The 110,441-nt window shown below is 35.5% G+C and overlaps 12 protein-coding genes across 12 annotated transcripts; 5 read left to right on the plus strand and 7 right to left on the minus strand.

Moving 5' to 3' along the window:
- Window positions 1-11,721: 11,721 nt before the first annotated feature.
- On the minus strand, window positions 11,722-20,844 carry TRIADDRAFT_60596 (uncharacterized protein; the record flags this gene model as incomplete). The annotated part of the gene is made up of 8 exons (XM_002116590.1): window positions 11,722-12,291; window positions 12,578-13,344; window positions 13,725-13,826; window positions 14,086-14,183; window positions 15,172-15,259; window positions 16,099-16,332; window positions 17,077-17,246; window positions 20,135-20,844. The coding sequence occupies 8 exons, from the start codon at window positions 20,842-20,844 to the stop codon at window positions 11,722-11,724; spliced, it is 2,739 nt and encodes a 912-aa protein (XP_002116626.1).
- Window positions 20,845-30,884: 10,040 nt separating this feature from the next.
- On the minus strand, window positions 30,885-33,035 carry TRIADDRAFT_60597 (uncharacterized protein; the record flags this gene model as incomplete). The annotated part of the gene is made up of 1 exon (XM_002116591.1): window positions 30,885-33,035. One exon carries the CDS (start codon window positions 33,033-33,035, stop codon window positions 30,885-30,887), a length of 2,151 nt encoding a protein of 716 aa, XP_002116627.1.
- Window positions 33,036-35,712: 2,677 nt separating this feature from the next.
- TRIADDRAFT_60598 (uncharacterized protein) lies at window positions 35,713-36,186 on the minus strand (the record flags this gene model as incomplete). Its single annotated transcript, XM_002116592.1, has 1 exon — window positions 35,713-36,186. The coding sequence occupies one exon, from the start codon at window positions 36,184-36,186 to the stop codon at window positions 35,713-35,715; it is 474 nt and encodes a 157-aa protein (XP_002116628.1).
- A 6,099-nt stretch (window positions 36,187-42,285) lies between these two features.
- Window positions 42,286-42,833, plus strand: TRIADDRAFT_60599 (uncharacterized protein; the record flags this gene model as incomplete). The annotated part of the gene is made up of 2 exons (XM_002116521.1): window positions 42,286-42,350; window positions 42,581-42,833. 2 exons carry the CDS (start codon window positions 42,286-42,288, stop codon window positions 42,831-42,833), a joined length of 318 nt encoding a protein of 105 aa, XP_002116557.1.
- Window positions 42,834-46,168: 3,335 nt separating this feature from the next.
- Window positions 46,169-49,596, plus strand: TRIADDRAFT_60600 (uncharacterized protein; the record flags this gene model as incomplete). The annotated part of the gene is made up of 13 exons (XM_002116522.1): window positions 46,169-46,240; window positions 46,481-46,658; window positions 46,798-46,925; window positions 47,114-47,177; window positions 47,330-47,369; window positions 47,576-47,666; window positions 47,804-47,869; window positions 47,944-48,057; window positions 48,195-48,277; window positions 48,659-48,728; window positions 48,917-49,000; window positions 49,308-49,383; window positions 49,487-49,596. 13 exons carry the CDS (start codon window positions 46,169-46,171, stop codon window positions 49,594-49,596), a joined length of 1,176 nt encoding a protein of 391 aa, XP_002116558.1.
- A 3,919-nt stretch (window positions 49,597-53,515) lies between these two features.
- On the plus strand, window positions 53,516-60,110 carry TRIADDRAFT_31063 (uncharacterized protein; the record flags this gene model as incomplete). The annotated part of the gene is made up of 22 exons (XM_002116523.1): window positions 53,516-53,626; window positions 54,067-54,138; window positions 54,369-54,416; window positions 54,620-54,705; window positions 55,609-55,783; window positions 55,985-56,054; window positions 56,615-56,684; window positions 56,775-56,850; window positions 56,978-57,112; window positions 57,433-57,542; window positions 57,761-57,815; window positions 57,887-57,914; window positions 58,022-58,081; window positions 58,441-58,561; window positions 58,657-58,728; window positions 58,829-58,942; window positions 59,036-59,192; window positions 59,272-59,357; window positions 59,444-59,480; window positions 59,573-59,635; window positions 59,709-59,844; window positions 59,965-60,110. 22 exons carry the CDS (start codon window positions 53,516-53,518, stop codon window positions 60,108-60,110), a joined length of 2,028 nt encoding a protein of 675 aa, XP_002116559.1.
- A 2,547-nt stretch (window positions 60,111-62,657) lies between these two features.
- TRIADDRAFT_38299 (uncharacterized protein) lies at window positions 62,658-68,860 on the minus strand (the record flags this gene model as incomplete). Its single annotated transcript, XM_002116593.1, has 17 exons — window positions 62,658-63,454; window positions 63,682-63,764; window positions 63,854-63,948; window positions 64,056-64,190; window positions 64,327-64,475; window positions 64,571-64,670; window positions 64,750-64,809; window positions 64,880-65,101; window positions 65,195-65,372; window positions 65,468-65,754; window positions 65,863-65,922; window positions 66,084-66,310; window positions 66,480-66,633; window positions 66,716-66,843; window positions 67,035-67,101; window positions 67,357-67,411; window positions 68,661-68,860. 17 exons carry the CDS (start codon window positions 68,858-68,860, stop codon window positions 63,105-63,107), a joined length of 2,550 nt encoding a protein of 849 aa, XP_002116629.1. The 3' UTR covers window positions 62,658-63,104.
- Window positions 68,861-73,073: 4,213 nt separating this feature from the next.
- TRIADDRAFT_60603 (uncharacterized protein) lies at window positions 73,074-78,887 on the minus strand (the record flags this gene model as incomplete). The annotated part of the gene is made up of 17 exons (XM_002116594.1): window positions 73,074-73,163; window positions 73,264-73,416; window positions 73,576-73,653; window positions 73,755-73,835; window positions 74,608-74,676; window positions 74,825-74,875; window positions 75,011-75,072; window positions 75,221-75,299; window positions 75,535-75,648; window positions 75,772-75,822; window positions 76,810-76,859; window positions 76,950-77,010; window positions 77,118-77,201; window positions 77,790-77,874; window positions 77,987-78,073; window positions 78,743-78,807; window positions 78,885-78,887. The coding sequence occupies 17 exons, from the start codon at window positions 78,885-78,887 to the stop codon at window positions 73,074-73,076; spliced, it is 1,263 nt and encodes a 420-aa protein (XP_002116630.1).
- A 10,869-nt stretch (window positions 78,888-89,756) lies between these two features.
- TRIADDRAFT_64290 (expressed hypothetical protein) lies at window positions 89,757-92,400 on the plus strand (the record flags this gene model as incomplete). Its single annotated transcript, XM_002116524.1, has 8 exons — window positions 89,757-89,825; window positions 90,386-90,490; window positions 90,582-90,628; window positions 90,781-90,874; window positions 91,071-91,142; window positions 91,235-91,346; window positions 91,656-91,777; window positions 91,944-92,400. 8 exons carry the CDS (start codon window positions 89,757-89,759, stop codon window positions 91,992-91,994), a joined length of 672 nt encoding a protein of 223 aa, XP_002116560.1. The 3' UTR covers window positions 91,995-92,400.
- Window positions 92,401-93,591: 1,191 nt separating this feature from the next.
- TRIADDRAFT_60605 (uncharacterized protein) lies at window positions 93,592-97,135 on the minus strand (the record flags this gene model as incomplete). Its single annotated transcript, XM_002116595.1, has 13 exons — window positions 93,592-93,668; window positions 93,868-93,899; window positions 94,011-94,074; window positions 94,195-94,256; window positions 94,359-94,402; window positions 94,545-94,570; window positions 94,679-94,718; window positions 94,827-95,040; window positions 95,178-95,355; window positions 95,599-95,734; window positions 96,682-96,754; window positions 96,946-97,004; window positions 97,121-97,135. The coding sequence occupies 13 exons, from the start codon at window positions 97,133-97,135 to the stop codon at window positions 93,592-93,594; spliced, it is 1,020 nt and encodes a 339-aa protein (XP_002116631.1).
- A 3,371-nt stretch (window positions 97,136-100,506) lies between these two features.
- Window positions 100,507-104,615, plus strand: TRIADDRAFT_31058 (uncharacterized protein; the record flags this gene model as incomplete). Its single annotated transcript, XM_002116525.1, has 21 exons — window positions 100,507-100,598; window positions 100,740-100,830; window positions 101,100-101,220; window positions 101,339-101,413; window positions 101,564-101,635; window positions 101,824-101,903; window positions 101,989-102,069; window positions 102,243-102,368; window positions 102,453-102,506; window positions 102,612-102,666; window positions 102,788-102,915; window positions 102,998-103,049; window positions 103,144-103,220; window positions 103,303-103,365; window positions 103,442-103,491; window positions 103,583-103,652; window positions 103,773-103,834; window positions 103,913-104,002; window positions 104,103-104,202; window positions 104,316-104,373; window positions 104,485-104,615. Coding segments are annotated over 21 exons (1,728 nt in total), but the record flags the coding sequence as incomplete, so codon positions are not given.
- A 2,620-nt stretch (window positions 104,616-107,235) lies between these two features.
- TRIADDRAFT_31105 (uncharacterized protein) lies at window positions 107,236-108,090 on the minus strand (the record flags this gene model as incomplete). The annotated part of the gene is made up of 3 exons (XM_002116596.1): window positions 107,236-107,590; window positions 107,655-107,665; window positions 107,695-108,090. The coding sequence occupies 3 exons, from the start codon at window positions 108,088-108,090 to the stop codon at window positions 107,236-107,238; spliced, it is 762 nt and encodes a 253-aa protein (XP_002116632.1).
- Between the last annotated feature and the right edge of the window lie 2,351 nt (window positions 108,091-110,441).

The raw sequence follows: 110,441 nt of genomic DNA on the forward strand, positions 1-110,441 counted from the left end.
GACTATTGAAATGAAGCAACTACGGCCAATCATAAGCCTCAATGTTGATTGTTTATTTGCATACAATTTTCTCTTGATGCTATGACATGAAATTATCCCTGATGGCAATCATGATAACTTGATTAATAGTTATTGTTGTATGCTAGCAAGGGGTTATAATGTAGAATTTTTTCAATCGATTGTAGTCCATTTCTAGCAGTCAAGAAAGTAAAGCTTCATAACCCTATCAACATGTCTTTTTACCTGATCTGACTGCCAGCAAGAAATAGCAGAGTAGAGGTAGAGTTAAACTGATCCTGAAACACATGAACAAGGACATGTCAAAATATCCAGTTTGCTTATGCAATGAGGATTGTATTTCTTGCATTCGATGCTCCTAGTGGATGGAGTTAAGTTGATCGCAAAGGATGCAATAGCATAACATGAATACAGACGAGTCAAAATACCGATTTTGCTTATGCAATAAGTATTTGTATTTCTTGCAATCGATGCTTATGGCGGAGTTAAGCTGATGGCAAAGGATACAATACGAGTAGAATAAAATGAATCAAGACGTGACAAAATACCCCTTTTCCTGATGCTATGAGAATAGCATTTCTTGCATTTGATGCTTATGGAGAATAAGCTGAATGATAGATACTACACGGTTATTCTAATGAAGAAGAAAATACCATTATTTTATGCTATAGTAGCAGTGGAAAGAACATGAATCAACGGCCATTTTAATCGAACCTTTGGTCTCACCCGGTAGAAATAAAGTACGGTAGATGGAATAGATCGCAACGCCTCGAAGAGGGCTTTGCTTAAGCATCTTGCCCATGATGTTCTTCCAGAGTACGCTGACTCATAGACAAGTGCTAGGGAAAGCCAGGTTGTACCGGCAAGAAATACCTCCTACTGCATATGTCCATCAACAGCAGTAGTCTACCCATTTAGAATTAGAATGGATACAAGATAGACGAGAATAAAATAGAACTTTGCCATAGTTCAAGACCCTGCTTGGGATGGTCTTATGAGATCGTAAAGTGCTAGAAATGTATTGATACAATTCCAAGGAGAGGGATGATTATCATTCAATCTGTCTAGAAATGGAGGCCTCTGGAATCAAGTCCCCACTAAAACATAAAATTCTCCTTTTTGGGTTCTTTTAACTCATGTCGATTATACTTGCAAACAACTGGCAAGGATAAAATCCAATTGAAATAGGAACGTAGTGGGACCATGGCAAGGATAGCTTATCATCATTTAATCTCTGCAGGAATGGAGGGCAGAGTAAACCACTTGCAAAATCATGGTCGATCAATTCTTACGTAACGTTAGAAGTAAGCAGTCAAGGATAAATTTCATTGCAAAATGAATGCATTGAGACTATTCCAAGAATAATCTATCATCATCATTCCATCTCTGTAGGAAGAGAGGGCAAAGTAAACCACTTGAAAAGCCATGATAGATTCATTCTTACGTAGGCTTAGGGGTTAAGCAGTCCAAACTAAACTGCAAAACCAATGCATCGAGACCATTTCAAGAATAGTCTATCATCATCATCATCATTCCATCTCTGTAGGAAGAGAAGGCAAAGCAAACCACTTGAAAAGTCATAGTAGATTAATTCTTACGTAGGCTTAGGGGTTAAGCAGTCCAAACTAAACTGCAAAATCAATGCATCGAGACCATTGCAAGGATAGGCAGAATACTCCATCTTCATCATCATTTGATCTCTCGAAGAAGAGAGGGCAATCAAATCAAGTTAATAAAATCAAACAAATCCTCCTTTCTCAATGCTTTGAACTCATGTGGATTACGCGTTTACAAACAACTTGCCAAGTTATGTCTAGCATGGATAGTCGGTGGGTTCAATAACATCATCCAGTGGATTAATTCATTCATTCATGATAATTAGTTGTTAGTTTAGAGGTCAATCAATCTATGGATAATTGGCCATGACTTTATTTTGATTCTGGTATCGGGTTGTGTGATTACGTCTAATTGAGCTCATAGAGTGGGAATTCTCCCATCTTGATCATCTTGGCAGGGGGACGTTGTCTACTTTTGACGTCGAGAAAATTCGACTTTTCCAATCAATCCTACTAATAAAATACAAACTAACCCGACGACTACCCCTCTTAGTCCTCAGACTCTTTCTAGAAAGGCATGATTTACAGTAGTCTTCATTACCAACATGGCGATGAAAATGAACTTGAGATTGCAATCCAAGTCTAGATTTCATGTTGTGGCGTTGATAAATACTGCGGACAAATACAAGTTAGCTGGCACAAAGAGCAGGCATTTTCTCAGTGATTTTAGCCTGTATTCACGGCAAAGAGATGGATGAAAATCAACTTAAGATTGAATCCAAGTTGATTTTCATATTGTAGTGTCTAATCAATACCAATGGTTCTCCATCTGAGGATTCGCATGGCGATTTTAGCCTGGATGAAAATAAACTGCAATGGAATCCAAATGCATTTTCATCTTGCAGCGTCTAGTCGGATTCCCCCACCCCCGTTGGAAGCCATAATCCAACGATGGATAAATACGACTAGATCATTTACTGCTGTAGAAGAAGTAAGCCATGATGATTGTATAAACTCACTAGCCAGCCTCGATCAACAACTTGATGATGAAGAAAAAGAGACGGGAGATTCAATTTAAGTCTATTCTCAGCTTTGTAGAAGGGCATGAATTAGCTTGCCTATCCATGCCTTCATGAATGTTATCCTACTCCATTGATCGACCAACCACTATAATCCCCATCCTCCTTGATCATCAAACGCGCTCTCTAGCCTCGAATAACGGCATGATGGACCCAAAAAATCAACTCAAGATTCAATCCAAGTGCACTTTTAGTAGTTTACGTATATTTTGACCATTCATCTGGTATCCTATAGCTTGCATCGAGAACGTTGTCCATTATTCATTGGTGATGGACGATAGTCCACTCATCCTAGCATGGTTTAACTTAGGGTAAATATGGATGGATCGTATCGCAACCGTGGATAAATGGACAGTCTAAGCAAGACTATCCATGCAGTACTACTGGATTTGAATGCTGTCAATTGTCATCTAGCCTTGATGCTTTTAAAATATCGTCATGGATGAAAGTGTTGACTAGTAATTTTTGACGTCTGTTGAATCAAGACAGATTAGTCATGTCGTCGCAACAATCTGCTGACAAATACAACCTTGTGTTATGACTACGTTTGAATGGTTTGCATGCACTATCCGACTACAAAATTTGACAAATTTGTCCATTTTCGACATCACGGCAAGATCCAATCCAAGACAGTCTATCCTTGGCATCGTTTCTTGCTTTGAAATATGCCTTGTCCTCGTCGATAGAATGAATGCAATCTTCTTTCTGTATCCTTTCTATCGCCAACTTGACGATGAGCAAGAAGGACTGGATCGATCATGGCAGCAATGAATCCACTACAATTGCTATCCGCTGTTTGTTATCCTATCCTTGAACTACTCGATCTGATCCATGGCCAAAAGAAAGCGTGGAGTAAAAGCCCTCTTTGCGTTGGACGATACCTTGTCGATACGATCAAATCAACTTGCTTTCCGATAGAAGAAATACCCTAGGATAGCTGCTATCCTCTTCAAGAAATAAACACGATGGCAATTGGGTTGCTCAATGGGCCACCAGTAGGAATACAATCCTTATCCTATAGATCAACAACGCGATCCAATCCATCGCCATAAAAAAAGAAGAGACTAAACATCGCCATCGTCTGTTGATGATAGCTTACCGTCTAGGTTTATTTGCAATCAAGGCGCTTTTGCTAGAGGAAATATTCCCGTTACCATGAGCATGATTTTTTTTTTAGCCCGTAAGAAATGAATTGGATTGCCAGTTTACCCACTGGATCAATGGGCCCATTGGTTACTATGGCTAAGTAGTAGCAAGGCGATGATAAATCTATGGATCAATCACTTGATCCGATCCATCATAACAGAAAAGAAGAGATAATTTAACCGGCATCCAGTGTGGATGGCAGTTTTCCAGCTTGGATGAAACTCCAATCAGCGCCTTCCCGCTAGAAGAATTGCCCCTTTACTTTAACACTACAGTACAATAGTTTCGCATTTTAGCCGGCAAGAAACAGCTATAAATCAATGGGCCCCTATGGCTAAGCAGTAGTAAGGCGATGATGATCCTATGGATTAACAACTTGATCCAATCCATCCTAACAGAAAAGACGAGACAGACCAATCTGCCATCCACGGTGGATGGCAGATTGTAGACTAACTGGAAATCAACGCGTCTTCCCTTGGAAGCAATGCCCGCCGTTCATCATATTAGAGCAAGTTGATTGTCAGCAATGGCTCAAGCCTAGCAATCGGATCCTGTTGAAACAACAACAACGTTGTCTAATCCATCCTAACATGAAAGAAGGATCAACTGGATCAACCATCGTCAACGATGGCAAAAGTTGATTAACACATCAGGTGAAGAAATGCCCCCCCTCCATCCATCAGAATGAAGATCGATCCGATTGCTACTGGATCGATTGATTGTCTCCAATGGCTCAATAGTAGCAATGCTATCCTGTTGAACAACAACAACACTGTGTAATCCATCCCAACATGAAAGAAGAATCAACTACTCCTGTATCACCATCGATCGATGCATCCATCCATCCTAATGAAGAGAAGAAGTAGCTGGCAGAAAGCAGAAAGAGATCGCCTTACTTCTGGATCGATTGATGATCTTCCATGACTCAATGGTAGCAATGCTATCCTATTGAACAACAACAACACTGTGTAATCCATCCCAATATGAAAGAAGAATCAACTACTCCTGTATCACCATCGATCAATGCATCCATCCATCCTAATGAAGAGAAGAAGTAGCTGGCAGAAAGCAAGAAAGAGATCGCCTTACTTCTGGATCGATTGATGATCTTCCATGACTCAATGGTAGCAATGCTATCCTATTGAACAACAACAACACTGTGTAATCCATCCCAATATGAAAGAAGAATCAACTACTCCTGTATCACCATCGATCAATGCATCCATCCATCCTAATGAAGAGAAGAAGTAGCTGGCAGAAAGCAAGAAAGAGATCGCCTTGCTACTGGATCGATTGATGATCTTCCATGACTCAATGGTAACAATGCTGTCCAATTGAACAACAACAACACTGTCTAATCCATCGCAACACGAAAGAAGACTCAACTACTCCTATTTTGGCATCGTTGATGGTAAAACTTGATCAACGTATCTGCTGATGGAAGAAATGCCCCCCACCGTCCCTTCCATACTTGCTTTCGTCCCCATAAGCAAGAAGAAAGCGATTGGATTGCAACATTGATGGCCCCCCCCAACAACTGCATCCAAGCAAAACGATCAACATACCTGACAACGATTTTCTACCCCTCTTGCTCGTGTTCTCCAAGTCCTCCTTCTCCTTGATCGAATAGCCAGTCAATGCAGCCAGTATGGACTCTATCAACAAGTTCAACGATTTCAACTACATGTGCAATAGCAATCTAATTGCCATCGACGATTGCGAACTGCTTGAATTCAATTTGATTTCTCCTCCACTTGCCAAGATTGCCTTGACTACACCACCAAGACCCCGGGCAGTTTGACCATGGGTGGTCCAACGCCCGGTGTAGTAACCATGTACGGTGGGCATCACCGTGGTCATTGCCTGGTGAGTCTACTGCTTGTATAGTGATCAATAGTGCATGGAGACATGTTTGCGTACTAGGACTAGACAAGGGTGAGTGCGGCGTGGTGACGTGACGCTTTGGATGTCAGAGGATGGTATTCAATCTAGTCTGGAGTACTGTGTCCCATGTAAGAGATTGCAATTATAGTCTTAGACCAGACACAATGCAAAAATGCAGTCGATGGCACAGATTGGGGTAGGCCCTAGTCTGTCTGTCTGGCCCCAGTCTGTCCATCATCCTCAACGATCGTATTTTAGGCATTTCTACGCCTTTAAGCAAACCGATAGATGGCCTACAGCCTTGTAAGACATCTATTCTCTTGATGACACTAGGCAAAAGGAGGAAAACTCCAACTCGATGAGTGCAAAACAACAATTGTAGCCATCCACACCGAGCTTGCCGGTATGGCCATATTGGAGTACTTTCAGCCCAGACTAGTCAGGCCGGCACGGTACGGTACGGTACGGAACGCAAGACGGCACCGTACCGTAGACACTCACCAAATGACGTCACTTCCAGCGACCTCGCTGTAGTCATAGCAACCAACTCGGTCATTCTCCTGCGCCGAGATGAGCTAGACGAAAAGAAATGTTGACATCGAGGCTGGCAAACATAACAGTATTTCAAGGCCATTCTACTCTAGTATTTTATTTCGTTGACATTGTACAATCATAGCACAATCGTGCTAACACAGTAAGATCGATTAAGCTAGACTCCAACTGTTATTGATTCTTCCTAGACATGGGGCAGTTTACCACTTGATGGCATCCAGTCGTTCATTTATGGCCAGGTATTGCCAACATCAAGCTTGGAAGAGTGTTCATGATCAATCAATCAATCAATCGCCAATGTGGTGTAGACTCGCTACTGATTCGCTCTATTCCTAAGTGGTTAGAAAGGCTTACGTGCATAAATTCAATTTTAAGCCCACTATCGCAAGGGAGGAATGAATCATGTTGAGAAAGCTTTCACTCGAGTAGGAGCACATGTCCTTTTTCCAAATAGGATCAGGCTCTTAATATAGACTCTGCTATTTTAGGAATATTGGTATGCCCATAAACACCAATCAATTCTCATTCGTGGTTACTTTTAGAGTAATGCAAACTACAAAGTTATATCCAATTCTTCCATTTCAATAATTTCACAAAATAGCGTGTCAACAAGGCTGTAGTCATGAGCGCAATCGGACAGCTCTAAAAAATAGCTTATTTGCAGATGCGTCAGGATGTATTGGCACGGCCGATACTATCAAGATAGTCCTACAGTATAGTTAAAATTGATCTCGATCAATACCATCAAAGTATTTCTACAGTTATAAAATCGTACAAGTATTATTCACATCAACCTCGGGATGTCCTGATGACCAAAATTCGGTCAATACCACCAAGATATTTCTACAGTCAAGATCCAATACAAGTATTATTCAGATCGATCTCAGGATGTACTTGTGCGGCAAATTCGGTTCGGTCAATACCACTAAGATATCTCTATACCCATAAAGTATAAGTACTATTCAGACCTATCTCAAGATGTACTTGTGCGGTAAATTCAATCAATACCACCAAAACACTTCGATAGTCATAAAATTGTACAAGTATTATTGAGATTTATCTCAGGATGCACTTATGCAGTAAATTAGGTCAATACTCCAAGACGTTTCTTTAGCATTATTCGGATCGATCTCACCATGTACTTGTGCGATCAATTCGGTCAATACCACTATTATTTTCGTGGCAATAAGCAAATACTGTACTGCATCTATATATAACAACCACCAAGACACTTTTACAGTTACAAGTACAAGTAGTATTCGGATCGATCTCACGATGTACTCGTGCTGTCAATTCGGTCAATACAACCAAGATATTTCTACAGTTAGAAGTACAAGTATTATTCGGATCGATCTCACGATGTACTTGTGCTGTCAATTCGGTCAATACCACCAACACATTTCTACAGTTACAAGTACAAGTATTATTCGGATCGATCTCACGATGTACTTGTGCTGTCAATTCGGTCAATGCCACCAACACATTTCTACAGTTATAAGTACAAGTATTATTCGGATCGATCCCACGATGTACTTATACGGTCGGAATGAATATAATATATCTATTATATAAATTCAATTCGGTCAATGCCACCAAGATACTTCCATAGCCAGAAGTACAAGTATTATTCAAATCAATCTTAGCATCAGATAGACACTACCTAGCATGTATTTGTGCGGTCAATTTGGTCCATGCCACCAAGACATTTCTACGTCCAGAAGTGCAAGTATTATTCAGATCGATCTCAGAATGTACTTGTGCGTAAATTCGGTCAATACCAACAAGACATTTCTGTAGCCAGAAGTACAAGTATTATTCAGATCGAACTCAGGATGTACTTGTGCGGTAAATTCGGTCAATAACACCAAGACATTTCCGTAGCCAGAACTGAAGTATTATTCAGATCGATCTCAGGATGTAATGCTATAGGTCACTGACGGCAGTGCCATAAGCTGATTACCATAAAACCATATCACGTATTTGGATATACCCCAAGCCATGTCTTGATTTCAGTACTGCGACGAGTTAAATTACAGCACATTATTCCAATATTTGCACAAGTGCTATCAATACTACCCATGACATACGCGTGCTTTAACACAATAGCAAAAATTAATCGATGGAATCATTCATTACCGGTATTCAATAGCATTAAATATTCATATATCATGTTGAATGCTGATAGCAATAATTAATTGTACTCAAGATTTTATATTAAATTGCTGTATTTCAAATTCAGAACATTGTTCAGTCTTGATCAATTTATCGTAGTAATCGAAAGTAAAAGTTTGCATATTAATTAATGAATATTGTTCATTTTAATTGATTATAGATTGTCACCTCCCAAGAAGATGGTGAAGAACACAAGGATGATGATGATAATAATGTTAACTCATGCTATTTACTAGTAATTATTAAATGTATAGCCTTTCAACCTTTCAAAATTGCATTCGACGATCTGCATTGAGCAACACTCGCTACGGGTACACACTCCAATGTGAATCGATCTTACAGGCCCATTTTAGAGAGGATCATTTTGCGACAATGTGTAAGCATATCAATGAAAGTAATAACTTGAGTAACGATTGTTAATTCAAGACTAACTTTCGTTTTATCCACAACTGTATTTCAAGCAGCAATCACCACATCACCAGATAGACAAGGTATTGTCTCTCTATCCCATGTGTCATAACCAATACTATTATCAAGCACACCTCTTTGCGTAAATTGCTTCAAATGGATGCACCATTGCATTAATGATAAGTCAATGCTTCATCAGACAATCTATTTCTTCTAATTGATCCTAAATGAGTCATATCTCCCATTCTACGTTTTGCTATTTGTAAATCAATCGATTACAATTATTGCCAATACTACAGATAGCCAGGGTGTAGAGTAAATAAGCCATATTTTATTACTGTATAACAAAAAATACCATTGCATTATACGTACAATTATGAGCTTCATCGTACTTCTGATTAATTCTAAATAGAATCATAGCTCCTATTCTTGTACATCTTGGTATTTGTAAATCAACCGATTGTTGCCTATACTCTAGATAACAAACGTGTAGCGTAAAAGCGATACTTTAGTGCGTAACAAAAATTACCATTGCCTTATATACAACGTATGTGGTTATGAGTCAATACTTCATCATACGTCCATTCTAAATTCTCCTAATTAATTCTAAGTAAAGTCGCACAAGATCTCGTAATCTACATCTTGGTATTTATAAATCAACTGATTGTTGCCAAATACTACACATCAACAGAACGTCTAGAAGGTAAGCGATACTTTGCATAAAACAAAAATACCACATTGCAAACGGCAGGATACAAAATTATGTAGACTACGCGTAGAAATTACGCATCATGCGTCCGTTTATTGCAATCAAGCTGAGCTTTAAACTTGATACAAGTTTATATGAATAAAATGTGAATACTGCCCTTTATCAAATGGTAAAGTAGAAATCGATCCACAATAAAGTAGATGTTACTTCATATGAGTAAACCGTGAATACTACCCATTGCCAAACAGTAAAGGCTAACTATAAAGTAGATGCTACTTTGCATACAGGTATATGAATAAACCGTGAATACTACCCATTGCCAAACAGTAAGGGCTAACTATAAAGTAGACTTTGCATACAGGTATATGAATAAACCGTGAATACTACCCATTACCAAACAGTAAAGGCTAACTATAAAGTAGATGCTATTTTGCATACAGGTATATGAATAAACCGTGAATACTACACATTGCCAAACAGTAAGGGCTAACTATAAAGTAGACTTTGCATACAGGTATATGAATAAACCGTGAATACTACCCATTACCAAACAGTAAAGGCTAACTATAAAGTAGATGCTATTTTGCACACAGGTATATGAATAAACTGTTAATACTGACCTTAGCCAAACAGTAAAGTAAAATCAGTAGGAATCGACAAAGTATAAAGTAGATGTTATCCTACATACAGGCATATGAATAAAGCGTTAAAACTAACCTTTGCCAAACTGTAAAGCAAAATAAGTAGCAATCAGTCAACTATAAAGTAGATGCTACTTTATTGTATCCAACCAACACCATACACCATGACGGCATGACTTTAACACAAAACTAGCGATGTAAAGTCAATCTGTAGAAATAAATCAATTATTCTGCAATTTAAGCTTAACGAGCGGAAATGATCTACTCGTAAAATAAATTACTTTCTTGTTAATCAGCTGCAAAAGGGCACCACCTACGATTATACTGCATACCACACAGTCCAGTAGAAACAACTGTTATGGTAGCAGCACTAGGGTAGTAAATAAATCATTCAATAGTTATACCAATCCATCATTCGTACTGTAGCACAACTTTGTGTATCATCATGATGGTATCCAATCGATAGCATAAAAGGATACAACACTGAATCAAATACTTCTCAATGACACACAAAACACCTTTGCATTTATATCGATACTGTACAGATATTTTTTTTATTAATGTTTTGCATTACAATAACGGTAGCAATCGTTTTAAGATTGACAATTTAAATCAATATACATTTCAATTGATGATAATTACCCATTGAATTTTTAAGTTTGTCAAGTGCAAGTACACCAGTATCAATACGTATGTATCAAGCGAGATCAATTTAAACTTAATCTTACATGCTATTAACAAAGCATAAGATAACATACATCAATGTATACATCGATCATATATATCTATATATACAGTATATTATGTTTACGCCGTACGTCCCCTTCAGTTTAGACGAAAAGTTGGACTCGATTTGATAATAACTTAATGCTGTGCAATGTTGCTAAACTTAGCCCAGTAGTGTGTGCAATTGAACCACTATCGCGCAACCTAGATCGGATTCATCTTCCTTCAGGACACTATCGCGCCATCCAAAACAGTTGTTGGAAGAAAATCAACAACAAAACATGAGAACTGATTTAAAATTGTATTTACATAAAGCCATCTTACGTCATTAACTTTTTTTTTTATCAATATCAAGAGTACAACCTTCCTTGTATGCCTGTAGTAGTACTAGTAATAAGTGTATTAATACAATGGAATACAGTAGGAACATTTCCTTCTCGCTATCTATACTGTACGCATGTAGATATTACAAGCGTCATAGTAGATCGATATTCCTTTGAACTTGGATCTACCTATCCTGCCTACTGCCATAGTGGATACCACTACCACCACTTACGTCTGTCGTAAATAATCTACATACCATAATTATTCTTGTGTAGCAACAAAATATTACTTTTCCACCCTATGCCGTTATAACAATTATCATCATCATCGAGTTAAGAAACAGTCAGTGTTCAAATTTTTTGGCTTTTAAATTGAATTAGAATATCCTCTTTTTCCAAATTCAACATTAATACATCTGAACAATTACAGGGGACTTATGTAGCGGCTTTCAGACAGGATTATAATAAGCTGACTCCATTCTAATTTTTCCATCTACCGACCATAGTCTATCTTTTGGTTAACTTTAACACTAACGGATGCTTACTTTCGTCCTGGCTTTTAACTTTTTCATTTTTATTGCTCCAAGCAATCGACCAATTGGTGTTACCGTTATCTTGCACATTGATAGCATCATCATGTTCAACATATCCACTTTTAGCGCTATCATCTTCTGCCCATGTTATCGGCTCAGGCTCCAGTAATGCTTGTAATTCTTCTCCTTTGCATAGCGGAAATTGCCTCTTTATCCATGGTGATGTTAATGCGGATGGTGTATCCCACATATCAGTCCTTCCAGTCGGTGTCGACACTGATGTCGAGCTATTACTACGACTTGATCTACGACTGGAGATTGCTTTACTTTCATCCATGACAAAATTTTTTAATGATGCATCATGGTCAATAAAAATATTGCTAATATTATGAATAGGCGTTGATGGAGTGATTTCTGTCGAGCTACCATTTTGGCTATGTGTTCTACTCTTTTTCTTGATATAGGAGGTATAAAATTTCATTCTTTCTTCAAGTTCATACTTTGCGTGTCGCTTGATAAAAATAGTATCCGACAAATCTTCACACTAATTATACGTCGGAAAAGAATAATGAAAAAAATTAGCAATAACCAACATGACTTTAAACAGTAAGAAAGATACGTTTGTTCTTTCATGTTTTGAAATTGTAATATCATTTATTGCGGAAAAGTATGTTTATATATATCTATTTTAATGGCTATTGAATTGAACAATTTTTTTACTGCTTTCATCCACTTGTGTCACTGACTGTTTTACACTTACTACAATAACGCTATGCTTACTACCTCAACAATAAAACAAGATATATATATATATATAACAATCTCGATACCTCATTCATGTTGTCAACAGGATTGGTGGTGGTGGTAGTGGAGGCGGTAGTAGTAGTAGTATTATTATTTTGCTTGACGTTATCGCTTGTACCATTATTGACATTACTTGTTGGCTGTACATGAGGTACAGATGGGTCCATTTTACTCTCATCTACCTTCAACTGTACGCTATCTACAGTTGTAGTAGTAGTATTGGTACAATTGGTGTTATTTTTATTCTTTTTCTTACTTTCACCTAATGACACCGATACAGAATGGCTTGAATGACTACCATCAAAACGACTATTTCCCTTCAATTCCTCGTTACTATGATGCGTAGGTGATACTGCATTGACATGATGTTCAATATTGTTGGCTGTATTATGACACGAATTGGTTCCATTGACATTACTCGTATTACTTGTATTATTCTCCATAGCGTTATCATCATTATCATCATCGTTGTTCGATGTTAACGTTGGCTGATCACCATCAAATTTGGGTTTTTTAATTAATCTCCAACTCGGTGTTAAAATCTCTTTATATTGAGGCTTTTCAACACGCGTTGCCGATGCAATTGAATAAGGTATAACAATATTATTGATATCGAAAGCAGTAGAACTGCCTCTCTTTCTTTTCGACGATACCGATTGAACACTTGTAATATTATTTCGTAAGACTGAAGCTGGTAATGAAGCAGATAATCTAGTCGGTGTTTCAATAGGATGTCGTTGACTAGGTGTACTTTTATTTCTATTTAAATTTGAAGTAACGGTAGGAATTTGTTCTATAAAAAAAAGAGATTGAAAAAAAAAAAAAGAAGAAAAATTATTATACAATAACCATGAAGATAAATATGGTATTAACCAAAAATGATATCGTTCAACTGCATCCATTGATTTCAACTTGTCTATCGAGATAAATTCTAACTGAGTGTAGTAGGCAATTTACTTTCCTTTTACTACTTTATATTACAATTTAAAAACTAAAAGTTATTGTTGTAAAATAGCATAACTGATAAATAATACTTGATGTTTACATTAGTATTATCTCCATAGCGTTTTACTACGTTTTCATTGTTCATTTATAAGTGATGAATACTTTACTTTTTATTTATTTTTTTTTTTCTTCTCCTTTATTTTATCTCATTTCATGAATTTTACTTACCTTGGCTCGATTTACGTTTCTTGCAATCACTTTGTGATAATTTTGTCGTGTTATTGTCACTTTTACGATTTTTGGGTGTTGCTGAATTCGATTGGCTTTCTACTTATTCATATAATAGAATGCAAGGATATTAATCACTTTAAACAAACGTATAACATTTCTAGACTAGTGATAGATGAAAAATTGGACTCGGACATATCTCTATCTGCATAAATTAACTTATAACAAGCTAAGCTATATAAGGGGTAATGTAGAATTGTCGTTGAATTAAAATATCTACCGTAGAAAGTATACACGTATTGTCTGCACTCTTTCTCACCTATTGAATTATACAATACAGTCCAATAACAATCATACTTACTATATGATTTCATCATCGCGGAACTAGCGCTCTTGGATAATGTTGGCTTTTTCCGAACTTTCTTTATCGCTGGAACTTTGGTATCTGACTTGGATAATCTATCATTTTCAAGAAGGGCAAAGTTAAATTTAGGTTTGTATCGATATTTATCGCAATAATAAAAAATGTTGCTTATTTAAAGGGCCATTTCATATTGAAGCATGTTGTGTGATATATATATTGTATTTCATCTAATTACAGAAACTTTTGGCTTGTAGGATGGATTCTATATTGAAGCATGTTGTGTGATATATATATTGTATTTCATCTAATTACAGAAACTTTTGGCTTGTAGGATGGATTCTATATTGAAGCATGTTGTGTGATATATATATTGTATTTCATCTAATTACAGAAACTTTTGGCTTGTAGGATGGATTCTATATTGAAGCATGTTAGGTGATCTACAGTATATCGTATTTATAGTAATTATTTCAAATTTTACTTATTTTGATGTATTCTATATTGAAGCATCTTAAGTGATATATATATCGTATATACTAATGACCCAAATGTTACTTATTTTGATGTCTTGTATATCGAAGCATCTTGCGTGATAGATATCGTATTTAGACTAATTATTCCAAATGTTACTTATTTTGATGTATTCTATATTGAAACAGCTTACGTGATTGATATCGTATAGACTAATTATTGAAAATGTTACTTATTTTGATGTCTTGTATATTGAAGCATCTTCCGTGATCGATATATCTATCTATATATATAGATGGTATTGATACTAATGACTTAAAATTTGACTTGTTTTCTATTTCTTGAAGCATCTTGCGTGATAGAACGTCTTTACTGTAAAGTACGACCATTTTGGGGGGTTTATTTGAGGAATTGGGAGTATGGTGTGTGTTTACATTTTGTTTTAGCAGTAGGGAGGAGGGGTGCATTCATAATATTCAAAGTCCATCGATGATGTAATCGATCTGAGTCATGATATGATTGTTGTTGTCTAACAATTTTTTGTATTGCATTTTATTGTCAATCTAACTCATCATTAAAACTGTCTATTTGCATCGATTATCATCGACTTACCTCTTGCTCGATTCTACTGGATCATCATTTCTTTTTTCAAGAATTTGTTTTCGGAGTAAACTTTCAAAGTAGAAGGGTAATGGTATATCTATATTTTTTAAAGCATCAATAATCAATATGGATTACAACATGAGTGGAATAACAACTAGAATCAAACTGGTTCTATTATTCCGTTGTAGACTCCCAGTTTTAAAATAGTCTTGCAAGCTAACTACGGTAGGATAGGAATGGCAAGCATTTCTCAGGTATTGGGGTAAAACTGAATAATCATCTTCTGACAACGGTATCTAATTGCCTCTTATGAGATGTCATTTTGGTAGACGGTTTAGGATAAAAAAAACTACTACGGTAGATTTACTACAACGAAAGGAAAAATAGTAGCATGATATTTTGAAGGGGATGCTATTTTCATCCTTGTACTTCTTATCCTAACAGTAACTGGATCCAACTGTCTATCGTCTCTCTTGACATTCAATTCTCTACATTGCCAATTCTATTCGTCATTGAAAGGGTAAATCTATTTCTACTACCATCCACTTGGCTAATCCTACTTGTCCTTTACCATTGATTGACTGTATAAAATTGGAAAAATAGTCAATAGGGGTTGCCAATACAGTAGACTGACTACGCGGAATCAAAAATAGAAAAATGGAACTGTTGATCATCCTGCTAACTTCTGAATTTTCATTTTGGCATTCTTGATCGATCGATCGATCGATCAAGAATGCATGGAAAAAAAAAGCATGCCAGAATGAAAACAGGTTTGAAAATAAATCGCCTTAAAAGCCCTTTCCAATCTGCGTCGTATAACCAAGGTCGAAAGACTACAATCGTTATGGACCAACTTGATTTTACTACTGTGAGATGGGGTAGTTTGGTATTTTCAAAAATAGACATAGATTACAGTATATTTCATGAAATAGTTACCAGTAGAATAGGAAAGTGATGGATGATAGGCTGGATCAAGTTGTTCCAATCGTTGCTTTAACGGTGTTGTGACATCGATGTCGCCATTTCTTTGGGCTAAACCATTTTGATGGCATTGAAAACATGAGGCTAACGCAGTACATTTATTACAATTTTCTTGTACAGTATTCAATCGAATGACTTTGGGTTTTTGATGCAGACGGATAGGCCGAACTCGAGCACAAGATTCTTCTACTATAGGAGAAGAATAGGCAATCAAAAGGGAAAAAAAGAATGAACATAAGGAAAGAATTGACAACAACAACAACACAAAAAAAGAAATTTCATAATACGAAATAGTAAAACAAGCGGTGGGGGGGGAAAAACGATATTGAATGGAACAGAGACTATAAACATTCATTTTTTCAATCTTTGCTAAACGAATCCAACATGGCGTCCAATTTCAAGAGTAATCCAATATGGAATAAAATGAATTGACCAGTCCCATCTCTACGGTAAACTCTCTCTCTCTCTCTTGCTACACTATTACATCGGTCATAGGAATAAAAACCCCAAAATGCAATGGAGTTCAAGTTGATCCTACTGTATCGTGTACGTTAGTCGTTAGTAAGTAGATTGAAAAATAAAAAACTTGAATTGGACATGTCAAGGGAGAGAGAGAAAGAAGGGGACAAAAAAAAAACCTTTGTGGATTCCTAGACAAAATGCTATCAAAGCCATAGCCAAGGAGGAACAACATAAAACCATGCCGATCTCTCTCTCCATGTAGGCTTGACATTCAAGACTGAGTAGAATGGGGTATATGTTGGCATTTTGACATGAAACACTGGATGGATTAAATTGTGACTAGATTGAGCGTTAACATGAAACATTGGAGAGATTGGCTGCATTTGGACTCCATGGAATGAAATTGTCTGCAGTTGGACTGTATTAATAAGGTCCAAGATGGAATGCATTGCATCTTTTTTTCAAACTTACTTGGACAGTGGGCTTCCACTGGATGCCTGTCTTCTAGTTTTTCTAACATTTGTGTATAATGTTGGAGACGTTCTTCTAGTCTTAATTTTTGAAATTCAATCCATGTCCAACGCGATGCAATCGATCCTCGATGAAAATACCATTGCTTAACATCGGTTGGAAAACTAGTCCTACAAGATAGAAACGATAGCATGAAAAAGTGCAATATTGACATGGACGAGAGTAGTAAGGTTAGGGTTAGGGTAAAAATAAAATGTTTGTCAAATTAATTGAAGAGGTCTTTTAAGGCAAGAAAGTCATGGATCCAGTAGGTAAAAGAGAGTAAAAGAGAGTAGAAGGTTAGGGTTAGGGTAAAAATGAAATGTTTGTCAAATCAATTGAAGAGGTCTTTTAAGGCAAGAAAGTCATGGATCCAGTAGAGTAAAAGAGAGTAGAAGGTTAGGAGGAGAAAAATAAAACGTTTGTCAAATCAATTGAAGAGATCAAGACAAGAAAGTCAACGGTTAACATGGAGGAAAAATCATCTTGTGGATGCGTCGAGTAGATAAAAGGAAAAGCAAGACAATCCTATCCACATGGACGATAGCGTATCGCACTGTCTGTGCCACTATTGGAAATGATTTTTTCCTCCTGCATCGTTGGGAACTTGAAATGGAGAGACGATATGGAAAAGGGTAAAGTAGAAACACTCAAAATAACAACCACTACAACAATAATTGCATAACGAGAAAATGGTCTAGTTCATGGTGGCAAAACTCATCCAGTCGGTCCTATGGCAGTAATTGCATTTTCAAAATAGACTCCTACACCACAATATACGAGATCCTTTTGTAGACGACCGCAGGTACACAGTTGTCAGAACAAGTAGAAATGGGGAAAGAGGGAAATGGGATAAGCATCATCACTTTATCAATAAGGAATCGGTTGTCTATGACGATAGAAGAGGATGATTTCTTCTTGTAAAGGATTGGCTACAGCGTCGTAAAATAGGAATGGGGGGAGAAAAACAAAAAAACAAATATTTCTACAAAATGGGAAAAGGGTCAAGAAAGAACATTCCATTTCTTCCCTTTCTACACAACTGGCTAGCATATCCTAAGAGATGGAAAACTACCCTTCCACATAATTTTGAATAGCAAGCGATGCATGATTGATGATGATTTATTTTCAACAATAAGGTGGAAGAATCATCATCGGCCTGGCCAAAAATGCCTTGCGGTTGTTCCTCTCGTAAAGGATACAATGATGGATCATGGCGCAGGGAGAATAATCATCGTCGTTGTCAGAAAGGGAATGGATAATATACTGTGATGATGATGGGTAGACTGCTGTTATCCATGCAAGACAACGACGGCTATGAGAATGTTCAATTTCTTGCCATGTTGTGTTTTGGTTATCCTACAGGGGCTTGGTGATTGTAGACTACTGTATTGAATCCTTAAGATTGGATGCAAAATGCCATGATGGATCAAATGATTTCATTGCAGTTGGCGTGGAAAATCAATCATTTCTTTGCCATTCAAGTCAACGCTAGCTACTATGGCGTATCCATTGCCATGGCTAGCTTATGACGAAATGAATAGATGATGGGCAAAATAGAATAAGGAATCATGGAGACAAGAAAGAGAAAGGGAGAAAATGAAAATGTTTTGTTTTTGGGTCTTCTTTCAATCTTTTGATGCAATGTTGGCATGATTGTCCACTACCACTTTGAGTTATTGAGATAGCGAGTCCAAGTTCATGTTTTCCCCTGCAAAACAACTCTGTCTTATAATGCTGTCCAACTATTGGTATGGACAATATTTTCCATCCAATCGATCAACATAATGCATTTTTAGGGAAAGGACTGACGATGACGATTGGAGGCAAGCGCTCCAAGTCCAACTTTCAATATAGGCAAAAACATGGCGATAGGACATAAAAGGCAATGGATGGCCGTTTCCTTTTCAAGGCATTGGAATGATGATATCCATCATGGATTGATCAAAGTTGGTTTTTTCGACTAGTAGGCAGTTGAAATTGTAGTTGGTTTAATGGATTGGCCCAGTTGAAAAGTGATTAAGCAAGCGGTAGCGATCGATACCACAAGATGGATCGCTAGTTTGTCTTGTCATGATAAAGGCATCCGTGGATTTTCCAAGGTATCTCCATGGCATTGCAAGGATCGTTTCAAAGTACTGTCTTGCCTTGGAATGGATAGAAATGGTTTGTCAATATTGCTCTTTGAAGCAAGCAGTAGCTACGTAGCAATAGTTTGTCGATGGCCCGGTTGAAATAACAACAAGGAAGTTATCCTCCATCGACCCTGGTTGATCGTCTCCGTTATGATGATGATGATGATGGCACAAGTGGATTTTGCTAGTTATTGGAAGGTATCAACATGACATTGAATCCATCTTGTTCAAGTAAAGTCTTTCTCTTGTAATGGATGATCGGTATGGATTTTAAGGGGTTCAACAGTCTAGCAAGAGGAAGAGCAAGTCCATCGGTGATTGGAAGCATGAAGATCAATGCATAATGGCTAGTTAGCCAATATGGAACACGATGGATAATCGTTGTTGTTGTTGTTGTGGTCATGATGATTCAAGTGGATTTTGAAATGTCAAGAAAAAAAGGATTGCAATCATCTTTCAAAGTACTGAGGAATAGAGGAAATTGATGGCATTCTTTTTTTGGGGGGGGGGGCAAAGTCTGCCCTTGTGGACTAGGCAGTAGAAATGATTGATTCATGGCCGTTTGAAAAGAGAAGAAAGAAGAGCATGATGAATGGACGACGGAGAGTCTTGCTATGGACAATGGTTGTGATGGATAGCACAAATCATGTTGTTGCTTTTTCAAATAGAACCTATCGACTTGGCAAGGATAAAGACAGTGAACCTTGCCATTGGAGAAAGAAAAGTGGCATGCTCGCCTTTGGCTTGGCCGGTCGCAAAAAGGGGAAAAAAAGAAGAAAAAAAAAAAACCAACACAACAAAAAAAAAAACCCAGATCGCATGGAAAAAGAAAAAGACCCTTTGGCAAGGATAGTCAGAATGGAGGAAAAAAATAACCGACTTACCGTTGGGCTACTATAGCTGTATCGGCTGCATCTAATTCATCACAACTTTCACCACCAGAACTACTCTCGGTGACATCAGACCATTGCTCTTTCTCCATCATCGTCAATTGATCATCCAGTTGGCCAAGCCAATGGTGGACATGATTGTGTTGTAAATTAAGTTGAGCTTGATGCGATGGTGGTTTTACATCCAGTTGATTGAATTGTGGAGGCCATGTTGGTATGCGTTGACGCTTAAATTGACCAATAAACTGTTGTAGCGTGGTATGATGACGATGGAGGAATTGATTCCATGTTTCTTTCTCATGATGATGATTCATCATGGCTGTTAAAATAAGACGCGCTTGATAGCCATGTTGTTGCATGACTTGAGCCAATTCATCTTGGGCATGTTGCATCATTTGAGTGGATTGAATTTGTCGACAACGTTGGACTAATTGCACTCTTCGATCGTCTAATTTCTCTTGACGTTGGCGTAATGCCTGTTGATGATGTTGAATCCATTGTAAATGGGCATGGGAATCCATCCACTTGGCATCATCCTTGTCGACTACTGCAGCTGCTGCTGCTGCTGTGGTAGCCATGTTGTTCTTCTCGCCATCACACAGAAATCCTTGGTCATGGCGACCGCCATCGTGACTGTCACTTGCATCGCCGTCATGCCCGTCCATGGGCATTTTCTCGCCAACAGAAGTGGCTGGCATCACCATCTATGCCAAGCCACGATGATGAAAGAAAGGAGAGAACAAGTATGGGAAAAGAATCAATCCAAGACCTTAATTGCTGACTGAAAATCCAATTTCTTCTCGACCTTCTTGTCCAGTTTGTGCGCGCCTTCTTCTCCCTCTATCGCCTATCATGCAACACCCGAGTCAGTCAGTCAGTCAACTGGGCCAGGCGAACCCAACCGGACCCAAACGGGCCCAACAAAACAACGCTAGAAAGCACGTGATCGCCTTGAACGGGTGACGTTCAAGGCGGCCGTGACTGGAAAAAAATGGCGGCCGTCGTCCATTGGTCCGCCAACCGTACGGTACCATACCGTACCGTACCGTACTGGATCATCGGCTTCATCGTACAGCATGGACTGGCAAGCGCAAACTTGCTATCACAGTATTCTGCACTGTAGTGATTGTACTGTACACTGTAGCCACTGTCCACAGTACTGTATGGAAAAATGCGCTTGGACAAGTGTACAGTACAGTACGTACACTGTAGTGATTGTCCACAGTATGGAAAAATGCTCTTGAAAAAGTGTACTGTACACTGTAGTCACTGTCCACAGTGTACTGTACTGTACTGTATGGAAAAAACCGCTTGGACAAATGTACTATACACTGTAGTCAATGTCCACAGTACAGTACTGTATGGAAAAATGCTCTTGGAAAACTGTACTGTACACTGTAGTCACTGTCCACAGTATGGAAAAAACCGCTTGGACAAGTGTACACTGTAGTCACTGTCCACAGCATGGAAAAATGCTTAGTAGTGATTGTACTGTACACTGTAGTAACTGTGACCATCACTCCATCGTACTGTACACTGTACACTGTAGTCACTATCCACAGTATGGAAAAATGCTTTTTCCGCTTTTCATCCTACAGCATGGAAGCGCAAGCGCAAACTTCCCATCACTCTATTCCACATTGTAGTGACTGTCAACAGTATGGAAAATGCTTTTGCACAAGTGCCATAACTATTGCAAACTTGCCATCACTCTATTCTACACTGTAGTGACTGGCAACACGGTGGAAAAATGCTTTTGCACAAGTGTTTGGCGCTCGCATGTGGCCCAAATACAGCGTGATGCTCGGCTCCCAAAATCCAGTATCCACTGCTACAGTGGACAGCAAGTTCCACATAGTAAGTAACATACAGTAAGTACAGTACTGTGCACACAGTTCATCCTCTACAGTGTACAGTGCACAGTACTGCAAGGGACAGGACCCGCATGGTACTGTACTCTCCATTGTTGACATTGTCATTTCATCATCCGGTAAAATCATCGAGGTCAGAAAAAAAAGAAAAAAAAAAACGCTTCCTTTTTTTTTCTCGATCTCTGCCTAAAACCATCAAGGAATCTTCTACTATACAGTATAGAGTACAACAAAAGAAAACCCAAACGATGCATCATTCTACTGTACTCAGTAGTAGTAGTGCAGCAATCATGTTGATTGCATTCAGGGTTGTACAATGGAGTCAAAAGGCAACCCGAACCCGCTCAAACCCGATCCAACGGTTCCTTTTTGCAAACCCAAATGACGACAATCCCCTATACAAACACTGTATTACTACACCGATACTCCAGCCGAATCCCGCAAGTCGGGTTTCGGGTGGACTTTGCATTTTCCTGATTGCAATGCCACTACTGAGTAGTCCACATTTTGACAATGATCGAGAAAGAAATCAATCATTACCGCCCGCCGTACAAGTTCTCTTCTACCCTTCCTGCAGTACTGTGCTCATTTTCAACACTTTCTCTCGCCATCATCATTCACAGAACGGCTAGAGAACAACTTCAGTATGGTAAAGCTACAGTACAAGTGCCTATCACTCGACGTCCATGTTGACTACAGGATTGACTTGGTCTCTTTCCATTCGCCCAGTCCAACTTACGGTACACTGTACAGTACTTCGACATGGCTATGCTAGTCGGAGTCCTCCATGCTGTACTCATCTGGAAATAGATTCAGAAATGAACAGTCCCCCCCCCCCCCCAAAACCAAAAGAATCAAACCACATGATGAGTCTGAGGATCGCAGCACAGTGATGGAGAAGAAAGCGGAGCCATGTTGACGTTGCCGTACGTGTCCATAGTCACTGAGTCATCATACGGCAACGCAAACCAACCCTCCAACAAGTCGAGTTTGTATTGCTGTAACGGTTACATCATACTAAGAGCACACACGTGGAGCGTCACGACATCCTGACGTCCTGTTGTGGCTGCGCAAGAGGTCAAAAGGAAAGAAAGAAAAAATGGTGGCAAGCAGCAATGCCAACAAACAACAAATCTTTTCAAATTCAAGGGCTAATTGCTCAAGCAATGACTTCAACTTGTAGTCTACTTTGTTGAAATAGCTTTACAAAGGGGTTATTCCAAATGGATGATGAGAAGGTAATCTTAATGTACTATACTTCTGACACAGCTGGTATCCAACGTGTGCGACCACTTGCATCATGCTTTGCATTTGGACTGCGCCGCCAAAATGGCCACAAGGAAAACGATCGTATACAGTGTTTGTCGTCGTTTCCTCTGCAGTAAACGGTGTATCTCCTCCATTGCTGCATCACCATATCGACTCCGCTATTGGACTACCGGCCAAAATAAAATCATGTCTCTAACCAGTGACAATCAACACTGAATAGATTGTTCCACGCAGTGCATTACCAACGCATGGAAAATGAGCTCGGCAATACTACCCTGGACTATTTCATCCACAAATGCAAAATTACCGTACTGTCGTGACAGTATAAACTATATGCTTAACCATATATCAACAGAGACTACTCCACTCAAAATTCTCCCTCAAAAGCCGTAACGAAAAAGTTTATTAGCTACGGCTTTTGAGGGACAATCTGTAGTGGAGTAATCCCTGCCAGCATCAATAACTTTTTGCTGCAATACTACGGTAATGGCGCCACCATGGAATAGACTGGATCATGCGTGTATAGATAGCACTATACGCGCAGGCAATAGCTCAACGTTGCTTTGAATAGGACATGATAATCACAATCAGTCAACAATGTCACCAACTCAGGCTATCTCTCTAATAACTAATTATATACGTTAACATACATGAAATAGCCTCATAATCAACAACCCTCTCTAAAATCATGATAATCATAATCAATCACCAACTCAAACTATCTCTCTAATAGCTAATTCTATGCACTGACATTCATGAAATTGCCTCATAGTCAACAACATCACCAACTCAAGCTATCTATCTAATAACTAATTATATATGCTACATTAACATACGTGAAATTGCCTCATAATCAACAACCCTCTCTAAAATCATGATAATCATAATCAATCAACAACATCACCAACTAGCTATCTAATAACTAATTATAGACATTAACTTACATCAAATTGCCTCATAATCAACAACATCACCAACTCAAGCTATCTATCTAATAACTAATTATATATGCTACATTAACATACGTGAAATTGCCTCATAATCAACAACCCTCTCTAAAATATTCGATAATCATAATCAATCAACAACATCTCAAACTAGCTATCTAATAACTAATTATAGACATTAACTTACATCAAATTGCCTCATAATCAACAACATCACCAACTCAAGCTATCTATCTAATAACTAATTATATATGCTACATTAACATACGTGAAATTGCCTCATAATCAACAACCCTCTCTAAAATCATGATAATCATAATCAATCAACAACATCACCAACTAGCTATCTAATAACTAATTATAGACATTAACTTACATCAAATTGCCTCATAATCAACAACATCACCAACTCAAGCTATCTATCTAATAACTAATTATATATGCTACATTAACATACGTGAAATTGCCTCATAATCAGCAACCCTCTCTAAAATCATGATAATCATAATCAATCAACAACATCTCAAACTAGCTATCTAATAACCAATTATAGACATTAACTTACATCAAATTGCCTCATAATCAACAACATCACCAACTCAAGCTATCTATCTAATAACTAATTATATATGCTACATTAACATACGTGAAATTGCCTCATAATCAACAACCCTCTCTAAAATCATGATAATCATAATCAATCAACAACATCACCAACTCAAACTATCTTCTAATAACTAATTATAGACATTAACTTACATCAAATTGCCTCATAATCAACAACATCACCAACTCAAGCTATCTATCTAATAACTAATTATATGTGCTACATTAACATACGTGAAATTGCCTCATAATCAACAACCCTCTCTAAAATCATGATAATCATAATCAATCAACAACATCTCAAACTAGCTATCTAATAACTAATTATAGACATTAACTTACATCAAATTGCCTCATAATCAACAACCCTCTCCAAAATAATGATAATCATAAATAATCACCAACTCAAACTATCCGTCTAATAATGAATTATATTATATAGATGAAGATACATCAACTACACATACCGTACAAAATAGAAATCTTACCGCCTTGCCATCATATTCATATCCCTTCATCGGTCATCCTGATCTAATAAACACATGAAACGCATTGTCAATTTCAATTGAAAAAAACATCTAATCAATATTACCATATACAATTCATCTCCGTAGGTCATAGTTCTGAAGGATCACTTAGCTGACCATAATTAGCGCAGTAGGAGATATTTTCAACATAAAATTCAATCAGTAGTGGAAGATAAAATCCAACACAGCAAAAGCCATTTACTAAAATCATGAGTACACAGTCTATCTATATTTTCAAAGTCAGTTGCACCTAACCTCGACAGTATACGAGTAGATCAATCGGAGAAGTCATTACAAGCGCAATATTAGACGTCGAAAGACATTGACTAACTATATCTAATACGGTATATTTGATTTAAAAATTAGTTATGGCTAACTTTTATAGTACTGTCTAGATTAGTCTGACAGAAGTTATTACAAGCGAAATATTATGCATTACTTACTCAACTTCAATACAAATGCAACACATCAAATCATATCGACTAAATAATAGACGCGTACACATATGGATTCAAAAATCAAAAATAATAATATACAGTATATTGGGGTATACGCGTCGATATACTGGACTACTAAAACGAGAACGATGGGCTGATTTTTTCCCCCAAAAATGATAAGCGTCCATCTATTATTTTGTAGTGACCCTCTTTTACTTTTAGTAGTTCCTGATACAGCAGTCTATCAACGATATGTTTTGTTATAGCGCATTGCGTGCAAAACTATCACCGGATCTCTATAAAATTAACCACATTAAACGCGTATATCAATCTACTTAGCACATCTCCCATTTGAACCTGTAATTTCCTCAACAATAAGTATCACAGCAAATTATATATACTTCAATCACTAGATAGCGTAGTAAAATTGAGCCTTAATCTTTTAAAATGGGACATAATAGCCTTGTAATCATAGTGAGGTATACTTTTACTTTAATAACGTACGAAAAAAATACCATTGCCAAACTTCATTCCACATAGTCTCCCAACGCTTAAAAATATACTACTACTGTACATGATTCAATTGGTAGTGGACACATTAACCCATGACATTGATGACGAGAATACAATATGGAGACACTACTCTACATATAGGAAAGGCAAGAAAAAACCAATAAACTTACCTCCTTTTCTAATCAATATTTACAACAGTATCGAATCAATGCAAGAATAGTACTTCAAAACAGCTGAAAAAATTTTAGGCTATGCACACAGCATATTGTAATGATGTCAAAAGGGCTTCCAAAAATACAAAATGATATCCGTAGTCTTGGTCATCATACCTTAATTTCGTGAAACCCTTTGGCGATGGTTCTGGTAGGGAATGATTCGTTGCTTTCAATAAATGGCGCAATTTACGACCGTTCAAACAGTCTTGATATTTATTCATTTCCGTTATGGAGCGATTACGCAGTATTCTGCAAGCATCCAGTCCCCTATACCCTATACAAGTACATGCGTTCGTATGCCCATTGGACCTATTTGCAATGAGTCATAGTAACGCTAGCGATAAATTCTTGCCAGATATGAGCAAAATAGTTCAAATAAAGAAGCGTAATAAGGCAGTGATTGCTATGCTAAGTATTACACTGGTTAATAGATCTAATAATGGTATTATTCTCAAGCTACCATACCAACTTCCAATAGCTACAATTGCTGGAAGGCTGCGCAAAATAATATACCATTTTCCTGTAGTAGAGTAATATCAAAATAATGCTAGGCAGAAAGAGAGTTATCGAACCTTATTTCTAGCATTCATAAGCACGATAATCATGGGCTATAAAACATATTGCACCGTTTTAACTCTATCTTAAAAATTCCTACCTACAATCCAGTACTCTCCAATAACGTTAAAAGTAAATTGCTCGTCTGTCCTACATTACATATTTAGCCATTCGACAAACGTAAGATAAAAGTAACATGCCAATTAACATCTTACAGTGAGTACCTAGAAGACAGCAGGTTAATTAAGGTTAAATAAATTTTCACGGTATATATGCCTTGTCAATCACTAGAGCGAATGCCACAAAAGACTGGAATATCAATCCACTACCCATAATACGAATCAATAAACAGTACAGTAAAATTAGAAACAAGTCAAAGTGGACAATAACGAAAGTACTGTACGAGAATGCACGTAGCCGGCGAAAGTGGGCCATATACTGTAGTTTGTGTCCCAAAAATAGTCATGGAAGGGGATATTCCAAGCGATTTTTCCTGAATTAAGAACTACAACAGTGCATACCCGTATATCGTAACTTTTTGTACTATTTACTGCACATCATCTGATGTTTAACGGTAAAACGAAATTTTCATAGAGGCCATCAGAACTTTACGGAAAAACGACCAAGGTATAACCTATAAAAATAATTTACAGAATATCAAACCCTAACATCTGGAAGGGATTTCAATCGAGCTTATTACCCTCTTTACTATACACCATCCCATGTTGAGCGGAGTTTGTTGTATGATATATCCATACGTATCAAAGGAGAGTTACAAAGGCAAACACTTTACGCGAAATTTGCCGTTGAAACATGGGATCTACGTGTAGATGCATACATAAGTTATTACACTCTTGAGTACACATCCAAAATTATTTTATGAACGGTAAGACAACATTTGAGGGAATCATTCAATACACATTGGTATCATTATACCATCCGACTTTTACGCTAAAATAGCATTAAGCAATAAATTTCCTTAATGGGACCTAGATAGAAGTACTACATTTTTATTCATTTTCGAGAATGACTAAACACACGTTGGCGTAAATAAACCATCCGACTTTTGCGTTAAAATAGTATTTTAAGCAATAAATTTCCTTAATGGGACCTAGATAGTAGCATAACTTTTTTATTCATTTTTGTGAATGACTCAGCACACGTTGGCGTAAATAAACCATCCAACTTTCGCCTTAAAATAGCATTAAGCAATAAATTGTCCTTAATTTAATGGAACATTTGAGGGAATGATTCAATACACATTGGTATCATTATACCATCCAAATTTTACGATAAAATAGCATTAAGCAATAACTTTTCTTAATGGGACCTAGATAGGAGTTTAATGAACGGTAAAATAACATTTGAGGGAATCATTCAATATACATTGGTATCAATATACCATCCGACTTTTACGCTAAAATAGCATTAAGCAATAAATTTCCTTAATGGGACCTAGATAGAAGTACTACATTTTTATTCATTTTCGAGAATGATTCAACACACGTTGGCGTAAATAAACCATCCGACTTTCGCGTTAAAATAGCATTAAGCAATAAATTTCCTTAATAGGACCTAGAGAGGAGCACAACTTTTTTATTCATTTTGTGAATAATTCAACACCCATTGACGTACATAAACCATCCAACTTTCGCCTTAAAATAGCATTAAGCAATAAATTTTCCTTAATTTAATGAAACCTAGAAATGAATACAACTTCTATACATTTTTTGGTATCGTATATATCAAAAGATGTTCATTTTCGTGAACGACTCAACACACATTGGTGTAAAGAAACCATCCGATTTGTATCATAGAATGATGTGCATGCAAATAATCAAAGTATATGAATAATAGCGCTCAGCGAAATATCAAAATTGAACAGCGGATGATTTATTGATACCAATGTGTATTGAATTATTTACGAGAATATGGTTTTACCGCTAAACATCTGTTAACGTGTACCGAAAAGAGTATAAAAAATTGTGCTTGTATCTATGCGTAGATCCAATGAAGGAAATTTACGCAAAATATTTGCCTCAATAACTCTCTGTCATCCACATACATATTCCTTACAATAGATTTCACGGTTTATCTACTTTACGTTATGGCAATATTACATTACGTGCATGTAGGCTTAGAAATAGTATTACACCCCATCTGGTAAAAACATTCCAGCTCATAATCCTTTTCTTAAATTTACACTTCATTAATATTTCATTAATGCTAGTAAGCTGCCTCCAAAGATAAGTTAATATTCATATTTACTTGGCAGAGATTGGCAATCTTAATTTTTTACACGTTATAGGACTGATCCTAATTGCGATATTTCAATCAATGCCACATATGTCATTTCTCCTTTTCTCCCCACTCTTCCCAAAAACACAGTCGTCAATGAAATTCCAACTTGCTATGCCCTGTCTTCAACGGGTACGCACTTGTCAATGTATTGAGTATTTACTACACAACGTGCAAACAATCATTTAGACTTTACGGACTCTGTCATCTTTAGACAAGTGTTTTAACCATTAATTTCATGATAAGAACATATGGATATCAACGAATTATCGCCATATTTATTTTAAGGTTAAATAAAGTCTAAATTATCGAACTCAGGCGACATTTGATCGTGGATCGTTAATATACCAATAGACCATAATAACAGTAATTTAATTAGCACATCGTTGTAAATGGATTACTTTATTACTTTCCTTTGCATATTATTTAATACAACTGTCTTTACGCCGCTATCATTCGATACACATTGGTGCTAATGAAATTCCAACTTGCTATGCCTTGTCTTCTTCAACGGGTACGCACTTGTCAATGTATTGAGTATTTACTACACAACCTGCAAACAATTATTTTGTCTTAGAGAAGTATTTTAATGATTATAAAGTAGTTTTATACATTAAATCATCCAACTCAGGCGATATTTGATCGTGGTTCGTTAATATACCAATAGACCATAATAACAGTAATTTAATTAGCACATCGTTGTAAATGGATTACTTTATTACTTTCCTTTGCATATTATTTAATAAAACTGTCTTTACGCCGCTATCATTCGATACACATTGGTGCTAATGAAATTCCAACTTGCTATGCCTTGTCTTCTTCAACGGGTACGCACTTGTCAATGTATTGAGTATTTACTACACAACCTGCAAACAATTATTTTGTCTTAGAGAAGTATTTTAATGATTATAAAGTAGTTTTATACATTAAATCATCCAACTCAGGCGATATTTGATCGTGGTTCGTTAATATACCAATAGACCATGATAACAACAATTTAATTAGCACATCGTTGTAAATGGATTACTTTTATTACTTTACTTTGCAGATTATTTAAATAATTAAATACAATAGTCTTCATGCCGCTACACGTACAAACTGACGGTAAATGGATTACATTTCTATAATAAAATAAAAATTGTACTGATTGTAGATCAATAGTTCAATATTAAAAAAAAAAATGAACAAACATGAAGAGAAACAAGAGCTGTAGACATATTTCAAGTGATACAATCAGTTGACATAATAAAGAGCAGGATCATTAAAAATGATTCATTGGCTATACATGGATGTACACGATTGATAATAGGGTGCTTGGTAAGATGGAGAGTATCATTATTTTACAGCAACGATTGCTGTACATTCTAATCCAGCAAAATTAAAATACTTTTACTTTATCTTTAACTCATCGCCAGTATCTATTTTATTAGTTACTTTTGAAAATAAAATTGTTACACCTGTATCAAATTGGATGAAGGTAGTAAGCAAGCAAGCGCCCATCTCCAATCATACTCGTAAGCGCTCTTCACTATTTTGATCTTCATCCTTGGCCGATTGGCAAGTAGTAAATAATTTCTTGTTCAGAAAATATCCAAAACCGACAGACGTCAGAAACAGTAAAGCGAAAAAGAAAGGCTCATTATATAGCATGTAGTAAATAAGGAGGGTAGTAGCAAGGAATGCTAACATGGCTGCCAAAAGAGCTCTACCTAAATACCGCAATAGCTTACGTAAAATGACACTAATAAAACTAGCTCCAATTCGAACTGGAGGTATACAATGTCCGTCCCAATTGCAAATTCCACTACCATTTCCACAGTTGCTTCCTTCTGGCTTGTACATTCCAGGCAACTTATCATATTCTGGATAGTCGGAAATACTTTGACAAGTCTTTGTGTTTTCATTCCAACAGCATAGATGGCAAGATTTCTCCTTCACTTGGCACTCGCATGCTTGACGACCATATTGTAAGCATAAAGATCCTGAACATTCTCCATTTTGGCACGTCTTTCTATTACCTTCACATAACGTTGAATCAGGCTTCGTTTTTGGTGGAGGGCAAACCGAACCGTGTGTCTTGCCATCACATAAACTGCTATGATAGCATTCTTCTTCATGGAGACAAGCAATTTCTTCCGATACATTATAAAACATGCATGAATCTGGATTACAACAAGGACCTTGGCTTGGACTACATTGACTCGACGTTATCAGTTTGCAAGTTTCTGCATCACAACAACTGTCTGAACAATCTTCTTTTGCGCCGCAATCGCATTCTTCACCAGGTTGAATTCTACCATTGCCACATTGATTGGAGGCAACATTTACATCAAGTAACTGTTTCCTGGAACATGTATTCAATCGATCACGTAGAGTAGTGAGAATAGATTGCTTATCGCATGGATTAGTTTGAGCTAAAATAGCTTTAGTCGTGCTTTTATCTAAGCATTCTCTATCTTCGTGCCATAGACCAGTGGCAATAGCTAATTCTTGAATAAATTCATTCTCTATCATGGCTTGAGGCAGAGTAGAATTGAGACTTTTTCGACTGATAATCATTACATTTCCCGATATCATTTCTTGAACAGTAGGATGCTGCTGGTAAGGTGAACATAGACCAAAGTTTTTTGTTCCATGAGTCCAACTGATACTGTTTTCGTGGTTAGTGAATTCACGATTAGTAAGTACAATAACTAAGCAGTAATCGTTGTAATTTAGCCGAGAACGTTGCAGTAAATATTCCATAGGATCTGAGCTATCTTCCTGCCCCGCCTCATTGACGTACCAATCTGGCTCTTCAATTTGAACGCTATCCAGTTGAAATTCTATTTCGTCCCTAATGTAATGGTCATCATCCACAGACAAGGATTGGATCAATTTATTCCCTGCTAGAACAATATTCCATAAAGCTGCTTCAATGACTGGTTTGTTATTATGGTAGCTAACAGTAAAGCTAGCATCAGAAATGGCTAGCAGCTTGCAAATTTTTTTCTTAACTTGGAGAGGACCTGATTTCCAGTTGAGAGGAGAATCGTCTAGTCTATTAGGCGACACCTTTGATTGTATAAACATCTCATCACTGTCTTCTTCCAAAAGCGAAAGATCCTGATCTGTAGCAAGATATTTGTCAAGATTTTCAATACTTTCAGTCAGAATACCATACCTGGCAGTTCCACTACGATATTGATATGGAATCAAGTCTGCAAAACTATATATTAATGCATATCTTTCATCATCATGGTCACTAAACCAAGAATCAACATAATAAATCTTTGTAAATTTTCCACGTCCTATTGCGATTTTTCCGTAAAATTCTCCATGGCTTGTCACTATTCCATCGACGTATGATTGTGAATTATTAGTTACTTTTCCAACAACACTAATAGGCAAGATGGTACAATTTTGGCTGTTATTTCGATTCCATGAGACATTCTGTGAAGGTCTGATGGATAGGAGTATCGTTTTATTGGCCACAGAGAAGTTAAATTGGCCACGACATGAGGATCGATTATAGTCGAAATAAGCCTTGATAGGCGAGTGGAGTTGATAATTGGTAAGATGTCGCTTGATTTGGTCTTCACTTTTTGCTAGACTAATGGAAGCTAGCAATAGCAAAGTAGCAATCGTGGTTAGTAATTTAGAAACATTTGAATTCATTGTAAATTGTGGTTGTCTACTCTTTACTTTGGATAATTCTACTCGTTTCTATCTTCACTTACGAAATCATAAAAATTGTTCAATTTACTATGTGGATGTATATATAAACTTTTCAATTCTTTGCTCTGTTGAAGTAATTCCGTCAATATTGGGTTGTTGCTATTGCTATTTTAGTTGCGATGACGTCCAGAAATTTCGTTTCTACTGTAAAAAATAGAATCAGATGTTCTATATTTAATTCTAGACTGCTAGAAATGTACTTTACTAGTAGCCTACGGTTACGCAATAACACTTAATCATGGTAGGAAATGCCGTTTTTATTTAAACGCACTATATATAACTTTAGATTGTTGGAAATATCCTTTCCAGTAGCCTGTAGCTTTGAAATCATGTTTAAATCAAGATAGGAAATGCTAGTATTGACGAGAATGTTCTATATATGCATCTATGTATGCTAGATTACTAGAAATATGCTTCTAGTAGTCTGGATCTACCATATAGCAAATCATGATTATCGGAAATGGCAGTGTTTACCGGATATACTATATACGTACAACTTTAGATTACTTGTAGTCTACAGCGACGACGCAACATATGGCCATTATAAGAAACGACAATGCATGTTGGATGTTCTCGATATAACTCTAGATTGCTAGAAATGTCATTTCCTAGAGATCAGTGCATGCGATATAACATAAAAGAGAAATGATTAATGTTTGTTGAATGTACTTTATGTAACGGTGGATTGTTAGACATGCACTCTTCTCTTAGCCCGTATATGGGATACAACATACTGTATAATAATCTTGATAGGAAATGGCAGTATTGATTGAATATATCCTAGGTAGCACAGAATGTCATTTTAGTGTTCATTGAATGCACTCTAGAGAACTCTAGATTGTTGGAGATGCACTTTTCTAATAGTCTATACTCTCTCGACGACATACAGTGTAGCATCTAATCATTAGAAGAAATGGCAGCGTAAGTTTTACGTGTAATTTGAACATTTTTTTGTTTATTTGAGCGATAATTATTTCTTATTAGGCTATACTATTAATAGACTGAAGCGTACTAATTCTTTAGGATCATGCCATAGCAATTCTATAAATACTAGCATCGCCAAAAATAAGCACAAATATGGTATCGTTATTGACGAGCTCCATGAAGGGTGGACATAAATTCAGTCTCTCTATAAAGTTCGAAGGATGCGTTCAACAATATTAGCATAAATAAATTAAGCATAACCAGTGTCAATAATTGGAATGATGTGAGCAAACATTTCGTACGGCATAGAATGCGGGTTTAGTTAGTGATGTAAACTACCCACCGTTGTTGGAGGTATCCTATCTGAATGAAGGACACTAAACAGAGTCTATATTCAATTTCATGAACATTTTATCCTGCCTTGTTTATTGATATCTGTAAGACGTAGTAGCCCTATGAAAGTACGGATTAGGGAAAGTTGAGAGTTTCGACATATATTACATATGTCATACAACAAACTGAACGCTATATCTCATGGTAGATTACATATTCATAGACATGTTTAGACTTTATATTCTAACGAAAGTCGAAGGTGGTCGCATATGACATATGATCGCAAGTGCTAGGAATATCCAAGGTCTCGATAGTCTTCCAGTGCACTCTCACTCAATTTCTAGCACTGCTATCATGTTTTAGCCATTAATAGGCAATGCAATTTGTTGTAGGATATCAATTTAAAGTAGATGATGTATTATTAGTGTACTAAAGAAAGTTCTTTGACGATTCATGAGTCTACTACAGCCAATAAATTCATAGAAATTACTTTATAGGCTCGCTATAAGTAATTTAGAGTTTTATATTGGCTTTACGACTTGATTGTTGTTTATGCTGACTTTATGAGATGTGCAATTTTGTATCGGTTTTATAACATCATGAATTATCACTTTATATTGGAATGTTGTAGTTCTATGCAATTTTATAAGATAACATTTGTGGTTTAGAATGCAATTTTTTAAAATCTATTCATTACTTTGTGCTGATTATATTGCAGTTTATTTGAACGTGTAATGTACTAGTTCGATAAAATACATTATAATAAACGGATAGAACGAAAAGAACTAGACTCCACACACCTGCAGACTATAGACTAAAGGTATTTTACCAAGAATGAACTTTTTATGAGTGAAGATATTTGCTTAGTCTTACATAAATGCGAACTTTCAAAAGGACGATATTTTATCACAGGATGTGATAAAATAATAAATTACTAAATACCAAGTTTTCATTTTGATTTCAATGTGATCTATGTAAACCGACGCTTTATTTTATTTGAAATAGCTTGAACAGAAAGAGTAGATTACGAAATGTTCCAAGTGTAAATTAATTAGCTTATCAACGACATTTAGAGCTGTAGTGATACTAGGATAAAATCTTACTTTAATAACACAAAGACGACAATTCAACATCTAAAATTGCTAATACATGCCTCAATATGCAATATTACGCACGATGCATATGCCCTAAGTTGTAGACGATTTGACGTTCGATTTACATCAAATATTACAGTTGATGAAATCGACGCTTTAATTAGTTCATTAATAAAAATACGATTACTGATTGATGAACCTTGAAGATAGAAATGTCAGAAAGTATTGAAATAGCTGAAAACTAGTCTGTCATACAAATTTTTGTTTTATAGTCGTTCACAGTAGCTAGGGTATTTTTCTGGCTGGAAATTATAACTTCTATCCGTCTCTATTGGTTTTGAAGATTGGCTATTGTAAACTCGAATATAGCAGACTACATGTGTTGCTGTAGTCTCGGAAGAGGATTTCTCGTTCAAGCAATATTTGTTTTTACGATGTTCTTCGATTGATTTCAATTCCAATTGGCATCCACGTTCTTTGGTTAGTTTGCCAGTGCCATAAATAACTCTCGGTTTCTTACCCATTTTTTCATCGCAATGATGCCCGTCTCCTATACCGCGAGTTTTCAATGATGTTTTAAGATCATCATGAAATTCTGCGATACCGATGTAATAGTATTGGTAACCATTTCCTATTTCTCTTAATGTGTCTTCAAATTCCTGAACAGTTAATTGTACAATTGCTGGTTCATCGTTTGCAGTTAATGTTAATGGTACAATTTTTGATTCATAGTTTGCCATAGTGCTGCCAGTAACAAAATCCGATTCTACACGTTGTGTCGATTTCAGTGATTGCAACATCTTTTATACCATCTGATGAGCTTAAGTTAATTATTTTACTATAAATAAATAGCTGACTCATTACTTTTAACAATAGTAAATTCCGATTAAAAATAAATTACTGACTTGTTGATTTGGTAATTCACTGGTGCTATACTATACTGTACACGTACAGTAATTTTACTACTGTAACTCAAGTGTATGAATTGGCTTTGGATGTTCTTGTGAATAAGAATGGTAGTACTGCAAGTACACTCCTACAATCGGATTAGTTCATTAATTTATTAATACAAATTGAGAATGTTGGAGAATCTCAAATGGCATGATTGTAATATTTGTATAGTAGACTGCTCATTATAATATAATAAAATGAAATAACGGTTCCTTTCTATCATTTCAGTTAGTACGCTATCGATTTGCAGTTAGGCTAGCATTTGCTATGACTGTTGATAAGAATGAAGGGGAGACATTTCAGAGTTACGATATAATATTATCTGAATGCGTTTTCATCCATAGGTCATAGCCAACTCTAGTTGCAGCCAGTCTCGATAATGAATGAAAGGAAAATATCTACAATCCCATTTGACAATATTAAGAAGAAAGTAGAGAATAGATTAAAAGATGGCGCAATAATTCAAATGTAGTCATGTTCATGGCATTCAAATACAGTACTTCTGTTATGGCAATAGAGTAGTATCGTATTTCAACTAGTGTTGTATAATATCACAACCTACACTATCCTAGATGAGAGTGGTTGATGCTATTATACAATCAATGTCAATAGTTCATTATAATAAGCTCAACGAATAATACTCACGCAGGATAGCGCTACCAATATTTGATCAAGATGTTGAGACTTTATTAATTAATGCTAAAATATTTTAGTAGGAATGCTGTAGATCGATTGGCGCATAAAAGAAAGAATTTAAAATATTTTCTTGATGCAATTACAATATACTGTACTGTATGACGGGACTGTGTCTGTTTTGGAACATGGCATCTACTGTACAAATATTAGAATGAATAGAATTATAGAAATCAATATAAAGAATGCGAAAGTACAGCAAGTTCGCAGTATGCACATCCGTACAATTTTTTGCATGCATACTGCGAACCTGCTGGACTTCCGCATTCTGTACTATAAATAATATAATTAAAATGAAGGAAAATTAATATAACGCCACCCAAATTACCATTAAAATGATAACCACTAGTTACTATAATTAGACCATTCAATTCCATGGTGCATCTAGAGTAGTCGATGGGTTAATGTCAGTACAAGCGCCAGCCAGGTGGTGCGAAATGAGCTAGTACGATTCATAAAACTAGCAGCGATTTAGCATGGACCATTCAATGCCATGGTGCATCTACAGTAGTCCATGGGTTTGGACGGGTAAAATTTGACGATTACAAATAGCATGCTATGAATTAATATTAAAATGAAGAGTAACGTTTCAATAAATAATGGTCAACGCGTTAATGTCAGTACAAGCGCCAGCCAGGTGGCGCGAAATGAGCTAGTACGATTCATAAAACTAGCAGCAATTTAGCATGGACCACTCCATTCCACGATGCATCTACACTAATTTTAGAGCAGTCCATGGGATTGGATTGGACAGGACTATAAGTAGCGCAAATATATCCTATACACTATTCATATACGATGAAAAAAAAAATAGCATCGATCGGCATTGGGCCACTCAATTCCATGGTGCATCTAGAGTAATATAGCCGGTCATTACGCGTATTGACCAAACTTCGGCTTTTGGCCGTAACATATATATATATAGTATTCCTATACGATGAATAAAAATGGCTGCGATTGGAATACAGTATTCATATACGATTTATGAATAAAAATAGCAGCGATTTGGCGAGGATCACTAAATTCCATGGTGAATGTACTCAGTCTACACTATTGATATACGTTCAGTAGACCTACTAGCAAAATCTGTCGAAATTTCACGGAATATAGTGCGATTTTTTTAAGTACGCAAAAAGAAACCCAAAATTAACGTTTCAACTCTGCTATTTTTTTTGGAACACATCATACATGCTTAATTGTCGCAAACGTGGCGACAATTAACCCTTTAACATCCTTCATTATCGTTCTAAGCCTTTCTTGAAAGGCATCAAAACGCTTTTAAACCGGGTGATGACTGTGCCCTGTACAGTACTGTGTATATGAGTGAGAGTCCTTTCTTTTCAGATCAATCAGTGATTCAAAAATCTCTCTGGGCCGACCTGATTCTTTCAAATTTTATACGTGTGGATAGATGAAGATCTCATTGACTCAGATGCTATATACCGATAAAAAATGTTAGTCAAATGGATTGAAATGTCATCCTTTTATTTCATTTTATCCACTCTAGGAAAAAACGACTCACGCTGATCAATAATATTACTCGACTGTACATTTAGTGTACAATAGTGTAGGAGCATGGCCGAAAAAAGGATAGGCCTCAACCATCGCTGTCCATTTAGTCCTATTTCTATTTTTTGGATGATATCCGTCACGAAATCCTGCTCCTACTTGGTACTATAGTTTCATTTCTAAGCAGAATAGGGTAGTGAAAATAGTGTACTGTATATGTATAGTACGCTAGACAGAACTTGGTCACTGGTTCAGTTCCTCGAAGACAGATAGACTTTTCTGACCAAATGAGGCCGTCAATATCGAAAAATGATTTACTTAGGATCGATCTTCCGTGTCTGTTTTCTCAATCACTGGTACTCATTTCAATAACATCGACGATCTTATATAGAACTATTTCCAAGCAGAACTTAGTAACCGATAATAAGATTCAACGTAATCTTCATTTAGAAAAAATTAGTCCATTGAATATCGATCGTCTCCATACTAAAGTATAGGATAGTACTGTCATAACGAGGCGTTTGACATAATATTGGAATAGTTGAAAAATAATTACTTTGGATGGATTTTCCGTGTCTGTTTTCTCAATCACTGGTACTCATTTCAATAACATCGACGATCTTATATAGAACTGTTTCCAATATAAAGTTACTGAACCTCTGTTAAATGAGCACATTATCGTAAACCATTAGTAAAGCGACGGGAGTTTGCACTAGTATGAATAAATCGTCTCCAAGCTAAAGTACTGTCATAACGAACTGTTTGGCATAATATTTGAACGAGATGAGAGCAAAAGTGTCTGTGCGTCTAGAGTGATCAGTCCAGGTCTTCTTCTAGTTGTCCATGACTGTAAATAGTGTATCTTGACAATGGCTTCTATCCGTTGTGTTTCCATTTTTAGTCGTTAACGTTGGCACCAGGGACTTGATACACTCCGCCTAGTATGCTTGCTAAAAATTCTCTTTTTATTTAGGATTGGCTGCATTTTAATCGTATAGCCGTAATAACGTAGAATACCCTTATTTTAGTAATTCATTACCTTGTCTTATGATAACACATTAAAAGACTACTAAAAAGAAAGAAATACTGGACAGCCTTCCATGCAAAATAATGTTCAAACTTATCCTTTTATCGATCATTCCACTATACGATACCGATGAAACCGTTTATCATATTGCACAAAACTAACTCAGCAGGCTAATGGCAGCTAATTTGGATACTAATTGCAAACAGTCCAGCATAATATACCGTTACAGACATGCGACACTGTTAAAATAACCAGTAAAATAATTGATTCATTAAGGAAATATCCAAAACAGAGAGACATGATAAACAGTAAGACGGAAAAGAAAGATACATTTTATAACAGGTAGTCAATGAAGAGGCTAGCAACAAAGAATACCAACATAGCTGCCAAAAGAGCTTTACCTAAATACCGCAATAACTTAGGCAAAAGTATAGCGATAAAACTACAGTAACTCTAATTCCAACTGCAGGTATACAATGTCCATCCCAATTGCAAATTTTACTACCATTTCTAAAGTCGCTTCCTTCTGGCTTGTACATGTTAGGCAACTTTCCATATTTTGAATAGTCGGAAATACTTTGACAAGTCTTTGTATTTTCATTCCAACAGCATCGAGGTCAACATTTCTCCTTCACTTGACACTCGCATACCTGACGACCCTATCGTAAGCATAAAGACCCTAAACATTCGCCATTTTAGCACGTCTTTCTGTTATCCTCACATAGCTGTTGCGTATTAGGATATGATCGAAAACAGGCAGAACAATATCTTTATCTTTATAGCAAATGGCAGTATTGATTGAATATGCGGATGTCGCTTGAGATGGCTAGAAATGTACATTTTGAACCGGTCATCTCTCTCTCTCTCTCTATGATATGCAATATCATCGATAATAAGAAATGCAAGTGTTCATTGAATGCACTCTAGATTGTTAGAGATGGACTTTTCTGATCGTCTATACTCTCTACGACGTACAGTATGTATAACATCATATTATTAGAAGAAATGGCAGCGTCAATTGTATATGTAATTTGGATACTGGACCTTGTGAGTGATTTACTCGATATTCGTATGAAGAAAGAGGATTGATTATGCAATGAAATACGCCTAGATAAATATTAATAAATGTATCAATGAAGTCATGTTATAAAGTTGGAATGATACATTCAAGGATATTTTATAGCCTAGTTTAAAGCTGGTTTCAGAAGATGTTATCCATTTCAGCAATCTGTCTACGACATTATGCTGTAATTTTATGCTAGTTTTATTTATGATTTACAGCCCTTTTAAACTGCAAGTTCTCCATTTATGCAGTCTTTCTACGACATTATATTGTAATTTTATGCTAGCTTTATCCATGATTTGCAGCCCTTTGAAACTGCAAGTTCTCGATTTATGCCAGTTTTATCCATGATTTACAGCCCTTGTAAACTGCAAGATCTCGATTTATGCAAGCTTTCTACGACATTATACTGTAATTTTATGCTAGTTTTATCCATGATTTACAGCCCTTTGAAACTGCAAGATCTCGATTTATGCCAGTTTTATCCATAATTTACATCCCTTTGAAACTGCAAGTTCTCCATTTCAGCGGTCTTTCTACGACATTATACTGTAATTTTATGCTAGTTTTATCCATGATTTACAGCCCTTTTAAACTGCAAGATCTCGATTTATGCCAGTTTTATTTATGATTTACAGCCCTTTTAAACTGCAAGTTCTCGATTTATGCAGTCTTTCTACGACATTACACTGTAATTTTATGCTAGTTTTATCCATGATTTACAACCCTTTGAAACTGCTACATCTCGATTTATGCCAGTTTTATTTATGATTTACAGCCCTTTTAAACTGCAAGTTCTCGATTTATGCAGTCTTTCTACGACATTATACTGTAATTTTATGCTAGTTTTATCCATGATTTACAACCCTTTGAAACTGCTACATCTCCATTTATGCCAGTTTTATCCATGATTTACAGCCCTTTGAAACTGCTACATCTCGATTTATGCCAGTTTTATTTATGATTTACAGCCCTTTTAAACTGCAAGTTCTCGATTTATGCAGTCTTTCTACGACATTATACTGTAATTTTATGCTAGTTTTATCCATGATTTACAACCCTTTGAAACTGCTACATCTCGATTTATGCCAGTTTTATTTATGATTTACAGCCCTTTTAAACTGCAAGTTCTCGATTTATGCAGTCTTTCTACGACATTATACTGTAATTTTATGCTAGTTTTATCCATGATTTACAACCCTTTGAAACTGCTACATCTCGATTTATGCCAGTTTTATTTATGATTTACAGCCCTTTTAAACTGCAAGTTCTCGATTTATGCAGTCTTTCTACAACATTATACTGTAATTTTATGCTAGTTTTATCCATGATTTACAACCCTTTGAAACTGCTACATCTCCATTTATGCCAGTTTTATCCATGATTTACAGCCCTTTGAAACTGCTACATCTCGATTTATGCCAGTTTTATCCATGATTTACAGCCCTTTGAAACTGCTACATCTCCATTTATGCCAGTTTTATGCCATGCATTTCACAGCCCTTTGAAACTGCTACATCTCGATTTATGCCAGTTTTATCCATGATTTATAGCCCTTTGAAACTGCAAGTTCTCCATTTATGCAATCTTTCTACGATGAACGCCATTTCACGCCAAGTATACCGAACGACAGAAGTATGGACTAGAGCTTGGCAAAGGAGGTTTGATGCGCATCCTCCAACACGCCATCGCCCCTTGCAAGTTACTTACAGGGGGCGATGGCGTGTTGGAGGATGCGCATTAAACCTCGTTGGCCAAGCCATCAGCTGTGGCCATCGCCTATAAGAATCGTATCCGTCGGCAGCTTGATCATCAAATAACTTTGAATGTTGGCCAGCGCCATTTGGGAAGTGTTGGATTAATTCATTGATTGATTTGCATCGTTTACAAGATCGCCCAATCTTAATGGAAAGATGGACAAGTCGCCACCACTGACTCGAGCTGATTTAAGAAATTACGCACCAGCATCCAATTTGCAGCTGAATGAAGAGATTAAACGCATGATTAGTGAAGGCAAGAATATTTATCACTTCGGATTTGGTCAATCGCCCTTTCCTGTGATGAAAGAATTTTGCCAAAAGTTAAGCCAATATGCTGGTGCCAACCAGTATTTGGCCGTTACTGGTAAGGAATATCTTGCTTGAGTACAGTAGTGGAGAGAGAGAGAGTAGAGTTGAGTGAACAAATAGTGTGAAAAAACCGTCCATGACAGCAATGATAGGGTTGTAGGCCAAGTATCGAGCTCCAACGATGACAGACAAGTGGAGTAGACGACGTACTCGTATTTGCTTTCGAGATATTCTCATTCTAGTGTAGAACGAGAATGCAGTAGACTCTCTCACCGGAACAGAAATAATGCAAATCAAATTGTATTGGGAGAGTAGTCAAAGTTACTGCAATCGATTTTCCATGGATAAATAGATGACCAATCGAGAATGCAGTGGACTCTCTCACCGGAACGGAAATAATGCAAATCAAATTGTATTGAGAGAGTAGTCAAAGTTACTGCAATGGATTTTCCATGGATAAATGGATGACCATTATTGACCAATCGATCACAGATAGCCGATACAACATAGTGTAGTTCGCTCCTCATCCATAGATGTGCCCCTCTATGCTGTAAGACAGTTCGACTGCATCATTGCATCTACAACAGATACCTGCAGTGGTCGTAGGATCAATCGAGAAGATCGAGGATGCAATCTGATGTAGTACTGCCTACTCTTTCTCACGTCTTACCATAATCAACAATGTAAGTAATACAAGTTCAATTGTATCGAGAGAGTAGTCCAAGTTACTGCAGTGGATGAATGGGTGACCAATCGATCCTCATCAATAGTGAGATAATTCGACTATCGAAAGGACGGATAGCTAGGGTACTCCTATGATCATTAATGAATCAAGAAGAATGGCGATGCAATCTGATGTAGTCAATTCTTTCTCGCTAAACAGAAATAATGCAAGCCAAATGGATGAACAATCGACCACAGATAGCCATAGAAGCAGCAATGCAATACAGTATACCTACATCGATTTTCATCAATAGTAAGACTGTGTACATTCGTGGACGGATGGTCATGGATAATATTCAATTAATAATATATACATCGAATTAGAGACACTCATAGTAGGCATAATTGCGTCAATAGCCCATTTTATAAGGCTAGCTATCGACATGATATGATCAAATCGATGATGATAGAATAGGTGCTACAATGTTGAAAGAGACTTAAACACCACTTTAAATATTACTGTAATACTACTTTAATTCTCCTTAAATACTACTTCAACTTGAATTTGTTGAGCATTCATATTTGATTTCTTGATATTGGCAAGGTTGTCTCATGCTAGCGGACTTGTCCTTAAAAATCACTTAAACTTATTACACCTACTGTATGTTTTTATTTCTTACAAGTCATGATATTGGTAGTACACGTCGATTTCAATTTTACACGACTAGTTATCGTCATAACTGCTACGACTTTTCATTGTTAATCGATTGTGATTTGATGAATGCCTAGACTTTTAGTTGGCTCAGAATTCCATCATCCCCATCATCTACAATATCTTTGAACTTATAATACTGCAATCGATGTAAAATCATGAAACATCTCCGTGCAAGGTTGCACTCTTGCTATCCAAGTTGATCTAAATCATACACTGTACGAATGTAATCATCATGTCGATTCTTTTCTGCTGCAAACGCTATTTCAACCATGTGTAAACTTTGATCTACGTATGTAGCTTATTCAACATGGGTGGATACCAATAATATTATAAATTATATTATAATAAACCGATCATGATATGTGATAAATGACTTAACCTATAATTCGCTCAGAATTCAATTGAATATCCATGATATTATTCAACTAAAAAAACAAGATGCAAATCATGAAGCATTTCCCTGCAAGTTTACTCTTTCGCTGTGAAGCTGATCCTAAATCATGTGTGCAAATGATGATTTTTTCCACTGTAACGCTATCGAAATTTTCAATCTGCAAGCTTATTTAAATCATGCGCGTAAGGGACGATTTTTTCACGGCAATGCTATCGAAATATCAAACTATTTAGCTTATTTAGTACGCGTGGATACCGACTCTATACAGCTAACTACTGAAATCGTAAAATAGATGGGGATAGAAAGAGTTATACGAATTTGAACAGCTCAAAATTCAGTCCACCAACTTTAATCACGTCATTGCTTGATTGAATTGTAAAAACGGGATGGAAATTATAAAGTGTACCAATAAGAGGAGATGCAATGTGTGCTTTCGCTAATATTGCGTTGTAACTATTGAGAAATGGAGATCTACCTTGACTAAGCAATTGAATCTATTTAAGCTGATAGACTTGGAATAATTTCTTGTCATTTTTTTGGGGGGGGGGGATTGTACAGAAAAGGAATAAAATCGATTGATTTAATTTCACAAGTTAGAATAATGGCTTTCGCACACTACTACAGTACATACTGTACAGTAAAACATATTGTCGATTTTACGTATGCATAAAGGTCAATAAAAAATTAAAATGTGATGCAATATACCGCCAATTTACACGAAATATTTATTATTAAAAGCATTCAAGTTCATTTGATGACTAAAACTCATAGGCTGAGCTCAAGTGGTACTATATTATTGACATAAGGGTGTTTTGATTGCTTCGTATACAATAGTTTATGGCTAGGCAAAATGGTAATGATATTCGTTATTGAATACTTGTCAATGGCATTGACCAACTTTATTTGATCAAATGCTACCAGAATAGATAGTAGTAATAAAATCTTCATTGGACTGCTTTACTATTGATTGTCCTGACCTGTTTATTGCTGCTGAAACAAGCACCTGCTGTTCTACTACGAATAAGTCAATATTGTTCTTAACGACTCCCATCATTTTTATAGATTTACTGCTACTGTAACTAGTTACCTTTTAGTCTGTGATTTAATCATGTCTATAAGTGTTTTTATTACATCTGGTTGAAAATAACACTTGCACAACAATGAGTACTTCAAAGTGATCATTTCAGATGGCATATGATTTTTTGCAGATACTTGTAATGCATGGTATTGCTCGTATTATAATTCAAGCCTGTAGACCTGTATCCAAGTTTTTCAAGGATATATAGTGTCAATAAATACTCGTATTATTAGAAATAGACTCGCATGCTAGGTCATCTTAGCTTAGCAAGCATTATGACTTTGTTATATAACTCAGAATCCTCAGCTATATTATCCTAAGTACGTATAAATGCTCACAAAGCAATCTCTTGAGTCTTGGCAAGGGATAACCATCATCATTAGCAGTAGTGTTGGAAGCTACTTCATAAATCATCTTCGTGTACACGTATGCAAAGTAATTGTAAACTTGGCACAAATAATGTCATTATATAATTATCAGCGTCGTCAGCAACTGTAGTAATCTCAGCTACTTCTTAGGTTATCATACTATATACGCACATGCCATTAAACTTAGCAAACATGGTTAGCATCGTCGATTACTATCGTATCCATAATTGCTTTTTCGATTCTCCTAATACATGCACATTCAAGGTAATTACAAGTTGGCAAGGATTATATTATTGTCAGAGTCGTCGGTTACTATAGTATTCTCAGCTACTTTATCCATTCTTCTATTGGGCGCGTATGTAAAGTAATTATAACTTAGCCAGGATCTTATAATTATTCAATCAATGTCGTTATTAGCTGTGTGATACCTTAACTTCGATAGGATTTTTGTATTCAGTCTGATCAAATTTGTATCATGAAATCGCTCATGTCTAATAATTATAGAATCAATTTCAAATAAATTACAACTGGCTATCTCTTTCAATAGGTATTGAGCAATTACGTAATGCTATCGCTAGCTTCCATAAACGCTATGATGGACTCGATTTTTCTGCTGACCAAATTATTGTAGCTCCTGGTAGTAAGGAACTACTCTTTTTAACAATGCTTGTTATGGATGCAGGTTTGTCGTTACCTTTTAAAATCCAAATTGTCGATATCGTTTAATTGTTTTAGAGAGAAGGCGACGATGATGTCGTTCTATACTCGTTAACTTGAATACATCCATTTCCTTTGCTAATATCATAATTCATTTTCCATAGATATCATAGTTCCATCTCCAACTTGGACAACCTATTTACCACAAAGTAAACTAGCGGGAAGGAAATCGATTATCTTAAGCTCTCGCTTTGAAGATGAATGGCGCTTAACCCCAGAAATTTTAGACAAGGTAATCAATATTACCATGATAATAAGTAAAATATTTTAATGACGTACAATTATAAACTATCCCTTGAGCAAGAACAAGGATAACTATAGGTTAATTTAGTAACATCTTAATCCGCGATAAACTATTGAAAAGGAATAAAATCAGAACAATTGTTTCATAATGTTTATAAATATATCTTGATCGTCTAGGCCATTAACGAACAATGCACCAACGCCAATAAAGTACTAATTTTCTGCAATCCAGATAATCCCAGTATGCAACATAGCAAATTAAAACAGTAATTAAGAAATTTATTGTACTTCTAATAATTACAGTACTGTAGTCATTATGTAAATATTGAAATGAATATACTGCAGCATGCTAAATTTGCTGTATTGACTAAACGTATTCTTACATACACACAGCCGGAACGTCTTATACAGAGCAGCAACTAACAGAGCTCAGGTCAGAAAATATTTTATAATCAGTATTAGAGACGATTAACTGCTGCACAGTAGTATTCTTGCAAATACGGCACTACTGCTATATTGTTGCTCATTTATCGATCGTAGCTATAATATTTGAATACTTGTGAATATCGTGTAGCACATATCAACATCATTATAATTGCTACTCGTAAAATCGTTGATTTAATCGTTAAATCTTAACAGTAAAGTCCTGCGAAAGCATTCGGTTATCGTCCTTTCAGATGAAATTTACGGAAGGACAAATTATAAAAATGCTCACCTTTCCATTGCTAAGGTAACTTGGAGTAGGAGATATGTTTCTTGACCTATGGAGATAGATAGTATTATGGTATTTAATATAATATCAATTGTCTGGGATAGTACTTTGATTCCTAGCTCAGTTAGCGTTTTGATATTGATCTTATTTTCTAGTTTTACAAAGAAGGCACGATCTTAATGTCAGGCTTATCAAAATGGGCTTCCCTTGGAGGTTGGCGGGTAAGTCGTAGTTAGATTTTCTTGTCATATTATTACAGTAACAAATTACGGTAACTGGACTAACATGTATCTAGGTTGGTTACGCAATATATCCGAAAGAATTAGCTGAAGTGCAAAGTGCTGTCAGAAGCGCTGGCAGTCACACATACTCATGCACCTCTGCCCCTATTCAATATGCCGTAGCAGATGTAATTAAAATGATTAACGAAATTAGCGTTCTTTTCTATGCGCTACTATAGAACTTTCTCTATAGTAAATTATTTGTAATAACCTGATAATAATAATTGTGGCAAAAAGTTAATAATTATATCTTTAATGTCTACAGGTTTTACAAAATTTTGAAGCTTGTGATACATATATATATCATATTAAGCGTATTTTGGAAGCGGTTTCTAAGTACTGCTATGAGTAAGTAACTCTTGGTTATAAATGATATCTTTAAGTGATCTATCGTCGACCTAAAAAAAACAGTATTTACGCAGGACGACTGACGATTATCGAGTAATGATATTGGCTGACAAGTTATATCTTTGGATGATACGTTAATAATTATTATAGACTAATACGACGAATTTGTTTAAACGTTATATTTGTTATACATGCATTGTACTACCTATCGGGAGTTGCAGTAACGCTTGCGGCTAGATAAATTCAGTCATGCTTGATGTATAACATAGCATAAGTAGTCTCATTGTTTGTGCTTACCCATAATTAAGCATGCTATATTTTTAAATATCTGTTTTGCTATATGGTTATTCAGTAACGTGATATTCCAAATTGTTCATTTAGGCAGCTAACAAGTGTTGGCGTAAAGTGTATACAATCAACTGGTGGATTTTATATGCTACCTGATTTTGAGGTGAGTGGTGGTGTTCTTTGACTTGAAGCCTAAGGATCGCAGAGTAGTTGAATCAACTATATAATGAAGCATACATAGCAAGATTTATGCGTTCTCGTTACGTTTATCTATTTAAATAACATCTACACAAGCATTTTATAGATGTAAGGTGTGTATAACATTTAGTGCTGTATAATATACGCATTTAGGTAATCAGACCAGGCTTGGAGAAAAATAATATCACGACTTGCCAAGAAATGTGTGAGGACTTGTTTCAAAAGCGTTCCGTTGTGGTAAGTGATATCGACAATTCTAAATTATTGTTATTGACGATATATAAAGTACATAAAGTACGCACTGTAGGCTATTTATTGTAATATCCAGTTGACAAAATTTAGCGTTATGTCAGCAGATTATTGCGCAATATTACTTCTCTTGTGATTTGATGTAAAAATATTATGTCATACGTAGCAAATTATAATTTAGTGCTACGTTTTACAGTAGCAGAAGGCGAACAACTAAGATTTCATTGTCATATCTTTTCGATCGATTCCTATGCAATGCATGGTAATGATAGAGACCTCACCTTTCTCTTATTAGGTTATGGCTGGCGGACCAGCGTTTCTTCGCCCCTTGAAAGAGCTCACTGTCCGTTTGTGTTACATAGACTTTGACGGTAGGTATCCATTTTGCTATCTACTTAAATTGATAGCGTTTAAAATGCTCAGTAATTACCAACAATAAAATAAAACAATATCTGGCTGATAATCTATTGATAGGTACATTAGCTCTAAATGAAAGTATCAATATTGGACCTGATAAGCCACTCACTCGTGAATTTGTAGAACAGTTTTGCAGCCATCAAGCAGAAGGAATAAAGGTTCCATAATTTCATTAATGTGACAAAGATATTATTCAAACTGAAAATTGATATTCAATTTACATACATATTTTTTTGTGGAAAAATAGGCCATTGTGGATTGGGTCAAGAGCTATTTGTAATGGATGTTATCAGTGGAAATCCCTAATATAGCAATATGTTATTTATGTGAGCGTAAAATAATTTTCCTCTTATGCTGTCATGCTGAAATATGCCTATAGATTGTAATGGGATTAGTCCATGTCCATCAATCATTCATCTTATTGGATGATGCTATTTTATTTCTTCTTCGTAAGGCAAAATATCATTTTAATAATGATTATTACGACCGTCAATCCAACTTGTGTAGTATTTTTGTTAAATAACTTTTTGATACTCATGTATCAATTTATGACGTATCATTAAGTTTTAAATATTGTGATTTTATCAATTAAATACCAAAGCAATCTTGCATGTGTATAATTTGTTGGATTTAATTTATATTGAGTTATGATATAATATATAATAAAATGCCAAATAGCTTTATTGTCTTGGTCTATCTCGTAGACTATAGAATGGCTTCCTTTGTGTAGATTTGGTCATGACGTAGAATGATGAGATGGGAGCAGAAGACTATCATAGCTAGCGTCAGTATCCTTATACCATCAAGCTATACTGTAGCTGTTTATTTTATCAAACACTGTGAATAGTTGGGAAATAGTCTATTTCAGTTTTTTATTCAGACTATATACTAAGAAAGGGGTATTCCTCTCTCTACTGTACATACTCTATGCTACATTTTATTGCTAGTGCTTCTAATACAGCAGTACTATATCCATCCTTTCTGTATCAGGTAAGTAGAGATGGTGATATCGTCTTTATGAACGATTTGCAATATGGGGGTAGACTTTAATTATTGTAAACTCTCTCATTATACTAGACTATAAATACTGTACAGTATGGAAACAGAAATCAACTGGACGACTATTGTACAATATGCAGTATGCTGTAAATGAATCCTATTCCTTGATGCACGATAGTGGTACGTTTATAGTGTGCTGTACAGCACGTAATGCGGGTCATTGAATCGACGACTATGGAATGGTAATTCGTGAAAATGGAAATTTTCATCATTTATCCTTGTTACTGGTGTCCATTGCCTATCAATGGTGCTACCAGTCCGGATAAAATGAGGCAAGAAAATGTCCATATTACTGAATTGACGGTATTTAGTATGGTATTACACCGCTTAATGGATGTTGTATAAGATTGTGTCGATGGATTCATAATGAGTGTCGCCGTTTCTGTAGAAATTTGTCCCACTTTGGTGTCAAGACTTTTGAGCAGCTTGAATCGCTATCAAGCCTAATGGTGAAAAAATTGTATCCAGGATTCCAGGGTATAAGATTGTGTAGATGAATTCATAATAAGTGTCGTTTTTTCCCTAGAAATTTATCGCACTTTGGTGCCAAAACTTTTGAGCAGCTTAAATCGCTATCAAGCCTGATACCGAAAAATTGTATCCAAGGTATAAGATTATTTATGTCATATAGATGGATTCATAATAAGTGTCGTTATTTCTGTCGAAATTTGTGGCACTTTGGTGCCAAGACTTTTGAGCAGCTAGAATCGCTATCAAGCCTGATGGCGAAAAATTGTATCCAGGATTTCAGGGTATAAGATTGTGTAGATGAATTTATAATAAGTGTCGTTGTTTCTGTAGAAATTTGTGGCAGTTTGGTGCCAAGACTTTTGAGCAGCTTGAATCGCTATCAAGCCTGGATGGCGAAAAATTGTATCCAAGGTTTATATAAGGTTATTCATGTCATATCGATGGATTCATAATAAGTGTCGTTGTTTCTGTAGAAATTTGTCGTACTTTGGTGCCAAGACTTTTGAGCAGCTTGAATCGCTATCAAGCCTGGATGGCGAAAAATTGTATCTAGGGTATAAGATTGTGTAGATGAATTCATAATCAGTGTCGTTGTTTCTGTAGAAATTTGTCGTATTTTGGTGCCAAGACTTTTGAGCAACTAGAATCGCTATCAAGCCTGATGGCGAAAAATTGTATCCAGGATTTCAGGGTATAAGATTGTGTAGATGAATTTATAATAAGTGTCGTTGTTTCTGTAGAAATTTGTCGCACTTTGGTGCCAAGACTTTTGAGCAGCTTGAATCGCTATCAAGCCTGGATGGCGAAAAATTGTATCTAGGGTGTAAGATTGTGTAGATGAATTCATAATCAGTGTCGTTGTTTCTGTAGAAATTTGTCGTATTTTGGTGCCAAGACTTTTGAGCAGCTAGCATCGCTATCAAGCCTGATGGCGAAAAATTGTATCCAGGATTTCAGGGTATAAGATTGTGTAGATGAATTTATAATAAGTGTCGTTGTTTCTGTAGAAATTTGTAGCACTTTGGTGCCAAGATTTTTGAGCAGCTTGAATCGCTGTCAAGCCTGGATGGCGAAAAATTGTATCCAAGGTTTATTTATATAAGATTATTCATGTCATATCGATGGATTCATAATAAGTGTCGTTGTTTCTGTAGAAATTTGTCGTACTTTGGTGCCAAGACTTTTGAGCAGCTTGAATCGCTATCAAGCCTGGATGGCGAAAAATTGTATCTAGGGTATAAGATTGTGTAGATGAATTCATAATCAGTGTCGTTGTTTCTGTAGAAATTTGTCGTATTTTGGTGCCAAGACTTTTGAGCAACTAGCATCGCTATCAAGCCTGATGGCGAAAAATTGTATCCAGGATTTCAGGGTATAAGATTGTGTAGATGAATTTATAATAAGTGTCGTTGTTTCTGTAGAAATTTGTCGCACTTTGGTGCCAAGACTTTTGAGCAGCTTGAATCGCTATCAAGCCTGGATGGCGAAAAATTGTATCTAGGGTGTAAGATTGTGTAGATGAATTCATAATCAGTGTCGTTGTTTCTGTAGAAATTTGTCGTATTTTGGTGCCAAGACTTTTGAGCAGCTAGCATCGCTATCAAGCCTGATGGCGAAAAATTGTATCCAGGATTTCAGGGTATAAGATTGTGTAGATGAATTTATAATAAGTGTCGTTGTTTCTGTAGAAATTTGTAGCACTTTGGTGCCAAGATTTTTGAGCAGCTTGAATCGCTGTCAAGCCTGGATGGCGAAAAATTGTATCCAAGGTTTATTTATATAAGATTATTCATGTCATATCGATGGATTCATAATAAGTGTCGTTGTTTCTGTAGAAATTTGTCGTACTTTGGTGCCAAGACTTTTGAGCAGCTTGAATCGCTGTCAAGCCTGGATGGCGAAAAATTGTATCTAGGGTATAAGATTGTGTAGATGAATTCATAATCAGTGTCGTTGTTTCTATAGAAATTTGTCGTATTTTGGTGCCAAGACTTTTGAGCAGCTTGAATCGCTATCAAGCCTGATGGCGAAAAATTGTATCCAGGGTTTCAATTTGAGTAGCCGCTGCTGATACGGTCAGTCCGGTCCGGTCCGGCCCGTTTCTTTTTTTAGAGTATATACTGTAGTAGAGCAAGGTAGTCAATACTGCATATTGGGCTCTATCGTTATCACCAAACAAGAAAAAGAATAACAGAGTTTGGTATGGAATGCATTTGAGAAGCGCAGACACAAAGAGAGCGTGAGGACACAGTGCAAAGCACTGGGCTACAGTGTACAGTACAGTAGTGTACTGTACTCAGTGTACAGTGTACAGTGTACAGTACTGAACAACGTTACAGTGGCTAGTAGCGTACCGTACTGTACTGTGCTATCGTTACGTACATTACCCAAACACGATCTCACGGATAAGGATACACTATACGATTCTCCTAGCAAGATTGACGGTATCTTATCCACGCCAAACAGCCATTCTGGTGTCTTTATACGCCTGCGCAGTCAGCACAGTAATACCCAATTCCGTTGCCGTTGTCCACTAGGGATAAAATCGCTACAAAAATGGCGGCAAGAAAGAAAGACGGTGGACCTGATCCAAAATATTTCGAATGGGGCGATACTCTGGCTAAATATGAAGTATTACGAGAATGGCTAGCTAAAAATTACAAAAAGGTAAAGAGATGGATAGTTAAATTGATTTTCTACCTTGTCTATTGGCAGTCAACCATTCCTATACATTACACGTGGTTGAATTTTACTGTCCACTACTCTGTGTACCTACTGTCTTGAGGAGACAAAAGGCTTGATACAATATTCATGGAGAAGGATGAGGACAGTCTTTTCCTTCTGCTATGATAAAGCTTATTTATGCAGTTGTAGAATGATGTAGAACAAGTGCTGTTTAATAAGAGCGAGGATAGAAGAGGAAAGATTAACTTACAAGAAAGTACAATGTAGTCGATAGGTCAAGAGAGAGAGAGAGAGAGAGAGTCATCTTCAAGACAACAGGATGACTGTCGCTACTTTTCTACTGGATGTTGTGCTGGCCAATTTGCATCTCTTTGCATGCTCTATTCACATGGATATCTAATCATCATTCATTCACATTTTAGTACTTGCAGAATGAATCAGTCACCAATAAAACCTTGGCTACGTTAACCATGAACTTACTACAGTTCCAAGAGGTAAGAAAAATTGCAGTCATGGATTAGCCAAAGTAGAAAATGCAAAATCATTCTCGATATCACCTATTGTCATGAATTTCACTCATGTTGTCATACTATTAGTATCCACTAGTGATGGTGATGCCATGCTAGGTTTCAACTCGATCATCTATTACTGATGGTCATCAATGATTCTAAAGGAAGCAAGCAAGCTTGCTTAACGGTTTATTTTTCTACCCTTCAATGGATAGGATACTTTTGGTAAAGGATCCAATAATCCTCCGTTGCCTAAATTACCTGTAAGGGAGTATCATGCTAAATTCCACATCAAAGATTGATTGAACTCTATTAGCTTATGAGATTACCGTCGTTCAATATCGGAAGGATAACTCTTCACTTATACTATTGATCCAGTACTGTACAAAGTTGTTGCCACTACTCTGCTTTACTGACAATAATGAAGAAATACTATTTTCTGAATGCGATATCATTTCCCTTCTAGATTAAGTTATTCTATAATTATACACCTGGCGGATCGTTATGCCACATCCTAGCGACAGCCTACAAATGGAAAGTTGAACAAGGATGGTATGTTCATTGGATATCATAGTACTGTTGGATTAATTTACAGGATGCAATTTCTAAAAGAAAGAAGAGTATTGTGTACACTGATCCAGTCTCATGCTATCATCATCTTTACCCAGTTGAAACAATCCACTCTACTGTATTGAATAGTAAATCGAAACCAGCATGAGCAATGGCTACATTTTTATAATTTATCTTCAATAAATAGGTTAGCAGTACTCGATACCATGGATCCTTTAATTATAATTGGCAAGCAGCATCAGTGATAAACTTGATTTATGAACAATCCTAATCGCTCGTATAGATACGCGTATACACAATTTCATTGCAGTATAGATGTAGTAGTGTTTTAAATAGTATCTGCCGGGTAAACGGTAGAAGACAAAATACAACTGTTGTCGCTTGCAATTTACTTTTCTCTATGTTGATCATCATTGCTGATGATGTGAAGTAAGATGAACATAAGACTGTAAAGAGGATTGTCGCTTCTTAATTAATTAAATCTTCAATAGCTTGATCATAATTCTGGTAATGGAGTAAGATTAACATAGATGTGGAAAGGTGATTGTCGCTTTAATAGAGTACTCTGTATTTTTAAACCATTTCTGTGAATGAGGCAAGATTAAGATAGATCTGCAATGCCTATGATCGCTTTCATGATTTTCAAACTAGCATCCATTATTATGATGCAGTATTCAGTTATGCCCTGATTTCTATAGACGTTACATGTTATATATAGCTGTGTAAATAAACTCTTGCTATTACCAAAGGGTCATCATGTTTTCGTTCATATTGAATTTCAATATTGTTTTCTTGTGCGTGATGCAACCGAATCGACATAAGCAACAACGATAACATAGTATCCATGTTAATGTTATTGTATGTACTCTCTCCTATCTCATGTAGGCGCCGATTTGATTTCCAATCACCCTCACGGGTTGACCGCAATGTCGAAATGTTTATCAATATACAGAAAATATTGTTACAGAACAAGTTGCTAACCTTTCCTTTGGTTTACATTGTTGATTCTGTCGATCAAAAATTAAGGGAAAAATTGATAGCCATTGTCAAAAAGTACCAGGTTATTAATAGAGTAGTAATCCAGAATGTATGATCAAATTTAATTGTGCAATAAATAATAGCAATGATGTAGTAGTCTTGTAGGTAAGTATTGAAAGATTGAAATAAATATTTTGAAACGAAACAGGCGCTGTTGCTTATATTGCTAATATCGCAATGTCTTCATGTTTTACATCATAACTTTATTATGCTTTTAACATAGGGATCTATTGTTGATCAAATAAACGTAGCCACACATGTGGTCTATCCACCTCCGCCTCCAATTCCTGATGGTAAGGGACTAAAATTAGATTTGCTTTATTTACAAGTAGATCAAACGTTGAGTGACTTGGTTCTAACGACAGGTAGCATAGATTCTGCATTTTTATTGCGTCATATATTAGTCATAATTTGTAATCATTATTAAAACGTAAGTCAGGAGAGATTCGAATGTACATTATATATTGGATAATTTTAATGAAAGTATAAAAAGTAAAAATGTTATGTCCTTTTTATTGAACTATAAACGTTTCCTTACTCAAGACGAATAAAAGCTTGCGTAATTCTTACAGCGGTTGAGTAAATGAACAGTAAGCTAATACATTAGTTCTAAGTGAATTAGTGCAGTGGACATAGCAAATATATCAACAAGCATCATTTAATTTCTATAGATTAATCAATAGTTTTTGTATTAATCAGGATACGTACTGCCATAAGCTGTTACTAATATTAGAAATAAAATATTTTACTACTATCACTGCTGTATATTTCTTGAGATAGAGTTAGGTGTAAATGTAACGAAGTTGAATCTATCTTGATTTGTTTGAATGAACATTTTTGTCTCATCATGTAGAGGATTGGTTGAGACCTTTGCATAAAAGGAACAATTTAGTGTTAGTCCATTGGTGGTACTTTCCTGATAGGTAAGTTGGATAGAAATGAGGAAATTTAGCGATGCCTGACATAATTGGAAACTTGAGAAATCTCAGCGGCAAAAATTTGTTGTATTGTAGCTATGATACTTGGGTCCCTGAAAACGATATTGAAGAAGAACCGGAACCGCAGCCGCTTCATGTTGGGCAGTGGGAGGTAATAAAAGAAAATTTAGGAATATGATTTTGCGTAGTTTCTGGGTATACTCATTGATTTCTCTGCTTAAATATTAAGCTTTTGCAGTACCTTATTGATAATGTTGATTACTATGTAATTAATTTAGGTAAATAGTAGATGGTTGACTGATTTGGATATCTTCCACGAATGGATGAATGAAGAAGATTATGAGATACAGGATGGAGAATCGGAAATTCAGCATTCTCCTGTAATATATTGTATTACTCTGTTACGAGCTTCAGTTACATGTATGGAAAGTAATCATTGTGTCGTTACTAATTTACTGATTTCGCTATAATTTCATAACAGGAATTAGAAGCAAATACTAAACGTAAAAGTGAAATGCGACGTGGTACGATACTTTATGTTTGTATCATTATATTTTTATCAATATTTAATATTTTTCGTTAATAATGGTAGGACGAGGACGTCGGCGAGGTGCTAGAAATGTCCCTATGGAGGTTATATGCATGCGAAATCATTCCTGTTACGTAATGAAACATATTCATGACTGCTGACTCAATAATTATATTTATATGTAATTTATGACTAAATCTAAAGGTTACCGAAACGCCAAGTCTAACTATGACAGTACGAAAAAGAAAGAAGTCGCCTTCACCTGAAAATGCCAAGAAAAAAAAGAAAATCAGGTCGGTTGTGACCCTGGCAGGGTATTAAAGCGTGTTTGCACGACATAGAAAGTAGATGCTAAAGGATAACATACATATTAGTGGATTTATCGTTATGATTAACGGTAATCAGATTAAGAAATAACAGCAGAAGAGCAATCTGTTACAAAGTACTTCAGATTTAGAAAATTAAAGATAAATTTATATTGCCTGTAATATTCGGTAGAAAGTAATTCTCAATTAATCTTATTTCTTTATAGTGTTATTACAGAAGATTTAACGAAAGACATGGAAAATCCCCCTCCTGTTCCTAATGTAAGTCTTTAATTTAGTCTTTAAAATTTGTCTTTTTCTGTTAACGTTGCAATTTTTTATCGCAATTCTAGGTTAAGGAAGTTGCAATTCCGCCAGAAGGTTAGATAACAATTTAATTCCGTTATTGACACGAATAATATTATTAAACGGGTTGATTTATTGTACACTAACTATATGATAATTTACTTCTGAATGCTAACACGTAGCGTCGCGTGAAAGTGATTTTACCCCCAGTCGCAGCGGACAATTAACGGACATTGGCAGCGGTAATTACTAGTTATAATTAACGAAACTACTAATTTTTACTGATAAATTTAATATTTACTACGTTACTTTCTAATATTTTAGTTGGTTCTGATAATGCATTGAATACGTCTAATATTGAAAGTACAGGTATGATTTTAGTAACGGATTCATTAGCGTCAAAATTTTTTGATTATTCATGATTTTTTTTGTGGTTTATATATATGTATCTAGATATAAAAGCCAAGCCTGCAACCAACGTTACTACAAGCACCACAGTAGTACGATCTTCATCTAAGGTTCTACCGAATTAATAACAATATACCTTTATTAGCAGTAATATTTGCTTAAAAAAATTTTTCATTTTTAAAACAGCAGGGAGAAATTTGGCTTGATGGAGCTTTAGAACCGGTACAGCCTGGAGAGGACCTTCGTATAGAAGCTGTTGAACAAGCACACGTTATCGTAATACCGAGCTATTCGGCATGGTTTGATTATAATAGGTAAGTCTGTACGGACACTCTAGACCTAAAATAATTTGCAACTTGTTACGTTTTTTGTGAGCGATTAAGTTAAAATCATGATTTTTGAATTTTAGCGTTCATGCTATTGAGAAACGAGCCTTACCAGAATTTTTTACTGGCCGAAATAAATCTAAGTCGCCTGAAATGTAATTAAGATGGATGATAGACCCTACCTATTCTTACAATCCTACTGTTAAATAAAATTGCGATAACAACCTTTTTAATATAACTTATCTAACTTTGTAGCTATTCAGCTTACCGAAATTTTATGGTTGATACATATCGTCTTAATCCTGGAGAATATTTAACATGCACTGCATGCAGAAGGAATTTAGCCGGGGATGTTTGCGCTATTTTACGGTAATAGCTGATTGTAGTAGCGGTTAATAGTGGTAATGACAGTTTTAGTAATTGTTTCATGTGTTAATTCTGTTATTTGTATCTATTTCATAGTGTTCACGGTTTTCTGGAACAATGGGGACTAATTAATTACCAAGTCGACAGAGAACTAAAGCCTAGCCCTATGGGACCACCATCTACCTCCCATTTTCATGTTCTAGCTGATACACCATCTGGCTTACAGCCTGTATTGCCTCCAAAGCCTGCAACCGTATGCATAAAATTATATACTAACTAGCTTTTTACTCTTTACTAAATTTTCTCATTGCTTAATAAACCAATATTTGTAGAAAGCTGTTGATCAAATGATAACCTTTAACAATAATACTACCAAAAGCGAAGGACAGGATAAAAGTGATAGTCTAACCAATTATGGGTAAGCATAATACAACCAATGCAGATATCACATCCTTTTTTATAGTTAGATTAATTTGTTCGTATTCATATATATTTACTAATTAGCCTCAAGACTGATATATATGCAGCCAGTGCACAAAAAGTAAGTTAGACTCTTATGGCATTGTACAATCTTAAGTGTAGCAATATATAGACATCTCCCAAAGTAATATGATCGCTTTCTCTTATTCATAGTCGAAAGCACTATCTCATTTATCGCGAGACTGGACAGATCAGGAAACATTGCTTTTATTAGAGGTGATTATTACTCTACGTGTATTTTTATAGCATTAAATACTGATCTGTGCATTGTTTTCGCCTTCTACACTAGGGCCTAGAAATGTATAAAGATGACTGGAATAAGGTAGCCAACCATGTCGGAAGTCGAACTCATGATGAATGTATCTTACATTTCTTGAGATTACCAATTGAAGATCCTTACTTGGATGAATCAGATTTGCAATTAGGTAGAGGATATACTGCATTTAAAAAATTCTATAGATAAATATAAAGGTTGTATTGTTTACGTTATTCTACTATATTGTGCATTCATGAACATTTAACCCAATGATTTGCAAATTATTTAGGTCCATTAATTAACCAACCTATACCTTTCAGCCGATCTGGTAATCCAATTATGTCAACAGTGGCTTTTCTTGCGGCTATTGTTGATCCTCGTGTTGCCAGTGCTGCTGCTAAAGCTGCAATAGGTAATCGTAAGGTTCTTAATTAAATATGTTTTATGACTACCTGTTAAATATGCATTTATTTTTAGAGGAATTTTCGAAAATGAAAGAAGATGGCGATAATGTTACTACAGTTGGTAATGGCGCTATGGACATAAGTAATGAACCTTCCGGTAATGACACGAGTGCGTTTTATGTCATGGCGAAATACTATGAAAATGGCAGTGTCGGAGTTTTGATATGATATTAATGATTTTTCTATTTATTGCGCAGGCTGCCACCGCCAAATAACAGTGAATACGACCTTGCGCAAGATCAAGCTAGAACTGCTTCTTTGCGGCAGACTATTGTATCATCGGATAAATATTCCTTGTTGAATACTGTAAATACTGCTCAGTTATCCGCATTACCTGCCTCTATATCACCTCAAGTGCCAATTACTCGTCAGGGCGTTGTCGCAGCACAGATGCAGCAACAGGCAATGAACATGAGAAGTTTACCACAAACGAAGACTACTCTGTCAGCTTCCCATATTACACAACAGAAGATAGCTCCTTCTACACTAGCGTTTACTGCAGCATCACATAGCATCACTGAACCTAATGTAGCTTCGATTAGCTCTCACAATAAGCAAAACACTGGCACTACCTTAGCTAGACCGTTAAATACCACTGTTGGTCAGAATCCGGTTAGAGCGGCTATTAGCCAGCAATCGTATAAAAACCCTCTGCCTTCAAGTCCTTTAAATCCAAATATTAGCTCTATCATTCAACCAGTTATTGCAGAAACAAACTCTATAATTTTATCTTACGGTATGTCAGGAAAGTCTTCTGATTCATTGTCGAAAGAAACAGCAGCAGCTTCCATTACCAGCAGCACAAATCAAATTTTACCAAGTATATTACGTGGTGAAAAGATTGTCAAACCATCTACAACGAAGGCTAGTAATACTGTCACATCAGATACGTTTACGAGTAAGAGTGCTCCCGTGGCTGTAAAGCCGTTTGAAACGATTAGAAAGGAAAATAATGAAGAAAATCAAGCGAACTTACAAGATAGTGATGCGAAAGATCTCCCCCAAATATCGACAGATGAAGACACTCAACCAACCATATGTTCACTAAGTGAGAAAGGCTTTGATCATGAGGAAAAGCAACCTGCATCATTGGAAACTGAAGCTATATTAGGCGTAGATAGTGAAGCGGATAATTCGAAGGAAATAGAGAATGAAGAACCATTAAAATCGGATGAAGTAAAAGACGTTGATATGACAGAGGAAGCAATAGAAGCTATGGATGTCGATTCTGATACCGCTAAGAAAGACACTCTGGCTGACAATGAAAATGTAGATGAAGTAATCAAGTCTTGTGATAATGACGATAGTGAATCGGCATTAGTTCCTCAGGATAGTGATCTTGCGAGTAAGATAGAAACTGAACTTGGTGAAGTTATTGGCAATAGCGACGAAGAAATGTAATTGTAGTGATAAGACTAACTTCAGTCCTCGTAAGGTTTGGATTGTAATTATAAATGTACAGGAATTCAATAGCGCTTGCTGTCATTATATACATCAACAGATATTAACTGATATATAAAAAGCCACTATGGTAGTCTTCAAGGGTTTGGCAATTTGATGTATCTAACTCCAGTGGAAGTTCTTATGCATTTTACTTTTGTGCAAGTTCTACTGGAAAAGAAGTTAAAAGCCCCTGGCCTGAAAATATTTATTTGTTTTTGTTAAGTATAAATTTGTAAAAGTCTCAATTCTAATATTGCAATATGCTGTACATGACATTGTATGGTAGTAGTACATCATCGAAATACTGTACAGTATTAAACCCAGTCTACTCTAACAGAATGGTTTCGTTGAAGTTTTTTAAAAGTGATGATGGTTTAGTGTTGATTTTTTTTTGTATTACCTTTTCAGTTGTACTTGCTATGATCTACTATAGGTCCTAAATCCTTTGAAACATTGATTGTTTTAATAAAATTATACGACAGTGCAAGTAATAATTGGGATTTTTTTGATCGTGGAAAACACTTGTATGGAACAATAACTGTTGGCTCCTCGGTGAAAATTGGCATGATGATTGATAAACTGACTAATAGGAACGATTGTCTATAGTATTCATTACCGTAGGTAGGATCACACTCAATACAGAGAATAAATTCCATAGTGACTACCGTTTTGAATAAGTGTGCCGTATTAAAGGAATGTTACCAGTACATCTCAAAATCGCCTTTATGAAACATTTACTATGTTCTTCTCTTTAATTCGTCGATGCAGCACTCTGGTGTGTTCGACACTGAGTGTTAACTTACAATGGTACGTGTTTGCTTGATATGCAGTAAGTAGTCCTTCAAAAGAAGAGCAATTTCATTAAATTTAGCTTTTTTATTGAAATTAATATAATTCTCACTTTCAATGAGTTAATTAATATATTCGGTATTATAAAAAGTAGTTGTACCGTAAAAATTTTTACAGTATTGTACTTCTTGTCATTCAACATCACAATTTCATTTGCATATTTTATGTATGAGGATATACTCATGTGTAAATGAGAAAGCAAATATTCTAGCCATATTGACTATTGCAATACCCTTAGCTAATGCTTTGTTTTGTAGTTTATAGTGTAGATATATATCTTACGTCGTATCTTAAAGTTGAAAGCTACAAGAAATTGTTGACAAATGTAATAATATTTTACGCTAGCTAAGATAGCGAAAATCAACTATATAAGCTGCTATATATTACATGGACTTTTATTGCAGAAATGCATCGTACAAGATATGATTCACGATTGTATCGATGTATTTTGATTACATCACGATAATCTAAGCTAATTAACAAGTTTATACGAAAACAAGCCAAGCGATAGGTGCTGGAATTACTAGTGCCTATTATAGGATAAATAACGTAACAGGCGCCAGCAGTTCTGAAATACAAGTTCTTGCGTAGCAATGAAAACTTTAAGTCAGAAAATGTCATGGTTTTTCGAGCTTCCCAGATACCGTTTCACTTTATTTAATCTATACTGCTTTTACTGTGGTGGAGGATATTGAGGATATTGAGGATAACCCTGTGGTGGTGGAGGGTAGGTTCCAGGCATTGGAACATACTGTTGAGACGGATGAGGAGGATAAACCGGCTGTTGGCCCTGGTAAGGATATTGATAAGGCATTGGCTGACCAGGTTGTGGTTGTTGTGTTGGGTAAGGATATGGCTGCCCTTGCGGAGCATACATAGGTTGAGGAGCACCAGGATATTGTGGTTGTTGTGCAGGGGGTGCAACTGCATAATTTGGCTGAGGTGCAGCAGCAGGAGGCTGAGCTGAAGCTGGAATGGAACTAGTCGATGTGGGCGGCGCACTGCTACTCGGTGGTGGAGGTCCTAGCGAGAATAGTTAATGTTGTTTATCAATACAGAAAGGTTGATAATCCATGCATGATTCAATAAATTACAGTTAATGGTTGATAAATCATATTCTTATGATAAAGTAGTAGTATTGTAAAGTTTAAGACCTAGAAGGGCAATATCAACTGATTAAATAGAGATTATAATAAACTATAGCACCTAATACTACTGTACTTAGCCGGTAAACCGAAATTATTACTTACTTTGGGGTGCTGCTGCCTTCTGATGATGACTAGGGATTGATGGAGTCTGGTTGTCAGCTTTCGATAGATCTTGTTGTAAATCCCTATGATAAAAGGACACTAGTAATTTAGTAATTGAAGGGTACATGTCATAAAAATAATAAGCAAGAAAATATTATCACAAATAACATACCCGAGTAATCCTTGCAATTCAGTTTTACGAGCAAAGATAAGGTCACTAACTTTTGTTTGTGTTTTGACCAAAAGATTAGTTAGGTCATTATAAAACTGCATCAAAGAGAAACCGAAAGAGCAAATGAGTAATTTATAAATTCAATTTTCAATTATATCTTTTCGTAATATAAGTTTATAAGAAGAAAGTCGAAGATACTAACTTTGGTGCCTTCCATCAGATGTTTGGTCAATTCAGTAAAAGCATCGTAGGCGGCGGCCAAATCAGATAACGTTTCTTCTCGTTTATTAGCTCCGGAGCGAGATTGCCTTTCGGCAAGAAATTCCTGGTTTGCAGCCTATTTTTAGATCAACAAATAGTAATAAATAATTTTCGTAGGTGCAACGTTAGTTATTACTATAATTCATTACTAGAAGAGAATTAAACTTTCACTGAATTATCGTAACATGTTCAGGATGGCATAAGAAACTCACTCTGAGTTGCGTTTCAATGTCTCGTTGTCTGGAGATGGTATCGGCAATTTGGTTTACATAAACATTGTAAGTACTATCTAAATTTTGCTTGGAGATATCCTCATCTTGCAGGACACCATCAGCAGCTAAAGCTGCTAGAAATTTAGGTGCTGAATAAAACGTGGATATCAGACGTATCAATAAACAATAACCATGAGTTGTACATAAATTCTCCTATAAATAGTCACTATTAGTTAAAATGTACTTATATCGCAGGTAGCCGATTTCAATTCAGATTCAATTACTTGTCGTTCAGCAATAATACCATCAATTTGGTCTATTAGGCGTTTAATGTTGACGACAGCCTATAAATTTAAATTTAAATACCAACATTTATTGATAGTTCAATGACAGTGTATAAAAATGATGTTAGTATGTACACACTTTGCTATTAGCTACAGCATTTCCGCTTCCGGTCTTTGGGATGTAATTTTTTAATTCAACCTAAATGATGGGTTAGAATTATAGTCAGTCAAAGAATAGCGAACCTACAGCAAAACCAGCTTGATCATACCTCTCCCTTACTAAGTACAATCATAGCATTACGGCTTTTGTTATATTTATCTCGCACGATTGCATCAGCTTTCAATGCATTTTCAATGATGCCTTTATATTTGTTCATTTCAATACGTAATGATGCTGTGAGTTTATCAGATGGCATTCTGGTCCATTTTTCTTTAAATCTTTGGCGCATTTGTTTATCGTCTTTCTCTTCATCATCCATCATACGAGTGGTCTTAAAAAATGTTTAAGTACGGGAAGTATTGAATTATTTTCAATAATGAAAGTAAATAGGAATTCTAATGAAGGTATCGTTGTAACTGCAAACCTCTGTAACAATTTCTTGATTTCTTTGTAATAATGTTGGCAGTTCATTAAACATGCTATCTATTTTCTGGACGCCACCATCTTGTATTAATGCAGCAGACTTGTCTAAAAGCGATTGTGGTACAGAATTTCCACCAGTATCTTCAATTGCTGCAGGTAAATTTAATTCAGCTAAAAGACTATAAAATGCCAATTATGGATAAAGATTAATAACGTCCCTACAGTAAACTGTATACAATTCATACAACATGTATTCTAGCACAATTTAAAAGACCTTTTTAATTGTTGCGTATTATCTGTAAGCTTTTTAAGCTCGGAAGTAACCAAATCCTGTTGACGTTCATTGTACCTCGATACAGCATTGTGAATGTTTAGAGGAACAACATCAGCGAAAATATCTTTAAAATTTGCAGATGCTGGATTATTTAAGCGGATGGGTTTGCCAATAGCTGCACCTTGGACGGCGGGAATTCTGTCTTTGTCAGGAACTAATTCATGATAAATGAAGTCATTATCCTTTTGTGCAGCTTGATAAGCTTTAGTAATCTTGTTGCGCAAATTCTATGAAAACAATTGATTGAGATATCGTCATTAAAGTATCCTGCGTACAGAATATTCAATTTAGAGTTGCATAAAGTACAATCAAAGCAAAAGCTATGTCGGACAAACCTTTGCATCGGTGAGTGTGCTACTGTAGCTTTCAGCTTGTTGCATTAAAGAGCTAGCGTGCTAAAAGAATTAATAATAAATTTACAATCCATAGCTTAGGGACAGGCTGTAGTGAGTTTATTCACACAAAAGGCTAGTTGCATATATACGCTGTATGATGTTACCGTTAATGTACGATGGTGTTTTGTACACTAGCATAATAATAATAATGTGGTACTAACTTTTAATCGAGCCAATTCTTCACCAATCGCCCCGCTAGCTTTGGCAACTAGAGCCTGATGATATTCAGCCACGGCGTGATACATTGCCTGTTTACCTGATACCATAGGTAGCCAATCCTTTTCCCATAAAGCACGTACACCAGGTGTTTGCATGTTTTTGAATGCATCAGCATAGTTATTTCCAGTTTGCATGGCAATTTTTGCGACAATTCCATCTTTCATTTTATCTAAAGCAAGTTGATAGAGATCGGCGCATTATTTTCGTAATAAATTTATAGTACTGTATGAGAAGATTTCTAATTCATCCATTATGAGCCAGATGCGATAGCTTTAAAGTTGTGTATACGGATTGTACGGATTGTAACTAAGATAAGCAACCGGGAAAGCAAAGGGTACCTTGACTGGCTTTAAGATAAAATGTCTCTTGAGATTGGGCAAGCATCAGTGCACTTAGAGCCGTTAAGCATTCAATAGATAAATCTGGAGTTGTTCCTTGCGGAATATTGCTTGGAATATATTCTCGTAAATATTCAAAGATGCCAGCTGCAGTCTAGATATTCAATTTGATAAGAATTTGTTATAGTCAATTCAAATAACTTGCTATTCAAATGCAAGACAAGCAATTTTACTACCTGAAAGTATTTAGCAGTTAACTTCAAGCCATCATCAGTGTCAAGATTTTGAGTAACTGCAATTTGACTAGAAAGTGCGGCTGCATTAAATAGAACGCAAGATTTCTCAAAAGGCAAACTCTTTGCACCTTTGAGAGAAAGTATAATTGGGCAACGTTAGAATATTGTCATAGTTGGCCTGTCAATACAAATCTAGTAGATGGATTGATCGTTTCGTGCACAAACGAGCATCGATAGCGCATAGTAACTCAACATGCAGGTTGATAAGTTGCAATTAAATAGTGATGTACTGTCTATATAGAATAAAAGAAATACTAACTATGTTTTCTAGTACCAAACAGGCTGCCCTTGTCGAAAGCGTCTTGCCAAGTAAACGTTACACGTACCTGTCCACGTATAGAATAAATTAGTTCATTCAATTTCGATATTCCATCGATTTTAAATATTATTATTTATCAGTATTTTTAGATCAGAGCAAAAAGTATATTTATCTTATCAATGCAACTGACTAGGCGATCAATAAGAGAAAGTGGGTAGAACTGATCGCGGTGGAAATCTACTACTGTACTTGCACTGCGGTACGACAGTTTGTAGAGAAGATTGAATTTTATGACTGAAGGTTGCGGTTGAAGTTTTCTTACCTCGCTCTCAGACACTGGCATCTTGGCTTCCATGACATTCAATTGATCGTAGTATCTACAATGTTCGAAGTATAAGGATACCATTCAGTGACACTCTATGTACAACAGAACATTACGCCAAATTCTTTTGGGTAGAATTGTTGTTCTGCTTTAGTTTACTCTTTCAGCATTTACAACGAGTGTAAGATAATCTAGTCTAATTAGAGTACAAGTTTCAATTTATTTGCTCTTTCTAACAATAGTCATGCATCATCGTTAATAAAACGTGCAAGCAATATTTATAAATAGACTTGATACAGGGTTGATCGATGTCAAAACTGAAGACTTATTTAAGTTGCTACTCTCGTCATTAGGCTTCAATTTGAAAGTGCTAGTTATTTGCTTCAGTATCCATAGACACGTACTGTACATATCGGATTTTTCAGTCTAAAAGTTGCTGTGTTTATTTCAATGGGCTCGTCAATAATAATATTAACACTATTTGATTGGTAGTTCATACGCCGTTATTTTGCTGTTATGTTTTGCAATCGTTGCATTCTATTTGAATGACAATCAGTTTATTGCGTATAGCCTAGAGGTGATTTTTAATGGATGGATATGCTTGATGGAATGAACTATCCACGAGAGGATGATGATTGTTCATTATCTCTTATTTTATCTTCCTATTGAACTTGGAAACTACCGTAATCGCTTTCATCACTATACGCGTCGAATGGATTGTAAAGACGATTGATTGCTTTGCCAGGCAGAAATTGATGTACAATATTACCCAGTTGGTTGAACTAGAGTACGATGTTGTGACTGTGTACCAGGGTATATCAACACACTGTATCTATGTTGGCAAAGCCAAAGTGTTTGCATCGCAGTAAAGAAAACTCCCAGTTGAGCGATTATCATCTACGATTCCTCATGGCTACCATTGAGTAACATCGATTAAAAAGAAAGATATTCCACTATTGAAGTGAACCTTTTTCTCTACCACCATTGCTACTATACGATCATTCCATTTTCCTACATGGTTTGGATGTAAAGTAAAGTCGATCGAATTGGTGCAAGCAGCCAATATCCATCCAGTGCAATGTGTAGGTCTAGCACCCAGATTTGCATCAGAAAAATGGGTGAACCTGTTTCCACTTTCAGCTACAATACTGTACTCGACGCCGTCGTCCTGTACGCTACTGCGCATTACTATTAGGGCCAAGGGACTGGAAATCAACATGACCTATTTTACGACCATTGAATGTAGCATGCAAGAACCTGGAAAAGATCGTTATGCTGTTATTGCTATTGGAGTCTTTCCTCACCTGAGTAACATTTGTACGGCACTTTCATGCTTATCCAATCGCTTAGTGGCATTATTACGCAAAGTTTGCAATTCGTCAATTTGCCCCTTGAATTGACCTCGTTCTTTATCGTAAGTATTGGCAATGAATTTATCTAACGGCTTGGAAAAATCGGTGGAATCGGCTTTCTTTAAAGCTAAAACAATAAATCGATCAGCCATTTTCCCCTCAATTTGGATGCACTCTTGAATTTTTTCGCCCTTTTCTCCTCCACTCCAACTATTACTGTCAAATTAGGCCAAAGGATATCCAAATTCACTGGGGGAACTTTTCGCCTTTGGATTCTTCTTTGCACTAAAGTGTCACTAGTACAGGACTACTGGTCCGGTCGCAAGGCAGTCGTCCACCTTTATACTGTACAGCCTTTGGTCATACTGTACACTGTACAGGATTGCCAGTCCAGTCGAAGGTCGTCCAATACCGTACAGTCCATGTCTGACTGGACGAGAGACTGTACTGTACACTGTGGAATGGAATACTGTACTGTACTGTACTGTACAGTACAAAGCCTCTCCGTACACAATACAATGTACTGTAAAGCGACCGACTGCCTATGACGTCGCACGACCCAGAGCCACACCCATCGCCATCGTCTATACCCCCTCCCATAGCAGGAATACTAAATTATGATGATCAACTCCATTTTTCTTCTGATTACAACCACCATGTTAGGCCTGTGACGATGTTAATTGCCAACAATCCCCTTCATGAGACGATCATGGCAAGGTTGAATCGCTACAGGGAAATTGGGGGTTGTATGGCATTTGTTTCTGCCTGGTAAAAGCTAAACATGGCCAAGTATTGATTTTCTCTTTTAATAATGGCGTGAGTGATCTCTTGGACAAACTGGAAATACCGTGTATGATACCATACTAGCGGATCGATACAAATCCACTACGTAGCATGGCACTGCAGCCTTCAAAGGACTAGACAAGTCTTCCAATGACTTGACTGAGAGTCAACACGATTCAAGTGACGTCATTCGCGCGTGACAGTATTGTACCACGGCCGAGTGAAACCCCAACGGTCGAGTACGGTAATGTTCTAATTTTAGTACAGTGACGTAAACCAAGAACCTCGATCACACTCGATGACGTCACTAGTCTGGTGGTCGCTTATACGCAACTACAGGGCTGGAGATTGACCACCATGGCACGTGACTTGTACAAGGCTGCCACCGACTGCACATGCGCCACTGTCGGATGGCATGGATTGGAAAGTGGACCGAAATCCAATTTCTCAATATGGCAAATCAAAACATCAAGAGCGAATTGCTCTAGGTTGGACTGATCTATCTGCTTGGATTATGAGCTCATTTGAAAGTATATTTCTTCCAAGTTGAATGATATAATTTAAGGCGACACTATAGCTGAACAGTGAACATCTTTCAGCTATTTTAGAGGCCTTGCTATGCTGTTGTCCTACTGGTCTTCTAGACAGTGCATGACTGCGAAAGCGCAACAAAACCTCCACTTGATCAGCGCCTCCTACAAAAGCAATGCAAGAGACAATTTCTCTCTATTTTGAGGTAGCTTCCGACATGGGACTCGACTGCAACGATACAACATGCTCATGGCATAGATTATCACAGTACAGTCAATGCATCGTTTAGTTTACTTTTATGGCACTGGTATGGTGCTCGGAAGTTATTCCCTGCCCAAGAGTGATCATGCTGCAAAAGTACCACTCAGCTTCGACTTGATCAGGGACTTGCAGAGAAATCGAAGCAATTCCTCTCTATTTGAATTAAAGATACTTTTAATATGAGGAGTAAGACTGTACTAATAATAGCAGGGTCATGGTATGCATTACCACAATGTAGAGTAAATGCATCCTTTAGTCTGGTAATCCTTCTACTCTACAAGATAGATTAGTCAGTATGACTACGGTAAATATTTTGTTGCAGTGTATGTCAATGGCACTGAGATGGAGGAAAACCCGTGGCCGTGAATCTATCGTTCCACATGAAATTGTGCCAGTCTTCATCAATGCTTCCTATCCAAGGTTAATAGGCTGTACTGGCCACAAAGTAATGAAATCAACAATGACTCTCATTTTAGCCTCGTCTGCAGTTGATCCTTAACCGGTTCATTCGTGCAGTGGGGATAGAATGGAGATAGCGTAAGCTTCACAAGACAGCCAGGACAAGATTTTAAACTGAAAAGAAGGATAGTCTATGGAGTACTTGCTGATTGTATACTGTAAACCTTGCCTTCAACGAGGTAGAAGTAGAAAATGGATTGGAAAGCGTATGATAGCCGCCCAATACAATCGATTTCAGTCGGCAATATTGTCATTCACTCATAAATTACCTTGATCGTCCTAGCCATGATACCCTACCTGCATTAACCCCTGAAGGAACAGGCATGAGAATTGCAAAATTGCCCATAGTTTACAGCTAGCCTTGCATAGATGACATCAACATCCATCATATTAATCAATACAATCTAGAATGAAGTTAATAATTCACTCATCACAAACTACAGGTGACATCGAAAGTATCATTTTAGCTGTTAGTGAGTGATCGTCACTGTAATACGTCTTATGTGAGTATAAGGATGAGATCTAAAGTTGATGTTTGCAGAGTGCATCAACAAACTATCCACCTCCATTAATGACGACTTACAATTTCGAGACAGGATCTAGAATGAAGTTAATAATTCACTCATCACAAACTACAGGTGACATCGAAAGTATCATTTTAGCTGTTAGTGAGTGATCGTCACTGTAATACGTTTTATGTGAGTATAAGGATGAGATCTAAAGTTGATGTTTGCAGAGTGCATCAACAAACTATCCACCTCCATTAATGACGACTTACAATTTCGAGACAGGATCTAGAATGAAGTTAATAATTCACTCATCACAAACTACAGGTGACATCGAAAGTATCATTTTAGCTGTTAGTGAGTGATCGACACTGTAATACGTCTTATACGAGTATAGGGATGAGATCTAAAGTTAATATTTACATGGTGCATCTAGAAACTGTCTACCTCCATTAATGACGACTTACAATTTCGAGACAGGATCTAGAATGAAGTTAATAATTCACTCATCACAAAGCACAGAAGACATCGAAAGTATCATTTTCGCTGTTAGTGAGTGATCGTCACTGTAATACGTCTTATGTGAGTATAAGGATGAGATCTAAAGTTGATGTTTGCAGAGTGCATCAACAAACTGTCCACCTCCATTAATGACGACTTACAATTTCGAGACAGGATCTAGAATGAAGTTAATAATTCACTCATCACAAAGTACAGAAGACATCGAAAGTATCATTTTAGCTGTTAGTGAGTGATCGTCACTGTAATACGTTTTATGTGAGTATAGGGATGAGATTTAAAGTTAATATTTACATGGTGCATCTAGAAACTGTCCACCTCCATTAATGACGACTCACAATTTGGAGACAGGATAATGATGAAATTATACCACTGGCAATAGCCAAACTTTTTCAAGTTAAAGCCAGGGGAATAGGATAGACTAGCTATCAGTCCATCATGTACAAATCGATCAGGTCTTTTTGAGTACTACAAGTTGTTCATCTTGTATTTCTTGCTTTTTCACTAAAGCGTGCTACATCCTGCTAGGCACTGGCTCTTGATCATATTACTAGTAACACACCATGCTGCTGACGAGTCCTGACAGCTATTCAACTCTGCCAATGGTTGATTACTTGATAGATATAGGCATTTATTGCCATTCAATACGAGTTAAAACATTATTTAGTATATTGTAATAAGGGTATTTATTCTTTTATTGATGTAGTAGACGGATTAGAATTTATATAATTAGATTGTGGTTAGAATAGCTATCCTTGACTCTGTAGATCGAAACGGCAATTCTTTCAGAATATAGTCATTGTATTGCAAGGAAATTTATGGATAATTTAAAACTATTTGTATGAATCACACGACACTAGTTGATGCTAGGATACTCTACTATAGTTTATATCTTACAAATTAAGAAAGAATTCGAAGTAATAGTATAACATCAAAGTAGAATCACGGAACACAAGAGCTGATTATGCAAATTCCCATATGGCAAGAGAATCGATAGGAGACCAAATCGATTCGTCAACAGGTTATAATTTAAATGGTAAAAACTCTGAACGAATATCAAGTTAGAGAAAACAACTTTTGTAATATAGCCTAGAAACCATCTGCAGCTATAGTTGTCTCTTACCCAGAAATAAAAATATAGAATATGGCTGTCTTTACTATTACTGTCATGGATACGCATTCGCATATATTAATAATATTAATATGATAAATTGAGCTACGATGATGCAAACAAAATAAAGTAGCACCATCAGACATCGTTGTAGGTATAACTATAATACAAATCAATTTACTTATACTGTAGGATCTATTCCATATTGTCCACCACGATAGCTCTTTTACGGCGATCAATTGGTATCTCTAAGGTATATTTCATGGCAGCCCATTTGCTATGATACTGTAATAAGAAGAAATAACGGTTATTTAACATGCCAGAAAAGGCTTGATGCCATCCAATACGATAACAACGACAATTTAGTTGAGTAGTTGTTATTCACCTGTTCATAAACTTTACATCTTCTTTCTGAATATTCCAGCAATATTTGTTGCATTTCCAATTCTTTTTGATAGTCAAATTGCTCAATCTCATTCGACATATCTAAGCACATGACTTCTAGATGAGCTTTAGATGCATTCTGCTTCGATAGAACCTGCAATATTGGCGCACAAGGGCAAGAAAATGGTATAAAAATTGCATTAATAAAATAAGTTAGCTTACTCGGGCGTGCTTCCTCTGCAGTACTTAAATCCTCAACTTTGATTACCTAACGAGTAGAACAGAAACAACTATAATCCTACATTGCTTTTACCTCATTGCGGCTTTCGCTAAAAGGATTGTCTAAATCTTCATTGCTACATAGAACGACCTTTCCATCCGGTTGTTGGCTCTAAGTTTGACAGACAAAAATAATAAGTACAGTTCGATCAATCAATCACGTCCAGCAATGGTTAGACTATATATTATACTATCAAGCTACACAGGACGTACATTGGCATTCTCATACTGCCTAGCTTCTTCTTCCCAGAATAGGAAATTGTCGATAGCGCGTTCAATTCGATCAAGGTACGTCTAAAGTGGATAAATGAAACTAATGTTTTACCAAACTGCTATCAACGTAAAGAGGCCATTACGTAAATATTCATAAGCAAAGTGCTAATGTTTTTAATTATGTTTTCTTTCAAGCAAAAGTTTCTACACTACTGTTTCTACACTACAGGTCTACAGCAGGCATCAAACTGCGGTCTTAAAAATGTCTTGCAAACGGAATTTACTATCTCTACTGTCGTGCAATTACAGTTTTTCCCCCAGAGATAGCCAGTCTCACTTTGAGTATATTGCTACCGGTTTTAATTAAAGTATTTCTATTCAACACAATTTTCTATCACTACCATCTAGTCTGCAGTATTTTGAAAGATAGCCAGCATCATCTTGACAATATTATCACAAAAAATAACAAAAAATCTTTCATTTAGTAGCTAAGTGCCATCACAAACGGTCTGCATGACAGTTTCTAAGAAGAACTAGTATGACAGTATCGCCTTGACAGTATTGAAACAACAGTTGAAATAAATCTTTCAAATAGCAATATGACGACAAAACATCTTTCATGAACAGCTATGGTGCCATCACTAATATTCTACACTGCAATTTTCCAAGGATAACTAGTATGACCCTGACAGTATTGAAGCAAAAGTTGGAATGAAATTCTTCAAATATGATTTACAAGTGTTGACAATATTGAAGCAAAAATAGATGAACATTGCTTGCTTAAATCACCATAAAATTCCCCTTTTGTGCAGTAAGCTATTGATTCTGATAGAGTAGAAACATTTCAACTTACCTTTGCACTTTGAACATAGGCAATCAAACTCAATATATCCAAAATTAAGGATTGATCATTGATTAAATTCTATATCGTATTAGTAGCAAAAGAAAATGAAATAAGATCATCAATAAAAACGATCGTCTATACTTAACAAATCAGCGATACAACTGCAGCTAATAGACTTGAAAGCCTATAGTATAAAACTTGGCTATATCGAGCCCCTTTGACTCACTTTATTCTTATCGGCTTCATCTTGCATTCGACAAAGCTGAGAGCAAATTTCCTAAATAAAGGCACATTTCATTTTCATATTTTAGCCATTCTCTCCTCAAAAAGAATAGAGGCTTAAATTTTTATGGTATACGCTATCGTTGAGTTAAATTTAGCGTTACTATCATCAAAATACCAAATGAATCACCTGGAGAAATGTATCACTTGGTTCAGAATGACCAATACCTTCTATTGCATGGAAAACGGTATCTACATTATCAGAATGATATCCATAACGGTCGTAAGAAGTGTAAAATTGAGTAAATCACGCCGCAAACGTAGTATACAGTAGTAAATATGCTATTCAATGATCTAGGTGGAATAAACGACACTAATCATCTTTTGCGAAATAGTAGACCTGATATTTTGCTCTTATCCATTTCTTCTATGTTGTTCTGCAACATAGTTAAATTGGCAATTAAAGTATTCATGTAATCCTGATAAATGAATAAGATTAAAAGAAATGGATAAATATTCATATTAAAAGCAGAGAACTGCAAAATATCAGCATTGAATGGAAAGGGTTGTAATAAATCATTATTTCAAATGCAGTATACATATATATTTATGAGTCCATGTTTCTACTCTCAATAAGTGTTTTGAAGCTCGTTGACCTAATATAAAATGACTATTTCCTACAACTACTTTATATCATGTCTAATATCGACATACCTGTGCCTTACGAAGCGTTGAATTTTCGTCTTTCTCCATCCGAATAGGTTTATGATGGATCGTTTCATATGGATTTTCTAACTGACTGTAATCGTTTTGAATCGATTTTAGCTCCTAAAATAAAGTTATAGTGGAAGATTTAGGCATGCATAATACGACCAGTAATCAACGCAAGATAAATCTATGATGGGTGGTAGTAAAACCTGGTTTAATATTCGTATTGGAGTAGTTATTTACCTCGTTGGAGCCAGTAATAAATACTTTAAAATATGGGTGTTTTCGAAGAATCTAAATAGTTCATTTCATAAATGAAAATAGAATAGAAAAATTAAATCCGTGATTCGAAAGTATGGAATGTTGTAGCCAACATTGAGTTAATATATTATACACTCGTAGGATAACTATAATGTCATAGCAATAGACATACTAAGCTCTATATAAATTGATTAAACAAATAGTCTAGAAAAATAACGTCAGTGTTTCCTTAAAATAAAAGCGAATTTTTTCATCATATTAACATTGATCTCATCAGACAATGTATTTTCGTAAAAGTGTCACGATTTCCTTACAAGACTGCCTTAGAAAGTCTTTAATAGGCAACTAAGCTGGCAAGTAAAGCCTTACTAAAGTACCACAACATTTCAGCACTTTATTCCTAATTATTAATATGGCAAAGTAATTGATCTAGATCCGATATGATGCCCGTTGAGGCATCATTTTAAGCTCATCTGAGCATCTTCTCATTTTCCACGTGCAATGGAGTAAAACTTAGGTAAATCATAAACGAAATAAAATTGAAAATTGACTAGCTACCGTAGTCATGAATGATCCTTCTGTCCATGTTGCGAGATAAATTGTTATGTAATTAATTGAATCAGTTTTGATTTTGAATTTCCATTATGTATTTTAACGAAAGGTACTTATAACAAATATTTATGTTGATAATGAATGTAAATAATTCATTAATTCCGCTTATTCTTTCATAGATTTTCAAATGATATTAGCCATTTTAATTTAATTACGTTACTATTGTTGAAGCTCATTAAATTCTATTACTTTTTGTTCTTATTGATAGTAAATTTGTACAGTAGGACTATTCTAGCCTGGTATCGTATATTGTTGATGTTAACAAGAAAGAATTATCCCCTCCATGTCTATTTATACGTTCAAGGTAGAAGTAATTTTATTTGATACCGTATTCTAATTTGTCATAGTAGAGGGTATGGCAATTATTGCAGACATGTCTAGATTAGTATTGAAGAATTTTATAATAACCTTGTGCCTACTAATCCGTGATAGAAATCGCTGCATTTCTTGTACAGTTTCTAATGGGATAAGGCAACTCTTTAGTGATTTTTAGAATGGATTAATATTTGCTCTATGCATTATATTATACAATTAAATACTTTACTGACCTATTTTTGATTTGCCTGAAGCATCTCGTAATGGTGGAACAATCCTTTCCGGATTGACCATCTGCCGAAATTAATAACATAATGATCATTATATTTATACTATAAACTAATTAACAGATATCATCAATCAAAATTCAATTATCTTTCTTCTTATAATCACTACATTACCTGTAAGGCTTCTCTTAGCCAAATTAAATCTTGTTTACTACGATTGACCTCAATCAAACTTTTATCAAAGATTGTCAGATTGGTCTGTAGTAAGGGAAAGTAAAATAAATAATCAACCCAATGAATTAGAGTACATATCACAACCTTCTTGTAATAGTCTGTTTCAATACAGAAATACATTCTTCTTAATTTAGTAGCTCAGTTAAGGACAGACACCGCAATATTCATGCTAGTGTACATGAAGGAGAATAGTCCGGTAAATCGATAAGATCATGAACTGATACTGGAATAGAATGCTGTTTATAAACTGAAAAACTAACGATTCCTACTCAGAACATCATCTATAAAATAAATATTTCACTATGTACTGTATAGGGGTCAGCATTAAAGGTGAAAATGATGCAATTGCCAAACAAAATTTAAACTAGAAGTGTTAGGGTCTAGAGTATCTAAAGCTTTGTAATAACGGTGGAGGGCAATTTAAAATCATTGTTGATTCTGTCAATTACCATTTCTATATAATCTTGGCAAAGATACTATTCTACGATTGCAATAAATCGTGCTATTCGTACTGAATAACATTATGAAATAAGGAAATCAATTTGAATGGTCCTGCTGTATAAGGAAACCGCCATAAATCGCATTACTTAGATTGAGGTAGCTTTTAAATACCTTAGTTATTATTTTAAATGGTGATTCTTGATCTTCATCGATGCAGGTTACATTAATGATGAGAGTATGTATTGCTTCTTTGTGGCTACCATATTGAAAGAGATAGATTGAATAGATGGTGATTCATCATTGGAAAAGATTTTTCTTGCTGTTTTCTTGATAGTTGGAATATTAAAGAACATTCTATGAATACTTACACAGATTTAGGTGATGTTGGAACAGACACCGATGCAGAGGCGATATGCGAATTACATGTTTTCGAATGGCTTTCTAAGTCTGTTATCCTAAAAAATGAATCAAACAAAGATTTATATATATATGTTATATACTACGTAAGCTTATTGTTAGCTATAATTCCTATACGATAATAATTAAAATAGCCGTCCTATGACGAAGTATATAATGCTATAACAGTCAAAATGAGTTGGAAAAATAACGCAAATGCTCATGATCCAATGCCTTGCAATCCTTAAAAGTGTATTAGACATCAAAATACTGTAGATAGCTAATAGTGCAAACTTAAGTCCCTATATTACTCATATTTTAAAAATCTAGCATTTTGAAAAGATTTTATAAATTTGTAGCCAGCCTGCACTTAACATAAGCAGTGAAACTAATGATTTTATTGATATATGCTCCCAAAATCAACTAGATGTTAATGAATACGCAACAATAAAATAACTGCTGATGCAGATAGCCGATAGAAAGACTAAAGGATTTGGTACTGTAGAAAAGGCCTTACATGCTTATACTAAAGAATTATGAACATGTATTGTTGCCTACATTTTAATCTCTTATAGACTTGAAATATCATTATATTAATGGCACTAATAATTTCTTATTTCTGCGTAATATTCTACAGACTAGATCAACCGAATTCGATCTAATACGGGTTTGCAAGATAGGTCCCATACGTGTTATAATAATTCGATTTAGGTTATGTTTTAATTTACCTTATCTTTTCTGAACAAAGCGTACAGGATAAAACTAAATCGGAATCATCGGCGATAGTTTTACTCTATAAATATCAAGAAGTGAAATTGAACTTAATTAGTAAGACAGAAAGTTCGTTGATATATTATTATGGGTTTTTACCATTTTTGTAAGATGATCGTAATGTTGATACTGAATAATTATAGATATACTCGTATATAATCAAACACAGAAAATTATTCATCCTAGTAAATCGATCCTGTTTTCATTATCATGATTGCTACATCATAAGCTTGAGCTATATATTTTATCTATTACTGGGTTAATATTTAAAGTTAAAAAGAAGTAAGTACAGTGTAAAGTGATACACGATATTCAGTGGGCTGACATAGGTTTGCGCGATTTCAAATTTCTTCTTTTTGATTTAATGTTAATGACACATACTCTGCTACTGTATAGGTATGTATTATTAATGCTGCATAGATTCCATATGAAATCCTGTGAAATTAGTTTTCTAATATACTGAAAGTATAATTCGGTAAAGGATCCATAGAAGGCTATATGCGAGTCCGACAGATTTATACAAGACTGATTTAGTGACTGCACCTAGGAATTTTGTAATAAATTTCAAATTGTTTGCTCATACAACAGATGTTACCTTTTGAAGAATAGGGCGCCCATTTCTGGACCTGTTAGTGCTAGTCCTAGATACGAATTCTCATCATTAGCATGGAATTATGCATTATTTAAAAAATTAATTCATAAAACTGAGATGAAATGAATATTTTTCTAAAAGATAAATTGTGTATGAACAACTCTTATAGCAATAAGATTATTGGTTTATGTAGATCTATTTAGTAAATTATCAGGTTTCGATTTCAGTCTTGAAATACTACTGTATTTTTCGAGTATAAGAATTTTTGTTAACTTAATATTATGGTATTGATTTATTTGACATAATGCATGGTTTAGATAACACTATCGAAGTAAAATAAACAGTCTAGTATAATTTGAAATCTTCTGTAGTATAAGATTCTATTTTAAGTAAATCGTATTAGTTAATTATTCCTACTACATCGTCTTTTAAGTATAAGAGAATTGATACCGTTGAAAGTATGGCTATAATTTAAATGATTAGTAAAAAACATCAAGAAATTCGAGACTAAGCACTGACCTAAGATTGCATACTCTAAAATTTCTAGCTAATCAATGTTAAACTGCTATCGCCCATAATTAAATAAGCATCGTATCTTCAAGAGAGGAGCTATTTATGAAGAGTTAAGTATTCCTGGTATTTTAACACTGATTACAATTTCAAAGCAGTATTTACTGTTTATATATCATACACCATCAACGGTATATTCTGGTCTTGAGTAAATGAGGTTTACTCCACTAGTCATGATGACAAGTTCGTTATATAACTTTGTTGATACGCATAAACTAAACACCATATTCACAATCAATTTGTTTCTGTTTCTAGTGTTACTGTTAACTATTTCTAGATAGTATAGAGTTTATTGCGATTATACACTATATTCTGGATGCAAATAATGTATTTTAGTATTGACAGAAAATAAATTATTGCTTCAGGGACTAATTATAGACTGTGTAGTGGTTAGAAAAAAGAAAGATTGTTTCGCTTGTCAAGATATTGACAGCAATTTTTACTTTTTATCTAAATGCATGATAAAATATTTCCCCTTTGTCTAATCTTCAAGTCTAATAACTTCAAAAATGTTTTATACTATATTTTATGGTCAAATTTGTCATCAACTTTAGTTAGAGATGCGGAAGATAGATCGTCAAAAACTATTTAAAACTACTATTTTAGCTATAAAAGGAAGTATAACTTTGTGATTACTGATCACTTAGTAAATACTTTGTAAGATTAGTCAATTCTAATGTTAGCAATTTATACAAACTCAAAGCCATTGAAAGCCTTACATGATTATTCTTGATAGTTCAAGCCTGGAAATTTAGCCACAAGTTGAAATTGACGAAAATCAATGCTGTCCTGTAATGTGCTCTAAAGGTAGATCTATATCCTAGTAGCGCAAAAATGTTATCGTTAGTTGTTAACTAATTGGAATGCTGACTAATCACTTGGTTAAGTAATGTTCTGCTATCTGTTGTAATTACTAATAGATTGAAAATAACCTTTTAGAATAAGTTTAATTTGTATTTAATCATAGTTAATCGCATTATTTATAATCAATCCATTAAGAACCGAATGCTCGACAGCCAACATGGGATAAAATGTAGAATTAGAGTACAAGGCAACTGTGTCAACTTATCGATTGATGAGGAAGGCAACGTTGATGGTTAGTCCGTGTCCTTACTATTGTACTATAATTTATAATTTGAATAATAAATTGAAGCTTGTATAATAAATGTTCTGTTTATTAACATGCTTGACTAGATCGTATTATTATAACTGTTATTCCATCAACAATATATGTAAGTTCAATTTTATTGTTTATTGCAATCCGTTATTATGTGATCCTATACGGAAAAATTTACATCAAAAGATGGTGTAGAAACCTTGATTAAGCCAGCCTTACCTCTTGTTTATTCCTAGTTATTATCATTCAGTAATATTATTAGCAATGGGCTTGGTTTAAGTTTACTGTTGTCCAGGAAACTTCTGTTAAACCATAGAAACATGATCAAAAGAAAATTCAAATTTAATTATATTGTTTTGTAGTGGACAGGGAACAATGCAAACTACCGTTACAACGGTAATATGATAGTAGATTAAAGTTAGAGTTTATTAGCATAAGTTATAGATAGCCAATAGCAATAGTCAAAAGACATCAATTATATGTATATGTAGAGTGCATGTGGTAGATAGAAATGGTTTAGGTACTTTATGCAATAACATCCGGGTCAATCCTTTTCAATGTAAGAGTACTATGTAGAACATATAGGCGGGAATAGAATGGATGAATCTGAATATGAAATTTAAAATCACTGGACTGACAGTCCTGACTTGATAGGGTGAGCTTGATGGAAAGATTTAACCATCGATGGTACAGTATGTGAAATGATTTCTTATAGTTTTGATGATTAATTGAAAACAGATAAATTAAAATAGATCAATAAAGATACTCTCAGCGTCGAAATACATTGTTATGGTATTAACAATTAGTGGAAAAATAGATAAATTAAATGTCTAAATAGATAAACTCATCGCTCTGAAATGTATTGTTGTAGTTCTTGTTATTAATCGGGAAGAAGAGGCATTAGAATTGACTTCTACATTGATAAGCTCACAGTCCTGGAATATATTAGCAAGGTTTAGCTGTTCATGCGAAATAAATGCATTCAAACATAAAATTCTAAATTGATAAACTCATAGCTCTGAAATATATTATTAAGGCTTTTATTATTAAAAAGAAAAAAGACGCATACTAATACACCTCTAAATGGATAGACTCATAGCTCTGAAGTGTGCCATAATAGTTTCTATTAATTATAATTATGAATGGGAACAGATAAATTAAATATACTTCGAAAGGGATAAATTCACACTTCTTAATAGCACTATTACGGTTTTCGTTATGAATGGCAAATAGATGGATAAAAAATACTTCTTCAGGTAACCTGATAGCTTTGAAATGCTCTGAATGCACTAAAATAAGGTTGTCGTTATTGACCGGAAACAGATAATTTAAATACACTTCTTTAGATATACTCATAATCCTGAATTGCATAGTTATTTATATTTTTTGTTACTAATAGGAAACAGATGAATCAAGTATACTTCTTCAGATAAACTTAAAACTCAGAAATGCACTATTATAGCTTTATTTATTAGAGGAAAGCAGATAAATTGAGTATACTTGTATAGATGGTCAAATTTACAACTAGAAGATGTACTATTGATGGCTTTCATTGTTCATAGAAACAGATAAATTAAACATGCGTGTAAACTCCCAATTTTGAAATACAGTAGGATAGTTTTCCTTTTTCAATAGGAACAAAAAAATTAAGATGGACTTCTTAAAGAATAAATGCATTGCTCTGAAATGCATTATGATCAATTTTCTTTATTAATGGAATATAGACAATTTAGCTAAATAAATAGATAAACTCACATCACTAAAATGAACTGTTATGGCTTTAATAAGTAATGGAAAATATTTAAATTAAATAAACGAACCGATAAACTTACAGCCATGTAGAGAATTGAAAGAGTTCGTCTAAAACTGGTGCAGTTGGAAATAACCCTATGGATTATGAGCTATGAATAAAGTTAAGAAAATAACTTGCTGATCTAGAAGGCTTGCAGTGAGATCAGTTCAAAGTGATGATGTAAAATATCTTATGAAATAGAACTTGAGTCAAACATTGAATAAAAGTCCGGGAATTGTTTTTTGTACCTTTTCTTGTAGTATAATATAATTAGAGTCGGATGATAGACCTAAAGTTGAAAACATCGTTCGCTCATTCTTTTAATAAATAAAAATATCAACTGCAGCACGTACTGATAATCAAAAGACAATGTTGTCGCTTATTTAATTAAGGGAGAATCCTCCCGCTTTGCATATGGGTTGCATGCAGCTGGCTTGCTTATTATGTTAATAAATTATAAATCACCAATGATAATCATCACAATATCATACGTAAGTACTAGCAAAATGTGCAAAAATGTACATTGGCTGGGTAATCGAGAAACATATATTAATTATAATAATTGATTTTTAAAATTCCCAATTACTATCTCAGCCATTATTTTACATTGAGTAAATTTTTTATCTAGACAATACCTTGAAAAATTAGTCATAATTTATAGTGAACATGATGAATACTCAATGACTTGTTCAATTAAAGATATTGTGCGATGACTATTACTTCATTAAAATATTAACATATTTATTGAGTTCAATATTCAAGAATTTATAGTAATTAAACCTGAATTTAAGATATTGTGTGATTTCTATTACTTCTTTAAAAAATTTATTGAGTTCATCATTCAAGAATTTATAGTGATAAAACCTAAGTTAGTTCCTGTATGGACTTATAATAATAACATTGTTTAATCTTCGTTGTTGGTGAACAGTGAGTAATACCATCGCTAAATAACCAGTCGATATTTTAAATTGATTGCTCTAAAGGCGTAGTTATATTACTTGACTCAAGTATTACATAACCATTAGGCAAGTCGTGAAATCTTGCGAGATGGCTGGAAAATGTGAACAAGTTAAATATAAGTTGCGATGTCAGCAAGATTTGTTTGGCATGTAGTAACACAAAGATCCAACGTAAGGTTAGCAGCGTCTTGAACATCTTCTGCTGGTACATGTGGTCATTTCCACATAGACAGATTTAATAGAAGGCATTTTCCCAATATGGAAAGAAATCATATTTTATGGATTTAAATTGAATAAGTACAGGTATAGATAAATAATTACAGCAATTATAAAATAAAGGAGGACAAAATTTTTCAATATGAAAATAAGAGTGCTATTTGTTGATACTTGGAGAACAAAATTGCATAAAATATGTATTTAATAAGTAGTAAATAAGTAGATATTATTGGATATGATGATGTAAGATTAGAGCTTATCAGCCTTTCAGTTGGAGAGAACACTTAATACAGACAGTAACTCGCAAGCGTTCTATCAACAGCACCTCTAGGATGATAAACAACTGCTCTTTTGATAAAATCTAATCGCAAAATTTAATCATAAGAGTAATGCAACCGTGCTTGCTGCACTTTAGTAATATTGATATTCAAAGCTGAGTGACTTTCATGTAGAATTGATTCAGAAATAAAAGCCTTTGATTATTCTACCAGCGATACTATATGAGTTTACAATAGTATATTATTGTTTTTAATATGCAGATGCTAATGGTTAATCATTTACTAACACTATTGGTGTTTGTAGTTGAAGAAATGTTAAATCAGACGATCTATGATGATAAGTAGGCCTACATTGTATTTCTATGCTACCATTTCATAGCCAAGATATACTTTTTCCATATTCATGGTTATAATATAAGTATTAAAAGGTTTATACAAGTATCGTAGGCGCGAAGTATCGATAGGATATTATAATATAGTTTTTTCTTCGCTTAGGTAAGGCATGATCTTTATTCTTTAAATGACTAGTTATGACATACTCTAAAAGCTGACAAAACAGTTTGATTTAATGAATGTAAGGACTGACAGGTGGCTAACGCATTATTTTATGACTGTTTTGTACCTGTACCGCATAGCAGAGTATTTAAAGTCTATAATCCGCTAATGAAATTGACGTCAGTGCTAATAAATGCTTTGAAAATAACTAATTATGGCTATAATCTCTTTTAAGTAATTCATTCCTTAACTTTCATAATGATACCGTAGTTGGAATTTCTTAATGTTATTTGTTAATAATATTATAATTGATGTTTTAATTTCCGTTGTATAGGCTAGTAACAAATTGTTTTAATTTGTTTGAAGTCTAAGCTGTAAAGTAATTCCTTTCTAATCTCTTCGTAATATGCTGTACTTCAGCAAATTACTTTGAATTTAAAATTAGTGTCAACATAGATAGATGGATTAATTTTGAAACTAAAGTACATTTTAAAACATTTGAGTACTTATACGTTACACCAGCAAACAGTGCAATGAAATAATAGAAATAAAATTAACGATCTTCCACATCATGCTGTAATTTTTGATTCCGAATTTCGTAGCAGACAGCTTAGTCTACAATTAAAGCTACGTAAATATTGTAATGAAGTGACAGAAATAAAAATGATGACCTTCATCATTATACTATAACTTTATATTTAGAGTTTCCCAACAGATAATTCAGTCAAGCGTTGAACTATCGAAGCTATAAATGATATTATAATTAACTTAAGTATACACAATAAATGATTAAATATAGCTGTTAATTTAATTTTTCTGTAGTAATGCCAATAGGATTCATATAGTACAAATTATCACTTACTGCCCATATTAAAGTTTCTTATTATTCATACAGTATAATACTCTATTTCAGCGACTAGTTTGCTTAAATGATGGACAGTATGGAAAAGATTGATTGAATTACCATTCATCGGGGTAGTTAGGCTAAAGTATATAGTGACGGAGTCTACTGTAAATAGTATATGCTGCTATGTCAATATCCATTTTGTGTATTAATTCTATTCTCTCAATAAGATTGAGTATTCAGCTCTGGTAGTTTCTTTGCGTACTGTACTCTTAATCAAATGAGATTTAAATCAGTAGAGCTTCATTTAATTTCAATACTATATTCTATATAACTTTTATCCCATTAGTGGCAAATCCTATCAGTAACAGTAATAAAATGGGTCATAAATAGTTAAGCTACTGTTTTAAACTACCATGGTTTAGGTATGCTTCAGGTCCAGCTGCTAAAAAGGTAAATAGAAACCTACCATCTACTTGTTCATTTCTTGATTGGGACGGTAGTGCTATCGAAGACCTAATCGAGGACTGAGATTAGCTAAGCAACAGTATTTACCTAATGGTAGTAAGGCACGCTTAATTCTAACTAATTACAGTCTATAACGCTAAAAATTGCAGCTGGTTGCGATTAGTGACTGTAGAAGCTTCTAGGAATATTAACTTTCAGATATGGAAAGTAGAGTCGATGGATCGATAGATATTATTTCGATGAAATTGATTCAGTGGCCTATATTATGCCTACATAATTATTCAATGATACACATAATCATAATGGAATTCAGTAGCGATAGCCATATAATCACAATATTAATGTGAAATATTCTAATAGCAAGATTATTGGTACATGTAAAAAAGAGTCGATATACAGTACTGTATATAAAAGTACATGCGCCTAGTATACATAATAATAATTGTTAACAATTCTCGACGATACTACGTCAGAAGCAATGCACTAAGTATTATTATCCACCTTGATCAAGCGCAATACTAAACAGCATAAGAAATAATGAACGATCATGCATGAGTAAGCACTCCCTTCTTCTATAAACAGTCTAAACAAGATACGAAAGTTTTTAATTTTCATGAGCGTGTTCTAATAGTTTAAAATGCGAGAATACAGATTACTTTAAATCATATTCGAATTCTTGCATCTAACGCTTAGATGGACACCATGATCTTGCCTTACTTTCGGCTCTACAAATTATACGCGTATACGCATAACTAGAACTTGCACTTTGATGTGCATAACTAATGAAAGGTAAATTTACAAAGCGTAGTATGGCCGACCGTATGGATTTGTATCAGTTGTCATTTTGACTTTTTGTCTCATTTCACCACTTTAATATTTACTTCATACATTGATTATGTATTACTAGTATTGGAGCTATTCTTTTACTACATCATCTTGTGCCTTGACTAGCAGATTTCGCGCTTGCGATACCTTCAGGAATGGCTTTACCATTTCTTCTTGCTAGTTATTTAGCTATAATTGCATATCAGTATGCTAACGAACGCTTCTACTGAAGTGTATATTTTAATTGGCCTTTTGCCGTAATAGCCATCAATATTTACAGAAGTTACTATATTAATTTCTTTGGATTATGCCAATTTTTGATGCGATATCAACGTTAGTTTATTTTCTACGTATATTTGCCTGTCCTTAAGAACCCAAACCTATACGAGTCTATAAAGTGCTAGACTTCATTAAATACGATCGGATAAGCAATTTAAAACGTTTATCAGTGATACCGGTCCATGGATGGAATCCTGATCGGTTGTTGGTTTACTATGATCTCGGCGTAGCGCATTCTACGGATCAACAGTCTATCGATAACGGTATTGCAATCCTGACTAGCAAATAAATTTCTGTAGGTATCGGATACCGTAACCGAGATTCTTTTGCTTGCCGATTTTCTGTCGAGATTTCTAAATTAGTACAGTAGAACCTGAGTCATTCGACTCAATTCCTACTCAGTACATACGCGTATTGCATTAAGTAATGGCAGATGAATTATCAAGGACTTGAGAAAATATACTCGTATAGCAGGGTCAAAGATATTATATTCATGCGTTATTAGAATAATCGAAGCTATTAGTGGGTAATCCAGAAGCGATAGCTATAGCCCAAGTAGATCGCCATCATTGAAGTGATTCTATAAGGCTTAGGGTTAGGGTAAGGTAATTCTGTTTACAAAAATGGTAATCCGCGTATTAATTATGACTAGCGGGATTGATATTATCGTTGCAAGCAATATATTATTTGTAATGTGCAATTTGGTGTGCGAAAACCGAGCCTTATATACGTATATCTATATATACAGTATACTTTATCCACAGCTGGGTGTGCGGCTTCAGCTAGTAATAGATAAATGTCTTATTCGAATATCTTAATCCATTGTCGTCTACGTGATGAAAGATGAAATGAACATTTTCCGTTGGATTTTAGCCTTTTCTATTATTTCGTTGATAGATTATGTAGCCAAAATACGACGTTATACGGGTATATTATAATTAAAAGATATCGCAATGTATGCTTTTGCCTCATGTTGCAACTCGTATCTTTTTTACCTCCTACCGTATCTATTTTAGTCGTTATCTAGTAGCAACGATTATGGTTATTAACAGAAGTCACTGTATCGATTTTTGGGGATTTTACCAATTTTGTGGCGATATCAACGCTATTTTAGTCATAATTTTAGACGTATTTTACCTGTATTCAATAAACGTCTTATTTGAGCATCATGATCTATCGTCTTTTTTCAACCAGTTCTATTTACTACGCGTAAGCTTGGTATTCAAGCGTTTAGGGTTAGCTATGTCGAGTAGAATTACTAAGTAGAGTGCAGGAGGTCCAACAGTACAAGGGAAATAGAGTAGAAGGAAGGAGAGTTCGCTTAATCAACTATACGTATATTGAAGGAGGAATGTCTACAATCTCTTTTGACATTATATTTTAGTCATAATTTTAGACGCATTTTACCTGTATTCAATAAACGTCTTATTTGAGCATCATGATCTATCGTCTTTTTTCAACCAGTTCTATTTACTACGCTTAAGCTTGGTATTCAAGCGTTTAGGGTTAGCTATGTCGAGTAGAATTACTAAGTAGAGTGCATGAGGTCCAACAGTACAAAGGAAATACAGTAAAAGGAAGGAGAGTTCGCCTAGTCAACTATACGTATATCAAAGAAGGAATGTCTACAATCTCTCTTGATATTATATTATAGGAGGCAATGCAGTGCAGTACATTTATATTAAAAGTCGCATTTTAAAGTGCCACATCATTTTGAAGGGGATTTACTTTTAAAAGCATGCAATACTTTTATATACTATTATTGCTGACCTAGTCCGTCGGTCTGGTCCGGGTGTATGGACTGTAACACCTAAGACGAGTCCGGTAGTCCATGCCTCTGTCTCGTGTTTAGAGCGATCTCTCCGATCTCTCATCTCTACCCGGTGTCTCGGGGAATTGGTTCCGGTAGAGGAATGACTGGGCAATCAACCAACTTGATAGCCACTTCAGAGCGTAGCCGTAAACACTACAGTACAGTGCACGATTTTAGATGAACAGAATAGCTAAAATAAGCACCGAAATAGTCAGCTAGCCTGTTCTAGGGCAACGAATGGCGTTGGCAGTTCTTCTCTCTTTCTTGTAGTACTGTCGTCCAGCCGTCCTGGCCCAATGCGCATCACTGTACTCTCTCGACTCAGTGTCAAGCAGTTTGACGTGAGCAGTCAAGTCACCCTACCCCGTTCACCCACTACTGTTTACGTCATACCCTAAAATAGAATATGATCGCAGCAACAGTCACTCAGTATATAGCCAACCTTTACAGTGTACAGTGTACAGTACGTCGATACAACTGCAAAAATACTGTGCACTCAGTACCGTCAAGACGGTACGGTACAGTTCCAGTATGGCGCTGTAGGGAGGACCCAACTGGCAACCAGAGTCCTGCTATAAATTGTCGATGTGAAGAAAAAAACATTGTGTGATCATAGCCATCTCGAGCATTTGCTCCATCAACTACCAAACATTGCCTTCAATTTCTTCTATTGACAGCTGAAAGCGTCTAAATTCTTCCCTTCCATTACTCCTCCAAGCAAAAATGAATCGCCTTTTCGGTCGTGCAAAGCCAAAAGAGCCCCCGCCAAATATGACGGATTGTATCGCTAATGTAAGGACGACAAGGCTTAGCAAATGCAGACATGGACAGTACTTGAGTTGTTGATTTGACATTGATTGAGAAATAGACGTCAAGATAAAGTAGAATGTTTTGAATGCAATGCTCTTGAAATCAAGTGATAGTTTACAGTTAGAATGAACAGAAATGTAGCAATGGATACACTTAGTAACTGCACATATCAGTAACGATCGACTTGATGCTAGATATTGGATCCAAAATGGACTGACTATACGATACAGTTTTGTATGATGGTTGTATCTTGCTATAATGAACGCCATCATGGTATTTTCCGTCGTTTTACCGAATGGATTGTTTGTGATAATGATAATCGTTTTGTATAATCAAATATACAGTACTTTAGCTTACTAGTTTGAAGGTATATTGGTCTTTGTAACGCTGATTTGTGATAAAAAATAGTTTTTCAAGTTTTCCATCTATCCCTCTCCTCTTGCCATACAGTACTTACTATACTTACGAAAGAATGCCATGACTGGTTGATGTTGTTGGTCAAGTACATTCATATACATTGCTGTTATTCACCATCATTATAGGTCGACGGGCGAAGTGAATCAATTGAAAAGAAAATACAAAAGTTAGACCTTGAACTACTTAAATATCGCAATCAAATGAAAAAAATGAGAGAAGGCTCTGCCAAGGTAAGTAATGATTAAATCAAGTCCAATACTGTATCTTGTCGGCTGCTTATCTTTGACAAATGCTAACGGATTCTATTCTTGACAATACTAGAATATGGTTAAACAGAAGGCCTTGAGAATACTCAAACAGAAGAAAATGTTAGTTCTTAGCTTATACAAACCATGGCTACTATTATATGTCGAAAACACACTTAAAATTAAAATTGCTTCGTCTTCTTGCTGATTGTCGCCTACCGTACAAAATTAGTATCGTAATCTGTGGCTTCATTTTTAATTAAATACTTATTCAGGTATGAACAGCAGCGGGATCAGCTTATGCAGCAATCCTTTAATTTAGAACAAGCTAATTTTGCTACACAGACTTTAAAAGATACCAAAACCACGGTTAGTATGTCCATGTAATTGCACAGTCGGTTGGCTAGTCCATACGCATAATCGTTTATATCAATTTCGTGCCCTAGACTTGATTAAAATTAGTCTATCATCATTTGCAATGACTGTGCAGTACATGTAGCATATCTCTCGATTTTTTTCCTTTAGCGAATGGTGTTTCACTACATATTATTCATTGGTTATATAGGTTGACGCTATGAAATTGGGTGTGAAAGAAATGAAAAAAGAATATAAAAAAGTGAACATCGATCAAATTGAGGTATAAAATAAGATGACTTTATCATTTATAGCTTGTTGCTTACTGTTACCAGAGTTTGAAATACGGTAATCATTTTATTAATAATAATATAGGACTTACAGGACGATATGTCTGACATGATGGAACAAGCAAATGAAATACAAGAATCGCTAAGCAGAACTTATGGAATGCCAGATGATTTGGACGAGGCCGATTTGGATGCTGGTATGTTTCGTAGCTAAATTATTTGTGAGACTTTTGCATCTTTCACTTCTAGCATGGAAGCTTAATCTCCATTCCTAATCCCCTTAAGTCTACATCCTGCCGTCGATTATTGGTTTTGTACTGCTTATTTAAACTGCATGTACAGACGCGCAGATATTACCCTATTGTTAATACCTTATTGTGAACTCCAAATGTTGATACTTACACATTATATTCCATTAATTAATATCAGTTGCTTACCGTTAATGGCCAATTGCTATGAATATTTACTGTACAATGTATTAATCTTACATGTACTCGTATATACAGAATTAGATGCGCTAGGTGACGACTTGGCTTTCGATGAAGATACGTCATACTTGGATGATGCCGCAAGTACACCGGCTGTTCCTAGTACAAATCCCGGTGAAAATGAAGCGGAAAAATCAGCGGTATAGTGGCTATCTTACTTTTAAAATAATTGAATAATTAATGATCCATTGAAGTGTAAAAGTTTTTGTAAGAAAGAGTTACAAGTCCTAAAATTATAGTTGTGATCAACGCTTTATGTACCGTATATTTATTAATGGACGAAAAATTATATCTTATCAAATTTAGGAAGGAATTGCTGTTGATGAATTCGGCTTGCCAAAGTTACAAACAGGATAATGGATTAATGTTACTCGTAAAATTATGTTTAACCAATGTTCTTGACTATTGTAAAAACGACTCTTATGATGCCTTCAAAAAGGGCTTTTACGATTTCTTCTTGTTGACTATTTAGCTGTAATTTCATATCAGTATGCTAAGACTTTTAACTAAAGTATCTATTTTAGTTGACATCTTGTTGCAGCGGCCGTAAATATTAACTGAAGCTACTGTATTGATTTCTTTGGGATTATGCGATATTTTGTGGTGATATCAACGTTAGTTTACTTGTACTTATTTTTGCCTGCATTAGATAAATGTCTTATTCGAATATCTTAATCTATTTTTGTCTACGTCATAAAAGATGATTACTTAGCTAAATACGACGTTATACTGTATTATTATTATTAAAAGATATCGTAATCCATGCTTTCGTTTCATGTTCTAATATACTTGTACCTTTACTGCCTTACTAGTAGCTGTAATCTTCAATGATTACTTGTAATTTAAAATCATGTGCACGAACAGTAGTATTGCTGTATCTTTACAAATGTACTTAAGGTTGAAGATCACTATAATGGGAATGCTGTCGTTTTTTTTGCATGAAATATTCACTTGGACAGCGTAACGCAAATACTGTACATAACGTGATTATATGAATAGTGTTGTGATTGCGTATGGGCACTTAACCAGTTGTGATACGTTTCTTTAGCAATTCCTTAAACATATGATACACATAATAGGATTAAAAATTAGACTTCATTCTAGCTTTTTTATGCTCTGAAATGAATGAAATTATAATCATATAACAAAAATTATCTTTTGAGTCAGGTTTGACCGATAAAAACAAATTATTATTTCAGAGTCTTTAGGTGTTATTTAACACCGATGTAGCATAGCTTAATCCTACAGGATCAAGGTTGACGTACTACTGATATTGGAAAAAGTCGAAAGAAAGAAAAAGATTCTGAACGAATCTTACACAGAATTATGGATAGTTAGATCAGTTGATGAACAGTATATTGCAGTAAATGCATAACATATATATATGTATATGCATATATACAATAGCACATAGACCGGCTGTTTAACCGTTGTATATTACATAAAAAATGGAATCTTTAGATTTATCAAATCCTAATTCGATGACATTTCGTAACAGCTCAGTTAGTACTCGAGATTATAAGATTACATAAGATATCATTACGGAAAGAAAGAAACATTTGCATAGAAAATGTTATTATGTAGATACGTTTGTGACTCTAAGCCTAACAATTTCATTATTAAGAAACTAACTTTTTTTGACTGATGTTGAACTAGTAAGGTAAACAAAAGTAGATACTTTCATATTAAACCTATTTTCCTATACTGTCATGCTAATACAATAAGTAACCAATGCGATTTTTAAGTTGTAAAGTTTCATATTGTAAAAATATTGCTAATAAAGTCAAATAGAAATAAATTGTAGGCTTAATACAGTAAAAATAAAATGCACTGTATGCTAAGCCTGTTATGCACACTATTTACATCAATGGAAAAATTTCCTATGTAATACACGAATGACAAAAACAACAATTTTTATAGTACAAAATTTTAATAGTCCTCTTTTGATCTACTTTCAGCTTAATGAGTTCTTTGAAGATAGTCGGCCATTAATTTCATTGCCGGCATAACGATCATCATTCACTATATCTACTGAGCATTAAAAAGTGGAAGATACATTTTATTGTTGTCGTTGTAAGATTACGTAATCTTAGCGTTAATATTGGAAATGCTAATGTGCTATCGACATTTCGGACTTTGCAAAAATTTGGTTAAAATAAATGCAGACTAACATGTATGGAGACGTAAATATGTGGTGAAAGAAGATATATATATAGTAATATTTACTTACCGATATGAATATCATCTTGTTCATTATTTAACCTATAGTAATGGAGGACAACCCGTCAGTGCTCAAGACTGCTACGTTGTACAACATTACAGCTTCAGTCACAACGCTCCCAAGACATAAACAGCAATCATACTCAATCTTACCTTCCATTCATATCACTGGAACTCATTACCATTGAGCTACTGCTACTACTCATACCTGTCGATCCTAGTACATTAAGGTCATGATGGATCACATTTTAGAATGACACAAACAGCATTATCTGAAGCCTATGACTAGTTTAAGCTAATTTTGGGTGGTTAACATATGATTGTATTGAGAACGTACCAAAAACTTTATCTCTTACACTTGACCGCTGTTCTTCAGTATGTTGTGGACATCTCAATGTCCTAAAATAACAAATATTAAAAAGTAACGAGTCGCTGTAATGATAATATCCCTTAATCTTCGCACTACAACAAAGGCGCTCTATATAAGAGCAGATGACTTACTTAATACAGATACGGCCTGTATGTTCAGAAATTACACCACAATACTACAACATTTTAAGATTGAATAGGATTAGAATTACTGGTACCAGTTTTTATAACAATATTTCACATAACAGTCCGCCGATGACTGGTTACCATGAAAAAGTAAGCTGACTTGGGAACTAATAGTGTCGACTATCTTTATACCTTGTTTAAAAATTCTTCTCGGTCAACTAAAATAAAATCAGCAATATTTGTACATATTAAATTAAAACGAACTTGAAATTTTTGATGTTACTTAGATATTATTAATTAGATAAAGAGATAGTCAAGTTAGATACCTATGGACATAGCAGAGTAACTGTCCAGACTAAGTTGTTTCTATGAAACGATATAATTTCAAGTTTATTAATATAATATCGATTGTCTGCTGTGAGATTATAACACTGTCCTTTAATTATACAGTAATGATGTAAAGCCAAAGCAGACCTTGTCTTTTTCTACTTCAAAATTGCCATCTTTAATGACTTTCTTAACGTTACTTAAATTTCCTTTATTTTTGCTAGGTTTATTCTTATTACTGGAGCGTCCTGATTTATCTCGCCGTAATCGCTTAGCTTTTCGCTCTTTGGCGGCTTTCCAGTCTGTATCCCCATCGTCATTGTCACTGTAATCGCATTTATCTTCTGAGTAATCATTCAACCTACAGAGTTAAAAGTTATCAAAATAGACAATCCAATTAATTATACGTGATATGAAAATGATATGCTAAAAGTGTAGTTTCGTTCGCGACAATCGAACAATGAATTATACAATCATAAAGAAAGTCAATTTTTGTACTTTTTGCTGGCAATTCTTCTACTAATTCTGCCCATTCCCAAACATTTTTCTAGATGTGGGGCAAATCGCGAGGCAGTAATTGTTCTTTGGCATTCCGGACAACTAACTTCCAAGGATTTATTTCTAGCACCTTCCGTGATTTCACTGAATATGTCACCTCGAACAGAATCACTGATTTCTGTTAAAGAAATCAAGCATTATCACTCATTAACCATCCATGTCTTAATTTTAAGTATTTCACTGAGCTATACCGAGGCATTATATTGTAATCAGTAAAAGACGTAAATAAACCGAAATAATTTTCAATATTCGAATGAAGGTATAAAATTAATATTTAGAAGATTCTAGTAAATTACTGTAGAAATATTATTTTGTATCCAATTGCTTCTAGTAACTAATTTCATTTCCGTAAAATACTTACCGTCATCTTTGCTTATTGGCATGCAGTCTAAAATATTGAAATAGCCAAGTTGTACTGATCTATCAACATCGTAGCAGGTGCCCAAAGTTATTTCATCCACCATGGTTTCATAAAAGTACTGACTTAACTTTTCCGCCTAGTTAGGGTATGCATATATACGTTAGTATATTGCTAAGCTTAAAATATCTACACTAGAATTAGCGGTTAATGTGTGTTATTAAGTTGAAGAGCTGCTGGGTTGCGGCTATTTTCAACTTAATAGTAAAATCTATCTTTCTTAGCATGGTCAGGTATATTTATAACATTGGCGATTGTGAGTAGAATAAACAAGCATCTTTTGTATTAAGGACGGATTAACTGCTATTTCCTTTGATAAATATTGATTAGTTAGCATGATTAATTGTAGTCATAAAACCTAATATCCTAAATCTATATCCACTGATAGAGAAGGGTATTTACAGTAAGTGATGCTGTCAAGAAAGATAACGCATGCAATATTTCATCTTTGCAGTGTATAAGATTTCATTCTTAATGTAGAAAAAGTAATTTATACGTTATTTTGGATTATTGGCATTACACAGAATTGTAAGAATGATAGGCAATTTCATAACAGTGCAATTTGTGTGGCAGCCAGTAACTTTTGCTAAAGGTACATTCGCAAAGGCCGTCATGGTGAGTCGTATCTGTGATTGGCTACTGCAAGGCCATGTAAAAGAAAGCTGGCGATGAGCTAGCCAACTCATCCACAGACTAACTTGGCAATGCGATGTAACAACTTCAGAACGAAGTAATAATTAATATTACGATATAGGGTACTAGCATTCATTTCACGATAATGCAATCACTTTATACAAATTAATTATTCAATTGATTTACAAGCAGACGTTGAAAAATATCAGTTACGCTAGTATGTAATTGACCATACGGCAGAAATTATGCATATTGCCCATGGCAGGAATGATATTACAGTATCTAGCATACCGTCAATATCAGATCATTTACTAAATATAGTTGATGGCAATGAATTTACTTTAGCCGGTAAACAATCTCAGTCCTTGATTTCTATTAGCACAGTTTGGTTACCTGGTCACCGGTCATATTTCGTAGCTCATTATGATCGTTACACCTTGATGAGGCTTGTTGACTGCTATCTAGCCTATGAATTAAAATCAATTAGGAAGTAAAATTGTTAGTGTGGAATAAAGGATAATTTTACTGTTGAGAAAATTGAATGTAAAAAAACTGCAACATGATATTCCATTCTAGAAATGAAACTAGCATTTGATGATTATGAATCCAGTGAGAAAGCTAGCAATCAAGCATGGGAAAAGGAGTTTATTGGCTTACCCTACGTATCGCCTGCTACTCATATCAAGATGATCAAATTCAAATTCAATTGTAACACGCTAGTTCATAAAAATAGAGTAAAATTGTTTTTGCAAGGGGCAATGGAGCGTTTCTACAATTCCTCTATCGAATGACATCAGTCATTGCAGGCATCCAACGGCATCAAATGTGTTACCGTGCAAACTAACATATTGGCTGATTGAGTATTCTAACGCTAGGAGATGCATAGCCGTCATTTGTCCAAGTGTAAACTGGATACAATCGCAAATGCCTGGATGGTATCCTTTACGATAGGCATTTTTGTAGTTGTGATTCATCTTTCAAGGCGCGTATGATGAGCCGATATTACCATGGTAATTGTTATTGAGTACTTGGGCAAGAAGTTGAACTATTGTTTGGAGTGTGTATTATGCGCGAAATGATCCGGCAGTCCTACTGTTATTGTAATGAATAGCAGTATCGTGCCTAACTGATTTCATCAGTAGAAAGAATGGTAAGACAATCTAGTCTATCATTGAACGATAGTCTTGGTCATAATGATTGGTGATGTAGGCAAGATGAAAATCAATGGATTGTTGACCCCAAACCCACCCATCTAGGCTAACAACCTGCTGGTACTAGGCTTGCATGTAGCGTTGTTTGAAAGTCGACTTGATTGTTGATTCAGTTACTAACGAAACGTTTGAAATATTGTGGTTGAATGCGTGCTATTCTATAAGCTAGAAGGAAAAGTAGCTGGTGATTGATCCTTTTTTCAAAAGCAATGCAAATCGCCTAGTTGAAATGGTATGTTATGACCACCGTCTCAAGCCATGCAAGATTGCATACCATGATGAAAGGACGCAATCCATTTCCATCGTCTGTAGCACTATCGATCAACTTGTTGGGCCATTTCAATGACTAAGCAGTGGGATAACAACGCTCTGCCTTATTTTATCCACCACATTGAAGTGAATGAATTGGATGATTGAATATAACCTACGTATGCCATTGATATGATAGCAGCATATCAACCACTGTCATTTCTTCTCGTCATAGACGGTAATGGTCAAGCAGTGATCGTTTAATCAATGAAATGGTTAAAATGTTTTGAGCCTATGGATAAAAAGTGACCACTTACCTAAGTGGATACGAATCTTCTGCCATAATTTTCAATGGAACGAATAATTACATTTTGTTCAAAGAGATTTCACGATAGCTGAAGAATTCGACAGTAGTTGCAATCACTGCTATCCAATTGGAATGCCAATGGCCACTGAAATTCCAGTCCAATGGCGGATTGAGCAAAGGACTGCTGGAATCCAAATTGAAGCAACCGTCAAGACGTGCTACCGACGTATGACGCCACTACCACTGACACCACCAGTGTGTCGTACCAGTCTTGACTTCTCTTGTGCGACTGTGCAAATCTACCGCCTAATCTCGGTATCAAGCTGACGAGTTCTTACTCGTATCAATCAATCATGACTGACTCTGCGGGTCGAGTCTACCGTCAAAAATAATATCAAGCATTACAAGGTGAATGAGTTTGAAGTGTTGATGGTAACGTGGGCTAGTTGTGCGCACGAGCACACTTCATGCTTGCAGTTTGGAATGCTACAGTACAGTACAGTACTGTCCGCAGCCAAAGTTCTGTACAGTACTACAGTACATGGACTGTACACTGTAAGCAAGGCTACGGTACAGACTTGTACTGTACAAGGTAAAGACCGTAAAGGAACGTGGGCCAGTTGTGCGCACGAGCACACTGCACGCCTGCAGTTTGGTATGTTACAGGGCTTACAGCATACAGTACTGTAGTTAGACCAGACCTGTATTACAGTACTGTACAGTACAGTGTACAGTACAGTAGCCAAAGTCCTGTACAGTACTGTACTACAGTAGATGGACTGTACACGGTAAGCAAGACTACAGTACAGTACTGTACATCACACAGGGTAAAGTAACGTGAGCCAGTTGTGGGCACGAGTACACTTCACGCCTGCAGTTTGGTATGCTACAGTAGCCAAAGTCCTGTACTAGAGTACATGTACTGTACAGTACTGTACTGTACTGTACACTGTAAGCAAGACTACTGTACTGTACTGTACTGTACTGTACACAGGGTAAAGTACTGTAGGCGAATTGTACTGTACACTGTACAGCAGTTTGGAATGCTACAGTACAGTACTGTCCGCAGCCAAAGTTCTGTACAGTACTACAGTACATGGACTGTACAGTACAGTACAGTACACTGTAAGCAAGGCTACGGTACAGTACAGACTTGTACTGTACTGTACAGTATAAGGTAAAGACCGTAAAGGAACGTGGGCCAGTTGTGCGCACGAGCACACTGCACGCCTGCAGTTTGGTATGTTACAGGGCTTACAGGATACAGTACTGTAGTTAGACCAGACCTGTATTACAGTACTATACAGTACAGTACAGTGTACAGTACAGTAGCCAAAATCCTGTACTGGACTACAGTAGATGGACTGTACACGGTAAGCAAGACTACAGTACAGCACACAGGGTAAAGTAACGTGAGCCAGTTGTGGGCACGAGCACACTTCACGCCTGCAGTTTGGTATGCTACAGTAGCCAAAGTCCTGTACTAGAGTACATGTATTGTACAGTACTGTACGTACACTGTAAGCAAGACTACAGTACCGTACTGTACTGTACTGTACAGTACTGTACACAGGGTAAAGTACTGTAGGCGAATTGTACTGTACACTGTACAGCAGGCATTGTACCGCACGACCAAACCGTACAAGCGTCGCATACAAATCGCATGACACTAGGCTATGGTGTCACCTGTGGCCATTCACAATGCTACAGTGTGACTCGTGACAATGGTGAGCCGTTGTGAACCCCATAACCCCCAAGGGCGCGGCTGCAGGTGTTGTCCATAGAAACCTGCTGGCTAAACGTGCAAAGTGGCAGAGAAATCAGTCACTTGAATGCAGTAGCGATTGCTATCCAACCACACAGCCAGTTGCTTCCTTCATTAATTAAGCAAGGTATCCAAGCAATCTTCTACCAAGTCTATTGGAAGCTTGATCGCATAGCACCCAAAGCTTTAATCTTCTCCAATTTTGATTACAATCATAATAACTTATTCAGACCGTTAAGAATAGATAAATATGAGTCATGAAGATAATGGTCATAAAATTTATCCACCTCGCAGAAAGCCTGGCAGCAAGAGAGCCTTTCCAAAGCGAAGGTATACTACAAGTAGCATCAAGGGATAGCGTTATACCATTGCAACAATAGACTAGAATGATAGTGTTAATGACAACAGCTGATCAAGTCATTACAACGTGTACCTTCAGGGATATTATTGTATGAAAAACGTGTTGTTGACATTGATATTATTGACATTTGGACATTTCCCTAATTCAAATGGTTGTGTAATATAAATTAATACTTTTACTTGTGTATGATTCAATCAACCGTGCTTAGCTTGTATCTCCATTGTAAGCTAGGTAGCTACTTGTTTAATTATACTATATTGAAGTCAATGAGAATTTGCTATAGCAGTATCTTGATATAGAGCTATCATCAATTCTAATATCACCTAGACAAGACGAATTGAAATGGAACGGTTGGGGTTATAAAGATTCCGTTTTTCACATCAATAAAGATGACTGTGTGCAATATTCAGGAGATAGGTTAGCAATAGCAATTCAACTGATTTTACATTTCCTACCGTAAGCTCTTTCTAGCAAGCAGCTTTATCCACGTAACGATTCTAGTCATCACCATAGTATACTGCTTTTGTTATCTCAAAGAGTAACCTTTCATCTCAATAGGTATAGCATTAGCGGTCATGAATTTCCTGAATTAAGAAAATGGATGGTCGAACGCTGCGGTGTTAGTCTGGATGATAAAACCTTTTCTCAGGTATAATACTCTGATAATAGAGTGTCATGCATTTTTATCTTCTATTTTGACAAGTGTAGCGTTGAGGCACCATGCTATTGCAACAAAGTATGTGCAAGTAATGTTTATTGTTGAGTTATTGAATAAGTGGATAACTGTTTTACAGTGTAGGTAGCAATTACCGTACAGTCAAGAACTGTTATTATTAGTAAGGGATCAATCATACGCGTATACAATCGTAAATAGGTCGTCTCTTGCTGAATAATTTATGTATTATAATTTTTCACTAGAATGTGCCCAAAGCAGTTGATTTGCCCGCAATAATTTCAAATGACGCTTTTGTACGTGATTTGAGTACAACTGGTGTCGCAGTATCCATGGATGCTGAAGACAGGTTATTTCGAGCGCATGGTAAATCTGGCAATGAATACCACTATATTGGATAGTACAATATCCCTGTTTCTAATCAACCTATTCATGGCGGTTTATTTCAACTTCGCATAGTAATTTTCGTATCGTTCTTTTTAAGGACATACATTGGCTGAACTGTATGATTTGAGGCATGGTAAATTTAAGCGAATCCCAGATATAGTGGCATGGCCCGGTAAGTCTCTACGCATTCTCAATCACTACATCAATAATATTACTATCTTATATTCACACTCATACTTTGATAAAAAATTGCTTAGCTTCAATGGTGTATACATCACAAATCACAATTAAAATCCAGGTTCATTTCAATTTTAAATCCTAGAAAATCACGATCATGTTGTAAAAATTGTTCAACTAGCATCGAAGCATGATGTCTGCATCATACCTTTTGGAGGTAATTATAATCAAGATTACACCATTGAACAGACATAATTTGTAACTGCGGTAAAAGATGAAATACTTTTATACTTATACTTTTGTTCGTTTTATATAATTATCAAGATATGGCAACTTTTATTTTTTCAAATTGAATGTGACCGTTAATCTTTGTAAGATATAATTGATCCAAATTGTGTAATGCAGGGGGCACTACTGTAAGTGGAGCTTTGCTATGTCCAGAGAATGAAAATAGAATGATCTTGTCCTTAGATACATCTGAAATGGTATGCAAGATTTAAATAGGTGCTTCATTTTCATTAACTAGAATTTACTATTAACAGTTAAGCAATACTTGATACTTAAAATTAGGATCGCATATTATGGGTCGATCCAGAAAACTTTCTCGCTCATGTTGAATGTGGTATAATTGGCCAAGACTTGGAGCAACAGGTTACATCGCTTTACACTTCACCTCAATGATATCATTAAAGTGTTTTACTGAATTATAATTTATGAATTAGTACATGAGATGGATGACCATTAAACCAATATAAGGCTTTTATTAAAGGTGTAATTAAAGGTCATTATTCTATTTTGTGCTTTCTTAATTGTAAAAAAATTAGCTAGCTGAATACGGTTTTTGTACTGGACATGAACCGGATTCAATGGAATTTAGCAGCTTGGGCGGCTGGGTTGCCACTAGATCTTCTGGGATGAAAAAGAATAAATACGGCAATATCGAAGATATGGTAACGTTGCAATTGTATTTCACTTACAACAGAAAACTATTAATGTATCGGGGTCGATAATGAATTATTTACTTCCGCTTTTAGTTGATAAGGGTTAGAATGGTTACAGCTAAAGGTACCATCGAAAAGTCCTGTCAGGTTAGTAGGAGGATATCAGGTGGAAATAGTCATGAATTCTTTTCGATAATTTGTCAATTATTTTACTTTACGTAATCTCGATCATAACCACTATGCAACGACTAGGTTCCTCGTATGTCGACTGGCCCAGATATTCATCATTTCATATTAGGCTCAGAAGGTACTGTTATAATTTAATTTTTAATATTACATTTAAGTTAATAGACTTAATACAAAAAATATTTACATATGATAATATTCTATTCTGATTTGAAAATGTAAATAACACCTCTTATGATTAGGAACGCTTGGAGTTATAACCGAAGTAACTTTAAAGATTTCGCCTTTGCCAAAGTGTAAAAGATATGGCTCTATTGTTTTTCCAAAGTTTGAAAACGGAGTTGCATTTTTAAAAGAAATTGCTGCAAAAGTAGGAATAGCTGATCTGCTAATACTCTCATATAGTAACACTGTTGCATCTTTTTCTAACTATAACTTACGAAATATTATAGCGTATTGCTCCTGCATCTATCCGTTTATTGGATAATGATCAGTTTCAATTTGGTAATTATAATGCTTCCTTTCATGCTTTATTCTATCTGCAAGTATTCTATGAAGTAATATCATTCGCTAATGAGATCGATTTGATTTCTATTAGGTCGAAACTTGAGACCTCCTAAGACTTCTATCTTTGCAAGGCTAGCCGATAAGTTGAAGACCTTATATGTTGTTAATGTAAGTATCTTTTCAAAAATTGATAATTTTTCTAGCATGTGATAGCAATAAATCCTAAAATTTTACTGTTATTAACTCGTAGTTTAAAGGCTTTGATCCAAATTCGTTGAGCCTGGTGACTATCGTTTTTGAAGGAACCGAAGAGGTCAAATAAGCTAAAGAATTTTTAACGTACTTTTACTAAGACTATAAGCTATAATATCGCTAATTTTATTTCATAGGAGGTAGCTTTGCAGCAGAAAAACATTTATGCTGTCGCTAGTGATCACGGGTAATACTGACATATATTTTTAAATAGAATGAATGCATGCTATATTTCAAGAATAATGATATATCTAAATGATATTGACATTGATTAATAGTGGCTTAAATGCTGGTGAAGAGAGTGGAAAGGCTGGCTATATGTTAACATTTTCTATTGCCTATCTGCGGGTATATTCATTGTTAATCATTTAATTATTACTAGTGTTAGCGCTCTTTTATTCATCTATTGGCAGAAATGAGTAGATATGTGATATATTATAGTTTATTCAAAAATTGGTTATTACTTAGGATCTGGGATTTGACTATTCTTACATGGCTGAATCGTTTGAGACAACGCTCCCATGGAATAAGTAATAACAAACGATTTGATGATAAGTTCCAACTAGTGATGTGCTCTAAATAGATCATGTCATGCTATTTTGCTATAGGGTTATTGATGCATGTCGCAATGTTAAACATGTACTTCTTCAAAAGTGTAAAGAACATTGTGTTCCATGTGAACCGTTAGCAACATCAAGGTATATATATACGTATATATAGTTTGACTTTATTATGTTGTAACTGATTGGCTTTATTCGTCATTTTGATATCTAAATTTGATGTCATTTCAAATATTAGAGTTACGCAAGTTTACGATACTGGAGCTTGTGTCTACTTTTACTTCGGGTTTCGTTATACAGGTTTAGAACATCCAGTTGAAGTCTATGAGAGCATTGAGGTTTGCGTCAGTTATTGTACAGTTACTACGCTTTATAAATATTCACTGTGAGTATATGGCATTTTAACTGTTGTACTTTTCTTCCTGTATATTATTGCATTACAACAAATTAGCAAGCTGCAAGGGACGAAATTCTTGCTTGTGGTGGTAGTCTTTCGCATCATCATGGAGGTCTGTTGAACCGTAAATAGCACATCATATTCTATAAGGCTGTAAACGATTTTTCTCGGTGTAGACGAAAGCTGCTGGTGTTTTATTGATTTGCATTCTATTTTAATGTAGTTGGTAAGATACGCAAGCAATGGCTACCTCAAACTGTCTCTACGGTTGGACTACAAGCAGTATCTGCTATTAAAAAAGAACTTGACCCTCACAATATATTTGGATGTCAAAATTTGTTTTCAAAACTGTAAAACCTTAGGTTTGTGGACTGACGCTTAAAATTTGTGTTTGGATCAATTAAAAGAGAATTAATACATCAACACTATGACCTCTGATGTAATATTTTCATTGGAAGCTGGAGTAGATTATCTTTACATTGAAATGTAATCCAGGGGTTTTATTATTGTCGAAAACTAATTTGTAAAGTGATAAATCACTAGTTGGAAAAATCTCGTAATAAATAAACCTAATTTCTGGCATAAACTCCATTATGATTACAGAAGCAGAGAGTTTACCAAGCTGTACTACTACATTGTATTATACTTGTGTCTAACGATCCAAAAGTTCGACTAGAGATATATTCGTTATCACTTAAACTTTGACAAATACGAATGTGAAAGTATTTATCAAATTATTATAGAAAAAGCTTGAACCAATGCAAATTCAATTTAGAACAAATATTGTAATTTTTTTCGAATTTACTAGCGCAAGTGGTGCTAATTCGAAGATTTACTTATATTATTGCATTGCGTTACGTTGCTGTAATAACTGGTTAGCATTTGAAAGCTGTAGTATGATTAAGGTGTAGCGATAACGACGACGATTGATTTTAAGTTATCATTTCTAATCCTGCAAGTACTTCAGGCCTGTACATCAACTTTTATAACATGAACACCGTCAATTATAATTCATTGTTGCGGATCTAGGCCAGGGAATGGATTAATTTGAAAATGTTGATAATCTTTAACTTATAAGCAATTCATTTTTCTTATACTCTACATACAGTGTCATTCATAAATTTATATCTGAAAAAAACAACTTGATGCTTTATTTTTAATGTTTACTATATCACGCAATGAAGTTTTTGGTTGCATCAAGACAAATTACCAATTCCAAGTATAGTAATATCCGAACATGCTTCCCACTGACGGAAGTATTGACAGGTCCTGATTTCTTATTACAAGCACAATCATAAAGTATAAGGATCAGTTTAAACATGTAATGTAAGTATATCGCTATTTATACAGTAATTTAATATTGTATTTATCAAACAAGACCCTAATTAGCTAGTCACTAACAAACCATAAACGTAATGACGATGTACGCCTTAATTATAAAATGGCATTATTAGCGGTATCAAATATGTAGCGTACAATATGCGATCAGATATTAATTATGGACGTGATGACTACAACATGGGAAACTTGCCAGCGGATCCGATACACTGCATATCGGAGTCAAAAAGAGGTCGATTAAAATCATTGTATAGTCCATCCAAGTTTCAAGTTTATCCAATTAAGATACTGATTGTGAATGAAAATGATGATGGATGACGTATTTATTTATGTTGTCAGTTATCTTACATTTGAAGATGATTAGAAGTCAATTACAGTATTAAATAGTAGACAAGTAGTCGTAAGGCTAGTCAATAAGTATGTCTTCCTATACATGTTATCTAAAACAACAATTCTTATTCCGCCTAGTCTTTAATAACCTTTCCGGAAACATTATATGGATATTCTATAATAATGTGGTACAGCATTGTAGTTTTTATTAAGTTACATAGAGACGCAGGACTTTTTATTGAAAGTCTGGGGACAATATAATCTTATGGTATTATATACCAGATTACCAAATTGTTTTCTAGCCGGCAGTAACTGAAATCATAGCGATTGATAGTCTAACAGTAAAAGGAGGTGAATTTGAGTATGTATTCTTAATAAATATCATCATACGCATATGCATATGAGTTGAATTAGTTCAAGTAAATCTTTTTAAGTATGTAACAATAACAACCGCTGGCATATAGACTATGTGCAAGGACTACATCCTAGCACATATCATGACTACAATCGCGTTAGATACGCATAGCTGAAAATAAAGATCAATAGGAGAAAAATTGTACAGCCTATGATGTCTAAAGCGTAGACTATTCCGATAGCTATCAATGATTACAAATGAACTATCATTTGCTCAATATCCGTAGAAAAGGTAGCAGAGAAGTAAATGGTAGGTAGAATTGTTTACGATATTGTGAAACGAGCAACATAAGAATATTTTAGATAAACTGAAATTATACATTTACATACAGTATATACAAAAGGGTGAAACAATGTTTGTGGTGCAACAGCACTGATGGATAGATATTTGGAGGCATTTGTAGATTTTGTGGTCTGCACGAGTTATTGCAATTAGAATTTAAAAGGCCAAAGGCAACGCCAACTGTGATGACAACATTGACGAGAATGGCAAGTAGGTGATTCTATGTCGATTTGAATATTACTGATGGATGCAGAAAGACTAGTGGACTTTTGTGTTTGCCGATAATTATAATAAGAGGCAACTGTGTTGGAATCATGCTAGTGGTAAGATAATAGTACCGTAAACGCCGCATTGTACAGTATAGAATTGAGGCGAATTTAATTTTTATGTTATCAGTGTTGAATAAATTGTTGGAGTTCAGGTAAATGTTGCAATGTTATAACTTCTTAAAGCGATGGCATGTTATTTCATGTTGGAGCTTTCTTTGACATGAGTAGCATCCAATTTGAAAGATAGTCATTGTAATTGTTAGCGCCATTGAACGAGTATCAACATTGAATGTACGCGTATCTTCTCAACATGATATGACCATAGTCCAAGATGGAAGTTTTACTGAACTGTAGAATTAGCAATTAAATCAATCTCCAAAGAGCGTACAGGTTCCGGTAGTCCACCACTGGGATTACCATGATGAACTTTAATGCAATGCTTTTTTAAAGCCATAGCCGATCGGTAGGATTTCTTACAGGTACAACGGTAAGCTTTTCTGACGCGAATTTCTTTTTTATGGCCATTTTTAGCATGATATTTCATCCCATTGACATTTTTATAACGCTTATTACAACCAGGGACAGGGCAAGCAAAAGGTTTCTCTAAGCCTTCATCGGTTGCCATCATACTGAGAATAGCATCACTGGAGAATGTTTCATTGGTTGTCCAAGATTCATCGCTGTCACTGCCATCACTAATTAAATCATGATTGATGATACTATTACTGCTGGTTGTTTTGATATGGCTGTTATTGCCACTGGTCGTATTGCTACTGCCACTTGTAGCCGTGTTACTAACACTGGATTTACTGATATGAACCTGTGTTGGTGTTAAAGTAGCGGATGTACTGGTGGTTGTAGCCGTAGTATCGGAAGAGAAAGTTAAGTTGTGATGGCTACCACTTGCTGGACTACTAACATGGCGTCCTTTATCGCTAACTTGGCTACTTTTGTTGGTGTTTTGAGCAGCTAATTGGGCTAATTGCTTGCGTCGTACTTGGCGAGCTGCTTCAGTAAAAAAACGCAAAATATGGCTTAAAGCTAACGCTGGTGGTGATAAATTGTCTAATTTCTCCATTGGAGCAGCATCTTTCTCAACATGGACATCTTCAACATGTTCGATCAAGTCTTCTAAGCAAGTAAAACTTTTACCGCAATTTTTCCATAAACACGAATAAGAATAAAACGCTGCCATGACCATCAACTCATGCAATAGTCATTCAATCATGTACTGCATAAAAAGGAATAAAGGTAACGATTAAATTGGATCCTTTTTTGATCCTAAATCAATCCTTGAAATGGGAGAATCTTGCTGCGGATGATGGCGGCTCTACCAGAATGGACAATCAAGTCAGCGTCAAGTCGACTGTTGTTGACGCGTTGGATGTGACCACCACGACGGTCACCCTTGCTGAGCGACACTAGTCAACAGTAGTGTAGTACTGTTGTGGGCTAGAAAAATAAGCAATCCAACCAGACTGTCTTGTCCACTTGTAGTGCTAAAAAGGGTATCGTTCAATTAGGGATGGTGATAGCCACTCGTTGAAATCAATAGCAGTCTACCACTTTGAAGGGGATTGACTGAAGAGAAGAAATAAGTTGATGGAGGAAGCAATCTTCTCCAACGGGCCCTAACGCTCCTGTCCCAATGTTGTCCACTACGATACAACACTCGTCCACTACAGTACACTTGTACAGTACTACAGTACATTTGTACAGTACTGGACATGTTGTCCAATACGATACTACACTTGTCCACTACAGTACTCTACGTCCTGTCATGGTGGACGACTGAGTTGTTGCGTCAGCCTTGGCGTGTTGCTGGATGGATGGATGGATGGTAGGATGGTGCGCCTATTACTCACTGTACATTGATACAGTTGTCCATTGTACAAGTGTATTATTATTATTATTATTAGGGGAAAATTACCCGGAAAATGAATGATCTACCCTTCTTTAAAGTTTGCATTTAATATTTATTATGATTGGTAGACTCCTGGAGTGGCGGGGTGGGTATTGGTACAGGCCGTTGCTACAGTGCGCAATCAACAACACAGCACCCAGCAAAAGTGTTAAGATGGTGTTACTCCTGTTGTAGACAACAAAGTGGCCTGGACACTATTGACAGTTGGACAACAGTCTACTCAGTGTACTGTACACGGCTGATAGCACTCTTTGGCGATACTGTGTCCAGTCCTGGATAGGTCTGTCTCGCCGTCAGTCTGTATAGAGCCAGCACAGCGCTAGTCGAGGACTACTTGATTTCATTTTTCAGAGTTTTCATACTAAAATCAGCCTATTTCGTCATACAGTGAATCCCTACTTATGTTGTAGATAACAAAATGACCTCTACAACGTACAGTACACCATTTACAGTTGGACAACAGTCTATTCAGTGTACACGGGTGGATAGCACTCTTTGGCGATACTGAGTCTAGTCCTGGGTAGGTCCGTCTCGCCGTCAGTCTGTATAGAGCCAGCAGAGCGCTAGTCGAGGATTACTTGATTTCATTCTTCAGAGTTTTCATACTAAAATCAGCCTATTTCGCCATACAGTGAATCCGTTTGACCGTCAGGAATACCGTATATTAAATTAAGTCATTCCTGTAGTATGAAAATGATGAAAAAAGACGTTGAGTAGTCCTTGCCAATACAATATCGCTATCAGCTGGATCAACTCTGTGGCCAACAGACGCCATGTCATTTCGGCTCTCTTTTACAGAATGCAGTACAGTGTATAGTGTACAGTACAACAAACAGACCATGTACTGTACACTGTACAGCAAGTGACTTCCCTATCCTGTACAGCTACAGTATACTGTACTGTACACTGAGTATACAGTACTGTACACTCACTAGTAGACAGTAGTACTCTATTTGAATCATGATATTGATACTTTGGTCTACTGTATGCAGTATCACTTTATTGGAGATATTCACCTTGGAGTCAGAATGGCGGACTAGCTTACGATTGCTTGACAACAAAGTTACTTGAAAGCTGAAATAGTTTTAATGCATCAGGAACAGCAGTTTCGGCTAAATGCACGAAGACAGGACTACTATATCACTAGTCGATGCTGGTTGATAACGTATCGATAGTCCATGTCACGAAGCATTTCCTTTCAAACACCGGTATAACCTTACTTATACAGGCAGTTTTAGTTTATCATGAGGCCATCATTTTGATGCTGGTTGATAAAGTTTCGATCGTCCATAACACAAAGAATTTCCTTTCAAACACCGGTATAACCTTACTTATACAGGCATTTATCAGGCAGTTTTACTTCATCATGAGGTCATTATTTTGATGCTGGTCCATAAAGTATCGATAGTCCATGACACGAAGAATTTCCTTTCAAACACCGGTATAACCTTACATATACAGGCATTTATCAGGCAGTTTTACTTCATCATGAGGTCATTATTTTGATGCTGGTCCATAAAGTATTGATAGTCCATAACACGAAGAATTTCCTTTCAAACACCGGTATAACCTAACTTATACAGGCAGTTTTAGTTCATCATGAGGCCATCATTTTGATGCTC

Source organism: Trichoplax adhaerens, genomic scaffold, assembly GCF_000150275.1.
Source record: "Trichoplax adhaerens TRIADscaffold_16 genomic scaffold, whole genome shotgun sequence".
NCBI lineage: Eukaryota > Metazoa > Placozoa > Uniplacotomia > Trichoplacea > Trichoplacidae > Trichoplax > Trichoplax adhaerens.